The sequence below is a fragment of the Plecotus auritus genome, assembly GCF_963455305.1.
Source record: "Plecotus auritus genome assembly, chromosome: 13".
NCBI lineage: Eukaryota > Metazoa > Chordata > Mammalia > Chiroptera > Vespertilionidae > Plecotus > Plecotus auritus.
The window spans coordinates 27,516,927-27,661,105 of record NC_137779.1 but is presented as its reverse complement, the minus strand read 5'-3'; the positions used below and the strand labels follow the sequence as shown (position 1 = coordinate 27,661,105).

General features: G+C 41.2%; 2 protein-coding genes across 16 annotated transcripts in view; both read right to left on the bottom strand.

Annotated features, from left to right (window-relative positions):
* Window positions 1–36,825, bottom strand: part of HORMAD2 (HORMA domain containing 2) — a 52,611-nt gene extending 15,786 nt beyond the window's left edge. Inside the window, exons 1-11 of one of the 9 annotated variants that reach the window (XM_080649804.1) lie at window positions 36,603–36,825; window positions 36,078–36,264; window positions 32,400–32,484; window positions 30,095–30,233; window positions 26,043–26,106; window positions 24,746–24,782; window positions 22,494–22,514; window positions 21,972–21,998; window positions 16,937–17,004; window positions 11,351–11,502; window positions 10,936–11,189 (exon numbers count right to left, since the gene is read on the bottom strand). In XM_080649804.1, the coding sequence (XP_080505930.1) occupies window positions 10,936–11,189; window positions 11,351–11,502; window positions 16,937–17,004; window positions 21,972–21,998; window positions 22,494–22,514; window positions 24,746–24,782; window positions 26,043–26,106; window positions 30,095–30,233; window positions 32,400–32,450 (813 nt within the window). In that variant the 5' untranslated portion in view covers window positions 32,451–32,484; window positions 36,078–36,264; window positions 36,603–36,825. The remainder of the gene's footprint in view (window positions 1–10,935; window positions 11,190–11,350; window positions 11,503–16,936; window positions 17,005–21,971; window positions 21,999–22,493; window positions 22,515–24,745; window positions 24,783–26,042; window positions 26,107–30,094; window positions 30,234–32,399; window positions 32,485–36,077; window positions 36,265–36,602) is intronic. The other 8 variants (XM_080649805.1, XM_080649807.1, XM_080649806.1 and 5 more) reach the window with 8 other exon arrangements.
* Window positions 36,826–53,885: 17,060 nt separating this feature from the next.
* Window positions 53,886–138,967, bottom strand: MTMR3 (myotubularin related protein 3). 7 transcript variants are annotated; one of them, XM_080649653.1, is made up of 22 exons: window positions 138,728–138,935; window positions 100,735–100,785; window positions 97,767–97,851; window positions 95,322–95,411; window positions 94,804–94,920; window positions 89,572–89,604; window positions 85,034–85,116; window positions 82,917–83,083; window positions 78,974–79,070; window positions 76,185–76,298; window positions 71,872–72,077; window positions 70,982–71,113; window positions 69,906–70,017; window positions 66,016–66,211; window positions 64,802–64,987; window positions 63,693–63,863; window positions 62,381–62,526; window positions 60,317–61,733; window positions 59,119–59,229; window positions 58,563–58,651; window positions 57,762–57,788; window positions 53,886–55,956 (listed from the first exon to the last, which is right to left on the bottom strand). In XM_080649653.1, exons 3-22 carry the CDS (start codon window positions 97,767–97,769, stop codon window positions 55,785–55,787), a joined length of 3,669 nt encoding a protein of 1,222 aa, XP_080505779.1. In that variant the 5' UTR covers window positions 97,770–97,851; window positions 100,735–100,785; window positions 138,728–138,935; the 3' UTR covers window positions 53,886–55,784. The 7 variants fall into 7 exon arrangements, with proteins under 7 accessions (XP_080505779.1, XP_080505782.1, XP_080505780.1 ...); XM_080649656.1 differs by lacking the exon at window positions 59,119–59,229; XM_080649654.1 differs by lacking the exon at window positions 89,572–89,604 and having other exon boundaries at window positions 138,728–138,933.
* Between the last annotated feature and the right edge of the window lie 5,212 nt (window positions 138,968–144,179).

The window sequence follows — 144,179 nt, the reverse complement described above, 5'->3', positions numbered from 1 at the left end:
TCAATCATGAGGAAACAGCAGACAAGCCCAAACTGACCTTCTCCCAAACAACTGGCCCATTCCGTAAATACATGTCAAGGTCATGAAAGTCAGAGAAAGACTGAGGAGCTGTTCCAAACTAGAGGAGGCTAAAGACATGGAACAAGTAAATGCAGCATATGCTCTGACCCGGACCCTTCTGCCGGAATGGCCAGGACTGGGACAACTGGGAGCCTTGGGTGGGATCGGAGGTCAGAGGGCAGCAATGGGTCAGAATGAACTCCCTGGCTCCCAGGGTGCAGTGCGGTTCTGGAGAACGCCCAGGCTTCTGGGCACCTCAGGCTGCGGTGTTCTGGGGTTGGCGAAGCAACTGGTTCAGAAAAGTACATTCCTCGTGCTGTGCTCGCAGCTGTAAGTTAGTGTTTCCAAAGAAAAGTAAGTTCAAACAAAAATATTACTTTTTAAAAGATTGTACAATTTCTTATTTTTCCCTGTTATCATAAAACATGTTCTACAGACAACTATTGTAGAAACTGAAGCCATGGGAAGTCAAGTAGACATGAACAGATTCGTATCTTTAAAAGGTGACTCCGTGCTTTATGTCAAATAAACTGTGCGAGGGCGACATGAAGGAGGAGGCCATGCGGCAGTACCGCTTACCTGGGCTAACGGGGTAGCAGTGCGATAGTAATAAGTGGTCAGATTTGAAATCTACTTTCAAAGGGGAGCTCGCTGGACTCGCTGGTAGACTGGAGGAGGGTGATAAGCAAGAAGAACTGAGAGTGGCTCTGAGGATTTAGTCACAGGAGGTGGGAAAATGATGGCATCATTTACGGAGATTGCAAAGACTGAGGGAGTGACTACTGACAGGAAAGCACTGAGAATCAGGTGTTAAACAGCGGCGTGGTGTGGATGAACACCTGAGTAAAGCAGGTTAAGGAGAACAGACAGCGGGAAAGTGGACACAGCAAGCACAGGCAATTCTCTTGCAAGACAGATGTGATCTGGTGCCAATGAAAGAAGAAAGGCATTCCGGGCGAGAGCAGTATGTTTGTTAAGATACAGGCAGAAATTAACTTGGCTTGTTCTCGTGACAGTAAAAGAACTGACGTAACAAGGAAGGGGAACGCGTTGGGTAATAGTGGGAAATAAGACAGGTAACGTGGAGCCAGATCATGAGCAGCCGGAAAGTCAGTTAGAGGTGTTTAGACTTGATGTAGTAGGAAGTAGGAGTCATGAGATACTTTAATTAGGGAAGTGATATGACGAAAGTTATATTAAAGACGATCAGACTGGCAGTGGTATGCGGGATGGAGCAGGAGGTTGTGGGAGAGCCTGGAGGCTGTGGCAACCATTCAAATGAGAGAGGATGAAGGCCTGGACTCGAGTTTTGGCAGAAAGAACAGACTGGAAAGGGAAGGCTTGGTGGAATTTTGATACCTGACTAAATAAGGAGAGTGATATCAGGATTCTGAACTTAAGACATTGAAAGGCTAAAGGTGATGCTGAGAGGCAGGGAAACTGGGTAGAGAAACTTGCTCTGGGTGTGATAGGTGGAGGGCGATGGTGAATAAAAAGATGAGCATACTAGACTTGACATAGTAGTGAGTCATCAGAGTGGAAATGCCCAACAGAAGGTTAAAGATATAGAAATGGAGCTCTGAGGCACGGTCAGGGCTGAAGATCTGACAACTGGAGGTTAACACCATACGTGTGATGCTTGAAGCCCTGAGAATGGAAAGCTCTTCCAAAGGAAAGACCCTCTCTCCGGAAGTTACCAGAGGATTACATGGAAATGAGAGAGCAAACCAAGAATAGGAAGTGAGAGCTCTACCACAAGGAGAGGCAAAGAATTCCCTGGAAATCGGTGAAGGGAGATTCCAGGACGAGAGGCAGGCACCAGGCAGAGAGAGCAATCACGCAGATTTGGTCAAAAATGAAAAGCTCCAGGACAGATTTCTCAGTGAGGATGAACGTATTGCTTCTGAGTATCTCAGAGAAGACTTAGACCAGCACTGTCCAGTAGAACTTCCTGTGACGATAGACATGTTCTGTATCTGCACTGTCCAACACCGCATGCACTTGTCAGAGCACTTGAAAAGTGGCTGGTGTGACCGAGGAACTAAACTTATAATTCTATCTAATTAAAAATAATTTAAATTTTAACAACCACATGTGGTTAGTGAATACCATTTTGGACAGTTCAAGTCTAGATAATCAGCAGAATATTTGAAGTTGAATTAGGAATAAGTATAGAGAAAACTAAGAAAATGAAAACAATTATTAACCACAGGGAAAACAAAAACTTATGCTAGAAAGGAAAATCAAGGATGGCTTACTACATAACACAGCTCTATACAGAATTAGACAGTTACAAAAATATAAGCACAAGTTATTGACATAACCCAAATTATAAACTGGGAGGCTATTAGGTGGCTTATTTTATTTTATCCTCATCTGCCAAATAAGTACAGATATTTTCTCAATAGCACTAACTTTATTTCTCTAATACATTCTTTTTTACAAAAATATTTTTTATTGATTTGAGAGAGAGTAATGGAGAGAGAGAGAAACATCAATGCGAGAGAAAAACAGTGGTGTCTCCTGCACACACCCCGACCGGAGGTCACACCTACAACCTGGGTATGTGCCCTTTGGTGCACAAGACGACACTCAACTGAGCCACGCCAGCCGGGAATCGCTGATATATTATTCTTAATGGCTCCATAGTGCTTCATGTTATTGGTCTACCAAAATTCACTCAACCAATTCTTCACTGAGTGACATTTAGGTTGTTTCCAATTTGGGACAATTAGACATAGGGCTTTAATAATTAACATTGTGGGTCACTGCTTTTTGAAATGCAACTGTAATGAGGCAAAATTTACATACTATTGCATCTATTTGAAGTGTATATTTCTATAAGCTTTCATAAATATATACAGGGTGCCCTCCAAAATGTATATATATTTTGAATGATTTTAAAGGCAGTGTTTATTAAAATACATTTCATTTTCAAAATGTAAGAGCTATCAGCTATTAACATGTGTATACACATTTTTTGGGACACCCTGTATATACTTGTAATCACCACAATCAAGATAGACAACATTGCACCACCCCAAAGTTTCCTTATGTCTCTTTGCAGTAAATCCCCATCTAATCCCCACCCCATGCAAACACCAATTTGTTTCCTATCATTTTAGATTAGTTTTGCTTCTAGATTTTCATGTAAATGAAATCATACAGATGTGCTCTTGTCTTTTTTTCTGACTTTTAAAGATTCATTCAGTTTTGCATGTATTGGTTGTTCCTTTTTAATGCTAACTAGAGGCCCGATGCACAAAATTCATGCAAGAGTAGGCCATCCTTCCTTCCCCTGGCTGCCGGCACTGGCTTCCCTCTGGCACCTGGGACCCGGGCTTCCCTTGCAGCCCCGGCTTCATCTAGAAGGTCGTCCAGAAGGACGTCCGGTCTAATTAGCATATTATGCTTTTATTATAATAGATAATTATTCATTGCACAAAGATACCACAATTTGCTTGTTTCCAGTTTGGAACTATTATAAATAAAACTGCTGTGAACATCTGTGTATATATCTTTTTTGTGATTACATATTTTCATATCTCTTGGGTAAATAACTTAGAAACTGCTGTACCATATGATGAGTGTATGTTAAACTTGCTAGGAAATTCATAAAATGTTCTCCACAATTGGTTGTACCGTTTTACATACCAACCAGCAATGTTTAAAAATTTCAAAGCTTTACATCCTTGACAACATCCTTGGTATTGTCATATTAATTTTTAGGCATTCTAGTAAATGTGTATCTCACTTTGCCTTTAATTTGCATGTCCCTGATGACTAATGACATTAACCATCTTAAATTTCACTTTCCAATTGTTCATTGGTCATATAGAGATATACAATAGGTTTTTATATATTGATCCTGTATCCCAGAACTTGTTAAGTTTATATATTAACCCTGGTAGCATCTTTCTTAAAGATTCTTAGAATTTTCTTTAACACAATCATTTCAATTCCAAAGAAATTCAGTTTTACGTCTTTCTTTCCAATCTGTATGCCTTATGTTTCTTATTCTTACCTTAATTCACTGACCAGGACCTCTAGAATAATGTTGAATCAGAGTGGTAAGAATTGATATCCTGTTTAGCTATAAGTGTTTAGTCTTTTACGTTAAGTATGATGCTCCCTTCAGGTTCTTTGTAAATGTCTTTTATAGTGTTGAGAAAATTTTCCTTCTATTCCTTGTTTTCTAGAAGTCTCTTTTTTTTAATTACAAGTGGATGTTGAATTTTGTCAAATACTTTTTCTGCATCTTTGGAGGTAATCGTGTGCTTTTCCTCCTTTATTCTGGCAATATGGTGAGTTACATTGATTGATTTTTAAATCTTAAACCAACCTTGTATGCCTGCAATAACCCCCATCTAGTCATGTATTATCCTTTCCATATATTCCTGGATTGATTTGCTAATATTTTATTAAGGACATTTGCATTTACAGTTATCAGGGATATTGGTTGGTCCATAGTTTTCTTTTCTTATAATGTTTTTGTCTGGTTTTAGTATCAGGATAATACTAGCCTCATAAAATGAGCTGTGAAGTCTTCTCTTCTACATTCTTAAAGAGTTTGTTTAATATTAGCCTTACTTCTTCCTTGTTTGATAAATTTCACCAGTGAAACCATCTTTCCTGGAGCTTCCTTTATGTGGAAGATTTGTTATAAATTCAATTCCTTTAACCAATATAGGATTATTAAATTTATTTATTTCTACAAATGTCAGTTTGCTAATTTTTGTCTTTCAAGGAAAGTGTCTATTTCAACTAAGTTGTCAAACTTATCAGAATACAATTTTCACAATAGTCCTTTATTTTGTTCTTAATGTCTGTGGAATTTGTGGCAATATCCTACTTCCCATGCCTGATATTGGCAATTGTGTCTTCTCTCTTAATTTCTCAACCAGTCTAGCTAGAGGTTGACCAATTTTATTGATATTCTTAATATTCTCCTTTTGGTTTCAGATTTACTGAAACTTGTTTTATGACCAGAATATGGTCTAACTTGGTGAGTGTTCTACAAACACTTGAAAAGAATATGTATTCCGTAGTTTTTGGATTGTTTTATTAGGGTAATAATGTCAAAATGATTGATTGTTCAATTTAGATATTTTCTATTGCTCTACAAGCTCAGTGATCTATTTTTTATAGCTTCTAATCTGCTGCTAATCCCATCTAATAATACTTTAAAATTTCAGATATAGTATGTTAAGCTCTATAGTCTATTTGCCTCCACCCCCCCAATTTTTAACACTTTCCATTTATCTCATTATTATATTCATTTGTGTTTTTATTTAAATCCTTGAGCACAGCCTTATCCCATTTGTTTTACTTAAGTATAACTTACACACAGTAAAAAATAATCCTAATTTTTAGTATACAGTTCTGACAAATGTATACACACACATGCATATATGTGTGTGTGTGTGTGTGTGTGTGTGTGTGTGTGTGTGTGTATGTTTCATCAACCCCAAAAATTCCACTGTGCCCCTTTGTAGTCAAACCTCACACTCAGCCCTGAAACCTACTGATCTATTTTCTTTCCCTATAGTTTTGCTTTGCAAGAATGTTGTATAAAAGATAAACTTACAGCACATCAGTCTGAGGAGTTTCATAGACCTGTTTCCCAGAAAAAAAAACTGGTGAAAACTATTTTTAAAAACGTAAAGTCTCTGAAATGGTCCCAAGGAAATACAGCAAATGAGGGAAACTCTATGCAAAAAAAAATAAATAAAATTACAAAAATTTGGCAAGAACAACAAAAATCTGTAGTATTTGAACCAAATCACTCCCTCCATTCTCCTGGCTCTGTGAGATTCCACTCCACTCAACTCCAGACTGGTGTAGCCAAGAACTCCCAGGTCCCTCTCCCCCAACTCACATTAAGAAGGCTGTATTTATGGGAGGGACAGACGTCAGCATTTCTCATCCTGGCCCTAGCTATCTATCGCTGAGGATAAATTCTATGTCAGTATGGCCAGAATTATGGGTTTCCATCTTCCACCCAGCCCCCAAGGTGAGACTAATGCTCTACTTTGGGTGAAGTACTTCTGAGAGTGCGAAGGCACCAATCACTCTTCCCCTGGTTTATAGGACAGTGGTTCCATGCTGGGAGAATCAAGCAGAAAAGACCTGAAGCTAATGTTCCTCTTTAGCTAATACTCAGTTCCTAAATCAGAAATTTAACTCTGAGAGATGCTTGCCATTGTCCCCACCCGCAGCTCTGAGGCTATAGCTTAGAGATTTTACCAGGAGGTAGAAGTGGGACATCAAAGAGATCACTCCTAAACTTTTCCCAAGGAAAGTGACTTATTTGCAACAGAGCATGAAAGAAATTCAAGGCAAAGGGCACTCTCAAATACAATGAAGGTTATATTGAAAAATTTGAGAGGTTATTGGTAGATTCATTGGAGATACGTATAGGCTAAACTATAGCTTGGCTAAGTTTGCAAGAGATAATCAGGACTAGAAGCAGCTGGGAGGAGCCCTCATGAGGACAGAAGAAATCTCAAACACTAACCTAAGGAACCATCCCTTCAAGGAGCACAAATTTGATTGGACTAGTCGCTAGAGAAATTCATGCCTGGAACACTGTTGAAAACAATCACCAGCAATTAGTTTAATTTAACAGCTGGGTGTGGTCATGGAAAGAGACAGTCAAAGAAAGCCCTGATAAAATCATCATCATCCCAAGATGACTGTGGGCATATCCAAGGCTGCACTACCTGTGTAGCAACTTCAGAGGCTTAATACTACAGGGGAAAAGTAGATTTCACTAAAATAACCAGCCATTCACTAAACAAATAAACAAAGAAATATTAACAATAACAAGCCCAAGAGGTGAGAAAAGAACCATAACCATAGTTGCTATAATATATGATCTAAAATGTCAAGTTTCCAACAAAATATTATAAGACATGCAAAGGAATAGGAAGGTATGACCCATACACTATAAAAATAAGCAGATAACATATAATGCCTGTGACAGCAACCAGATATCAAAGTTAACACACAAAGGCTTCAAAGTATACATCATATACATGACCAAAGATTTAAGGAAAATCATCTTTAAAGAAACAAAGGAAAGTATGACAATGTCACACCCAATAGAGAATACCAATAAAGAGATGCAAATTATAAAAAGTACCAAGTGGAAATTCTGGAACTAAAGGTGCAATAACTGAAATGAAAATTTTACTAGAGAGCTTCAGTAGATATGAATTGACAGAAGAAAGATTAGCAAATTTGAAGACAGATTAATAGAGATTATGCAACCCAAAAACCAGAGAGAAAGAGATGAAGAAAAATGACAAGACCCTCAAAGAAATGGGGAACACACCAACACACACATAATGGAAGAACTAGAAGGAGAGAAAGGTGAGAAAGAAATATTTAAATAAACAATGACTAAAACTATCCCAAATTTATTGAAAACATTAACCTTTACAACCAGGAAGCTCAATGAACTACAAGTAAGATAAATACAAAAAGATCCACAAACAGACACACAATAGTAAAAATGCTAAAAGCCAAAGACAAGATGAAAATCTTAAAAGCAACAAGAGAAAACAACTCGTCACTTACAAGGGAACCCTATAAGACTAATAGCTGACTTCTCAGCAGAAACAGTGGAGATGAATTAGGCAGTAGGATAACATATTCAAAGTGTTCAAGGAAAAACTGTCAAATAAGAATCCTGTATCAAGCAAATCTATCTTCAGTTTTTAGTGTTGTTAATCCTCACCCAAGGATTTTTTTTTTTTTTCATTGACTTTTAGAGAGAGTAGAAGGGAAGTGGAGAGACAGAGAGAGAAACAACAATGTGAGAGACATATCAATTGGTTGCCTCCCGAATGCACTCCGACCAGGGATGGAGCCTGCAACCAAGACAGGTGCCCTTGATCAGAATTGAATCCAGGACCCTTCAGTCTGAAGGCTGACACTCTATCCACTGAGCCAAACTGGCCAGGGAGAGCAAAGCTATCTTTAAAAAACAAAGATAAAATAAAAACATTTCCAGATTAACAAAACCTGAAAGAATTTATTAATTGAATGCCTGCCTTATAAGAAATACTAAAGAGGTATTTATAATACATGCATTTGACAAAGGACCTATATGAAGAATATGTATATAGACACACTAGAGACCTGGTGCACAGATTCGTGCACATTGAAAGGAAATTAATTAGAAGAAATATTTTAGAGGCTGGGGAGGGACCACAGGAGGTTGGCTCCAGGGCATGTCTGGCCTATCTCACCCTGTTCCGATCGGCCAGACCCCAGCAGCAAGCTAACCTAATGGTCAGAGCGTCTGCCCCCTGGTGGTTAGTGCGCATCATAGCAACCAGTCGAACAGTCGAACGGTCAGACACTTAGTATGTTAGGCTTTTATATATATAGATATGTATAAGCAGACCTCCTAAAAATCAGTAAGAATGCAAGACAACCCAATAGAACTCAATAGAAAAAATGACAAACCCTGAAAAGACACTTCACCAAAAAAAGATATCCAACATGGCCAATTAACATATGAAAGGGTGCTCAATTCATTAGTCAGCAGGGAAATGCACATTAAAACCACACTGACATACTACTACACACCCACCAGAATGGTTAAAATGAAAAAGATGGAAAATGCCAAGGGTTGGTGAGAATGTAGAGCAACCACAACTCTCATATATTGCTGATGGAAGTGTGAATTGGCACAACCACTTTGGAAATTTTTTGTAGTACCTATTAAAGGCTAAATGTACACATATCCTTTGACCCCATAATTCTACTCCTAGCAATTATATTCCTACCAGAAATGTGTACATACTTCACTAAAAAACATGAGCAGAATGTTCAGAGAGGTACTAATCCTAATTAGAGGTCCAGTGCATGGATTCGTGTACCTCCTCAGCCTGGCCCATGGACAACCTCCAAGGGGTCCCAGATTGTGAGAGGGCGCAGGCCAGGCTGAGGGACCCACTAGTGTACAATCGGGGCTGGGGAGAGACCGTGGGAGGGCTCTGGGGCGTGTCCGGCTAGTGTCACCCATATCGGCTGGACCCCAGCAGCAAGCTAACCTACCAGGCGGAGTGGCTGCACCCTGGTGGTCAGTGTGCGTCATAGCTACCGATCAAACGGTCACTTAGGCTTTTATATAGATAGTAAAAAATGGGAAATTACACAAATGCCCATCAACTAGATGGAAAGTGAGAATGCCCTATAACAATATGCAGAACTGTGGACAAATATCACAACATAATGTTGAGTGGTTTATACTCTATGATTCTACATCTGTAAAATAAAAACAAGAGAAGCTAATCTATGCTAATAGAAGTCAGGATAGCCCTAGCTGGTTTGGTTCAGTGGATAGAGCATTGGCCCATGGACTGAAGGGTCCTGAGTTCAATTCTGGCCAAGAGCACATACCTCAGTTGCAGGTTTGATCCCTGGCCCTGGTTGGGGCATGTTGGGAGGCAACCAATCAATGTGTCTCTCTCACATTGATGTTTCTCTCTCTCTCCCTCTCCCTTTCACTCTCCAAAAATCAATGGAAAAATATCCTTGGGTGAGGATTAACAACAACAACAAAAAAGAAGTCAGGATAGAGATATTTTTGTTGAGTGGAACAGTGACTACAAAATAAGAGTGGGTTTTCTGGGGGACTACTTGTATTTTGTTTCTTAATCTAGGTGCTAATTTAACATGTTTACTCCATAGGGCTGTGGCAAGGGTGAGGCAAACAGGATACCTAGGGAGCAAAATTTAAGGAGACACTCACTCTCACCTTGTTTGCCTCACCTTTACATTAGACCTGATGTTCATTTTGTTAATATTTATTGAGCTATATCATTACGATGTATTTTCTGTATATATATTATACTTGGATTAAAAAATGTTAAGGGCCTGGCTGGTGTGGCTCAGTGGTTGAGCATCGACTCATGAACCAGGAGGTCATGGTTTGATTCCTGGTCAGGGCACATGCCCAGGTTGCGGGCTAGATCCCCAATAGGGGGGCGTGCAGGAGGCAGTGGATCGCTGATTCTCTCTGGAACACTTTTGGGTTTTTGCCTAGCTTTGCTTTCAGTTTGCAAATTCTAAGACCCTTAAATAAAACTCTATCATTTATTTTCTAGCAAAGCCTCTGGACTCTTTTTTAATATGTTTATTACTTATAAATGAAAGATAGAAAATCTAAAATTTTCTAAAAAGAATAAACACTCCTTGCCCTAGCTGGTTTGGCTCAGTGGATAGCGAGTCAGCCTGCGGGCTTGGGCGGGGGGGGGGGGGGGGGGGCGCGGAGGGGCCCAGGTACAATTCCGGCCAAGGGCACATGCCTGGGTTGCGGGCTTGATCTCCGGTAGGGGGTGTGCAGGAGGCAACCAACCAATGATTCTCTCTCATCATTGATGTTTCTTTCTCTGTCTCTCCCCCTTCCTCTTTGAAATCAATAAACATATTTTTTTTTAAAAAAAAGAATAAACATTCCTTAAGGTTAGGGTCTAATGCAGGGGTGGGCAAACTTTTTGACTCGAGGGCCACAATGGGTTCTTAAACTGGACCGGAGGGCCGGAACAAAAGCATGGATGGAGTGTTTGTGTGAACTAATATAAATTCAAAGTAAAGGAGCGGAGGGGAGAGCAAGAGAACCCTCCGCTCTTTCGGCTCCGCGGGCCGGATAGAACAGCCGAACGGGCCGGATCCGGCCTGCGGGCCGTAGTTTGCCCACGGCTGGAATGGAATGTGCCAGGTGTAAAAACTGTAACAAAACTACCCGGCTTTTATACCTGGCACACTGCATGAGACCCTGCTGCTGGGATATGACCTGTACAGTAACTGTGTCAACCGTGTTTAACTGCAGCTTGGAGGCGCCCTAAAGCTTTGCCTTACTTGATTGTTGCATCCCTCTTCTTCCTCATCGCAGTCCAGAGCCGGATGGGCGATCTCGGAAACGCTGTTCTCTTGAAAGAGGTTATCCTCCAAATCAGACACTCTGGTGGCTTCCGTGATGACTTTTAGTTTCATGTTGTGAAAGCCAGTCGAGAGTACTCCCACTTGCAGGTTTACGGGCTCCCCCTCAAACAGCAGGATGTGTGAGTTCACCCCATGTTTAAAACCAGGGGGCTGGTAATAATCTGGGGTCACTGCAAAATAAAGAGGGAAGAAAACTGAGTTTCCACAGAACCAATCAGGTGAATCTTTCATGTGTAGCAACATAGTTTTCTGATGCTTGCAAAATCCTTCTCTTCACATAAAACATTACTTCAGCACTTCAGGAGGAATTTGACTAGAGGTCTCCACCTACCTGCGTTGTAGTAGTGGAGTTTCATAGTAAGTACAATATCATTAGGAAGGGGTCCGAGGTTCTGCATCAGCATATACAATTTACGGAGTAGGAGAATGCTGGCTTTCTTAATATGTCCCCTCTTTGTCCCACTTTCAATGCTCGTATTGCTGCTATAACCATATAAAAAAAGCATACTTTTCAATCATATACAATATCAAAAATACCTTTAAAAAGACCAACACTTTTTACTATAAAATCAAATAAAAATAAATTAAACATCAGGACACTCTTGAGACTTCTTTTAGAATGTAAATTAGAGGAGAGGTTGTATTTTTTACAATGTATATACAAAGGATTTCTTTATAGCAAGTTCCCTTAAAGTATTTTAAATATGACCTGATTTTTTAAAATTTGATTTAAAAATGACTACATGCTATTAGAGTGAGAACAATGGATTTGGAATTAGGAGACTTGACATCTAATATTGGCTCTGCTGCTATTAGCTGAATGACCTCAGTCAAGTCACATGGACACGCAAGGTCAGTTAGCTCATTTATGAGATAAGCTTACACACATTTCTACACCTTTTCTAGTATAAAATCAGTCATCAACTCTGGGCCTTTCTATCATCTGGTTATCTCTCAGAGATATCCCCTCCTCACTCTTACATGGATTAAGATAATGACTATTCTTCCTGCTTTTTTCTTGTTCATACTGAAAAATATTTTCCACACCACCGCTGGAATAATATTGCTAATAGAAAAATCTGCTCGTGTCACTCGCTTGCTTAAAATTCTTCTATTACATCCATCACCTTTCAATCAAATTCGAGAATGGTGTACAATGCCTTTCATGACCAGCCATGCCCTCACCCCCACCTTCATTTGCAATCACTATCGTTACTTTTCATCCACGTGCATTTACACTTTGCTTTCCTGTGCTTTTCTCACTCCTCTTCCTGACTCTCCGAGTTCATTCTTTAATACCTAGCCATGTGTCACCTCGTCAAGGAAGTCTTCCCTGATAATCCCATACCTCACCCTTGTTTATAGCTGTTTGTATGTCCCCTTCTAGACTATGAGTGTCTACACCTTTCCTCTCCACAGTACTAAGTTTGGCGCCCAGCTACAGTAGGTACACAATAAATATTTGTTGAATTAAGGAATGAATGAACAAGTTGGACAAATTACTTTCTAATTCTAACGTTTTCTTTTTCCCAAGAATTTTCATCCCCAATTCGTTTCACATTTGAGTAGTTTCCAGGAAGAAGTATGACTATAATATATTTGCACACTGCCTCTCACATAGTAAACACTCAATACTGAAAAATAATCCTCGGTAATTGAACTATTGGAGGCAGTGTGAATTCCTAAAACAAACATTGTTAAGTAAATACATTTGTTCCTGTTTCAGTTCCGAATAACCTTCAGTTTTGTCTACCAGGATTTAACCAATTTGAAATAGGTAACCAGAGATAGCCATTTAGCTCATGGGATTCTTCAGTATACGTCATATTCATATAAAATCATATTCAAGACTCCCCTGCACTCTTTTAAAAGGGAAATTATCTTTACCATGGAAGAGGTGATAGGTAATTTTATATGGTGATTATTTAAACAAATGTCTACCTTTGGTTTCTAGGAAATCAGTAATATGTATTACCGTCTCTCCTTCTTAGTAGCTAAAAGATTTGGCCATTTGTTTTACCACTCACCTCTTTTTTTTTTTTAATTTAATAAATCTTTATTGTTCAGATTATTAAAATTGTTCCTCTTTTTTTCCCCCATAGCTCCCCTCCACCCGGTTCCCATCCCACCCTCTGCCCTTACCTCCCCACCACTGTTCTCATCCATAGGTGTACGCTTTTTGTCCAGTCTCTTCCCATACCCCCTCCACCCCTTTCCCCCGGAGAATTGTCAGTCCACTCCCTTTCTATGCCCCTGATTCTATTATATTCACCAGTTTATTCTGTTCATCAGATTTTTTATTCACTTGATTTTTAGATTCACTTGTTGATAGACATGTATTTGTTGTTCATAATTTTTATCTTTACCTTTTTCTTCCTCTTCTTAAAGAATACCTTTCAGCATTTCATATAATACTGGTTTGGTGGTGATGAACTCCTTTAGCTTTTTCTTATCTGTGAAGCTCTTTATCTGACCTTCAATTCTGAATGATAGCTTTGCTGGGTAGAGTAATCTTGGTTTTAGGTTCTTGCTATTCATCACTTTGAATATTTCTTGCCACTCCTGTCTGGCCTGCATAGTTTCTGTTGAGAAATCAACTGACAATCGTATGGGTGCTCCCTTGTAGGTAATTAACTGTTTTTCTCTTGCTGCTTTTAATATTCTCTCTCTGTCTTTTGCTCTTGGCATTTTAATTATGATGTGTCTTGGTGTGGTCCTATTTGGATTCCTTTTGTTTGGGGTTCTGTGTGCTTCCTGAAGTTGTAAGTCTATTTCTTTCACCAGGTCAGGGAAGTTTTCAGTCATTATTTCTTCAAATAGGTTTTCAGTATCTTGCTCTCTCTCTTCTTCTGGCACCCCCATAATTCGGATGTTGGTACGCTTGAGGTTGTCCTTACACTATCTTCAAATTTTTGGATTCTTTTTTCTTTTTGCTTTTCCAGCTGAATGTTTTTTGCTTCTTTGTATTTCAAATCTTTGACTTGATTCTTACGGTCCTCTAGTCTGCTGTTAGGTCTCTGTATAATACTTTTTATTTCAATCAGTGTATGTTTAATTTCTAGTTGGTCCTTTTTCATATCCTCGAGGGTCTTGCTAAATTTATCGGCCTTTTCTAGGAAATTCTTGAAAAACCTTATAACCGTGGTTTTGAACTCTATATCCAGTCATTTGCTTTCCTCCATTTCTTTCATTTGTGATCTGTTTCTTTGTCTCCGCATTTTCGCTGCTTCCCTGAGTTGGTAGAGTAGCTTTGTGTGGTAGGTGTCCTATAGGGCACAGTGGCTCAGCCTCCCCAGTTACCTGAGGTGGACACTCTTGGTGCACCCCTTTGTGGATTGTGTGCTCAGCCTTGTTGTAGTTAAGTCTTGATTGTTGTTGGTATCACTGAGAGGAATTGACCTCCAGGCCAATTGGCTGTGAGGATCAGCTGTGTCTATGCTGGGAGAACTTCTGCGCTGGAGACACTCTTATGAGACAAGACTTGCAAAATTGCAAAAGCCTCTGTGCTCAGCTTGGATGGGGCGGAGTTTCAGGGCGGAGCAGACAGCCTTGGTTTCCCGTCAGCCCTGCCCTATGAGGTCCCTGGGACTCAGTGTCCCTCGGTAATCACTGCAAGCACCTCTGAGAGAAAGCCGCCCTTGAGTTTCGCCCACTGCTGGACAGTCCAGTTTCTCCCCGAATGAGTCAGGGTTCCCAGAAACTTGCCCGGAACTGGAGTTCATCACAGTTGGGAGCTTCCATCTCCCTCCCACTTTAGAAAGCCAGCCGCACACTCAGCTGCCTGTGCATTTAGCAGTCAGTCTTCTCTGTGCGCGCACGTACTCACCTCCGGACCTCTGCCTTCCGCAGCTCCCGAGTCTCAGTGTGCTTTCTCTTTTCCTGACAGTCCAGATTCCCCCCGAATGAGTCTGGTTTCCCAGCGTCTCGCCCAGGATTGGAGTTCAGTGCAGTCGGGAGCTTCCATCTCCCTCCCGCTTTAGAAAGCCAGCCGCCCGTCCTCTCCACATGCGAGTCTCCGTACCTCAGCCTTTTGCAGCTCCTCTGAGTCTCAATGTGCTTTCCTCTTTTCTTCTAGTTGTAGAATTTCCACTCAGCCAGCCTTCCTGTGGTTCTGGATGATGTCCGTTTTGTCTTTTAGTTGTAGTTTTGATATTGTTGTGCGAGGCAGCAGTTTAGGTATTTACCTATGCCGCCATCTTGGTTTCTCCTCACCACTCACCTCTTGACATACATGCCTTCATAACAAAAGAAATTTCTCACCCTAGTCAGTTTGGCTCAGTGGATAGAGCGTTGGCCTGCAGACTGAAGGGTTCTGGGTTCAATTTCTGGTCAAGGGCACATACCTCAATTGCAGGCTCCTCCCCAGCCCAGTACCTGGTCCAGAGGCAACTAATCGATACGTTTCTCTCATATTGGTATTTCTCTCTGCCTCTCCCTCTCTCTTCCACTATCTCTAAAAAGCAATGGAAAAATATCCTCAGGTGAGGCTTAAGAGAGAGAGAGAGAGAGAGAGAGAGAGAGAGATTTCTCTGGTTGTCAGTAGTTCTTACATTTGAATTTTAGAGGATAAAGGCAACTGTTTTGTGTAAGAGAATATGTATGAAAAGTGCTGAACAATCTGTAAAGTGCTACACAAATGTTAGCTAATGATGGTTAATATTTTCATTCTCATTCCTAGAACTTACTTCCTCTTCACATCCTAGTGCCATCTGTAAGTCTTACAGATGAGAAAATAATTGAGGAAGTGAATCTTGGAGAGAAATCCTCAAACTTGCAATAAATTATGAAACAGAGCTAATAGTACAGAAATTGAGAATTAGGCCACATTTCTCTTTAGAGTCATTCCGTTCAGGGAAACTCATCCCCTTGGCACGGAGTCCTCTGTCACCCCGTGCTTTTCACCATCTTCCACCCCCTCCATTTCCATTCCATCGCATCAGCAAAATTTGGCTCTTTCTGAACCCAAAAGCTCCTGGTAAGAAAATAAAGAAAATAAATGTGGCTCTTTAATAAAACATCTCCATCTGCACTAAGAACCTTCGGAAGCAAATGTCCTTGTCTCTGCTATTTAACCGATTAGTATATATAACACTTGAAATTTGAGACTTGCTAGGAAAATACGGTGCTTCCCCGTCTTTTCCATGCTAAGACATACATAGAAAATTACTTTTGTATGACATACTGAGGTAAGCAGTGACAATGATTGTGTCTATAAGCAAATCGTTGAGCGGTTTCATCTACCCCAGATTCAGAGGGCAGAGAGGACCAATATCTTGGCATAGCAATGGAGACATTCTGGTTTAGTGGAAAGACAGAGCCTTTGGAGCTCTTCAATCAACACCATGTAGACAGCCTCATTCATGTAAGTTCTACTGCTGTGCTGTCTACCAACCACCATGGCCTTCAGGGACCACTATCGCCACTACCACCACCACCACTAGGTACCATTTACTGAGTGTTTATTATATGCCAGGCCTGGGCACAGCTCGATATATGCATTATAACTAATCATCACAACAACCATATGAAGTAGATACTTAGTATCAATTCCACTATGCATACTACTATTTGGGGAGGCTGAGTAATTTGTCCAAAGTTATATAACCAGTAACAGTCAGAGCTGGGGTTCCAAGCTAGATCCTCTGCCTTAGGAATTGGAACTCTTAACCACTCAGCATAACTGCTTTAGACCCTCCTAGCAACACCTATGAGAAAAAAGAGGAAAGAAGAGAGGAAGCCCCTATTCCCACCGGAAATCTAAACAATTACCCAACCCCTCTTTAGAGCAGTGCTGTGTTCTTTGTAGGGTTATTGGGAGAGTTAGAAAGGAAGAATGAGGCCCATCTGTGGCCTCAAGAGGCTTATGTTCACCCCAATCATATCTATTTCTTGTGTTCATTAGACAATTAGATTCTACCTGTCAAAATCCATAGTGATTCCTTCGTTTGTGTATTTGAATTTGAACTGGTATATCTCAGTCACTTTCTAGAAACAGCAAAGGGAATAGAGAAATAAATTACTTTACAAAAGAAATCCTGTGGTAGTTACAAAATAGTTGAGGGGATGTGAAGTACAATATAGGAAATGTAGTCAGTAATATTGTAATAACTGTGTGCGGTACCAGGTGGGGACTGGAAATATCAGGAGGAACACTTAGTAAAGTATATGATTGTCTAACCACTATGCTATCCACCTCTAACTAATACAAAATAATATCAAATGTAAACTGTAATTGAAAAATAAATTTAAAAACAAATCCAGAATCTTATCTGATAATAGATAAGGAACATTTTCATTTTGTATCTACTATACTTCCTACTTACCTGTTTGTTTCACAGCATTACATTATTCAGGAATAATCTTTGCAGATATAGAGATAAGGATTTTTCTCCTGATTTTTTTTTAGAGAGAGTGGAAGGGAGGGGGAGAAACAGAGAGAGAGGAACATTGATATGAGAGAGACACATCCATTGGTTGCCTCCCACATGTGCCCCGACCAGGGCCAGGGATTGAGCCTGAAACTGAGGTAAGTGGCCATGAATGGAATTAAACCCAGGACCCTTCAGTTCGTGGGCTGACACTCTATCCACTGAGCCAAACCGGCTAGGGCTATGGTTACCATTTTAAAGCTGGAAAAACTAAGGCACAGAGTCAAGTACGTGACCCAGCGTAAGTAAATGACAGTGGAACCGGTTGAGAAACCATTTATTCATGTAACATATTTACTGACCTTCGTGTCAGGCACTGGAGTCACCGAGGTGAACATGACAGAAAAGGTCCCTGTTTGAGCTGAGTCTTGGGTGACAAGAGGGGACCATGAGGTGTCCCAGGCAGAGGGGACAGCAATACAAAGGCTCTGGAGTAAGAAAGAAAGCCTCTTCCAGGATCAGAGAGGAGGCCAAGTGGCTGGCAGTGAGTGAGCAGGGGAGAGTACAGGAGATGAGGTTGCAGAGGAGGTGGGGGGCCTGTCAGTCACCGTAAGGGGTTGAGATTTTATTATAAGAGAACCCAAGTCCAGTGAAGGGTTGTACATATGGGAGTGACGTACATTTTTAACGATCACCTGGCTGTTTTAAGAGTCCAGAAGGAAAGAAGTGGAAACCATGAGAGCAATTAAGAGGCTACTGCAGTAATTCAGAGATTAGAATGGCAACAGGAAAACTGGGAAAATTAGAAAAGGAACTAGGATCTATGATTTTGGGTCTTGTTTTTGTTTATCCTGCACTTAAAACTAGGTACTATTGCTATCTTCTCCCCTCGTTGTTAGAAAAGCTAGAAATAAAGAAGGGCAAATTTCCTCATGAGCGATATACTCCAATTAAAATATAATTTGCCTAGTAGTTGAAGCAAACATTTGGCCCAGATATACTATAGTGTGTCCACAGAGCTGGAGAAGGTATTAAAGACAGGAAAAAGATATGAGTTTAAGTCAGAACATAAGATATACCCTTCATTTATCTATTTGTTCCTTGGCAATGTGGGAATGAGGATGTTAGATTGACCAGAAAAAGTCTCAATGTTCTTGTTACTTTTCTTTAGACTAGTGCCCCGGTGCATGGATTCATGCACATTGGAAGGAAATTAATTAGAAGGTGGCCAGTGAGCAGGACTGGGCAAGACAGGCTGGACACACCCTGGAGCAACCTCCCGTGGTCCCTCCCGACCGGCTGCACCTGGGGTGGCGCTGCAGCTCGAAGGGCGTCTACGGAGTGAGGGGGAGTCTCTCTGGTAGGTGGGGTCCCTCGGCCTGGCCTGTGGGGATCAGGCCAAAACCGGCTCTCTGACATCCCCCGAGGGGTCCTGGATTGTGAGAGGGCAGTTCTCGGTGACGCACCCTGGAATCGGGCTTCCTCCTCTCTGGTTCTGGGGTGCGTCACCCAAGAACCGCCACTGCCAAGTCACCGCAGCTCGGCAGCTCCTGCATTGAGCGTCTGCCCCCTGGTGATCAGTGCACATCATAGCTATCGGCTGGACAGTCGAATGGTCTGACCGTTGCTTAGCCTTTTATATATAGAGATTTGCTATTCCATTAATCACAAGTGATCAGGTCCTAGAAAAACTAGCTCACCTGCTTAAACTCGAAGAACACTGATTTTTTAATGGAGTTAATTTTAAAAGAGAAAAAATATTTTTCTAGCAAGACTTAAAAAATCCAACCAAGTTCAGAAGGCTGCTTCGTGAGTACAGTCAGACCTGTGTATCTACGGGTTTCACATCTGCAGATTCAACAAAGCGAGGATGAAGACTATTTGGGCCCTAGCTAGTGGTTAGAGCATCGGCCCGAGCACTAAAGGGTCATGGGTTTGAGTCCAATCAAGGGAACGTACCTCAGTTGCAGGTTCAATCCCTGGCCTGAAGGCAACCAATCAATGTGTCTCTCTCACATCAATGTTCCTCTCTCTCTCTCTCTTTCTCTCTCTCCTTCTCCTTCTATCCCTCCCTAAATGAAGATTAAAAAAAAAAAGTTAAAAAAACATTTGGAAAAAAATATGCTACGTGGCTGCTGACGTGCACTATGCAGTTAAGCCTATGAGGGGTGCATCTGTACTGAACATGAACAGACTTTTTTCCTTGTCATTATTCCCTAAACAATACAGTATAACAATTATTTACAGAGCACTTCATTGTATTAGGCACTACAAGCAATCTACCGATGACTTAAAGTGTTCAACGCAAATACCACAGCACTTTACATAACAACTGGAGCATCTGCAGGTTTTGGCATCCACAGGGGTCCTGGAACCCGTCGCCCGAGATGACTGAGGGAGCACGGTGCAGTAGGAGAGGTATGTGAAACTGGAGTGCCCACAGCAACGGCTTCACTTCAGACAGGCCAGCTGTCTGGCGGCCTCCCTTCGCTGACGCTGAGTGTAATTGCTGTCACGCAAACTGCCTATTCTTCCTGCCTGCCCATGTTTCTCAGCCAAGTCCAGCTGTGATGCTCTGAGCTATCTTTCATGTTTTAAATTGTACCAAGAATAGGTCCTTTATGACCTTTCTATAAACAGATTGTTTAGCAAAACTGAGAATATACAACTTTTACTCAGTGGTGCTATCTGTTGCCTGAGAACATTTGAGAATGAAACATTTGATATTTGATTTGTACCCTCACAATATTCACGTAGTAATTCTTTAGGGGCCTATCATGCATTGAGTTGTATAAATCTTTCCTTCACATATTTACATTGTGGCTTACACCTCTTAGTAATACCCTGCACACATTTTGTAGTGTGTGTCTGCAGAAAAGCTACACTAGCCATCCCTCTTTACTACTCTACTTTTTTTTCTACTTTGGTTACTTTTGTCAGTTCATCTCAAAACGTCAAGTGCACAAGCACCACAACTTTGGGCATTGCTCAAGCTCTTGTGGCCTCTGGACCAGGCACGCATCCTTTACTTAAGACAGTGGTTCTCCATTATGTCCGTGACAGACTCCTCATGGGTGTGCTGCAAACTTTAATCCATGTGTGAAATGCCTTTTCACTTCAGGTAAATATTAATATTGTTACTGTCTGTGCGGTTTTGCTTAGCGGAGGATACCGTTCTATGGGAATGAGTCCGGAAACACGGCACACTATCAGATAAATGCCAATAATGAAGAGTCTGGAAGCACTCAAAATACTTTTCAGGCTCATAAATGATAGCTCAGAACTTATCATATAATAAGCCTTTGTTTCCTAACTCACTGTTATATTTATTGCATGTAGCAAAGCTCATTTAATAGCTGTCTTTTCACTCTGCAAGATTTTTCTGTAGTTAAGCCCAATTTGCTTAGCATTTCACTACCTCAAAACCACTGATTTCAGAGTTGAAGTTGTGTATGCATAAGAAAACGTGATAATTTACTGCACTAAGGAAGTGACCAATTTATTAACAATTTGTCAGGAGGGTTTAGTTTGGGAAACTTCCCATTAAAGCTAGAGGGGGTGGGTGGAAGCATTCTGAAGTGACACAAGAGACCAAGACCCAGGGTACTTTGGCATTAAAGAACTGTTACCCGCCTGTATGTACCAGTTTTCTTCCACTTGTTCAAACACATATTTATGATCTTGCCAAGATAGGATTTTAAAGACTAAAAATGCTTAATTTAGTCTTGAATGCCACTAATTAGGCTAAACCCATTGGCTTAGAGAAGGAAAATGGAAAGCAAAGAAAAAGGTAAAGGAACCGGAAAGAAAGATAGGAAGAAAGTAAAGAGAGTAAGAAGAATGAAAGGCTTCTCCCTCCGTTTCTATGCCACCGCCACAGTTTCCTCAAAGCAGCACATGTAACTATCACATGCCCAAGAATATAATATTCCCTTTGGGAGACAGAAAACAAGACAAATCTCTTGTTCTCAAGAATTCACAATCTGGTTGGGAAGTAAAGTAATCTACATGAATCAACTGAGAGTGTTAAATTGTGGGTTACTGATGAAAAAGGAATTTAGAGAAGGAAGAAATCAGTGTGATCAGAACAGGTAAAGAGGCTTTCATGAAATATCTGGATGTAAGTTGGCCTTGAGGATGAATAGAACTCAATCAGCAGAGGAAGGAAATTTAGAGAAAGAAAGAGGTAAAGCTCTGAAAATCTAGGAAAAGGTCAAAAAGGGGAGAATTTAGTTGGAAAAAAAGTTTAGAATTATGCCATACCTTCCAAAAGGCCACAAACAGAAAGGACTCAGAATCAGTTAAAATAAGTAATAAAATATGGTGTTTATACAAGCAGAGATTCTTAATGTTAACATGTTAGGAAACAGGCTCAGTTCTGCTCAATGCTTACTTTTCAGTCCCCCTAAGTAGTTTTTAAAATCTCATAATAAAGAATTGGTGAAATTTATAATAAAACACAGGGCTTACTACGAGTTACTCTGCTCATATGGTAGTCCAGTAACATAATCTATGGCCTCAGTGTGGGTAAACATTTTTAAATACAATGTACATAATACTACCCACCTCTATGTGTGTTCTTACCTCAGGTTCCTTGGGATTTGGGTAAAGCTGTTAAAGGAAAAATAAACAGCACTTAATTTCTGAAAGATACTAGATCACTCCTCACAGAATACATGTTCTATATGAAGAGTTCAATTTGTGCTATATTGAATACAGAAACAGATAATCTTAAGATACATAGTTCAAGCTAGAGATAGAATAAGCTTATTTTGTAAACATAGCCTTTAGAATATTCTGTAAACACTGACTATAAGAAAATTGATAACCAGGTATTTATGCTTACTGGTTAGGATTTGTGACTGAGCTACAAATAAATTCTAAATAATTTTTATGGTTTACGATTTTTAAATAAATAATATATCTAAGACTCTCAATGATATCTCCTCATTTTCTTTCTATCTTAATAACATTCACCATGCTATACCCAGAAATAGATAAAACTTCAGAAATTCAAGAAGGCAGAGGAAAGTACTATTTTAATGTTTCACTTGCCAAAAGACAATGAAGTAGAGACAGAGGCTTGGTCTTTAAATGTATACTTACTGTAAGTATTGCCATGTGTAGCTTCAAGAAAAAAAATATTGTTATTATATTTTATATACTTGCACCTATGTTGTTATTATTTTCATTAAAGGCTAATTAAAATATTATTTCAGAGAGGTCCAAAGTTTTGAGTTGAAAAAATATTATTCAGAACAAAAGGGATCCTAATTATTTATTCACTCAGTGAGTGCCTATTACATACCCAGGGTTATGCTGGGAAGAGGAGGGATTTTAAAAAAAAAGGAAAGAAAAAAATTATCCTTATTCTCTGTAAGTTATATTATAGTTTGGGAGGTAAAATATATAAAAATAATTTATTATTACTAAAAATTAAATATGCCACAAGTATTTCAAAAAAATGTGCCTTTTGCCCTAGCCCGTTTTTCTCAGTGGGTAGAGCATCAGCCTCTGGACTGAAGGGTCCCCGGTTCGATTCCAGCCAAGGGCACATGCCCGGGTTTCGGGCTCAATCCCCAGTGTGGGGCATGCAGGAGGCAGCCCATCAATGATTTCTCTCACCATTGATGTTTCTATCTCTCTTTCCCTCTCTCTTCCTCTCTGAAATCAATAAATATATATATATATTTTTTAAAGTGCCTTTTGAAACAAATCAACTAAACTAAAAAGTTTTAAGCCTGACATAAATCTATAAAACCTTTGCTCTCCCTACATTTATACATTACTCAGATTCTCTCTGCTTGAATATATAGATATACAGATAGAGATATAATAAAGCCTATCATAAAAATTTTAAAACTAGAATACAAATGACAAAATTTCAGGACCACAATTTCATAGCAAATTATTCACCTATTTCACCCAAAGGACTAAAACTTTAGTGACACTGTGTGGCTATTTTGGTTACTGCATACAATTGATTTTAAGACTACACAGTGCAACTCTACTGTATATTAATTATTTAATTAAAAGTTTATTCAGTCAAAAATAGACATGGCCCCAGCCCTGGCCAGTGGCTCAGTTGGTTGGAGCATTGTCCCATACACCAAAAGGTTGTGGGTTCAATTCCGGTCAGGGTACATGCCTAGGTTACAGGTTTGATCCCAGGTCCGGGCCCTTATGGGAGGCAACTGATCGATGTTTCTCTTTCACATCAATGTTTCTCTCTCTCGCTTTCCCTTCCCTTCTCTCTCCAAAAATCAATTTAAAAAACACACACCATATCCTCATGAAGATTAAAAATAAAATAAAAAATAGACACGGCCCCGATCATGGAACTTGCAGACCAGCAGGGAAGAAAATATTAAACAAAAAATATCACACAGATAGCTGTCAATTGTATCATTTGCTATGAAGAAACAGCACAAGGTGTTTGAGAACAATGGAGGCTGGGGGAAGAGGAGTGTCAGAAAAGGCCTCCCTGAAGAAGTAAATATTTAGGCTGAGACCTGAAGGACCCTGGAGTAGCCAGGTAAAGGGTGTTGGGTAGGAAAGAGTTTTCCAGGCAAAGGGGAGCAGTATGTAGACCTGGCATATTCTAGATTTGTTATGTGGCTGGGACAGAGTGAGCAATGGTGAGAGGGATGCCTTGGAAAAGCAGGAGATTAGATCACACAGGCCTTGCAGATCACTTCAAGGTTTCTTAAAGAAATAGAAACTGAGAGGGAGTAAAAAGAAGGCACAGATGGAGAGAAGGGGAGGAAGCAGTGATAGAAACTTCATTTTATATATCTTGTCTCTTCAGCTAGGACCAGAGCCTCTAATTATTACACCCTTTGTAGCTGTCTTGGGCAGCAAGAAAGATCTGATGCACTTAAAATTTAAGTTGCATTTCTAAAATATTTGAGCTACAGTACTATTTATTTTGAGGGAACAGATTATATATATACACCAAACATAGTTACCAAAATAACCAACATAGAATAAAAACGAATTATTCAAGTCCATTTTTCCCTTTCATATCTGCAAACTGAATCGCCACTATTTAGAACATGCTCAATGTGCTAAATGCCAGATTCTTGTCTCCCCTCTCCCACATCCTGTGGATCGCTTCCAGTGACTTCAGAGGAAATTCTGTGGTCAAAAGATATGAGTATGTAAAAGAGAAAAATGAGGGTTTCATTTCTAATTGATGTAAAGGAGACATCAATGGGACAACAAAAACTTAAAAAAAAACTGGTTCATGGATACAAATGTAGGCACTGGTACAACATTAAAACACAACAAAATATAGGCTAATCTTTTTTTTAAGGGATAAAAGATGAGTCTTTGAGGAAATGTTAAAACATTCTTACGTATCCCCTTTCCAAAGCGTCAAAACAACCTCGAATCCTGTCAAGAAATAAATGTTTGATGTCAATTTGGACATGCAAAGCCAAAAAAATTCCAAGTACAGAACTAACTGATTTATATTTTTTGCTTTGAAGTACATTAAATTGATAATAATTTATTTACCTTTCCCATTTAATAAATTTTTAAAACTCCCAATACCTTTTAATATGTTAATAGAAGTTTATAAATAATAGGTAAGCAATTTTAGGGTACAGAATTACATCTTATTTTTCATGTTGGTTTCCATACTGTTTAGGACACTGGCATGCCTATCATGAGTAATCAAATATTGATTGATATTTTTCTTTCTTTATACAAGTCTATTTACTTCAAAAATAACACTAAGTCAGTATCTTAAAATTACATTGAATAATTATTACAAATTTGTAGAAAATTATTTTTAAAAGGCAGGAAGAAATTGTTTTAAAGAAATGTTACCACCACCACAACAAAGGGACATTTAGTTTCACTTAATGCAGCACAGACACAGATTGAGACACATTCTATGAAACAGTTACACTCCAGGGCTTCAAGTCAGACTACCCTGAATGTTAACCCCCGGGTCTACCATCTGCTTCCTATGTGATGTTCAGCAATTTAACCTCATGAAGTCTGTTTCCTCACCTGTAATATGGAAATTATAACATATCTCATCAGAGTTAAGATGCACATTCTTTCATATTTTATCATCTCTAATATCAGGATGCATCTTATAACTGGTGGTGTGTCTTGGTTTCATTAGCAACATTTTTTTTTTCTTTCTTACTGGTACATAAATTATGTAATTTATAAACTACAGCATTTGCTATTCAACTAAATAATTAATATGTACTTCCTAAAGTTGTTTTGAGATATAAATAAAATCATGATGTAAAATCTTATGCCCTAGAACTTGGCGCACTGGAGACTCTCAGTAAATAATACCCATGAATGTTGTACAGTATGATTTCTGTAAATGCTGGCATTTTCCTGTCTTTTTAGTCCTAATTTTTGTTTGCCAAAACTAGAAGTTAATTTATTTGCAAAATCATTGTTGTTAGAACCATCTGCCTACCCAATTGTTCATCAAATTTCCTCTAATATCTCTGGCAGCAAGATATTGACCCTAAGGGTTTAAATCTAAAATGTGAAATGTGGGCAAAATAAAGTTTGTGAACGTCTTAAAAAAAGAAAGAAATGATGTTACCAAATAAAGTCTTATGGGTAATTTCAGCCATGATAAAAATAATATTCAACTTTTGCAAAATTTCAATTACTTACCATCTAATAATATGCATTGACCCAGGAGCGCTTTTATCTTCTCGGAGGATTTTTAAATTGAGGTCTACAAAAATAGAAACACAGTCTATTTTCATCTACTAAATGACTGCTGTACTAAAATTGTCCATTCTAAATAAAGGTATTTCCTTTATTTTATTTATAAAACTAAGTTTTATAGCTTATAAAAATATTTGGAATCTCTACTAGTAAATATCTAAAAATAAATCCTATGTTGATAATTAGCTTAGTTCTGATTTTTATTCTAGTTTAGTAGTCTACCCTTACACAATATAGTGAAGGGGAGCCGAATATTACATCCCAAATGTGCCATTTTAGCAAGTAGATTATTTGAAGCTAATGGCAATCAAGACCCAGCTAACTCACCTGGTCGGTGTGGCTCAGTGGTTGAGCATCGACCTATGAACCAGGAGGTCATGGTTCGATTCCTGGTCAGGGCACGTGCCCAGGTTACGGGCTCAGTCCCCAATAGGGGATGTGCAATCGATGATTCTCTCTCATCACTGATGTTTCTATCTTTCCCTCTCCCTTCCTCTCCGAAATCAATTTTAAAAAAGACACAGCAGTATTTGAAAAAATAGAAGATCCAGCTGACTCAAGGTAAACTTTTACCTTTCCATTAACTGATTAAAAGAATTTAGATAGGGGACCTGGCCCAGAAAGAGAGCTATTACCAGAGATAACTTTTTATCTGATAGACTTACTAATCCGCATTACCAGGGATAACATCTGATTACCAAACACCTGCTCCTCTTATCTTCCTGTGAATTGCCCTCCTTCTCTTTGAAACTCCCTGGCCCTTATCCCATTGCTTAGCTCAGAATGGCATATACATCTTAATTGCCTGACTGCCTTTGCTCTCATATCTGTATGGGCTCCTGTATGTACAAAATTAAATTTGTTTTTCTTGTGTTCATCTTATGTCAAATTAATTACTAGACAATTCAAGGAATCTAGGAGAGTAGAAGAAAAAATGTTCATTCCCAACAGTAGCACAAATGAATTGGTTGCAAAACCAATTTGTGTCACTTCTTTGCTTCTGTTGAATTCTAAATAATCATAAGGTAGTATTGAGACCATCACCACTGACCAATTTAAGACATTCATTTCAATCTCCAGTCACTTCTTTTTTCTTTCTCTTTTTCAAAATTTATTTTGTATTTATTTTTTCTCCTTTTTGGGGGTTTGCACTTTCTTATGACAAGGATAGAAAATTGTATTAAAATTTTTTAGTTCAGATCAGTCCAAAATCAATCACTGATTCATGTATGACTTTGAATAAGTCACTTCACCTTTTCATATTGTTTTCTTATTCTAAAAATTATGTCACTGCCAAAACTGGTTTGGCTCAGTGGATAGAGCGTCAGCCTGCGGACTGGGGGGTCCCGGGTTCGATTCCGGTCAAGGGCATGTGACTTGGTTGCAGGCACATCCCCAGTGGGAGGTGTGCAGGAGGCAGCTGGTCGATGTTTCTCTCTCATCGATGTTTCTGACTATCTATCCTTCTTCCTTCCTCTCTGTAAAAGATCAATAAAATATATTTTAAAAAAAAATTAAATTAAAAAATAAAATAAAATAAAAATTATGTCACTTCTATCTCTACTGAGGAATATTAAAATTATTCCATGTTGTTAAAACATTTAAAGATTACAAAGAAAGAGAGTGACATAGGAGTATTGAGCATTTTTATGATATATGCTACTTTAAGTATAAACTTTGAGAGGGAGACATATAACTTCCACAAAAACTGTCACAAAAAATAAAGCTATAGGAATGGTATTACCCACTCCCCAACCCACCCCCATGCATAGGGGCAATAACTAGCACACAAGTGTTTAATTATAGTAAAGAAAAAAAGACAAAAAAAAAAAAGACACAGGCCCAAAATGAAGTTCAATTGTGCTAAATGCCCATGATACCAAACGTAGATTTAATACAAGATCTAACTGCAGTTTCAATCTCTCTTACTCAACCAGTATGGAATTTTCTGGTCAAGCACCAATAAGGTGAATCTGTCCCTATGGGCCTCTCCCTCCTTTACAGAAAGAAGAGCCAATCTGTATGATAAAAACCTTCCTGTTATCTTTCCCAAAGAAGAGTCGTGGCCCACCAAGAATCCACTGTTTTGTTTGTTAATAGCTTCCTTGCGCTACCCTTCCTCCTATTGAAAGCTTTCCTTTCATACAGCCCCTCCGAGTACCCTTCTGGTTGCTGGACGGGATGCTGTACAATTTATAAATTGCTAAATAAAGCCAATTAGATCTTCACATTTACTTGGGTGAATTTTGCTTTTTAAGCATTAACTACCCAAAGCATGTCTTTTTCCAATTCTATGTTCCAAACAAAAGGAGAAACTATAACTGTGCTATGTATAAACATATTCATTACAGATTTATATCCAATAAACCAAAAAAGGACCTAATACACAGGTTATCATAATAATTACAAATATCTTGCTTTTGTGTTTATAGCATACATATTTCACTGATGCTCATGTAGAGAGTCAAATCTATAATAATAAAAGCATAATATGCTAATTAGACCAGACAGTCAAACGACCTTCCAGACGAAGCCGGGGCTGTGAGGGCCAGGCCCCTTGCATGAATTTTGTGCACCGGGCCTCCGGTATTTAAGAAAATTAAATTGAAATGAGGCTAAGGTTATAATTAAGTACAGATATGAGAAATTGAAAGTAAAGTTAGATTTAAATAAATATGTTACAAGGACACTTGTAGCTCTCTATATTTCTTTATTTACTTTTTTATTTTTTATTTTGAGAGTATGTTTATTAAAGCTGGGGACAGTCTGACAAGGAAGGACTTAGACTAGAAGAAGCAACAGGAGAGAGCCTAGGTGGGGCTTTGGCTCTCTAGAAATATTATAGAAATGAGCTGCTGTTAGCTCACTGGAAAGTCAGAGAAAAGGGGCCTTGGAGACAGGTTCAGGGGTAAGCCTGGGATGAGCTGCCACTGCCTGCTGCTTCCTGGTTGCAAGACTCATGGAGACCCTTAGAGTTTAGAAGAGAAAAGTAAGGATGCAGGCCTGAGGGAAGAAAGGTGTGTGGGTGCCTCCAAGAGAGAGACCGCACCAATTTATTTTTCAAAAGTAGTTCCTGCTTTAGTAACAAATCAGCAAGATTTTCTGAATTGTTATCATAATCCAGCTTTTTTTTTTTTAATCCAGCTTTTTAAACAAATAATAAGATTTTGAAAAATTGAGGAGTTCTAGGTACATTTTCTAAAAATTCAACCGAAGAAAAGGAGCCAAAAACAGCTTGTAATATAAGAAAATGAGATCATAAGTTTGAGGACACAAGAAACAAAAAGGCCCTGGCCAGGTAGCTCATTTGGTTAGAGCGTCATCCCAATATGCCAAGGTTGTGGGTTGGATCAGGGCACATACAAGTATCAACGAATGAATGCATAATTAAATGGAACAAATCAGTGTTTCTCTTTCTCTCTCCCTTCCTCTCTCTCAAATCAAATTTTAAAAATACAAATAAAAAAGTAACAACAGGAAGGCAAGTTGAAGGCCTGGCATTGAGAAAGGACCAAAGCTGATTAGAATAATAATTGTTTAAATATACATGCTAATCAACAAATGGGTTTGGCATGAATATGCACTTTTATAGCATATTTACATATATGTTAATAGGAAGAAGAGTTTTCACCTGGCTCTCAATGCCAAAGTATAATTCAAAGAACAAATTTAATTGGATGCAAATCCATAGCATCCCAAATAGATTTTGATTTGGCTGCTGCTTCTATAGGTCTAGCTTAGATTTATTGGGCTTGTCCATATAGATTTCTTTTCTCCTCAGTCTGTCATTTGTTATCTGGCCAGGAACTAATAGTTCCTATAAGTAAAACCACTAAACATAGTCAAATTAAAATGGAAAATTAATTAGCAAATTGTTCTTAAAGAACAGGCCTATGACTTGGACTCAGCATACTCTGTGAGAAATTAAAGGTTTACTCCTGCCAAATGGAGAAAAGGGACATAATAGCCAAAGTAACCATTTAGTTAAACTTTACCTTCCAAATGGCGGTCTCCATAAGAGCTTTCTGGAAACAGGCCCCTTAAATATGTTATACATGAGATACAAGTAGCAAAAAGTTTCTTCACCATTATCAATGACTCTTCCTCATCACTAATTTGGGATAAAATTGGTCCCTGGAAAAACAAACAAACAAAAAAAAACAATGAAAAAGATCAGTATTCACCCTGGCCTGTGTGCTCAGGGGTTAAAGCATCGGCCCGAGGACCCCCACCCCAATCCCACCTGCCCCCTCTAGAGCTGTCTGCCTGCTCTCTATCTATGAGGCTGTCTCTATTCTGCTTGGTAGTTCAGTTCATTAAATTCCACATGAGTACACTCATATGGTATGTGTCTTTCTCCGACTGACTTATTTCACTTACCTATCGTTTTTATAATGCCTAATACATGAAAATACTATAAATACTGTAAAACAACACTGTTATAAATTATTTTAATAAGATAGTGTGCTAATGACATGTGATGTTTTACAGCTTAGCTGTCAAGTTACATGACCTAAGGCAAGTTACTTTATTTCTCTGAGCTTCAGTTTCTTCCTTATTGCAAAGTTTAATTGAAATAATAATATACTAGTAAATCCCTTGGCACAGTGCCTAGCACATGGTAAGTGATGAATAAATGTTAGCTCCTATAGTTATTATTGTTTAAAGTATTAAATAGCAAAATCACTTAAAACTTACTGGGAGAAGTAGCTCATGTAGTCCGAACTACAAAGATCTGTTTATATCAAAAGGTCAATTTGTTAATACTCAGTGAGAAAAATAACTGCCCAGTTGATTGCAATTCATAGATATGGCTCAGCATCTTTGCCCCAGGAAGGAAGCACACTTAGAAAACTAAATGAGATCAGGAGCTTGGTGAGTATATTGAATTCGAGCAAGAAAGATGGCTGCCTTCTCTCTGCCATAATTCTCCTTCAACTTCAATATTTCCTATTTCTGCTACAGCTTAATATTCCTGAAACAATTATTTTACTCACTCTCCTGATCAAACCCACTGACTTTCTATTGATTGCAGAATGAAGTATAAGTTCCTTAGCCTTAAGATCCATGTTATTTCATCCTCAGAGTCCCTATTCAATTTTACTTACTATTTCTGTTCAGCAGGGTGACACTCCAATTCAGTAAGGATGGTTCTTTGTTATTCTCTGAAACATGCCACGCTCATTTTTTTTATTCTGAGGCAAAGCATATGATAGGCTTCCCTCATGGAATTCTCTTCTCTCTCCTCTATTAAAATCATTTTCATCATTCAATATTCACTTTAAGTCTATCTCCTTCGTGAGGAATATACAAACTATTCCAGGCTATATAAAATCTATAAATTCTTATCATTTGTATTGCCTTACTCTCTTTCGCATATATTACTTTGTATATTGACTTAACTCCTGCAAATCTTAATTTAACCAGATTATAAACTTCTAGAAGATGAAGAGTCTTTTTTTTTAATCACACCTGAGGATATGTTTTATTGCTTTTTAAAGAGAAAGAGAGAGAAACATCGATGCGGCCTCCTGTACTGGCCCCAACTGGGGATCAAACCTGCAACCTAGTATATGCCCTGACCGGGAATCGAACCCACAATCTTTTGGTGTACAGGACGATGCTCCAACCAGCTGAGCCACCCAGTCAGGGTGAAGGTTTTTATTTATTTATTCATTCGGAGGATAATATAGTATTACATATAATATATGATATTGGGCTCTCAATGAATACATAAATGGTTCATTAATGAATGTCATGGGACAAGATAACCTTGCCAAGATAAACCAGCAAGTTTGCCTGGTCCTGGCATGCTTCCCCACGTGTCCCAGCAAACAAGTTTTTCTCATTGTTCTCTCCTTCACTTCTTATAACTGCATCATGGTGTGCATCAGAAGTTTCCTAATTGTTTCAGGAAGTGAATGTCTAACAAAGAACCATTCTCTTTAAACATCTTTTTGTTTCTGATTTCTTTTACCCTAGAAAATCTAAATATATAAATATGAAACAACACCGAGTAAGTTATTTTTGTAGGAGTCTATTCTAATTTTCTGAACATCCTCAGTCCATTAGACAGTTAAAATGTAGACATGCTCTGCCAGAAATTTTGTGCCAATTAACTGATAAAACTGCTGTTAAAAAAAAAATGCCCAAAGATTAAAGTCATCATTCTGAACTGACTACATAGTCATCAATTTTCTTTTAATTCAATTTTTAAGTGAAATAGAGTTTATTAGTGAAACAGTAAGATGGAGAATAGGCTACTGCAGAGACAGAGCAGCCATAATTCTTACTAAATACCTTATACGCCTTGTGAATTCTGATGGGGTGAGAGAGCTGAGCAATGGCCATTATAGTAACGTATCAGGATTCTTTTAAGTCTAACCTGCAAAAAAAAAAAAAAGAAAGAAAAAATAAACCAATTAGAGACCTTGCCCAATAAAATCCTTATTGTGAATTTTCCAAAGAAATATTATAAAATTAGCATTTGACTATATTGTTTGGAAAATTAGTTTAATAAACATTTTGATCTCCACAAACAATTTTTAAAAAATTTGGCATAAAGTCTCTGGATCAGTTTTTCCAACCACCCAATGAAAATGTAAGTTGACTTACTTGTTCCCAAATACATTTGAAGGAGAAAAATATTGTAAATCACCTAATGAGTCCTAGCTGGTTTGCCTCATTGGATAGAGCATTGGGCTGCGGACTGAGGGTTCCTGGGATCGGTTCCAGTCAAGGGCACATACTTCAATTGCAGGCTCAATCCCCAGCCCTGGTCGGGGCCCATGTGGGAGGCAACCAATTAATGTGTCTCTCTCATATCGATGTTTCTCTGTCTCTCCTCCTCCCTTCCACTCTCTCTAGAAATCAGTGGAAAATGTCCTCTGGAGAGGATTGACCCCCCCCATCAATAATATATTTTTTTCATCCTGTTAGTCTCTCAAAGTGTAACAGTGCTTTGCATATAGCAGCACCTCAAAATAATTTCTTGAATTATTAAGAGAGGAAGGGAAAGGGATAGAGAGTTAGAAACATCGATGAGAGAGAAACATCGATCAGCTGCCCCCTGCACACCTCCTACTGGGGATGTGCCCGCAACCAAGGTACATGCCCTTGATCGGAATCGAACCTGGGACCCCTCAGTCCGCAGGCCGACGCTCTATCCACTGAGCCAAACCGGTCAGGGCAGGATGTGGAAAAATTAAAACCACTACTGATGGGAATGCAAAATGGTGCAGCTGCTATGGAAACAGTATGGCAGTTCCTCAAAACGTTAAATAATCACCATATTATCCAGCATATCCGCTTCTAAGTATATACCCAAAATAAATGAAAGCAGGGACTCAAACAGATACTTGCACACCAATGTTCATAGCGGTATTATTTACAACAGCCAAAAGATGGGACTATCCATCAGCAGGTGGATTTTTTAAAATGTGGTATATACAATGGAAAACTATTCAGCTTTAAAAAGGAATGAAATTCTGATACATACTGCAACATGGATAATATTATGCTAAGTGAAATAAGCCAGACCCAAAAGGAAAAATATTGCATGATTCCACTTATATGAGGAAGGTAGTCAAATTCATAGACAGGAGCATAGAGGTTACCAGAGGCTGGCGGGTAGAAAGCATGGAAAGTTCAATGGGTACAGAGTTTCTGTTCAGGATGATGAACGTTTTCTAGAAATGGATAATGGTGATGGTTGTCTAACTCTGTGAATGAGCTTGGTGCCACTGAATTGTACACTTGGGAATGGTTGAGGTGGTGAATTTTATGTGCATTTTACCACAATAAGAACCATTGTTTAAAATACATCCAGGCACTCTGCCTCCCCGGAGCACGCCCACACCCATGCATCTCCTAAACTCTAAAGGACCCAGGAGACTTGCAACCAGGGGAGCGATGGGCAGCCAAGGCTCATCCCAGGCTCACCCCTGAACCTGTCTCCAAGGCCCCCCTTTCTGTGACTGCTCAGTGAGGCCAGGCAGCCCCGCCTAGGCGCACTCCTGTTGCTTCTTCCATCTTAAGCTGTTCCTTAGGGAAAAAACTAAACAAAACAGCTTTTCTTTCCATTGCTTCACTACATTATATATTTAAAAAAGGAAGTAAATTTCCCCTTTTCTTTTCAAAGGCTTTAATCTAAACTGTGGCTTCTTTTCAAGGTTTTATCCAGTTCTGACCAAAATATTTGTAAAATAGTCCGTTAAAATAACTTCCATCCTGGGTCACCCTGTGACCTGTTTTTGTGTATAGATTAATGCAAGACTCTGTAAGATTTTGCAAATTAAAGAGAGCAGAATTATTTGAGGCCACAAGGTGGTGACAGAGATAATAAACAGGTAATAATTCCTCTCAAATGACTTCTTCAGAGCAGCACTAGGGGACACTCTTTTACAGTATTTGATATGGGACTGAAAACCACCTAATACTTCTTTGGTCCTGCAAGACTCCAAGGGACCCTTTGTTGACTTCAGAGTGTAACTTTCATTTCTGAGTGTAACCTTCAAATCTGACTCAACATGTCAAGTGTTTCCCTTAATGACTGCAAGAAATAAAATAGGGCCAAGCCAGGTGGCTCAGTTGGTTGGAACGTTGTCCCATACACCAAAAGAGTGTGGGTTTATCCCCAGTCAGGCATGTACCAGAGGCAACTGATTAGTTTCTCCTCTCTCTCTCCCCCTCTCCCTCCCTCCCCTCTTTCCTCTCTCAACATAAATGGGCTCTACAACTGAAGGGACAAGAGACATCCTTTATAACTAATCCAGTCCCTTCCTTTTAAAGAAAAGGGTCAACAATTCAGTGGAGAAAGGGTAGTCTTTATAACCAACTAGAGGCAAAGTGCACAAAATTCATGCACTGGGGGGGGGGGGGGTCCCCTCAGCCCAGCCCTGAGCCCTGTTGTAATCTGGGAGCCCAAGGGGGATGTCCAACTGATGGCAGTTGGACACCCTTAGCACTGCCACAGAGGCAGGAGAGGCTCCCGCCACCACCGCTGTGCTCTCCAGCCGTGAGCCTGGCTTCTGGCTGAGCTGTGCTTCCCGTGGGAGCACACTGACCACCAGGGGGCAGCTCCTGCATTGAGCGTCTGCCCCCTATTGGTCAGTGCACATCATAGCAACCGGTCATTCTGCCATTGGGTCGATTTGCATATTAGCCTTTTTTAAAAATATATACTTTATTGATTTTTTACAGAGAGGAAGGGAGAGGGAGAGTTAGAAACATTGATGAGAGAGAAACATCAATCAGCTGCCTCCTGCACACCCCCGACTGGGGACGTGCCCGCAACCAAGGTACATGCCCTTGACCGGAATCGAACCTGGGACCTTTCAGTCCGCAGGCGGACGCTCTATCCACTGAGCCAAACCGGTTAGGACCCTTTTTTTATATAGGAGGATGGTGCTGGCGCAATAGGAAATCCATAAGGCATGGGGGGGAGGGGGGATTTTAGGTGAGAAACTCAACCTAAATCTCACACCTTATACAAATATTAATTCAAAATGGGTCGTGCATTTAAATTTAAAGTATAAAACTATAAAGAAGAGGAAAGCAAAGTCCAGCAAGAGGACTTGGTTTGCCAAAGGTCACCCAGGGATTCAAAGGTTTCCCCGAGTCTGTTTTCATAAATTATGACTCCCCCACCCCCACCCCCTCCTTTTACACATCCCATTTGGCCCTGATAATTCCCCGGCTCCAGGTTCACTCAGAGGAAATGGTTTCCACTCTATCAGCCTATTAGCTGGGTATCTGCTCACCCTCTATGGTGTGTTTTTTAATATCTTCTTCACGCTACGTTAATTATTCATTCATTCAACATTTTACTGGGCGACTACAATGTGCTAAGCTTCCCCTGAGGATTACAAAAATGTAAAAGACTGTTCACACATCTCCAAAGATTTATGGCTCCTTGGGGGAGAAATGAGATGATCGCCCTAATTAGATTAAGCGCTCTTTTAAGAGCAAGAACCATACTTCTTTTTTTTCTTTTCTTTTCTTTTTTTCCGTTTTCACCAGCCAAGTACACGCTGTACCGCACGCCCCGTCCAGCGCTCGGCAAAACTTGAACACGTTTCGGTGATTGGCTAATCTTGCGTTTCAAGACACTCTCTCCCCTGTACTGTTTGGGGAGCTAAAGTCCACCGAGATGAAACGGCAGATCCTGGGTAAAAGTGAAAGGAGAGTTTAGGTCACTAGCTGGTGGGGACTCATGCCCACCCCTGGGTCTGCGCTAAGCATCGATTCTGGCAGAAAACCTCAATGGCGGCGCGAGAACAACCGGGCCTCGCTCACATCAATCCCGAAGGTTCCACACCCGACTCCCTGCAATACACGGAGTCCTGGTCGCCTTAGCCAACCTCCTCTCCAAGACGGATTCCTTCTCGTCCACCGAAAGCTCAAGGGAAAAGCTACCTAAGATGGTGGGAATGGGGTGTTCCCCCGCCTCCCCTGGGAAACGTGACCGTCGTCATCGCCAACCGCGGAGGGGTCCGCTGTTACCTAGAAGCTTCCCCTCGGCCCCGGAGTTTTTCCTCACAGTATTTGGCTCCCCAGCGATATACTTTCAAATCGAATCGAAACTCTCATGTGAAAAGAAAAGAAAAAGTTCACAGAAGACTAGATGACGAACAATCCTCAAGGGCCCTTCTTCTTCGCGGACCTCGCTCGGCCACCTCTCCCCGCCGAGAGGCCACAACGGCCTTTTCCGGTTCAAACCCGCCTCACGAGCTCATGAATAATCAACCAGGTCTTCTCGGGGCGGGGCGAACCACTTCATGAATAATTCATCACCTCTCAAAGCGTACGCTGGCGTCCATCCTCTCCCTGCTTCATGAATATGCAAATAAGGGGCGAGCGCGTCCAATAGGCCCCTGGCAGGCCCGGCCCCCTCCACGCCCGGCCCCCTTAACACCGGCCCGTGTTCCCGGCCGGACACCTGTTGACAGTTTACTAGCCCTCACGCCGATGGCCTGGCGTTTCTCTTCCGGCGTTTCCAGCCCTTCCGAAGCCTGGCCCGGCGCTCCGGGGCCTGGGTGACCCGCGTCAGGCACGGGGAGCCGCGGGATCCGGGGGTGCGGGGCTCCACAGGACCCAACGGTGCCTTCGACTTGGGTAACCGGTACCTCGAGGACAGCCTGCCGCGGGGCTTCCTGGGGAGACGCCTCCCTCCCCCACCCCTACCCCCCACAGGTGAGGCGGCAGCGGGGAGGCCCTTGCGGGCCCGGGAAGGGTCTGGGGGCCGGGAGGGGTCTGGGGGCCGGGAGGGGTCTGGGTTAGAGGCCGAGGGCTAATGCGAAGCCTTGGCCCCGGGCCCCGGGGTCCCAGAGAGACCTGAGGTCAGCGCCGGGCAGCGTGGGGGAGGGGAAGCTAGAGCCTAGAGGGACCCGGGCCGGCGCGGAAGGGGGATTTAGAAGTCCGGACGGCAGAACTTTCAACCCTCGATGGCTTCTCCACTTCTTTCCTATGCACAGACCCAACATTGCATTGTTTTCAACATTAATTTGTAATTATGCAGATAAAACGTGCACACGTTCTCCCTACCCTGCCCCTAACCCCGGTCCCTTACGCAGGGGTGCCCCCAGGGAGCGGCTCCTCGCTCCAGAGCCTTTCCCCCCGCGTTGAGGTGCACCCTTAGGACCTGCCCTGGGGAGCTTTGCTCAGGTGCGTGCAGTCCCCGGAACCTCTGCCACGGGATCTCCGAAGGGAGTGGATGAAACCGTGGGCCACGTGAAGTTTGTTTTTCACTTTGTTTCTGAAAGTAAAGTGGGGGGGGGGGAGGGGAAGGGCTTCAAGTTGGTAAAAACACGCGTTGATAAAATAATGACTAACATCAAAAGTTGGGATGTAATATTCCTTTAGAGCAGGGTTTCTCAACCTCAGCTGTAAGACACTTCCACCCCCCTTCCCAAGTCGTGGCAACCCAAAATGTCTGCAGACATTGTCAAACGTCCCCGGGGAGGGGACAAACTCGCCCTTCGTTAAGAACTGCTACTATAATCCTGTACTTTCCAGAATTAACCGCTCGTTAAGCTCCAGCCACACAGATGGTCTCTCTCTCTCTCTGCTCCAGCCCTTTCCAACCTCCGCTTTTCCCAGCTCCCTTCTGGCTAAATCGCTGGCCCTCCATGCTGGCTGCTTGCTTCTCATCTGCCTGTAGGTCTCCGCTCAGTCAACTACCACGGTCTCCAAAGAGCCTTCCCCCGCCAGCCTATGCTAAAGGCAGTCCACCCCACACCCACCCCTAAATACAGTCATTCCCTCTCCTTATTATTTTCTTCATAGAACTTACCACAATCTGGGTTTTATTTTTTATTTACTTGTTAGCCTGTGGTGAGTGTGTGTGTGTGTGTGTGTGTGTGTGTGTGTGTTTTCTTTCCTCCTCCACCTCCTAGTATATAAGCAAGCTTTATGTAGAGGCCTGGTCTGTCAGGGTCACCCCGGTTCCGTAGTGCCCAGCCCACTCAGTGAACATTGCTGGACTGAAACAATGAATGGCCTTCTCTCCCTCCTAAGAGCTATGGAGTTTCTCCTCCTCCTCTCTGTCTTCAGTGCCTGCTGGTTTTGGATGAATGAGCACCTGTTGTAGGAGCTGTGGGGAGAGCCTTCACTTTCCCCGCTGATTTAGGAACTCCATGAGGATACTGCCCTTTATGATGTTCATTGAACTCGCCTAACCCATAATTATTAGGCAATTAAAAGTGGACAGTGCTACAGGGGGCTTTAGAAATCGTCCAAGTCTAGTCTCTTACTTTACAGATTAGAGTTTACGTCGTCAAAGTCTAGTCCAGCCGTGGGCAAACTACGGCCCGCGGAGCCGAAAGAGCGGAGGGTTCTCGCTCTCCCCTCCGCTCCTTTACTTTGAATTTATGTTAGTTCACACAAACACTCCATCCATGCTTTTGTTCCGGCCCTCCGGTCCAGTTTAAGAACCCATTGTGGCCCTCGAGTCAAAAAGTTTGCCCACCCCTGGCTCTTACTTTACAGATTAGAGTTTGTCATTTGCTCCAGGTCCCTGAGCTTGTTCAGAGACACCAAGTCACAAGGACAGCCCATGGTCTCACACCTCTCCTTTCAAGTCTCTTATCTCCAGCCAGTAATTTCTGATACTTTTCTGCGAAGCTGATTTATCACTCAAACACAGAAATCCCAAACCAAAGACTTGCTTCCTGTCTCCTAGAAGCGTTTGAGCTCGTATTCTTCCTCTTTTTTTATTTTTTTTTAATCCTGTTCATTGATTTTTAGAGAGAAACATCAATGTGAGACAGAAACATCGATTGGTTGCCTCCCGCACGACCTGGGCCGGGGATCAAACCCCCAACCTCCGTATGTTCCCTCACTGGGAATGGAACTCATGACCTTTCAGGGTGCAGACAACGCTCAACCAACCGAGCCACATCGGCCAGGGCTATACTTTCATCTTTGATTAAATACAGACCTAGGGATAATAGCCTAATGAACTCAAAAGTGCTATCTGATATTCAGACAATTTCCTGGCTTCTTTTGTATCTTTCAGTGATAAGAGATTGGGAATTTTCCCTGTCAAAGTTACTTATTTGTTTTGGAAAGGAAAAAAATGTGCGTTGTGGTAGAAATTGATCATTGTTTAGAAATTTCCAAATAACCAGTTGTTAAAGTTTTGCCAAACCCTGTAAAAGGTGAAACAGGTGAAAACAGGGGGAAGAAACCTTTTGGAGAGGACCTTCATTGCCTAAAGTTAACCTTTCTCTCTAGACATGTTTCATTCTACTCCGTGTCCCTGAAGCAGTTGTCACTCCTCATTAATCAGTCTCTTTGTTTTGAGAACTAAAGACATTTTTCCTTCTCAGTTAAAGAGATTCGGGTTCCTTCTTTCCTCTTCTTGATCAGTTTAAGTTGGTAACATTGTTAGTAGAGTCTGTGGAGTAATGCTGTCCGCTTTCAGGATCTTGGCGTTGCTTCGGGGTATCTGACCGCACACAGTGTTTGTCATGGGAAATAGATACCGTTTGTCTGACTGTTTGAAACTCTCGCTGTCAGGTGCAGTTTCACCTTGGGAATCTTCTCCAAAAGCTGCTTTTCTTGAGGGTTATCAAAATAGACATACGGACTATAACATGTATTCCCAGGAGGACATCTCTAGATGCGCCTCTCTCTTCAATGTATGAAAGGGTACCAAATAGAGAAAAGTGATTAGGTTGGAGAGAGCCGCTAAGTAGAAAGTGTGGTTTCTTTATCCTATTTGCATTCAAATTTTATTAGAACTCTTAAAATCATCCTAACTCCCAATCATCATAAAGCTGACAGCACCATATTTATTCATTCATCAAGCATTTATTCTGCTTGGCACTGTGAGGCCCGGAGAGATAATGATCGGTCCCCGGGCTGTGGAAGTTTACAGTTTAATAAGAGAGGGAAACACTGTAAACACATTACTCACGTAGAAAATAGTCTGCAAATATTAATGCAGATATAAATGATATGATAGAGTGTAGAGAAGGAAGCTGTGCATTCTGATTAGGGAATCAAGACAACTTCACAAAAGAGCTGGCATTTTAGGAGGACAGCGTACGCATATTATTTCCTTTGCTTATTCTTTGGCAATGGTTAGACTACGTGAAGCGAATAACATTTGCCCACCACTTTAAAACTAGGAAAGAAAAAGTATAAGATCCTTTTTACTTCTGGAAGCAACATGCTTCTGAAAGCTAAATGTTGCCTTTGCAATTCCAAGTGCCTCAGTCATGGTTAATAGGAGAGAATTCCCTTTCATCTTTGACTTCTTCCTCACTAAGGTTAAGTCAAATGTGGCTCTCTCATGCCAGCTGTATTATTTCAAACCTTCTCATTTCTGCATTAGGGTATTATTTTATCCTGATCTCCACTGGGGCATGCAGTAGCCAGGTGTTGTTTTTTGTGGGGGTTTTTTGTGGGGCGGGGGAGTGTCAGTAATGTTTATAAATGTGTTTATGAGTGACTCTGGAGTCCTAAAATTTTCAGTATTACTGAGAAGGAAAGAGAGGCGAAATGATTTCGATAACTAAGTTTTAAATCAAGCCTCTATGTGTAAACTGTTATACTGCCTAACTTATTTAGGGTATTTTTTTTTTGTTAAGAGAAAGGAAAAGATAAAGGATTGCCAGCTTGGCTTTAACTTCTGAATTTGATCCATTCTTTGGCAGCAAAGAGAAGCCAATCAATATGATGTAAGCCCTGACTGTAAGGTCTAAATCTGAGCTCCTACTGTTTCTGCCTACTCACTGTCAACCTACAAAATATAACTCCACGTGTAGGTGGCAATTTATTACGGACCTCGTGGCCACTCAAGAGTTGCATATCAATTTCTGCATCCTTCAGATTGATCCTTGCTGACGGGCAGAAGAATCTCCATGTGGGTTGTGTGTTTCTGGGAAAGCCTGGGGTTTAATGAATTGGAACAAGAAATGACAGGGGATGCAAGTGACAGGCCTGCGTGAGTGCCCTGATGAAGAAATGATGTCAAGGACATTATTGAGTTCTCAAGCATCATAGCAATGCTCTATTTGACTACTTGGTTCTATTTTTTGCTGACTAGGAAGTTTTGGTGACATGTAAAATGATGTTCTATCTCTTAATGTTTATCATTTAATGGAAAAGGTTTCGAATGAAATAGATTCTAAACTGACTTTTCATGATTGCTACTTGGTACGTCTGCACAGAAATCTGAGCTGATGTTCAAAAATTACCCCACTACCGACAGCCCATATTTTGAGGCCTTTTACTTTACTAGGATTCACATTTGATGCTTGGAAAATGTCAGTTACCAAAAAATGGTTTAGAACTCCTACTGGACCACAGTGTAGCCATGGTCACAAGAGGGGCCTTGTTTCTTAGTTTATAGTATAAACAGCGGTGGGGAATGTCTGGCCTGTGGGCCATACAAGGCCTGTGTAATCATTTGGTCTGGCCCTGCCAACGCATTACGGGTGAATTAATTAAATGTTTAACCAAATATAGCAGGCTAATTTTTTTTAAATGTATTTTATTGATATTTTACAGAGAGGAAGGGAGAGGGATAGAGAGCTAGAAACATCGATGAGAGAGAAACATCGATCAGCTGCCTCCTGCACACCTCCCACTGGGGATGTGCCCGCAACCAAGGTACGTGCCCTTGACCGGAATCAAACCCGGGACCCTTCAGCCCGCAGGCCGATGCTCTATCCACTGAGCCAAACCGGTTTTGGCAAGCAGGCTAATTTTTAAAAAATATATCTTTATTGATTTCAGGGAGGAAGGGAGAGGGAAAGAGAGAAACATCAATGATGAGAGAGAATCATTGATTGGCTGTCTCCTGCACGTCCCCTAATGGGGATCAAGCCCGCAACCCAGGCATGTGCCCTTGGCCAGAATCGAACCTGGAACCCTTCAGTCCGCAGGCTGATGCTCTATCCACTGAGCCAAACCAGCTAGGGCGAGGCTAATTTTTAAGTTGATAATTTTGTATGGCCCATGAATGACGTTATAAATTTCCAAATGGCCCTTGGCAGAAAAAGGTTCCCCACCCCTGGTTAATATTAACAACAATAAATCACATGTATAAGTACTAATGACCTCTGATGGGAAGATCCCTCATTTAAGATTCAGAGTACTGACGATCTTCACATGATTTGAATTAAATAATACAAAACATCTAAGGCAGACTTTTCTAACATTTCTTCTCATTAACCAAACAAACAAAAACCAATTTCTTCCTAGATAGATAAAGGTTAAACAACTGGAAAGTGAGTAAGAAATCACAGAAAAATTACCTACATAGCTTTAAACATAGAAGGGAGAAAGAATTGCATGAGGTTTACTATAATTTACACCTAAAAGAACTACCCCAGAAAGCCAGATTTCTGTGAAAGCCGTCGTCTCCATGGGCCAGGGGCTCTCTTAACCCGAGTCACAGTGCCCAGAGCAGAAGGCTGTATTACAGTAAGAGGCAATGAGAGAATCCAAAGTACGACCTTATCAATAACCTGTGGACATCCCTCGCCCCTTTATTTGTTGCAAAGTGCCTAGACTTAGGACATGTTTAATCAACACGTTGAGTAAATGCACAAATGTTATTGGAAGAATACAAAATAGTTTCAAAGCGATTAACTGGGATGTATTCACATTATGCATAGTGGATCTGATCTTTGAAAAAATGCATTCCAATTCCCTTTTTCTGTTGATATTATTTTTCCATTTATCATTATTTGAAACCATTATTCTCATATTTTCCTTTCATTCTTTAGTCCTTGGTTTCCTTTACTTATTGGAACATGTTGAGCTTAAAGTTTTTGTCTAGTAATTTCTCTTGACTGTGTGAGTGTGTATGTGTGTGTGATACACTTGTTTCTTTGCATATCTTGTAATTTTTATTGAAAACTTGACATTTAAAATATAGTGTGGCAATTCTGGAAACCAGATCCCCTGCCTTTTCAGAGCTTGTTGTTGCTATTTACTTGTTTAGTGACTTTCCTGAACAAATTTTATAAAATCTGTATTATTTGGCACAGCCGGTTTGGCTCAGTGGTTGAGCATCGATTCCTGGTCAGGGCACATGTCAGGATTGTAGGCTCAATCCCCAGTAGAGGGGCATGCAGGAGGTAGCTGATCGATGTTTCTCTCTCATCATTGATGTTTCTAGCTCTCTCTCCCTCTCCCTTTCTTTCTCTAAAAAATCAATAAAATATTTTTTTAAATCTGTATTGTTTTTTAAATATATTTTTTATTGATTTCAGAGAGGAAGGGAGAGAGAGATAGAAACATCAATGATGAGAATCATTGATCAGCTGCCTCCTGCACGCCCCCTACTGGGGATGGAACCGGAAATTTGGACATGTGTCCTTGACCAGAATTGAACCTGGGACCCTTCAGTCCACAGGCCAATGCTCTGTCCACTAAGCAAAACTGGCTAGGGCCTGTATTATTTGTTATGTGTGGCTATAGAAGTCTCTGCTTGGAAACCATTCTTTTTTAAATTTTTTTTTTGTATTGTTTTTAAACAGAGGAAGGGAGAGGGAGGGAAAAGAGATTTGTTTTTCGCCCATTCCTGTGCCCCACGGGGATTGAACCATAACCTTTGGTGTATTGGGATGTGTTCCAACTAATTGAGCCTCCAGCTAGGGTGAATCCATTCTCTTTTAATCTTCCTTTCCCCTTTGTCCCACATGCAATCATTTGCTGAGATTTAGTAGTTTTACTTACATAACTGTTCTGGCATTATTTCCTCCTTTCATTCTCATGTCACCACTCTATCTCAGGTCCTGGTTACTTCTTCCTTGATTACTATAGAAACCTCCAAACTGAGCAGTCCCCTTTCTGATTTAAACTGTACTGTTTTTTTCTTTCTAAATATGGTTTAATCATTGTCTTCACCCTAACCAGTAATATTCCCCGCCCGCCCTCCCCCCCCAAAAAAAATGCAAGGATGATTACATTAGAGGAGAGACACCCATATTGGTAAATGGAAGAATCTTGTAGCAGATATAGTGTAAGTGACTGATAGCATAAAGTTCTAGAGGAAGAAGGAAAGAATTGGACTAGGGACACCTGCGTTGGAAACAAACCTTATATTCTTACTAAACTTGGTCATCCTTGGAATCATTTACCAGATTTTTAGCTTTCCTTGTTTTTATTTGTCTCAAGGTATTTCTCAATTTCCCTTGAGATTTCTTCTTTGACGCATTGGTTGTTCAAGTGTGTTGTTTAATTTCCACGTATTTGTGAACTTGCCAGTTTTCCTTTTGCTATGGCTTTCTAGTTTTATCCATGTGGTCAGAAAATATACTTGGGCCCTAACCAGTTTGGCTCAGTGCATTGAGCGTCAGCCTGCAGACTGAAGGGTCCCAGGTTCGATTCCGGTCAAGGGCATGTACCTTGGTTGCGGGCACATCCCCAGTGGGAGGTGTGCAGGAGGCATCTGATCTATGTTTCTCTCTCATCAATGTTTCTAACTCTCTCCCCCTCTCCCTTCCTCTCTGTAAAAAAAAATTCAATAAAATATATATTTTAAAAAAAGAAAATATACTTGGTATGATTTCAACTTCTTAAGTTTCTTAAGACTTGTTTTGTAATCTATCCTGGAGAATGTTCCCTATGCTTTTGAGATGGTGTATTCTGCTGCAGTGTGGTGGAGTATTCTCTATGTCTGTTAGGTCCAATTGGTTTATAGTGTTGTTCAAGGTCTGTTTCCTCTTTGATCTATCTGGTCACTCCATCCATTATTGTAAGTTGGAAATTGAAATCTATTATTATTGTGTTACTATCTATTTCTCACAATAATTCTGTCAATGTTTGCTTCATATATTTGGGTACTCTGATGTTATGTGCATGTATATTTGTAATTGTTAAATCTGTTGAATTGCCCTTGTATCATTATACTAGAGGCCCAGTGCACGAAATTCGTGCATGGGGGAGGGGTTGTCCCTCAGCCCAGCCTGCACCCTCTCGAATCTGGAAGCCCTTGAGGGGTGTCCAACTGCCCGTTTAGGCCTGATCCCAGTGAGTTATTTTGTTATATTTAAGCTAACATTTTCACTATAAAGGTTCCCCTGAGGCATTAGTGCAATCCCCATGTCAGTTTCACAGCTTGTAGAGTTGGGATCGATGGGATCGGGCCTAAACGGGATGTCAGACATCCCTCTCACAATCCAGGACTGCTGGCTGGCTCCCAACTGCTCACCTGCCTGCCTTCCTGATTGCCCCTAACTGCTTCTGCCTGCCAGCCTCATCACCCCCTAACCACTCCCCTGCCAGCCTGATTGATGCCTAACTGCTCCCCTCCCAGCCTGTTTGCCCCTAACTGCCCTCCCCTGCAGGCCTGGGTCCCCCCCAACTGCCTTTCCCTGCAGGCCTGGTTGCCCCCAACTTCCCTCCTCTGCCGGCTTAGTCACCCCTAACTGCCCTCCCCTGCTGGCCCAATCGCCCACAACTGCCCTCCCTTGCAGGCCTGGTCCCTCCCAACTGCCCTCCCTTGCTGGCCATCTTGTGGTGGCCATCTTGTGTCCACATGGGGGCAGGATCTTTGACCACATGGGGGCAGCCATCTTGTGTGTTGGAGTGATGGTCAATCTGCATATTACTCTTTTATTAGATAGGATAGAGGCCTGGTGCACGGGTGTGGGACAGCTGGTTTGCCCTGAAGGGTGTCCCGGATCAGGGTGGGGGTTCCCTTGGGGCATGGGGCGGCCTGGGCGAGGGGCCTGTGGTGGTTTGCAGGCCGGCCACGCCCCCTGGCGACCCAAGCAGAGGCCCTGGTATCTGAGGTTTATTTATCTTCTATAATTGAAACTTTGTAGCCTGGAGCAGAGCCAAGCCTTCTGCTTGCTCCGTGGCGGCAGCCATTTTTTTTTTTGATTTATGTATCTTCTATAATTGAAACTTTGTAGCCTTAAGCGGAGGCCTGGGCCGGCCAGGGTGTGCGGAAAGCTTGGCTTCCTCCATCACCGGGGGCAACCCTAGCCTCCTGCTCTTTCCAGCTCCGCGGCTGCCACCATTTCTGTTTGGTTTTATGTATCTTCTATCATTGAAACTGTAGCCTTGAGTGGAGGCCTAGGCCGCAAGGGCAGGCGGAAAGCTTGGCTTCCTCCATCACCAGGGAAACCCATGCCTCCCTCCTGCTCTCTGTGGCCGTAGCCATCTTGGTTGGGTTTATTTGCATATTCGCTCCTGATTGGCTGGTGGGCATGGCTTATGGGCGTGGCTTGTGGGTGTAGCGAAGTGATGGTTAATTTGCCTATTACTCTTTTATTAGGATAATGTTATTCTTTGTCTCTTGTAACAGTTTTTGACTTGTCTATTTTTTCTGATATGACTACCCCTGCTTTCTTTTGGTTACCATTTGCATGAAATACTTTTCCAGCCTTTCACTTTCAGCCTGTATGTGCCCTTATATCTAAAGTGAGTCTCTTGCAGACAGCATATAGTTGGATTTTGTTGCTGTTGTTTTAAATATACTTTTATTGATTTCAGAGAGGGAGGAAGAGAGAGATAGAAACATCAATGATGAGAGAGAATCATCCATCGGTTGCCTCCTGCACATCCCACACTGGGGACTGAGCGCAACCCGGCATGTGCCCTGACCAGGAATCGAACTGTGACCTCCTGGCTCAATCACTGAGCCATGCGGGGCCAGGCTTTGTTGTTGTTCTTTGTTGTTATTTTTATCCATTCAGCCATGTCTTTTCATTGGGGAGTTTGATCCATTTACATTTAAAGTAATTTCTGGTAAAGGACTTACTATTGCTATTTTGCTAATTATTTCAGTTATGTCCTATAATTATTTTGTCCCTCTTTTCATCTCTAGCTGCCTTCCTTCGTGTTTTGTTGATTTTTTGTGGTGCTATGCTTTGATTTCTTTCTCATCTTATTTTGTCTTCTATAGATAAGTTCTTGTGGTTACCTTGGGGATTACATATAACATAGTTATATAACAATCTATTTTAAGCTGGTAACTAAACTACAATTGCATATAAAAACTTTACTCCTTCCCACTTTGTTATTGATGTCATAAATTACATCTTTTTCTACTTTGTATCTATTAACATAGTTCTATAGTTATATTTTATACTTTTACCTTTTAAATTATATACCAAAATTAAACGTGATCCACACACCACCATTACAGGATTCTGTATTTGCCTTGTCTATATATTTATCAGAGAACTTTGTTGTTTTTTAAGGTGATTTCTGCCCAGCTGGCATGGCTTAGTGGTTGAGTGCTGACCTGTGAACCAAGAGGTCATGGTCTGATTCCTGGTCAGGGCACATGCCCGGGTTGTTGGCCCAATCCCCAGTGCAGAAGGCATCCAATTAATGATGCTCTTATTATTGACTAGAGGCCTGATGCACAAAATTCGTGCACTCGGGGGTCCCTCAGCCCGGCCTGCACCCTCTCGCAATCTGGGACCCCTTGGAGGATGTTGGAGAGCCCTTCCTTCTGAGATTTATCAGTCTGATCTATGTTGCCATGCCTGTGGTTTCTGCTGCATTGAGTGTCTGCCCCCTGATGGTCAGTGCACATCATAGCTACCAGTCAGCTGGCCGCTTAGGCTTTTATATATATATAGATGTTTCTCTCTCTCTCTGAAATCAAAATGTTTTTTAAAAGAATAATTAAAAATAAAAAGGCTTTTAGGCCCTGGCTGCGTACAACTGAAGCTTGCCTCTGGTTTCTCGTGGATTTTGTTCTCTATGGCTTTCCTTTGTTGATTCCAATCTGTATCCTTTCATTGTAATAAACCACAACCATGAGTATAACAGTTTTTCCCACATCTTACACGAGTGCTTCTGCTGAATTACTGACACCGAAGGTGGTCTTGGGGATCATTCATGTTGAGCTCGCTAATCTACCGTGCCCACTGTTTTAATTAGGCCACATGTCCCTCAGGACCAAGCTTAAGTTCATTTCCACAGCATATAGTGAATGCCTTTTATTTGCTAAGTCATAGGAAAGCACAAAAACTCAGAAGTCACGCCTTGGGCTACACCTTGGCATAGGTCTCTTCCTCTTCATCCTTCTAAGTCTAAGTGGTAGAAATCATAGATATAGGAGATACTATGTTCATTCTTGTTTCCAATTTACTTCACCCAACACATCATTCTACATCTTATTCTTCTGCATTCTAGATCAGGCCATTCTTAAAGGGAATACTTTGTTTGCAAGGTACTGAATTTTTGTGTTAAATTTTGAAATTTATTTTTAAAAGATTTATTAAAGTATGATTTATATACAGTAAAATTCACTCTTTATAATCACCCTGAAAAGTTTTCTCATGCTTCTTTTTGGTCAAGTCCCCTCTCCATCCCAAGTCACTGGCAACCGCTGATCTTTTTTTCATCCCTGTAATTGTGCCTTTTCCAGGATGTTATATAAGTGGAATCATGTTATGCATTCTTTTGTTCCTGCCCTTTAACCTATCAGAGTGCTTTTGCAATTCATCCATGTCGTTTTATGTAGTTTGTTCCTTTTTATTGCCCAGTAGTATTTCGTTGTATGGATGTACCGTGATTTACCCATTCACCAATCATTGGACGACAGTTGGTTGTTGTTTTTTGTTTTTCATTGGACTTTTTGGTTGTTTCCAGTTTGGGACTGTTATGAATTAAAGTGCTATGAATATTCTCATTGAGGTGTTTGTGTGAACATGTTTTTCTTCTGGGTAAACACGTAAAAGCAGGTCCTGTGTCACATTGGTAAGAATGTTTTTAAGAAATTGCCTAGTTTTTTTTCCAAATGGCTTTGCCATTTTTTATTTGCACCAGCAAGTATGAGATGTCCAGTTGTTACTCATCCTCATCACCACTTAGTACTGCCAATGTGTTTTCTAGTTTTAGTCATTTACAGGGTATCTGTAACTCATTGTAGTTTTTACTTGTATTTTTTAATGATTAACAATGCTGAGCATCTGTTCTTATTATTTGCCATTTTTACATCTTTAGGCAAGTGTATGTTCAATCTTTCATTTTTAAATTGGGCTGTTTACCTTAAGAAATTATAAGAATTGATTATGTATTCTGGATAGAAGTTCTTTGTCCTAAATGTGTTTTGCAGCTTTTGTTTCCGTCTGTGGCTTGTCTTTTCCTGAGGGTGTTTTTAATGATCTCTAATTTTTAGGAAATCCAATTTATCAATGTTTTTAATGGTTAGTGTTTTTTTCTCCTAAGAAGACTATGCATAATGTAGGGCCAAATTTTTTTCCTTGTTGTTGGTTTTTCTCCTAGACATTTAATAGCTTTTTGTTGTTTTTGGTTTGTTGTTAATACTCACCTGAGGATATCTTTCCAGGGATTTTTAGAGAGTGGAGGGAGGGGAGACAGAAACAGGTTCTTTCCACCAAACTAGTGTTTTGGGGGGCAGTGCTTTAGGGGTTCTCTGCAGACATTTGCTTCAAATGTAATTTTAAATATTAAAAATCATCTTGAACGTGTACATGCAGGTGCAGAATGGGCATTCACTAAGGCTGCCTGAGACCTCACAGTAAGGCCTTCACTGCTGTGCTTATGTGGGCTCTCAGGGCTGTTGAGCTAGAGGGCTCTAGTTCAGTGCTGTGATCACCAGCCCCGCTGCAACTCCATGCTAGTGGCTTTCACCATAAAATACTTTCAGTGATTATAACCACTGGATGGTTCTTGACATGTGAAGGATAAGGACTGAAATATTCTATTAACCTGTTTTTATCAAGCATCTACTTCAGTCTTGTCAATAATAACCAGAGATTGCAGGCAAGCTGTGACTATTACCATTTGCATCCGATTTTCTATATAGTCAGGATTTTTTCTCCATGTCATACAAACAAATTCAGAAATAAATTAGATGCTAAGATAGTTCACAACTACCCATTTGCACTCGTCAAAAATGCTCCCCCCGCAACCTCACTGATTTAGGACAGTGTTTTGACTTGAACTTAAAATATATATTACTAGCTTGAATTGTCTAAGTAATTGTCTATGTATCTGAAAGGTTAAAAGGAAAACCAAAAAAACTGGATTACATCAAAACCTTTGATTTTGGTTAGGAGGGAGAAAGAGGGCTTAAGACTTTTGGTAGCAACTAAGCTCTTTTCCAAGATTTCTGGCTTGGCTAACTCCAAGAGGACCAGGTTAAAGTAACTATTTATCTAAGGCTGTCTTCTAGAAGCACAAGATCACTGAGGAGGAGGGGTCAGGAAAGAATTTTTAATTCAAACTTTGCTATTTATTCATTGGGAACCCTGGATGAATCTTTGCTGTGCCCTAAGCCTCAGTTTCAACAAAAACCAGGAGGTTGGACTAAATCAGTGATTCTGAACAAAACCTTTCTTCAAGTCAGATTTCACCTAGAAGCCTAATACTGAATGGGCCTGGGGCTCCCTCCCCATGAAGGCCTGACAGAACTGCACGAAAAACATGACACTAGATAATCTAAGGCCTTTCACCGCTAAGTCAGTACTCCATACCCCCTGCTGCCCCTCCCCACCAGGCCCTCTATCTCCGACCTAGACAGACGAAGGGGCTGAGCTGATTGATCCCTCATACCCCACCCACTGGTCACAGTATTGACTAGAGAACCTGAACCCAGGGGCTACACAACTGTCTGTGGGTGAAAATGACACATTTATTTAGTTTTAAATGGTCACTGAGGCTACAGCAGAATCAATGCTGTTACAGTAGGCAAGCACTTACTGTCAGAAGCAACACAGTGTATTTCTTAAACAGCGCCCAAGCCTCATTGGTTACGTGTTTGTTTTCTTTTAATCTTATAAATCAATTGGGAGGCAGTTAAAGGCCAATTTTAAATGCCAATATAAAACAAGTGTCACTGAAAATACAATTGAAATGCAACTGCTATGAGCACTATAAGTTAACTAAGAACTCGGGTCTGAATCAAAAGACTTAGTGGTAAATAAAATACAAGAGCAGCATTTAAAAACTTGTAATTCCCATTTTAGAGGGTGCCCTTTCCCCTTCCCATCCCCTTCCTGCCTCTGTCCTAGCCTAGAAAGAGCCTGTTTGACGGGATGGCAGCTGGTCTCTGCGTGGAAAACTCCACACACAGGAGTGGAACAGTGTCAGTGCTGGTTATGTGCTCCGGACAGCGGACAGCAGGGCTCATGTTTGAGTCAGAGGCTTAGGAGGGCTGCCCTCCAGAAATCTTGTCAGTAACCTCAGCCTAGAACAGCTGTTCTTAGAAAATAACTAAGCAGCTGCGACTCCAGCTATGTTATGCCAAGTTCAGGTGGAGAGTCAGGGCCCTGCAACCTCTGGTTATTATCGCCCAGGGCCCTTTTTGAACCCTGCTAGTAGCCCTACCTCCGCTGATGCAATCGGCTGGTGCAGCGGGGGACAGGTCACTTAAGCCAGCTAATGAAATCCCGAGAAAGCACCTTTCAGTCAGTGCTCATTCTTAGAGGATCAATAGAGGGCAGGGCTAGAGTTAACTTCAATAGGCACGGGCTCTCCTCTCAGTGTGCAGCAGCCAAGTATATCAAGGACAACTGCCTGTAATCTTAATTCCCACTTGATATTCTTTACTAGCTAGAAATTACTTAACAAATCCTAAATAATTTCCACTTTGTTCCTTCTCCTTTAAATCTGTCACAGTACCTTTTTAATTCTCAGAATATTCTTTGCTAACATAGAAATGAACAGGGAGCACATTAGCAAAATTACTGAAGAAAAAGTTTTCTATACATCCTCACTAGAAAAGGCCAGTGGATTAAGGCAGCCCTATCATTTTTGGGTCTGGGATAAGGAGGCCAAAGTGTAGAAAGAAGGGAAATACTGAATGAGTACCAGGATAGGAAAGCTCAGAGCAGCTCAGTCACTGTTACTACCCCATTCCTTCAGACCAAGCTCCTCCACATGATGGCCTGACAAAAGCTGGCCTTGTCCTTGAACCACATACAGCCATCTTCACAGGGCAAGTCCTTGCCTTCAACTCACGCTGTGCAGGTCTCTGCAGCTCGCCACCTGTGGGCATCAACAGACTTGCTGGGTTCTGTTGGTGTTTGAACTCACTGAGAGTTAACCCATTAGACCGCAGAAACCAGAGGAGCTGTGTGTAGACACACCTTGGCTAGGAGACAGATTTTTTACAAATTAGTCTGGGCACAGACTGGTGGGCTCCCTGCTGGACTGAAGGCAGCTGCGACAGCAGCTTCTCCTCCCAGAAGACAGGCTAATTCTCAAACATGGTGGAAGGCACTTGCAGCTTTCACACTGGCACAGCTGAGCTGTTTCCAGTGCTTGTGTTCTAGGCAGAGAGAACATCCATCCAGAAATTCACCCTGGAAAGCCTGCCTCAGAGTTAAGGCCCTCAGAGGGGCTTTGAGCAGGTCCCTTTTCACCAAAGCCCAACCAGCACAGCATGGAGATACTGGGCTGGGGACCCCAGAGCTGAGCGCCGCTCAACAGCAGCCTCCCCGAGGGAAGACGTGCACAGCGTGCCTCCCGAGGGCTGCCCAACAGTGACGCAGGCGGAAGAAAATCACCTCTGTGCAGAGGAAGAGCTAGCCAAGGCGTGATCAGAAGCTATGGCCTTGCTGGGCTGGTTGCAGACCTAAGGAACAGGCTCCTCCCTGTGGAGGGAGGAAAGAGACCCTAGTTAGGCACATACTCCCATCACATCCTGTTCAGTTTCTGTCTAGTCTCTCATCCAAGAACACACAAAGCACTATCTTTCTTTTGTTTTGTTAGTCCTCACTAGAAGATTTTTTCCCCCACTGATTTTTAGAGAGTGGAAGGGAGAGGGAGAGACAGACACATGGATTGGTTGCTTCCCAACTGGGGCCAGGGATCCAGGCTGCCACCGAGGTACATACCCTTGACTGGAATCGAACCTGTGACCCTTCAGTTCCCGGGCTGATGCTGTAATCACAGAGCAAACCAGCTAGCCACCCGCCCCCAGCATCTTCCACTCCACTGCTGCCGCTGATGTTCCTTGGGGAGGCAGGGTTAAGGAGCCAGAGCATTGGCTGCCCTGAAATCAGAGCAGCAGCAGCAGCAGCCAAAAAAAAAAAAAAAAAAAAAAAAAAAAAGGAGCTTGGAGGCCAGAGGTAGTTTAATTACTGTTGCTGCTCAGTTGTTCAGATAAGGAAGAACCACTTGATTGTTACGGAGCCTGACTGCTTCTTTAGCTTTGGAAATGTTAGGGGCAAAACCACCACGGAAATGTGTTTCAGTGCTTGGGCATCATGGCACAGTTCCTGGCCAAGGTCCAGGTTCCCAGCAGCACTTCAGATTGCTTCTAAGATGGAAAAGGGATAAAGGGGGGATAAATCGGAAGGGAAAAAATCGGAACGTGTTAGCAAATGCTACCATGCGGAACACTAAACTTTATTCACTTTATTTATATATTTAACAGTTCTAAAGTATTTACTTCTTGCTTTGACAAAAAATGAAAAATATAGGAGCACTGTCTGACTCCTCTTTAGGAAAAAGGGTTATATGTACAGCTACGGAGAGTTACGGCTCCTCCTTTACATACAAAGGAAAATATTAAAAAAGTGCTTCATTGATCAAAAAAGGGCTAAGAGCTGCAGGCATTTATTCACACTGTACATCAGACCCAAGAAACCCGTATCATAACCTCTTGGCACCTGTCACTAAGAAATGCACAATCTTCGTTAGACTGACTTCTCCCTTTCTGCGCGGGAAGACCACACAGCGCGGGAGGACTACACCCTGTTTCACGAATTCAGACTCCGCAACCTGCTGCCACTGGGAAGTCGGGCTCGTGCTGCGCTCTTGGCTTTGCCTGGATTGGTTGCTCCAGGGATGGCTTCTGGGCTCCATCTTAAGCCTAGCCAGGCACACACAGGAGACACCTTCCTGGGGCAGAGCTGGTCTTGGAACAGGGAACTGCTTCCAGAAAGTGTCAGAAGCCTTCCCTGCTCTCATCCCCGCCACTCACCACAATCCGCCTTGTGACCACTTAGCAGCTTTAGCAGACCCAAGCATGGCCCTACCCACGAAAGGGAGGGCAGGCACAAAACATGGATGCCAACCAAGATTACAAAGCACAGACCTCAACTCTCCACCCCTTCCCCAAACCCACCTCCACCACAAACATTCTTGATTTAAGGCTCTTTTGGGACCACATCAAAGCTTACTGAGGGAAGATGCCCTGAATTGCTTACGGGCTGTGTCACTTCTGAGGACTGCAGAGTCACCTAGTGGGCCTCACTGCTGGCCAGCAGCACAGGAGCAGGGCAGGAGGAGGAAGGCTGATTGTATGGGACACGCCCCAGTTCCAGAGGCTTGAGCTTTAAAAGGCTGATTCTACCCCTTAAGGGGGAGGTCCATGATTTGTTTGTTTTGGGAGTGGGGAATTTTTGGAACCCTGAGTCTGGATTTCCCTGTGCTAGCCAAGGACAGGAGATTGTTTGGGGGACCAGGTGCCTGGGCTCAGGACAGGCTTTGGCCTTGGCCACAGCAACAGACTTGACCAGTCTGCACTTCTATGCCCGGGAGTGGGAAGCACTACACAGCCTGGCGAAGAGGCAGACCCAAGACAGTGAAGTGAAGGGAACCATAGATCGAGTTACACACAATCCCATGGGGAGAACATGCTGACCACCCAGCCCCTCCCCTCTCACTTGCCTCAGAACAACATACACCTTCCTTCCCCCAAAAGCCAATCTCATCTGTCTGTGAGCTGGGACTGGCCCCTTGTGGGAGGGAGAGGGCACCCAGGTAACGCTCGTAGGGAAGATGCTTCCAGCCTCCTCAGCAGCAAACGTTTTCCAACCAGCTCCGATGTGGCATGAGGAATGGTCACAAATGTTAGCACTGGCTCTTCCCCGTATATTTTCTCAGGCCTCCACTCCTGACTCTGATCAGCCTCCTTCCATCCTGAGAAACCAAGCCAACCCTCAGCATCGCCTAACAACAGGCGGCTTTATAGTTACATGGGGCCTGGCAATCTCTGGTATTCCATTAAAAATGTTTTTCCTTTTTTTTTTCTTCCTCAAGACAACCAGGGGAGCATTTTTCTTTTTGGGAGGCAGAGGGAAGATGGAAAGGGGAGAGGAAAAAAAAACAAAACAGGAAAGAAAAATCAATCTACAATCCAGTGGTACATCCCAAATTTCTGTCACTCTGCACAGGTGGTTCCAAGCCCCCATTCCAAAGTGCACGGGCCTCTCGGTCTGCCAGGCTGCATGGGCCTGCCAGAGAACAGCAGCTTGGCCTCTGCCTGCCCCAGGTCACGTAGCTTCAGTTTGAAGTGGCAGCAATGGGCTTATCCAGTTCAAGGTCAATGCTGGAGCTCGTGGGATGTAGGCTGCTATAGCAAGACTTGCATACTCGACTGGGTTCAAAGAGCTGCTGGCTGGGAACTGGAACCTTCTGATTACAACAACTGGAGCAGAATACATTCCCACAATTCCTTGAGGTGAGAAGAAGAAACAAAACAGTATTAGTTTTGGTAGCAGATATGGGTGGGGAAACCAACTTCAGAAGACAGGACTTAGCTGTGTGCAATTCAAATGTGCTGGAGACTCCTCTAAGAGTGAACTTCCGTTTGTCTAGCCAAGAAAAAGCCAAGCAGAGAGGGGATCCCTACCTGTCAGTCACAGCCTCATCACTATGGCTCAAGGTTACCAGGTCTACAGGAGGATGTTGCTCAAGAGAGAGCCGTGAAAGCAAATGAGCCCGGGGCAGAAGCAGCTGCTAACTCTATGGTAAGTCCTGGCCCGGAAAATCCAGTGGCCACACCCACCTGGGCAACAGCCTCTATGTAGCGGGTGATCACAGAGAGGCAGAGGCCAGTGGAGCTCCCACAAGCCCTGCAGATGAGAGAAAACACCCTGCCCAAAGGACCACGGCCCCAGAGGCTCACAGGCAGCAACGGCAACATGGAGAACAGACTGCTGCCATCTAGGCCTGCTCTGCGTCCAGCATGCAAAGCCAGAGACAAGCAACCAGTGACAGACACATGCTCAGGGTGAAATGACAAGAACACAGATGAACACACATGCACACATCCCCTTATTAGATAGGTATCAGTCAATTATGGCTCACTCCCCTGCCCCCATGCAACTCTAGGGACTATCCGCTCTACCTGAAGGCCTGACTTGTACCCAAGCCTCCCCTCTCCTCCTCCCCTTGAAAGCCTGCCTTTGATGTGTGAGTGCAGCACAGGTCTGCGCACTCAAACAAGACACCTGTTCACAGCTACCAGGAAAGGGAACCGGCAGAGGATGACTTTCCGCCCACCTTACAAACCCACTTTTGATGGGCCTTCCAGGACAAACCAATCCCAGTGCGCCAAGAACAGGAGATTCCGAGGAGCCTAACGCAGCTCGCCAAAGACGGGGAAAGCAGCAAAGGGAAATTCTTCTCAGCCAACATCACTCACTATTTTTTCATTTACGTTCCTCAGAATGCAAACCCAGCACTAGCCTAAGGACCAGCTGGGCACAGAGGGGAGAATACAGAATACCCTTTCAGGACCAAAAGGAAACGCCTCAAAAGGAAAAGTCCAGACACAGGGTAATGAAAGGACAGAAAACTAACACACAACTTTTTCTGGAATGCAGCACTTCACAACTCTGTTCTGAAAAGCTAAGTCAGCAAGAGCCTGTGGTTACACAGAAGAATTACCTAAGTCTGGTTTTGAATATTTACATTTATTTAACACACCTGCTAGAGTTCAGCTCAAAAGCCTGACATGAATTTGATCAGTTAAGCTTTCGATCTGACTTCAGGGGATCCTGACAGACCCTAAGTGGAGTCTTCCATGTTAAAACAGTTCTCTGGAAAGACAACCTCTGTTCATTTCTGGTCTCTTTGAAACAAACAAAAACAAAAAAGAGCAGAGATGCTGTTTGACTTAGAAGTCATTAGCATTATTCTGGCACCTCAGAGAATGACTGCCCCCCCCCCCCCCACAAAAAAAACCCTCTAAAAATCCAACGGGTTATTCCACAAGACCCGCTGAAGCACTGCTGCTTGTCACAAGCAGGATGGCCGAGCTGACCTGTGCAGTCAGGAGGGGAGCCCGGGCCGCAGCCGGACTCGGCCCTAATGGTCTGCTCAGCTGGCTGCTCGGGTTCCCCCGGAAGCCGCCGCCTGCCTGTGTGCCCAGCCCCAGGTTACAGCCCAGTGAGTGCAGAGAGGGGGAAATGGCGCGTTAGTGTGAAGTTATAGTAGATATGCAGACATCACAGACATGTTGTTGCAAATGCTCACCACGTTTGATCAACACGGTCAGTGTCCCTGCAAGGAGGGGAGAAAGAGCTCAGAGGAGAAGGCAACCAAAGACATTTGGGCTTGGGGTGCAGGGTAGGGAGATATATAGTCCTAGAAGTATCATTACTAGACAAAGAGATGGTTCCATTTTTTGTCTGGGATCACTCAGGTGTGTAAGCTATACCACGATTCATATAAACTTCCTATACCAAGAACACTGACCATCCTGTAGTCACCACCCCAGGTGGGGCCAAGCATCAGTAGCAACTCACTACCCCACCAAGAAGGAAGGAAGGAGTCCGGAGCCTAAAGGTTTAAAGACTGTTCTCCACTGTCCAACTACCATCCCCAGCTACTTTTGCTCACCACTAGTAAAAGGAAACCAAGTTTGGGGTCAGGAAACAGGGTAAGAAGTAGGAAAAATGAAGTTCCCTGCCCACAACTGGAAACCTATTTTGCTCAAAGCAGCCATGTTGAATGGGAAGCAGTTTTATTTTAGGAATAAGAAATGGTGATTTGAGTGGTGGCTATTGCTCCACCAATCTGGGAAGCGAAACAAAAAGGGACATAATTTGCACGTTTCAAAATTCAGTCATGATCATTCTGAACTGGAAGAAAGACACCCAATGCAGTTCTGCAAACACCAATTTCAGAGGCACAAAGCGTGAGAAGTCCTATGGACCAGGGGGCCTGTCTTAAGACAGAATACTGCCAGCCAGATGCCTGCATCTCTCCAATCTACAGGCTCCATGGACCAAATCTCAACCCCACACCCTGGCCCACCACATCCCCCAGTGGCACCTGCAGTGGTGTTTCCTGCTGGCGAGCCAGAAGGCGCTGTCACACGCATAGCAGTGGGCAGCCAGGTGGTCAGGGAGCCAACGGGTCATCTGTAAAACAGATGGGGCCAGGTTAGTAACAGGAAATGGGCCATCCAGCTGTTGCCAGCAGAGCTATGCTGGGGGCAGCAAGAGTCACAAAGACCATACTGTCCCTGGGGGCACCAGACTAGCAGGTCTGATGTCAGCAGTACAAGAAAGGCGTCCAAATCATTTTCCTGGAGGGGACTCCAAACTCCCCTGAGATAAAATGGCAGGCAGCAGCAACTTGGGTCACTATGAGAGCTGGCAAAGCTCCAGTTCATAGAGGCAATGAGGAGAGAGGGCCAGCTCGCTGAGTCTCCCTGGCTCAATAATTCTAGGCTCCATGGGGATTCACAGGCGCGGAGATTCACAGAGGCTCAAGGCTAAGTGTGCTATGAGGTGATTCCTTGCCCAAGGGAAGGGGGTAGGGATGGGGATGGACAACTGCAAGACAGCTGCATGGATGGCACTCAGAACAGGGGCTGAGCCTGTACCTCCGTGTCCTGTTTATCCACCTGCTCCCAGCTGGCTTCAGAGAAAATCTCTGTGCTGCAGCGAGACAAAGAGTTCTGATCCAGATTGCTTTCCGAGTCGGGGATTGAAGTCTGTTGGCAAACAAACACAGCTGAAGAGAATGAACCTGGTCTCCTTCCTGAAGAAGAAGAAAGGGCTTGGAAAAGAAGAGGGAGCACTGGGGACTTGGGGTGGCCTTGGTGTTAAGGCTGCCGAATCTGTAGGTACAGTACATCAGCCATCAAGAACTGGGTTGAGCAGGTGCAGAGACAGGGTTGAGCTCAGCTGGAAGAGAGATACACAGGTCTAAGGCTGTGTGCAATGATTCTGGGCCTTGGATTCCAGGAAGTGAGTGGGGCAGAAGGAGTGGGGACTCGGTGTCGGCTGCTCCAGTGGGCCTGTCAATCCAACCCTACCACTTACATCCGTGTGTTGAAATTGAGTGCTTTGGGCCTGTCCTCCTTTCTCTGAAGGACTCTTAGGAAAATGAGAAATCATCATTAGTGTGAAGGAAAAACTGAGAAGTCAGTTGTGATTGAATGTCATTGATGAGCCCGCCTTTAATGTACGCTGACTGCCTCAGAGCCAAGTTCGCACTTGTCCATCAACACCGAATACTTGAACGTTAGCACACCCAGTAAGAGAGAGCCTCCTTGATAATCTCCCCTCAGTACCCCCACTTCATTACCAGGCCCCATCAGTGCTAACATCACAGTGCTAGAAATCAATCACTTCTCCATTTCTGCTGCCATCACCTGCCACAGAGTAGATACGAATATCTGCTCAAAAAGAACTAAACCGGCACCGGTACAGCCCATGTTGGGTGGGCAGGTGGGTGGGTGGTGCTACCAAGGTAGGACAAGCACTACCATTTAATAGGAATATCTGACATTACCCTACAAATGTCATTCTGCCCAGGAGTTTATGCCCTTATGATCCTCTCTCCAGAGTCTTGACTAACCATGTAGTGAGTGCTAGCTCTCTTCCTCATTCTAACTGCCTAAACAGGACACGCGTGGAAAGTAAGCAAGGCAGGGAGGAAAAGGGCAGACTGCCATTCACATGGCTGCCTTTCCAATTCTTTGAGAAACCTGTACAGTCACCATGCACCAGTCACAAAGGTGGCCAGCCTCAGTGTGCCCCGCTTCCTGGGGCGGCGCTGAAGCACAGTATACTCACCACTTCATCCCCAAAGTCCCCATTGAAGCGTAGAGAGCTGGTCAGATACTGGCTCTCCAGGCGACTCCTCAGCTCCTGCACTTGTTTCTTCAAGGTCTCCACTTCCTGTTGGTGGCCTGATTCGATCTGACGCAGGCGCTGTTGGATAGTGTCCGTATACACAGGCATGCCGTCATCGTCCAGGTGGCTGCGAGAAGGCTGGTCAGGGCTGCCAGTTGCAGATGGCCTCCCTGTCTGGCTGTGTAGCCACTTGTGGTGCAAGTTCCTCGAGTGTAAGTGGGCAGAGCTGCAGCTTATAGCAGAGAGCTGGCAGCTCAGTGAGTCCTTGCTCCTACCGGCCTCCCCATTGGCGCAGTGCCCGTTGGGGGTGGGGTACTCCTGGAGGGTGCTAAGCCCTGGGGGCTGCTCGGAGGCCTTGTTTTCAGTCTCTGGGACACCGTTGCACACAAGCCCCTCTTTACATTCAGCTACAGGCAAGGCACAAGGAGAACGTGCTGGGCTGTGGGTGCTGCCAGGGGAAGTCCTGTGCACCACAGATCCCACTAGGGGCCTCTCGGCCAGGCTCTTCTCTGGAGGCCTGGGTTCCATGGCTTGAGGAAGCACGTCCTTGCCACTAAGCCTGTCACTGTTTACCAGGCAAGGTCTATGGTGAGGCCCACTTTCCGACTTCACTTCATCTTCCATTAACGTGTCCAAAGAACTGTCTATGTTTGGTCCTCTGCCCTCAAATGGGACTTGGGAGAGCAGCGGAGAACTTGACTGTGAGGTACCATACCCAATTTTTGCATCAACTGGGATTGTAGTAATTGCTTCCTCCCTATCCTCTGCGATAGCTCCTATTTGAGGCTGTTCCACAGGGACCTCCTGGACCTCCTCTCCCATGGGGGGCTCCTGGAGAGAGCTGGGAAGAACACTGTGCCCGCCATGCTGGTCAGGAACACCCTGTGAGGAGAGAGGAGGGCCAATACCTGGGGGGCTCCTCAGAACAGCAGCATCCAGTGGCGGTGCTTGATGAAGCACAATGGCCGAGTCCTCGGGGGCCATCCCCCTGCTCTCTTTTTGTGGGACCGCCTCCTCTGTGCCCTCCTGCATCAGGATGCTCCCCCTCTGGACAGTCTCCTCTGTCCCACTCTCCTCTTTGGTGGCCTCTTGCAAAATGTTCTCCATCTGCCCCTCAGCCACTCCAGCTGCAACAGATAGCTCTGCGCCACCCAGCACTTTGGTTGGCTTGCCCAGGCTGTCAGGGTCAAGGGGCTCCTCTCCAGGACCAGCCAGGCTGCTTAACTCGAGGGAGCGCCTGTGCTGGTGCTCCTGCCACTTTTCATTCAGGCTTGGGTCGCTGCTGCGCCGGCTGGCTAGGGGCACCGTGTTGTCGCAGGCTGTGGTCAGATTGTCAAATGATCTAGTCTTTGGTAGCCTAAAACGAAGGAATTTAGGGGAAATGAGACTCTGAGGCTGATCAGATGTTAAGTAGGAGACAACAGATTTTAACAGTTGTCATTTTATAATTGGGTCCATTATAACTACTCAAGGAGCTACGGTGTCTCTGAAGTGAGGCTCAGACCGCTAGAAAGGCAAAGCTCCAGGCCCAAGCCTTCTGTAAGTCTGCAGACTTCCTCCTGCACCACCCTCTACCCCGTGCCCAAAATATACAAATAAGCTAGTAGCAAATGCTATTTTAAGAAGTCGTCCTTTATGATACTGTTTCTCAACTCGTGGCAAAGGAAAGTACTGCTAATTTTCTGATATATTATCATTTTAAATTAATTTATTACTTACAGTCTGAATTCAATAAACTTAATTCAGTGGCTGAAACTCAAGCCAGAGGGTCACAAGAAATCCAGAGGATTTACATCACTGAAAACCTGCTCAGTGCCTGCAGCAGAGCGATGTAGTGGCAGGGCCCACTGAGGCCCAGAACCCTTATACCTTTCCTGAGAAAACTTCCGAGATCTAAAAAAACATGTGGAGCCAGCCAACGTCAGGATCTCTGACCAACTCTGGGTATCCTAACAGAGGAATACCACACAAGACTTAAGGCCTTGGCATCAACTTTGGGCTCACCGGCTCAGGAGTGGATCATCAGGGCTGCTGCCAGGGGCTGGGTATGGTGCACAGCTGTCATCCACAGGGGTGGACGGGGATGGGCAGGGCAGGTACACTGCACTCCACAGCATCAGGTTACGCACATGGCACACAGGGTACAGCACCTGAAGAGAGAGTAGAGGACACAGGTTTCAACAAGTCCTTTAGAGATATCTAGAAATAAAGGTCAAGAACAAGCACCATGTTGGAGCAACCAGCAGTTCTTGGCCAATCTCCACAGGAAGTTAGCATCAGTGGATACAAGTCTATTTCCCAAGAGGACCTATATGAGATTAGACTTGTGGCAACATTTTTCACCTGAGAGGCTCTTGTAAGCATGAACACTTAAAGTATTTTTTAAAAAATCCATTTCTCAGGTCACCTTTACTGAAAGCAGCAGCTTAATTTGTTGCTTTTCTACATACGAAAGTGAATCATTTCACTAGATGGTGACTGTTCCCTGGTAAAAAAATTGGCTTCAGAAGACACTGACCTATTTTATAGGATCATTTTAATTAATCATGTGAAAAGGAGGAAAATTTCTTCCTGTATTGTTACTTTCCCAGCAGGCACAGTGAAGGAGAGAAGCAGTTACCTCAAATCCTTCCTCTCTACTTAAATGTAGTGAGAAGCACATTAATAGTCCAGCAAAGCAATAAAACCTCTGATTAGCCTCCTTTCACTTCTTTAGAATTTAAGATGCATTCTGACAAAAGGAACATTACCGTACATCAGCACACAGATGTAAGTGCCTCCCTTTTCTCTGCTTAACAGAAGGTGTTCCTTTGAGGAACGAAGTCTTAGAGGGCCTGCCAGTTCTCCATGTCAGCACAGAAATAGACACACATGCGAATGTCACTGAGTTTTCTGCTCTCGGGAACAGAAGCTGCTGTGGATAGCACCACCGGATGATACTGTATGTGCTGGGGGACTGGTGGCAGCTCTTTCTGAGCTACCAGGGCCAACTCCAGTGCCTCTACCACTCACTGGGCAGAACACGCTAGGAGTAAGTGAGCTCTGGCGGAGGTGCCAGGAAAGATTCGTGTTTCCAGTGGTAGAGTTGTATATGAAATCAGACCACCCTGAGTAAAAGTGGTCAGAAGCAGGTCAGAGCATCACTAGGAAACGGGTCTTTCTCTCAGGACAAAGTGATAGGAAAAAAATGAACCAACCCATCCAGAGATCAGAGATGCCTTTGAGAAAACAGTCACTACTCAAAAAGGCTCTTAAATGTCCCCACCACTAAATTCCTTCTCTGCTGATCAGAGAGGAAAGACTGAAGGATACATACGGCTTCTGACTGAGAGGAATACAGTAGGTTTTTGAAAGCCTTGTTGCCTGCCCGAAGCAGTGACCACACAGAACATGTCCGTTCCTGAGTATGCTTTTCTCCTCTCTCCTTGGCGTTGTTGCACAGGAATGTTCCAAAGAGGCAGGAATAGGTATGTTGCACCAGTTTCACCTGTGGGAATCCAATGAGGCAAAATCAAGCAATAGGGTACATATTCTCTGGGGAAAGTTCTTTCCAGACATCCCTGAGAGCAGTTCCGTTCACACTCGGTAAGGATGGGAGAACCAAGTAAAACCACGCAATAGCCACCTCCTAACAGCGCCCATTTCGGAGTGCCAACCCCAACCACCATGACTCCTAAATCGAAAGAACAAAGATAACTGGCATACCCACTCCTCTTGCCTCCCCGACAAACAGTCTCTGAGGTCCTAAGTTAACAGTCACTCTCAAGAGTGACAGCATATAAACTGCATACAGGAGGACAGTGTGCAACCCAAGTCTGAACTGGGAACACACTTCTAAATGGCCTTCACTCAACAAGTGGTTACTGAGCATCTCACATACTCGAGACGTTTCTATAGGGCTGATACACATCAATAATCAGGTAGCTCTCCTACCCTGATGGAGCTTATTCTAGTTGTGAAAGAGGGATGACCAGTGCTATGGACAACAATAAGGTAGAGTAAGAGGGACAGGGCAGTGTGGGACAGCCTCCCTGGCCCAAGACTTGACGGAATGAAGAGCGGTCATGTGGGTATCTGGAAGGGAAATGCTCAGCAGAGGTGACAGCAAGCACGTCTTAAGGTGAGTGTATGCTTGTGATTTCTGAGGAACAGATGGAGGCCAGTGTGACTAAAGGACATTGCACAAGAATGGCAGGAAATGAAGCCAGACAGATAACCTCTGAGGGAGACCTGCAGGCCTAGATTCAAGGAATAAACACTTGTTTTTTACTGTTGTTTTCTTAATTTTTAAAATGGGAGAATGACCCCTCTTAAATTCTAAAAGGATACACAGATTCAAATGAAAACTGGCCCACTATCATTTGTATTGATGCCCCCACGAATTTAGAGGGTCCCCAAAATGAAGAATCATATGCCCAAACTCACAAGGAATGCTTCATTGAACTCAAAAGAGCAAGGAAATTGCCTCTGAAGCTGATGAACACAGTCAAGCCACTGCAGAAACACTGGGCAACGCTCGTTTAGATCATCTGAGTTCTCCCCATGACCACACCGATCGGCAAACTTGTGACCAAAATCTAGCCACTCCATCTCCACAAGGACCTGGAAACCCTGCAGGGAAGCACATAAGAAAGACCATTTGTGCTTGTCTGTCCAGATTGTGACAGTCCTGAGCCTGGTATCACTAGCAGTGAACCCTTTAACAGCCTCCCACTAAGCCCATGAAAAGAAGCCCTGGATCCAGCCTCGAGGCCAAAGGCTGAATCCCTGATAAGATACGTTTAAGTCAATTTTCCCATTCCCTCAACTTTGTTCCATAATCATCAAAAGGGTACTAAGCCTTTCCTGAGTTAATGTATATTTTTTGCCTTCACTCACTATATAAAAGTCACTACTTTCGCCCTAACTGGTTTGGCTCAGTGGATAGAGCATCAGTCTGCAGACTGAAGGGTCCTGGGTTCGATTCAGGTCAAGGGCACATGCCCAGGTTGAGGAATTGGTCCCCAGTAGGGACGTGCAGGAGGCAGCCGATCAATGATTCTCTCTCATCATTGATGTTTCTATCTCTCTCTCCCTTCCTCCCTGAAATCAATAAAAATATATTTAAAAAACAAAAAGTCACAATTTTCCCCTAAATTTCTTTACTTTTTAGTGTCTTTCATGTTATACCTACACAGAAAGTAATGTTTGTAAAATCTTTCCTAACCTCTGATTTACATATTATGTTAGGGTACATTTATGGTTTTTCTTACATCTTTAACCCAACAGGAGGTTCTTTCAGAGTAGAGCTCTTTCTTCACAGGATACTGTGGTAATACTTATGACCACAATAAGTATACCAAGATTCTTCTAAAGAAGCCCCGTTTTCTTGGGTAGGGAAAACTTTTCCAAGTAGGTAGACTACAAAGGAAAATATGCTATATTCTCAATACTTTATTATCTAAATCTGCGCAATTTAAGAGGCAAGAACTGTGGTAGGCACCACCACAGTTTAGCTCAAGGTAAAGGAGCAATGATTTAAAACAAGAAAATTTCACTTTCATTAGACCTAACCACACAACTGAAACTGACCATTAAACCCTCTAATGTGTCCCCCACTCACCCTGAAGTGCCAAGTCCTACTCCCTGGATGCACCCACCTCTATGGTTCGGTAATAAGGGTCCAGCAAGAGCTTAGCCAATGCCACAATCTGGGGGGTGCGGTCCCAGCCATCTGAGCAGTGTACTAGCACTGGTCGCTGATCACGATCCACAGCATGCACTACCAACAGTGCCGACTTCAAAAGCACAGATAGGTGATGGAGCCATTTTGTGCTTTCAAGAGCTGAGAGCCAACTATAAAAATAAAAAGAGGAGGGGATAAGGGAATTCTGACTCTTCTGATTACTTCACTGAGTCACGCCAAATAACCATCAAATTAAACAGCAGGTCCCAAAGACTTTCCCTTCAAATAAACATTGCCAAAGCAAACAGAAAACCTGTCTCTGTGTCTCCATAAAACATGTACAAAGATGATGCCCAAACCTTCCTGTGCAATAGAGCAGCGGTCGCCAACCTTTTGGACCTCGGGGAGCGCTGGCTGGCGACCGCTGTGATAGAGGAGAGCCTTAGAAATGGGGCAGCCATCAATAGGACCACTTTTTGTTTCAAACATCTTATGGCTAATTTCCCAGGAAATTAATATTTAATATTTTTCAGTCTGTGATAGGTATATACCTAGTTTAAAAAAACATGTAGTTCTAGAATCTTCTCTTGAAGAAAATGCAGCCACTTCTGATATGTAAAACACAAGATATTTATATATTTATATTTATATTTAATGATCAGCAACTTTATCCAACAAATTTTCAAAAAAAAGTACAGAAAATTTGTTTAACAGAGACTGGATTCAGCCAGGATCTAGAAGACCCTTTATTCAAAAGGCCTTTAGGAAGTATCAGATCACAAGAATTGCCCCTTGAGAGTAATCACAAGCTGATCACACTTGTCTTTTAACTGTTGACAATTTGTTTCTTGTCATGAATTCCACTCTCCCCTTCCCCCCCCCCCTCAAAAAAGCTCTCTGATTTCTCCAAAATGCAATCAGATTTGTATTAAGACCACAGTGTAGCCCTTCAAACACTGAGTCAGAGGAAGAAATAAGTACTTCTGCTAGGGGGCTCTGAGAGGGCTGTTGCCAAGACTACTATAAACAACTATTAAACCTCGGGGAATGAGTGTGAATTTTTGGAATAATCAAGGAGGGGAGGTAAACAGACAACAGAATGTAGTGTATAAGCTTTGGTTTCACATGGATTAGCTTGGTCTACCAATCAGACTCTAGATCCTCGGAGAGCGGACACTGTATCTCAGGCATCGCTGAAAATCATGGGTAAATAAATGAACAAAAAAGCAAAACTCAATCTCAAAACCTTCTACCTCCTAATAGGTACCCAGAAACATTTTTTGCTAATGGGTAAATTGTTTATTCTCATTCCTCACACAGTCTTGAAAGAAACGAAAAGATAAGGCACAGGAGAGAAAATACTCAATTTTTTCCTGGCCCCTGGAGAGACAGTGAACGAGAACGAGTGGAAGGTTCTCTTGAACCTGACTAAACCATTCACTCTTAGCAGCTGGTGTTGTCCATGCCCCACAGAGAAGCTGCACTACAACATCCACACTCCCCTGTCCTATTCTAAAACCGGAGTAGGAAGATGCCGGGCCCTAGCCTTCCACAGCCACCAGTGCTGGGGGGCCTGTTTACAGCTGGTCCCATCTCTGCCATAGCTTCCTTTTCCCTCAAGGGAGGCGTCAGCACAGCATTATAACTTGCTGCCAAAGACAAAGCTGGAGGGGGGGTTGAAGGATTGAGTGAAAAAGGTGACGGGATTAAGAAGTACAAATCGGCCCTAGCCGGTTTGGCTCAGCGGATAGAGCGTCGGCCTGTGGACTGAAAGGTTCCAGGTTCGATTCGGTCAAGGACATGTACCTTGGTTGCGGGCACATCCCCAGTAGGGAGTGTGCAGGAGGCAGCTGATCGATGTTTCTCTCTCATCGATGTTTCTAACTCTATCCCTCTCCCTTCCTCTCTGTAAAAAAATCAATAAAATATTTTTAAAAAAAAAGAGGTACGTATCGGCAGTTACAACATAGTCACATGGATGTAAAGTACAGCACAGGGAATATAGTTAATAATATTGTAATAACTATGTATGGTGCCAGGTGGGTACTAGAAAAGTTGGGGGGATCACTTTGTAAAGTATTCTAACCACCATGCTGTACACCTGAAATACATACAAAATAATACTGAATGTAAAAACTATAATTGAAAAATAAAATTAAAAAAGATAAAGCATTACCTTCTGTACTTTATTTTTATTTTTTATATTTTTACTGATTTCAGAAAGGGAGAGGGAGATAGAAATATCAATGATGAGAGAGAATCATTGACTGGCTGCCTCTTGCATGCCTCATACAGTGCATCGAGCCCGCAACACAGGCATGTGCCCTGACTGGGAATCGAACCGTGACCTCCTGGTTCATAGGTCGATGCTCAATCACTGAGCGACACAGGCCAGGCAGCATTACCTTCTTTAAAAACCCCCTTCCTACCCGGACATTCATTTGGACCAACCTAGTGCTAATTACACCCTCTGTTCGGAGTTTAAAAACTGGCTTGCCCTGGCCTGGCAGCTCAGTTAGTTGGCGCACCAATGTACACCACGGGGGTGCATCCCATTCCTAGTCAGGGCACGTATCTAGGGTGCATGTTCCATTCCCAGTAGGGGTGCATATGGGAGGCAACCTATTGATGCTCCTCTCTCATATCCATGTGTGTGTCTCTCCCTCACAACCTAAAAATCAATAAAAACATATCCTCCGGCAAAGACAAAAATAGCTTTATAATTTTAATATATGGAAGATTAGAGTTCAGGTAGTGTTGATTCTATCCCTTTCATTTTAGAGACAGGAAAACGGATGCCCACAGATTTGGCCAAAGTCGTACAGCGGCAGATCTCCCGGGTCCTCCTTTCCACGCCCCACCTTTAAGGAGGAGAGTGCTACTAGCGGGCTCTGTGAACGTGCAGCACATGCAAGCTGCTAACCCCCAGAGCCGAACCTCAAGCTCAGCTCTTCCGTCAGGCTTTTCCCCAAGGACAAGCGCTTCACCCTCTGGGCTGATTGCAGCTGTGATGAATGCAATCATGTGCTACCAGGAGTTAGTACAAGTGCTCCAGGCAGCCATTTGATTTAATAAATCAAGGAAAGAAGGCTGCAAAACTTGATGTGATCCTGAGTCTACTGAATAGAACCCGAAGAAACAGCTATGGGCTCCAGCACAAATACCAGAAAAGAGAAAATTCTCTCTTCTTTGGCACCATTTCTGGCTTCCTGAAATGTAAAGCAGGGGCCTTTAAATATTTACCTGTCCGTATTTGTTTTACAGAGCATCCCTCCTAATTTATCTGGTATTCAAACATTCCCTTGGGAAGAGGGGACGTTATTTCACCTTCCTCACTGCAAATGCCAGCCACTCATTTTTAATAATCAATAAAAATCATGGTAATGCCCTTAGTAAATGAGAGAGGATAGTTTAAAAATCAGAAGCTTATGTAAAAAGAACTGACCTAATAGCAAGTTTTAAAAAGTTTAACCCTATTTAGAACACAATTTGACTCTTCATGGTAAAACATCCCAGTTCATAGCAGATAAGTGTCACTACAGGACGTCAGAAACCAAAAAATTAAATTACTCTGGGCCAAAAGCAAATGTAGAAAAGGAGGAAGAGTTTTCAGAAAGAGACAAGAAAGCAATACTTCCATTCTGAGGGCCTCTGTTTGTTATGTGCTGCACATTTTAAACCTTCCAAAGGCTACATTTTAATCCCAGATCCTCATTTATGCTGCCATGCTCCTCACACTGAAAGAATACGCACAGAGACTGACAGTAAAACTGAAGTTTACACCAAGAAATAGAAGGAAGCTCTGAACTCGTTTGGGGAAAAAATAAAGGCAATGCAAAATTAAAGCCAAGGCCAAGGTCTTACTTTCCCGGATCTGGCATCTGTGTGCACAGCAACCGCAGAGACTGAAAACTCCTCCGAATTGAATGAATATTCGCCATCCCCATAAACACAACTTCACAGTTGGGGTAATACTCTGGAGAGAAGAACAGTAAGTAGAACACAAATACGTTAAATTTAAAGCCCACGTGGCCAAATTTAAAAGAAGCAAAATGGCAATAAATAAACCCAATGCAACTGCAGTGTTTTGAAGCCTAAATTAGCTCAGTCCTTTATTATGAGTGGAAAACAGTGCTTGAAATTTTACCTGTTTTTGCAAAAAGGAAGGTTAGATTTGTGAGGATACTGACATAAAATAGAAGCTGTTACTTAAAAAACATTAATAATGAAACTAAGAAGATCTATATACTCCCATCTCACCCCCAGGTTTACTTCTTGGGCCTCCGCTAACTTGTAGCTCTGGAATCTCTGAATAAAACCTGGCAGAACAATGCATTTCATGCATTCAAATTTCACCTTGGTACCACTGCTTTTAATTTTCAGCTTAGATCCCATCTGAATAAGGAAGTTTGGTGCCTCAACTTGCTACATCGGCACACAACTGGCACCAAAGGGTTCCGTCTTTGGAGAAAACCAGCATTCAAACAGTAGGCATGTCAGAGGTTCGGAGAGAAGCACGTTACTAGAGTTTTGTATTTACTGCTTCGATTCCCACGCCAGGTTTTCTAAGTGGAAGCCACGTGAGGAGTTTCAGTAAGACAAGGGATGAGCACACCCACTTGTCAAAGGCAACACAAAGCTCCTAGAAGGCTGAGAAACTGAGCCACTAGAGAAGCTGCTTCCAAGTAAGAACAGACCTTATCACGGGAAAGGACTGATCTTCCTCATCACCTAAGGCTGGAGGATTATTTGGTCCCACTGCACCCCCTCTTCCACTTCTCCCATGAAAAGAGCACAGTGGTAAGAATCCAAAGAGCCCTGCCTCTCTCACGATAGGCTGGGGAACATGGCTTGCCTTTCGTTTCACAGGAAGTAAGACCCAGCTGGGCACAGGCTGGACTCAGCGGAGAATGCGGGGGACAGAGCACGGTGCATCTCACCTGGGCATTCACAGCCTCCTCCCTTGGCTCTGTTTGCAACTGCTGCAGCATAGGAACGTGCATCCAAGATCAAAAGCTTCTGAGGCTGCGTGGCTAGGCTCTCTGCTCCTGAGGCATGTGACAGAGAAGAATCTAGAACATCAGGAGTGGGGAGGAAAAACTAAATGAACCTGTCCCTTCCAGAATTGTGCCAAGTAAGAACTCCAGACACATATTATAGTACAAAAAAATAAACTAGAATTATGTTCAATCCCCAACCAGAACTCTTGGTACATACACTTCTTTTTTGCTTTCTATTTTGCCTATAATCTCCTATACCCGTGGCCGGCAAACCATGACTTGCGAGCCACATGCGGCTCTTTGGCCCCTTGAGTGTGGCTCTTCCACAAAATACCACGGCCTAGGCGAGTCTATTTTGAAGAAGTGGCGTTAAAAGAAGTTTAAGTTTAAAAAATTTGGCTCAAAAGAAATTTCAATCGTTGTACTGTTGATATTTGGCTCTGGTGACTAATGAGTTTGCTGACCACTGTCCTATACCTTGTTTCTACAAGGGTAGTCCTTTAATGAAGCCTGGTGAAATTTTCCTCCATGGTCTGGAGAAACTGCAGGTCCCCTACCACATATATATTCCATTCTTGTTACTATGACAAGAAAGACCCCCCAAAACAAACAAACAAAACGCCACTTTAGTCCTCTTAAACCAAGTTTGAAATAGGGGGTCTTCTCGATCATTGCCAAGACCCATGAATCCTCTAACAGTCCCATCAATTGAAGCTTTGCTCTCTCTTTTCTATAAAACAAATTCTGTGTTTTATAAGGAAAAGGCCATTTCAAGAAAAGGTTCTCAGATGCTATAAAAATTGCTGCCATGGGTCCAGGAAGCACCTTACCAAACTCCACATCAGAAAGGTCTCCTGCATTGGGAAAGTCTCGAGAACTGTTCCTAGTTGACAGCTTGCTGCCACTCGATCGGGAATTGGAGGCGCAAGCTTTGGCTACTGACTGCACCAGGTGCTCATCATCAGCATTTCGCCAGCCCCACCAGCTGACCTCTGGCTGCCCACAGCGGGCAATGACAGCTCCATTGCTCTGGTGCCTGTGCAGGGAACAAGACAACAACTGTACCATCCAAAGGCCCCATTCCGATGCTCTGTGCTCACACCAAAAGTGAGGGCATGGATTTTAAACGCTGTAATGAACTTCCTAACTACAGGTAAAAGATGCATTAGCTTCAAGTCCTCTCAGGGCAGAAATCTTACATAGCAACAAAAACAACAAAACCTGCCGAAACCGGTTTGGCTCAGTGGATAGAGCGTCGGCCTGCGGACTGAAGGGTCCCGGGTTCGATTCCGGTCAAGGGCATGTACCTTGGTTGCGGGCACATCCCCAGTAGGAGGTGTGCAGGAGGCAGCTGATCGATGTTTCTCTCTCATCGATGTTTCTAGCTCTCTATCCCTCTCCCTTCCTCTCTGTAAAATATCAATAAAATATATTAAAAAACAAAACAAAACAAAAAAAAACCTACCTAGACCTTCCTCAATTATCATACCATTTTAGAGATCTTTGTAGAGTTACCAACAAAATAATAAATATATCTTCTTAGAGAAAACAAATTAATATTCATAAAGCAAATGTCTGTATCTTTAAGTTTACTTTTGGAAGATTGGGTTAAAAATAATCTACAGATACTACACTAATTCTCCTAGTCAATAATGAAGCATTGTTCTCTCCTTCTTATCCGCACCTGAAAAATTGGTTTCCTCACTGATCTCTGAAGGTCCACCGCAGCAACTGGCTGGATTGGGGGTTATTTTCAAAACAAGATCCCACCTTTGGGACTGAAACACTTACCTGGCCCACAGCGAACTGCTTGACAAAATCTCCTGAGGTTTCCTGAGTCACAAACTGCTCTTATTATAGGCAAATGGCTCAATGAGCCAGCTACCCTTCCTTAAGCTCTTAGAAGGAAATGAACAGCATAAACCCCAATAAGCCAAACTCCCATAGATCCTTTTCCAAGAAATAAGATCAGAATACTCGTAGTCTAAGATTCTATTAAAACCCAGTCTTTTTCTAGTTGGGAATTTTAGTTAGGCAATTTTAGTAATTAAAAAGTTATAAAGTAATATTATTTGGCAATGAAGAGAAATGAAGTCCTAACACATGCTACAACACGGATGAGCCTTGAGTATGTTATGCTAACTGAAAGAAATCAGTAACAAAAGGCCACATTCTGTATGTTTCCATCTATATGAAATGTGCAGAATAGGCAAATCTAGAGAGAAAATAGATTACTGGTAACCCAGGACTAAGGGCTTTGGGGAGTGACTACTAATGGGTCAGATTTCTTCTTGGGATGGTGAAATGACTAAAACTACCTATAAGGATGGCTGCACAACTCTGTGAACCTACTACTAAAAAACAAACTAACAAACAAAAACCTCACTAACTACATATTATATTAAAAGGGAAATTGTACAGGACATCTCCATAAAGCCATTTAAAAAAATTATCAAAGAAATCAGTTCACTGTAAACACAAATTAGTAGAATAAAAAGCTAAGTAAGCAAAAAATTTAAGTGTCCCTCAATTCTGTCTTCTAGTGGAAACCATCAATGTCTTACCTCCCATTAAAATTGTTTCTAGCCCTAGCTGGTTTGGCTCAGTGGATAGAGCAACGGCCTGTGGCCTGAAGGGTCCAAGGTTCGATTCTGGTCAAGGGCACTGCCCGGGTTGCAGGTTCAACCCCCAGTGGGGGGGCATGCAGGAGGCAGCCAATCAATGCTTCTCTCTCATCATTGATGTTTCTCTCTCTCTCTCTCCCCCTCTCCTTTCCTCTCCGAAATCAATAAAAAAATGTATTTTAAAAAAAGTGTTTCTAAACACATATATGCATACACACATTACACATATGTAGAGCAAATATGGATTTAAGCAACACATACTTTTGAATCCATTTGTCTTCTTCAAGGAATGGTGTGAGAAAAGATTTTTGTTTTTAATCCTAAAGCTCACAAGCAATACATTAAATTACATAATAATCCAATTTCACTGGAACCACCAGTTTGCTTGTAGTTTTTAAATCCTCCCTTATTGGGAGACAAGTAGTTGCGTATCACCAACACACTCAACTGGCTCACCTAAATGAAGCCAAACTGGAAAAAAACACCACCTCACTGATTCTTAAAATGCCTACCAGCATACGATAATAGGTGCTGGGTAACCAATGAGCTGAGGGATGCCAAACCTCTAGAAAGAGGCTTGACAGGACCTTTCCTGAACACTTTCTCTGCAATGCTTCCCAGAAGTGCCCAGGAGGAACAGCAGATGGCACCCTTCATCCATTAACGGCTATGGCTTTATAGCAGCGAGACTGCAACTTGAGCTACTGCAGTGGGCAGTTTTCTGCAGTCTTCTAAAGCGCTTTAGATGCATGAAAGAGAACTAAAACACTAAAGCTAAAGATCACTAGAGAGCATTTCTATCATTTTCACAAACAGAACCATAAAAAATATAAAAATTAAACAATGAAATGTTTAAACTATCCCTAAACTGGTGTCAGGCAAACTTACAAAATGACTAGAATTTTCTAAATCATTCAATGAACAAAGAGGGGAGCTGTGGATTGCACTACAGAGGGGGTGCCCTTCGCACCATCTTCCTGTGTTAGAGCAATCTCTGTCTCCAGTGATAAATCCAATTAAGCACTCTCTCATCACAGTAGGAGAAAGCACTCATCAGGCACTGGTTCGGTGCTGTCAAGGAACTGCTGCTAGCAACCTCAAGAATCATTACTGCAGTCTATGGACAATTAAATTCAGTAAATGCAGCTGGATTCAGAAGCATCCTGCCACCCAGGCTGACGAAGCAGAGTGCTAGAGCAAGCATGTCAAACTCATTTAAACGAGGCTTACAGCCCACTGGCCGTGAGTTTGACATGCTTGTGCTAGAGTATCCCGAAATATTCAACTACCTCAATCTGACAACCCAGTCTGGAGCTCAGAAATACAAGACGAAGTTCTGAAATAGAGGCCAGTTCCTGGAAGCCTGCTTTTATGTGGACTACACCAAGAACTTTCGTTTGTAATCTTTTGAGAGCAGATATTCTCTGAGAAATTACAAATCTTAAAAAAATTCATTTATACATATTCTATGTCTCCAAAAAGGGTTAGAAGGAAAAAAACCAAACCAACCCATGGTTCATGCTTTCTAGAATAAATTTTAGAAGGGGAATAAAGGCTTTCCACGTTTATCCTAAGAAGAGACCAAAAAGTCTGCAAACTAGGAAAATGAAATGGAGAATGTGAACATTACAAGAAGATGACATCTGAAACAGTTTCCAAATAAGAGGTAATGACTTCTTAAAATTTTAACATGACTCTGTGAGTACTGCGATAGTCACTGAATTATAAAAGCAGCCATCAGGAATACATCCTACTCCAGATACTGCTTAGAGAAGTCCCGTGTTTATAAACTCATTCAGATGCCATAGCATACAGGCAAAGAAAGAACAGCATTCCCATTTACTAATTAAGAACGGCCATAAGTCCGTTAAGGAACTTAAGATGCTATAGCAGGAAGTATCAGAGAAAAGACTTAAACCCCAAACCTGTGCTTGTCACCACGCCACCATCCCCTTCTAGACTTGCCCCTCTGCTAGCAACCTCGGGAATCATCACTGCAATCTACAGACAACTAAGTTCAGTAAATGCAGGTTGGATCCCTGCCTTGGATTTCTAAGATCTTCTATCCAGCCCAGATCTTCTATCTAGCCTTCTTCCCTAAATGCTCCCTCTCCAAGTAGAGCTCTTCGAAGTGTCAAAGTTTTTCAACCACGAAGACAATCACAAGTGACTCAACTACTCCCAATTCTCACGTTCTAGGATTCACCTCTCTCGTTCCAAAGGCCAACATCTGAAGCGAATGCAGCAAGCACATTATCTTCCCATAGAATGTCAAAAGGATCTTAAAATAGCAAGACCAGCCACCTTTCCATTACATTTTTAACAGTGTTAATTTACTGTGATCAGCTGGTGTTCTGGGTGCAGCCATTACCGGTGTGTAACTGAAAGAGCAGCTTTAGCACTAAGGAAGCACAGAACTGCCTGGAGAGTTTCCTGAAGCCTCCTCACCTCCCTTCCCAGGTGAGCAGCCTCAGAGGCAGCAGACCACTTGCAGTGGGCAGTAGGCCAAGCTTACTTACCGATAGATGACGGCAGGGATGCGCTTCCAGGACCTGAAGCCTGCTACACTTTCCAGTTCTTTGTCAGTGATCCAGGCAGGCACTATGAGTTCCTGTGGATAGCTACCACACAGCCTAACAGGAAAGGTGAGCAAAAGGGAGAGACATTAGGTGAATCAGCAGAAGGATGTTGATCAAGCTACCCCAGAGCCAGTTAAAAGGCAGTGAGGAGCATTACTTGAGTCTTGGCCTGCTCAGCAGAATGGGCTGCCTCAAGTGTTTATATATACACACACTATCCTGGATTGTTTCCCTTGATGCTGCCTTTAGGGAATCTGCCAGCCTTAACTATCAATGAAAAAAGGGGAGCCGAGAGGCAGTTACTCCACTGTGACTCCGTTGTAATAGATACACAGGTCACTTCTAACACACAGTGCCCAGTCCAGCTACAGAAGTGCAAGTCTAGCCGAAACCGGTTTGGCTCAGTGGACAGAGCGTCAGCCTGCGGACTGAAGGGTCCCAGGTTCGATTCCGGTCAAGGGCATGTACCTTGGTTGCGGGCACATCTCCAGTGGGAGGTGTGCAGGAGGCAGCTGATCAATGTTTCTCTCTCATCGATGTTTCTGGCTCTCTATCCCTCTCCCTTCCTCTCTGTAAAAAATCAATGAAATATATTTAAAAAAAAAAAAAAAAAAAAAGAAGCGCAAGTCTGGGTTACCTCTACCAGACCCCCTCCGTCTTTCAGGCTTTTGTCAAAGTGAAACATAAAAAATGCCAAGAGCCCACAATTTCAAGTTTCCAGAGACCTCATAGGATGATTGATGTGGTCTTTGATATGAACCAAATGGGATGTCCTAATTAAAGATAACAAATGCAGCGAAGGGTATGTACAAATAGTACCACAGGTTAGTCTATTTGCATATATAATCGCAGTCCCATTTAGCCAAGTCAGTAATGAGAACAAGCTATTAATGATAACTTCTATAAAATACACTTCATAACCAACTACACTCAGGGGGAAAAACAGTGTTTTCATTCATGAAGATGCTAGCAGCTGCATGCTAGGCAAGCTGGTGCCCTAGGAAATAGTATTTCTGAAAGGTTTTTTCCAGGACACTCTGCCGTCTCTCCATGGGTAACCCAATATTCCCTTTTCAACAGTGAATGTAATTAAGACATTTCATCCAAATCCTAATATACACATATTACTACTATTCCTACTACTACACCTACATCTACACCTACACCACCACCACCACCACCACCCTGCCCTAAACTATCCTATGCATTATGGAAAGAGGCAGAAAAACACAAAGTGGCTTAGGAATTGGGGGTTTTAAACATTCTGCACTAAATATCTCTCCCCTATTCTCAGTTTCCACAAGATTACCTATTAAGAATTTAAAAGCCACTGAACCAGGAGAACGTCTATGACCAAGAGTAGCTCTATAAACTTCCTGGCAGCTACCTACAAACGCCTAAAAATAACCTGGTACACACAGTTAATAATTATTATTAATTTTATCTCGTTTAAATTTAAAAGTATATTTTTATAGTAGGAAAACCTTTTTAATTTCCTGAAGACTAGTTTTGAGGTGAAATAGACTCACAGACAAGAAGTAATGATTTTTAAAACCCATATAAAATAGGAATTTTTGAAAACCAATGGCTTTTGAACTCAATTTTCAATAAGCTTTGCTTTTTATTTCACTCTATTTCCTGATCATTATGTCCCTTGACCTATACACACAGCAGAACACACCTAGCAGCCAGCTCTTCAGCAAGTACTAGCTGCTCATTACAGAGAAGCGGTTTCCAGGAGGAAAGGCGAGTCACAGAAGAGAGAAGCCTGTAGCTGCCTCAGGCTCGCTGAAGCCCCCTCTCATCTTCACTTCCATTCTCTACTTTGATTGATCACTGACATGTGATAAGTATGACAGATCTGTAGCTCCCAATTCTTCACAGCACCCCAGGTTCTTAATTTCTTGGCCATGGTCCATGTTAAGAGCTATGTACAGTAATTAGCTGTAGTTTTTCCTATAAAAAATGAAATGCTCTGATGGCTAGCCACAAATATTCCAGGAAAACTGCTATCATAATTTGAGGCAGCTCAAAGGACAGCAGTATAATTAATGCCATTTGCTGTAGGAAAACTTAAAGAGGAGAAGGATATATTAATTTAAATATCCTAGACAATTCTCTTTTGTTTTAAGAAAAATTTGGCTCAAAAATATCATGTAAGTTAACTGACCTCCCCTGCCAAAGTATGTATACCTTTTAAGGAAACAGTTAATGAGAATATTTAATAATAGTCACATTAATATTTAATGGTTAATTGTTATCACAGCTGTGAAGTTAGTTTTAGATCAATACATATATTACATACAGAATACTTATGTCTATTTCATAGAATGTGGAGTAAAATTAGTCATAAAGACTACTCCTAAGTGTTTTATCTCTGCATATGAGATGACTGATCCAATCTCTAATGTGATGTCAAGTGGTGATGAGAACTGCCTGCCTACTCATAAACACTGTTATCTAGATATGCCTGTGCCAAGAAGCACAGAGACCTGGAGAGGGTAGAAAGGAAGGTTCCAGAATCCTATTAAGTAAGGATCACTTTCCACTTCAGTAATAGCAATGGGAACAGAAGACTAAAGAACTCTGAAAATCACGCATTTAGATTTAATAAACAAACGTCATTTGAAAGAAAAAGTCTAAGTTCAAATGTTCTGCCACAGGAGAAATGGGGTTTTTGCAAAGGCAATGGCTGTAAAACACAGTCCACAGGGACCCATACAACTCACTTGTACTTCTCATTGATGTTGGAAATCCTCCAGGCATTGATCATATCAAAACCCATCCGCTCCACTTCATTTTTAAACCTTGATGTTACGTGTTCCCCTAGAAACCAAAGATAGCAGAAAAAAGGAAATGAATACCCCATTTTGCAAAATGAATACCATTTTGCAAAGTGTAGCTACCCTTCTCAGTAGGGGATAGGTATTGTATAAATAAAACGCATATATTTGGTTTTAGTGTTAAAAATCCCTGTCAGGATAAGACTAAATTGAGGAATAAAGACATTAATTTTGATCAAGAAGTCTGTTATCTCATCTAATCACTACTATCAAGTCTGAGGATAGTTCTCATTGAGCTCATTTTACAGAGGACAAAACAGAAACCTGAGAGAGGTTATTATGGCAGGTCCGTCTGGTCCCAAAACCCATATTCTTATCATCATTCTGGCTGCTTACCTACTTCCACACTCAGAGATGGTATACATAAGAAATAATATCAACAGTTCACCAAAAATAGTAACAGAGATCTACGACTCATCAGAAACCCTTTGATTGGACCAGGCCCGGCCAGTGTGGTTCAGGGGTTGAGAGGTCACAGCTCGATTCCTGGTCAGGGCACATGCCCGAGTTGCGGCTCAATCTCCAGTAGGTGGCATGTGGGAGGCAGCTGATCTATGATTATCTCTCATCATTGATGTTTCTCTCTCTCTCTCTCCCTCTCCCTTCCTCTCTCTGAAATCAATAAAAACATTAAAAAAAAAAAAAAAAAGAAAGAAAGAAAGAAACCCTTTGGGCCAGATTTCAGAACTTGAAAATTTTCTGGATTTTAAAATGATACATATTATTATAATATTAAGTTAACACTCTAAACAGGGTCTACTTAATCAAACGTTAGTATTTCTACAATGAAATGCATAGAGCATTCATACTGAGATAAATAAAACAACAAATAGTTTCAGATCAGTTCAAGCCACCAAATAAAATAAGAAAAACCATTCAATTTTCAGAGCCTTATAGATTACAGAAATTACAGATGAAAGAAAACAGAACTGTAACTGCCAGTACCCAGGAATCTCAGGAAACTCCATACTACCAAGTAAAGTGCTAAGCATTTGTAAGAACAGCCACCCAAACATGTGTAACCCGTCTACACATGCCCTACTGAATTTGGCTTTCTCTTCCTTAAGACAGTGAGAAACAAAGGCATTAATGAACCTAATATAAAAGTCATTAAATCTGAAATAACTTTCTTCCTTTAAAACTCAAGAGTCCTAAGGCAGTAATTTTATTAAAAAATCATTAAGCAGGAGAAACTACAATAATAAAAGCACAAAAGAAGCACAGGACTGCTTTGATGATCAAAGTATAAAGCTTTGCTCTCCCTGGGAGAGGAGCTTCAAAATAGGAAACAGCAATTACTGGAATGAAGAACAATTCTATAAAACTACTTCCCATTTAAACTGCTTTTCTTGAGCTTAAACTAAAGTAGATATTATATGTCTCCTGAAGGAAAGCTATAAAAAGACCAGGCTCAGAAATGCAGGAAGAAATAATCAGCTGAATCTATTATTTTGGAAAATGATATAGACTTCCAAATAGGAAAAAAGCTATCTGAATTGGGGTGCCATCTGTCTACAAATTGCATGGAACAGTGACCATCAAGGATACTAAACGGGCCCTAGCCAGTTTAATTCAATGGTTTTAACTTCCATGTGGACATTATATACTGGGAGGAAACAAAATACAACCTTTACTTATAGGGAAGTTCAAACCAATTAGTTACAACAGCACAGCATCACCTTGTATATTCATAATTTCCAAAATGTTTTTACAAGCATAGCACATAGGAGGTACACAAACATTTACTGAACTGAGCTCTAGCATAACCGATCTGATCTTCAGGATGCCCAGAACAGCTTGGGCAGGAAGAAGAAGGTCCCAGTCTGAAGAACAAAGGAAACTAAAGTACAGAGGATAAATGGCTTACCCAGTATTATTTTTTTGAATTAAATAGTAGAGTACAGATTTGATATCAGTTTTTCTAATTCCTAAGTCTCGTACTTTACCCACCAAATGCCTCTATCCATCACAAATCCATGGAAGACAGAGGACACCATGGACATCTGTAAGGCCTGGTGGTCAAAGAACACGAAACAACATCAGAAAGGAAGGACCTGAGGACCGAAGACATCCCAGCTCAGGACAAAGCCATCCATCATTAGAAGACCACAGTGAAGTTCTGACCTGGCACATCTTAGGCATATCCTAAGAGCTGGCTCAAGTCCAAAAGAATAAGATTATCAAGGGAATAAGAAATCATCTAAAAAGATGAGGAAATTTCAGTTTCAGGAAGGAGAAAGCAAGCTTTGTTAACTAAATGCTGCCAATCCAAAACTAGGGGAATGCCTTTGGAGTTAGGAGTCTTAAATCAAATGTACACATAAGATTTGTGCATTTCACTGTGTATAAACTTTAACAAAAACTTGAAAAGAACCAGAAACAAAACAAAAAAATAATACAATGGTATCTCAATAAAGAAGGAAAAAGAAAAAGAGGGATGCAATGGATAAGGGAGTGAAGTGAGACTGTTTAAAAGCACATTCTCATAACCTCCAAGGTTGGTGTGATCTCTTGCTGCTGACTTTGGATGCCACTGGCCTTGACCAGACTTGTGGGAAGCTTAAATTCCTGAGGCTTTCCTTTAGGCTCAACAAGGGCAGGGGTTTGTTTTTCATCTGTATCCACAGCACCCCACATAGTCAGTTCTCAATAGCTGACAATTGGGTTTAAGTTCTAGCGCTGTCAGTACCTACCAGTGGGACTTGGCAACAGGCATTGTCTCCGAGTCTCATCTTTAGCTCCCAAAACAAAAATACCAGCCTATCCTGCCTGTTTGAGCAGATCATAAGGGCCAAACAAAAATACATATCAAAGCGTCTTTAAAAATAAGATGATGCTTATGTTTGTTATTATATTTTATTTAAACAAGACTATAAACCAAAAACTTCAACCAGTGAATGAGCCAAAAACAAAAAAAAAAATGCACATAGCTAGACTAGCCTCAAATGTTTAAAACGAGCCAGGGTAGAATTGTTAAGATTGAAGATTCAGGATTAAAAACTGAGGTTTAAAGAAAAAAAATCCCAAGAGTAAACTTTATTGGAAGAAAACTCACAACTCTTCACTGCTTAGGAATTCAAGACTCTGCTCCCAAACTGGATACACTAAAGACTTCATGTTGGACGAGAAAAGTTATATTTATAGCAACATCAAGTTCACAGACAACTCCATGGAGAAATAACATTAACTCAGTCAAAGCCATTTCTGAGGGAGAAAGATAGTAAATTCGACAAAGATTTAATGAGGAGTTAGGAAGTCTGGGTTTCAGTACAGGCTCAGCTTCTCTGGCCTCTGACCTGTGTTTCATCATCTTGGGGTGAAAGGGGTGACAACAGGTAACCTATGGCTTGAAAATTCGAAGATAGTGAAATACTATCTTTATATTCCCCTATTATATGGCCTAATCTCACACTTCTCTACCTTTGTTCATGCTACTTGCTCTATCATTCTTTCCCCCATTCTCTAATCAATGAACTCTCACCCAACCTTCAAAGCCTACTCAAAAGCCACTACTAACGTGAGGTCTTCCGAGACCTGTATACAATACTCCTGGCTCCTTCCTCCGAGGCTTCCAAACCACCCGTCAAATCTTACTGTACAGTTGGTTTTTAAGCCCAGTAGATTGTGATGCCAAATCTTGTGTTCTTTCCTTCCCCTGAAAGGCAGGAAATGTGTTCTACTCAGCTTGTAAGAACGATGGGCACATGCTAAGTGCTACATAAAATACACATTGAGTGACTATATGACTGCTTAGGAGTCCAGTTTCATGTTAAGGGAACCTCAAGCAGCTGTTCGTAAAGCCGCTATTGGCATATTTTAGCAGGCCTACCTGGTCTGCACAGGTCTCCATGTTGCTCTTTTTCACTGGCATAAACCTCCATGCACCAAGCATGGTATGCAAATGAGAAGAGATCTTCTATTTTAGCAGGTGGTCGGATTGCATTGTTCAGTCTCTTAAGCCACTCTTGACATTGCTCAAAAGTTGAAAACTGACACCTTTGTAAAGTGAAACAAGTGCGGATGTAATCAGAAGACAGATAACAATAAAAACTAAGAAAACCACATTTTAAGAGTGCCTACTCATGATGAGGTGATAACTACAGTCAAAAAAGCATTAGAAGCGGTCATTCACATGTTTATCATTTATAATAAAAACAGGCCAACAAATTTTAGCCAATGGTGTAAAATGTCAAGAAAAAGAAGAAAGCTGGGCATATGGGAAACTTATGTTGTTAGATTGAGTGTCAATTATTAAAGTAAAATGGCAGTCATTCTCTTCCATGAGTGGAATTTCATTCTATTTCTTCTATCAAAGCTTTTTAGTTGTCCCTCCCAAGAAATAGGTTTAGAGGAGTCCTTTTGTTTTGTTATGTTAGGCTGAGCTCAAATCACAGCAATACTTTTTGCCACTTAGAGAATAATTTCAAAATTTGTCTATTTAGCAATTAGAATAAATCAGCAACTTTATATCCAAAATAAGATATATTACATTACAGTATTCAGCTATTACCATGTAGGGAACAAAATTTTATTATCAATTGCAACTTTTAGAATATATAACTAAGAGGTTAAAATAATTAGTGTAAAAATACTTTACCTTTTCAGATGCAGTGTTTAAAATCGAGTAACTAATAAGCAAGCTCTTTAAACTGTGTGAGTTATAGCCAGTATCTATCAAAAGCAAGCCAAATCTCAATGGCGAAAAAGCAACTGTACATATTTACCTTAAAACCAAGAAGGTCAATTAAACCTCTCCCTTGTCCCAATCAATGTGGCTCATCAACATGCCAGCACACAATGTTTACTGGCACTCCAGAACAGGTCAAAGGGTAAAGTAAAAACTTGGGGAATTTAAAACTTGCAGAGCTACTAAATTTAAAAAGGTATTTCAGGCACCATTTTGCAACCGTTATAGTAAAGATTAGATCAGATAAAAACATTAATGGATGCTAAATCTTTGGGGAAATTTGGTGAGAAACAAGAATCTGCATTGTCTTAAAGTGCCTCCCATAGACTATTTATTAGTTGCAAGGGAGAAAGTTTAGAAATTATGGAGACACCTTAATAGAGTGATCAAAATTAACATCACCAATAAGGGACAGATGGATACTGTTTGCCTCCAGACGTAATACAATACCCTGAAAAGGACACAACCTCATGGGTATAGGGTAACAGCTGAGAATGTACAACCTCAATTTAATCATGAGGAAACACTGGACAGACACAAAATAAGAAACAGTCTATTAAAAGACAGTGTTCTTCAAAATGTCATAAAGAAAAAAAATGTCATAAAGACAAAGGTGGTGAAAAACATTCCAGGTTAAAGAAGGCTATAGAATCATGCCAGCTATATGTAGTACCTGACCTTGACTGGATTCTGTTCTGAGCCAGGTGGGGTAGGGGCAATGCTGTAAAGGGCATTATTACTAACAAATTTAGAATATGGATTGTAGATTGGATAAAAGTATCGTAAGTGTAAAATAGTGAAGTTGATAACGATACTGTGATTATGTTAAAAAAAAATCCCTATTCTTAGGAAAGCACACGGAAGTATTTCAAGATGAAGAGCCATGATTATATTAACTTACTTTCAAATTGTTCAGTAAAAGAATCTCTCTCTCTCTCTCTCTCTCTCACACACACACACACACACACACACACACACAGCCCCTGCAAATGATAGAGCAAATGGGGTAAAATGTTAATACAGGTGTTCTTTGTACTATTTTTATTTTTGCATTTTTTGTAAATTTCAAAATATTTCCCAATAAATTTAAAAATACCTTTCAAATAGCAAAGTAACCTAAAATATTTCAGACACTAACTACTCAGAAAAATATTCCCACAAGGCTGATCCGCAAAAGCTCTTTTTCTGTTAACAAACCCTGAATCCATTCTCTAAAAAGTCTTTTCCACACTAAACAGCAGCATAAACACGCCACATACCTGATAACTTTGCAGTCTTTGCAAGTCAAATGAAGCTGAAATATATCTCGGCATTCAACACTTTCTATAAGCTGTAATGGAACCTGCAATTGAAAGAGATAAAGTCCCCTTAGTAAAAGCGGCACTGACCCTGCAGTTCTTCAACGTGTCCAACAAGAGTGATTCGAAAGCTCCACCAGGGAAAGGAGCGAAGAGAACTGCGGACTTATCTGGATCACTGGTACTCCAGTGCTTTACTACTGGGTGAATTAGGGCTTCCCTTTCTCTCTCTCTAAATCAAAACACAAGTCATGAAGAGGAGACACCACCTCTGGAAGAATGGGGAAATATGTCATCTCTCAGGCATCAAACTCACAGGCTCACCACTCAGTACTACTTGAGAAGCTATAGCCAGTTGTGATTTGTAATGACACAGAAGCTGAAGGGAACCAGAAGAGTAATCCTGTCTTGTTTACAGAAAAGAACTGTAGATCAAAGTGCTAGTGGGACTACTTGTCCTTAGCCCCAAATCATAAAGTGAGCTTGTGGCTTTGTGTCAGTCAGCAAAGGAGCATCCTGAAAAAGACAAGTCTAAACTGCCTGCAGGTTGCAAAGAAAAGACGACAGGGCAGTAGATGCTGGCCAGGCTTTCTGCTCAGGAAAACAGACCTACAGCCATCAAGGAGGAAGGAGCAGGCCACACAGTGGGCAAAGGTCCTAAAACTAGCGACGTCTAATTTGTTTTAAAAGACCAGTTGAGGAGCCCTGTTTGCCAAGTGGGACTTGAGATATGAGCAAGCTAGAATGGTTTTCTTCCTGCCAATCAGGTCAGCAGACTCTACTGAATGAACACAGGAGTAACTACAACAGTAAAAAGCAAAAGAAGGGAGACAGGATGGGGAAGCACATGAACAGGGTGATAAATCCTCAAGTTGACAATGAGACTCCTCCCCCTCTCCCTCCACTCATCCTGACTCAACCCCTGGCTTCAAAAAGCAATTTTCGAAGCTTCTAAAGAAAGCCTGATAAAGCCTAGTGGATACTCTTGCTCCTTGGGAAAGGTTAGACCACTGCCTCTTACACGGTATCATGCTAGCCAAAATATGGCTATGGGAGTTGCAAGTAGCATTCAAACAATTCGTGTTTAGCATAGAAGAGGGAGGCAGTCTTCCCCAACACAGACAGAAACAAGGGAACGCTGGCTGCATAAGGTGGCCCTCATGTTCGCTGAGCCTTTTCGGAAACCCTGTCCTACCTTGCAGTTGCCAGTCATCAGAGAACTCTTAGAACAAGGATGTGGGGATCAAAACAGAAAGCCCCATGCTGGACGTCTAGGTCAAAGAAACAGAAACTGGGGCAGGGATTTAAAAAAGAGAAGAAGGCAAAATAGTAATATTCAGATACTGGCTGGGAGTTTCTACTCAAGACCACGGCCTTCCTGCTTAGTTCTAAGTCTATAATCTGCAAATTTTGCTTACACTTGTAATAGGACTGGGAGTAAGAGAAAGACTATGAAATCTTGCCTGTGTTCTGAGAAAAAAAGCAGCACTGGCCCTCGGTTTTTAAGTCCTTAACCCCAAGGTGCTGTGAGAAACTGGAGCTGATACAGCTAAAAATTCTTTCAAGACCTGTACATCTAAGAAGGAAAACAGTAATAACAATGTATTAGTAAGAATAAACTGCGAAGGAGGAATAGGAGATTAAGAAGAGAACGCTGATTCATTCTCAGGACAGTCCTCTGTAACAGACTCTCATATTGTTTTCCTTCCTTTAGGTAACCTCCTCCCTCCTCCCTTTGCAGTGAGAGTGAGCTTTACAAACCCAAGTGGAGAGGCTGCTTTCTCAGCTGTTACCTGCACCCCAGGTCCCCTTCGATTGCTTGAAAACCCCCTTCAGCCCCAAAAGAAAAACAAAAGTGGCTGCAAGACTGACAATTAAGAGGCCTGAGTTATTTCAAGTATTACAGTTGTCCCCTCTTTTCCCCCCACATTAACCCCTCTAGCCCGCTCCCCAGGCCTTCACCACACTATTGTCTGTCCAGGGGTTATGCATATATGCATATAAATTCTTTGGTTAATCTCTTCCCAACCCCCTTTCCCTCTGAAATACGTTAGTCTGTTGCATGCTTCAATGTCTCTGGATCTATTTTGTTCATTAGTTTATTTTGTTCATTAGATTCCACATATAAGTGAGATCATGAAGAGGCCTGAGTTCTAACCTCAATCTTCGAAAATTTTACCAACTAAAATTTTGCCGGCTTCCAGACTTCCTTAGATGAGCTTCCCACCAGTCTCTGCTTTCTGAACCTCAGAGAGTCACAACTTAGCAATTCCCAGGTACAGGGAATGGGAAGGGAATGAGAAGAGCCTGGGGTGCAGGGAGTGAGCTTTACAAATCCCAGTGCAGAGGCTGTGATCTCAGCAGTTACCTGCACCCCAGGTCCCCTTCAACCAAACCAATTAATGCTCTTAGCAGCCGCTGGAGAGCGTGGACACCAGCCTGTGCTACTTAGACACAAAGAACAGGTAAGTTTTGCATCCCTCCTACTGGACCAGAGGCCAAGGGCCTATGCCCAGACTTCCAGAATAAAAATAATGGAACATCTCAGAGCACGTAAAAAATGTGCTCCCTAAAATGCATTTGTTACACAAATGTTCATGTTAACATCACACATTTAAAGAAAAAAATAAAGATGTTGGTTGCTAATATGCAGATACTAGAAACACCAGTGTATATACCACACGTACTCAGTCACAGATCTATAAAACAGCAGATTTTAAGACTCATGCAGATTGTTACATGCAGTGACGTTTAATATGCAGCAGGAACAGGAACATATAGAAGAAAAATACCTGATGTTATATCAAATGAACATCTTCCTTTTTTCTTCTCCTTCCTACCTCATTTTCCCGTCTTCACTGTTCCTTCCAGAGTGCTTCCTCTTCTAAAAAGACAGAACTGGCCTTCGTTTCCTCTTCATTTCTCCAACCAAAACATACTAAGTTCCTCTGCATTTTTTAAGGCCCACGCCATCGCTTTAGGTTTCTCAACTTTCCCCAACTTTCCTCACCATTTCTGTTACCTAAACAAACCCACTATCCAATCTCATAGGCAAACAATTACAGATTCAAGAGCCAGACCATGTTACAGCCCAGGAAGCTTAGCCACTACTCCATAAGCTAGTGACAAACTCAGGGCAGTAATCCGTCAGTCCTCCAGTCCAGGCTCCTTTCATTATGTATACGATGCGCGTTTCTTCCTTTAAGATTGCACTTCCCTTCTGTATGCGCTCTACTTTAGTTTTTCTTTCTGAATTAAGGCCTCTCCCTCAGGGATCTTCAAGAGGAAAACAGAATCTAAACCAAGATTCCTTAGAGGCAATTTTACCCATGGAAGAGTAGTCAGAAATCTAAAGTCACATTCAAATGCTCTCTAGCTCCCTGATTCAAATGTTTAGAGCAATTAACTTTGTTATTTTCCCTCGGTCGTCTAGCTAGGTAATTCTATCTCCCTTTACAGTGCTCTTCCTCTTAAGAATTTCACCAAACTCATGCTCAGAACAATGCATCAAACACACCAAGTGCTGTTAATCGATTTCTCAAAAGGCCAGAAGTTACATCACGAACACCAAAACTCTTAAGAGCGCCAATCCAAAAAAGCAGAAGAGCAGCAATTAAAGACTTAACAGACATGCACAGGTATTAAAGATCCATAGTGCTGTCCCATTCTGGGATGTGGGTGCGCACTCACGTGCACACGTGTACTGTTTCTGAGCACCGGAATTTAAAAGCGGGATAATTCCTACCTTTTAAAAACAAGTGCCCCCTTTATAGCCTGTTTGGGAAGTACTAATCTTGTATGTACATTTGAAGTAAAAATGACAGTAACTAAGTGAAAATAAAGCTATGATTCTAAACCTAAAATCTGTAATAAAGTGTGGAATATCCGGGCACTAAATCTTATGCTTTAAAAACCAGTCCTAAAAAGAAGACTGTCACAGGCTAAAGACACAAACTTTTCATTGCTCTCCTTTGATATTTATAAGCTACTCTTCCAGCACTGGTGCCAGTGCCTCTGCTGACATATGAATGCTAAGGCCAAAGCGTATTAAGTGTTAATAATAACCTCTTCTTGATGTTTGGAGAAGAAAGATTTTTGATGTACTACAGTCTGACAATAAATGTGAAAAAAATGCCAAGAAAGGTGTTTCCAGCTGCTACACTTCCACCTTTTTCCTCAGAAGCATTAGGACATCCTAGAAACAGAAATTTAATGTCCTTTTAAATACTAATGTTGATTTTACAAAAATTTCTAGTTAAAATTCGGTTTTCATTTTTTGAAGGTCACAATTCCATCAGCTTATGTATAAGCTGTGGGGCTTTTCCTCACCCCACAAACTGTTCTCATTATAGGTACACTAGAACATTGTCTAGTAAGAGGGAAGGGACTCATGCAGAATGGACACATTTTGCTGACTTGCAAGGTGAGCATCTGACATTCAAAACCAATTTGTTTCAGGCACATGTGCAAAAATCGCCTAGGTTTCTCATGCTACTTACTGGGACTTCAGAAGCAGTAGATTGAGAGGCAGTCTATTGAATTACACAAAAACTGTTTTAAACTTCCATGAATTCCACTTGAACACTTACTTGTTTATAAATTAGCTGAGCATCAAAGAAATATATTTGTACATATGTAAAAATACAGTTTGGGCAAAGCACAGAATGGAGGCAATTCATACCTTAAACGCTACCAATGAACTCTACAATCTACTACAGAGGTTCTTTACCCTAGAAATTTAAAACTGGATATCCAGTGAATGTGTGTGAATTATAGTACACAATACTTTTGGCATCTAAGTCTACAGACTTTCACTCAATGTGCTGTGAAGTTGAAAGAATGTATGTGATGAATAGTACGTAGATTTACAGTGGTGTGGCATATGCAAATACCAAATTACAATGTTGTACACCTGTAATATATGTAATCTTATATACTAATTTTTACCACAATAAAAAACTTTTTAAGTATAATATCAGGTTGCTATTTAAAACCTGATAGTAAATTATTTTCTAAAGTACTAAATATACTGATTTGAAAACATACGAAATGATGCAAACTGGGGCATGCCACAATATATACTGGCACATTTTGGGCTTTGACAGTTGAAATATGTTGGAATAACCTTCAAAGGGAGTCTCTTGATCTCACATATTTGATTGAAATATTTATCTGCTGAGGGAGAAAGAAAGGGAGGGAGAGGCAACCCCACCAACTCTCTAGTCTCCATCCCGCACCTAGCAGGAGGAGCCACTGTTTCTTGGAGTAACCACAGGTTTTAGGAACCTTAGCCCGAGCTGTGATGCAAGTAATTTATTTGTATGGAAAAGTCATAGTCTCTTTCAATCTGAAGTATTTAAAGTCACTGCAATACCAAAATACTTCTGCACAATCATTTTTCTAGACAGCCATTATATTGGGCTTTTTAAGTCACATGCAGACTCTATGCCTTAGAGCAGTGGTCGGCAAACTGCGGCTCGCGAGCCACATGCGCGGCTCTTTGGCCCCTTGAGTGTGGCTCTTCCACAAAATACCACGGCCTGGGCGAGTCTATTTTGAAGAAGTGGCGTTAGAAGAAGTTTAAGTTTAAAAAATTGGGCTCTCAAAAGAAATTTCAATCGTTGTACTGTTGATACTTTGTTCTGTTGACTAATGAGTTTGCCAACAACTGCCTTAGAGGGTTATAATGCTATCTGAGAAAACACTTTTAGGTGAGAAAATAGGTCAAAAGTATGTACATTGGTAAATTTCTTAAGCCTATCTTTCAGTCACAAAGAGAGACCAACATTTACAATAAACAACCCACTTACACAGCTACCCTTAGAGACACTGACATGGGCCTATCACGCAGATATGTTGTTTTAAAATGAGCTTTAAATCTACAAAGGTTTTTAAATGGTCTAATAGCATTTCAAGCCCATATTAACTTTAATTCACATAATACAGGAGTGGGCAAAGTAGGTTTACAGTTGTCAGTACACAGAACAGTTTATTATTATGTCATTATTTATTTATTACTAGAGGCCCGGTGCATGAAATTCGTGCATGGGGGGGGGGGGTGTCCCTCAGCCAAGCCTGCGCCCACTCCTATCTGGGACCCCTCCAGGGATATCCGACTGCCCGTTTAGGCCTGATCCCCGGTGGGCAGTTGGACATCCATCTCACAATCCAGGACTGCTGGCTGGCTCCCAACTGCTCACCTGCCTGCCTTCCTGATTGCCCCTAACCGCTTCTGCCTGCCAGCCTGATCACCCCCTAACCACTCCCCTGCCAGTCTGATTGATGTCTAACTGCTCCCCTGCCAGCCTGTTTGCCCCTAACTGCCCTCCCCTGCAGGCCTGGTCACCCCTAACTGCCCTCCTCTGCAGGCCTGGTCCGCCCCAACTGCTCTCCCCTGCAGGCCTGGGTCCCCCCCAACTGCCCTTCCCTGCAGGCCCGGTCACCCTCAACTTCCCTCCTCTGCCGGCCTGGTCACCCCTAACTGCCCTCCCCTGCAGGCTTGCTTGCCCCCAACTGCCCTCCCTTGCAGGCCTGGTCCCTCCCAACTGCCCTCCCCTGGGCCATCTTGTAGTAGCCATCTTATGTCCACATGGGGGCAGGATCTTTGACCACATGGAGGCAGCCATGTTGTGTGTTAGAGTGATGGTCAATTTGCATATTACTATTTTATTAAGATAGGATTATATTATTTATTCGTATTATTTGTAAACCTACTTTTGCCCACTACTATATTTACTGAATATCATGGTACCAGGAGATATGCTGGATTCTGAAGACACAAAGATGAATAACCAAAAAACTTCAACATATCTGGTAAATGTTTTAAAGGTGTGGTCAAGCTACAGAAAGGCAGCCAGGAGTGTAATACACTGCCAGGGAGGAGCTGGGACTGAGAAAGACAGCACAGAAGTTAGCACCTGACTTGGGTTTTAAAAGATGAAAAAGAGTTCCCTGGGCAGGAGAGAAGAGAGAGAACTCAGAGTGTGAGATTATGGCTGAATAGTCCAAGGAGGATATACTCGTTTTATTATCACCAAGGGAAGAAGGAATACAGACAAGGGACCAAGTACCAAATACCCTGACATCACACTAAGTAATTCCATCTTAAAAGCAGTAAAGAAATACTGAAAGGCTTTAGGCTGGTGAATGACATGATCAAATCCATGCTCTCTTTCCAACAGACCCTATTCCAGAATAGATCTAAAAATAGTCCCTAAAATACTTGGCTATAAACCAACAACCTGAGAAATAGGGGACTGAATGGAAAAACGCAATGATATGAAACTGTATCATTCCCACATGTAATTTAAGTAGAATTTCATTGATTCCAGCCATTTAACACAAAATTAAATTGAACAATTCTACTTACTACAGTAGTCTCCCCTTATCTGTGGGGGCTATGTTCTAAAACACCCCCCATTGGATACCTGAATCTGTAGATAGAACCAAATCCTATGTATACTATGATTTTTTTCCTATACACACAGTACTTTCTGCCCCTCCTTATTGGCAGTTTTGCTGTGAAATCAGTTACCCACGGGGGTCAACCGTGGTCCAAAAATATGAAATGAAAAATTCCAGAAATAAACAATTCATACGTTTTAAATTGCATGCCATTCTGAGTATTGTCATGAAATCTTGTGCTATCCTGTTCCATCCCACTCAGGACGTGAGTTACCCTTTGTCCAGCTTATCCAGGTTGTGTGGTACCTGCCCATTAGTCACTTAGTAGCTATCTTGGTTATCAATCATTGCAGCATTGCAGTGCTCATATTCAAGTAACCCTTATTTAACTTAATAATGGCCCCAATTTATTACCATATATTGTTATAACTATTCTATTTTATTATTAGTTGTTGTTAATCTCTTACTGTGCCTAATTTATAAACTTTATCAGAAGTATGTATGAATAGGAAAAAACATAGTACATATATACAAGGTTCAGTGCTATTCAAAATTTCAAGCATCCAATGGGGGCCTTGGCATATATTCCCCATAGATAAGGGGGGACTATTGTACACACCTCTTCACTTGAAGGAAGCACTTAATGGCCTCCCTTTGGCATATCCCAATTGCCAGCATAACTACTCCTGCACTCCAGGGCCATCTAGGATGGCATAAGATTTTATCACACTGCTCAGAATGGTGTGAAACTAAAAACTTATGAATTATTGTTTTTAATCCTCACCCGAGGGCATGCTTAAAGAGACGAGGGGGAGGGAGAGGGCAGAGGGGAGGGAGAAGAGAGACAGACAGACAGACAAAGAGATCGGTTGCCTTTTGTACATTCGTACATGCCCTGACCAGGGATGGAACCCAAAACTCAGGTATGTGCCCTGACTGGGAATCGAACCACCAACCTTTTAGTGCACAGGACGAAGCTCAACCAACTGAGCCACTCCAGCCACGCAAAACATATGAATTGCTTATTTCTGGGATTTTCCATTTAGAATTTTCAGACCGCGGTTGACCATGGCTAACGAACTGCAGAAAGCAGAACTGCCAAAGCTGGGGGACTACTGTATGACTCTCACTACTTTCACAGAAGCTGGTGGGGAATTTCTGGTTGCTGGGATTTTAGAAGAGTTTCTATCCTGTCCCCTCCTATGACAACTATGCAATTCCAAATGGACCCTCCTGAACACAGTGCAATAGGGTATGAAAGCACAGCATGCCTCTTTCCTTGATGAATCCAATGTGTATTAATAGCTGACGAGCAGAAATCTTATGTAACAGCTAAGACAGTAGCCCAAATCTAGAAGCCAGAAGGAATTCAGGCCACAATGGCTCCTGGATATAAACGCTTAACTACAAAGAATAATAATAAATGCTACATAAATAATAAATGCCGACTATAAAGAAAATGGCAGCCATTTGAGTCTTTTGACACACACACACAAAAAGAATGTGATGAAGGAATTGGGTAACTTTTGAATCAATGAAAAAAATAAACTTAAGTGACAGAAAGAAAAAAATCCCAAATGAGCCTCAAAACACACGATCTGAATGATGTCATAATACACTTCTCTGTGCTAGAACCAAAGTGCAGAAAGGCACAATGCTGGCAAATGAAGAAAGAAGAAGGCATTCATTTGGTGGGAGTACACAGATTTTTGTGCCTGTGTGGTGAAAGGCACATTAACTGAAAACTATTAATAATGGCAGTGTACTGGAAGAACCAGTCACTCAGAGTACCCTCACAACTAACAAGGGTAAATGCACTCTATGGATTGAGAGCCTTCCTTTTCTTCAGGAATACATAGTCCATTAAACAATTAAACATTGTACTTAACATTTATACTTATACCACTATGGAGCCATTAGACTAACTTCATCCTATGATAGTCTGCACTGAGCTTAAAGTACATCTCATCATTTGACATTAAGATCCAGGAAATTATCTCAACTGAGGCAGTAGGTAACTATTAAAGGTTGAAGAATGAAAGTCTATACAGCCTTTGCACTATTATAAGACTTAATGATACAGAATTACCTAAGGCAAATCAATTCAGTAATACTAAACAATGGACACCTCAGCTGACAACTACGGGTATCCTTTTAAATCAAGCATTACAACTGCTTGCTAACCTAGTGTCACCTGGGTGCTAAACTGAGAGAAAAACAGAGCACAGTGTTTTCACACCCAACCCTGTACAACACTCCTCTCGCTGAGAACATTAACCAGTTTTCTTACTTTCCTTCTCCATCTACTTTAGTTGGTAATCACTTACATTAACAAGAGACTCCTTGAACTTGATATGAAGTCTGTAATTAGAAAGGGCAATGATGGCATCCTCAGCACGGCCCACATACTCTGTGCTTTCTCCATGAAGTTCAAGGAAAGGAACCTTCAAAATGGAAGCAGAAACCCTTCAAAGTTCTGAAGCAGTAAATCAAAGTCTTCAAACACAGGTCAGATAAATGGATGATGAAACATCCTCTGTTACTCAAACTTAGAACACAATACCTAAGTGGGTAAGGGATTGGTTTAAGTCCACATAATTCGAATATACCTAGTTATTCAAATTCTAGACTACTGAAGGAATGACACAGAGATGAACATCTCAAACAGTCGATTCTCAGGAAATAAGTCTTTCTAAAAGGAAAGATGTTTTCCAGCAGTATTTCTACTATGTGCATAGCTTAGGAAAAAAGATATGTATTATATAGTATATTACATCAAACCATTAGCTCACTCCATTATTACTATGATGCTAAATACTTTCAATCAAGAGTGGCCTGTACTTACCTGAAGATTCTCATCCTCCCGGATCAGCTGCTTCCTGGGAAAGATCTGATTGGCCTGGATGCACTCAAGGCTGTGCCGAGTCTCTTCATCCTGAAAAAAACACACACACAACAAACCTTTAAATAATTTCAAAACTCCCAGTCACCCATATTTGGTTTTTCTGCCATGTTTTAATAGTGTAATCACAATGGGAGTCTGGTGACCAAAGTTAAAAGGAAAAAACTCAAGAAAAAAATATTAATCCCCCAAAGTGTTCCATCTGATATATATTAGGCGCCTCTACTTAGAAAACACACTGATGCACACAAAAAAACTTAAAGAGGTTAAGAGCATTTATATTAAGCAGTAATAAGTTGTTAGGACATTACCTGTAAGAGAAACCAAGATATAGTTTTGTTTTTTATTACCTTAAATTCTTATTTTTGAAAGATACATTCTGAAATACTTAGGAATGAAACACTGTGATAACTGGAATTTGTTTCAAAATAATCAGAAGGAGAAAGGTAAGGAGGAAATGAATGGGGCATAAATGAAACAGGACTGTCCATGAGGGATGAGGGATGAAACTGGGTAAGTGGGGGCTCACTATACCACTGTGTCTACTTTGGTTATATGTATAATTTCCGTAATAGAAGTTTTTTAAAAATGCAAAGTGTAAGAACCAAATTTCTCAAACGGAAAGCATGTGTAAAACACTATCCCTAGTTTAGTATGTCTTATATTACAGAATAGATTTATTTCTATTACGGCAATTTCAAAAAACAGCAATAAATTCTAATCTAAATGGCACTTGAACTAATTATAACTTGCATTAAAATATAGTTCTTTACATTATGAATCTTTATGGTATAGGAAGAAAGGAGAGAAAAGCAATATAATGGAAAGTCTGAGTATAAATTATGATGCAATTTATTTACACAAACTTTGTAACATCAAAAGCCATTTCATGCTCAGCTGACAGCACTAAATTATAATCACTAATTAGTGGATGGACATTTCTGCATATGCTACTTATCACAATTCCAACAATTCTTTCTACCTCCTCAAAGAGGGAAACCAAATCCTACCTATAAATAAAACTTAAAAGTTTTACCGAAGAGCACTCCTAATCTCAAAACCATAATACTCTAGTGTGGTTCTCACAGTGAGGTCTATAGATTCTGAGACCCTTTCAAGGGGCTCTAGGAGGTCAAAATCCCCTTCACAATACTAAAACATTACCTGCCTTTTCTCACTGTATGACATTTGTATTACCAGTGCAGAGAGAACTGGTGGGTCAAACTGCTGGCACCTTAGTACCATCAAGGCCGAGTCCCCAGCAGCACCAGGATGAGGGCCACATTGTTGCTAGCTATGAGGAATCCAACGAAGGACAACACCTCAGTACAGAACGGAGCTGCCTTAATAAGCTCCTCTGCTATTCATTGGCACTGGCATACATACCATATAAATATCAGGAAAACACTTTATCAATTCATTAAAACCTATGGGAAACCAATAAAACATGATCTAGAAAAATAACATTAAAAGTTCATCTGTGTTTGGGTCTAAGATACATTGTTATACCCATAAACTAAGAAAAAATTAGCCCAGCTTGAGATGAGAGCAATTATCTCTCCTCCTTTTAATATGAATTTCTGCACAACTAGTTTTTCTGTTTTAGCTTGTTTTTAATTTTGAAACGGATTTTCCATCCATGTCCCTAATGAAGCTTGAAATTAGTATGACCTTTTCAATTCCTTTTTTGTGCACCAGCATGAAACAGTCTGCATTTAGGAAATATCACAAGGTAGAAGCAGGACAATATTACAGAGGGCTGTTCTTTTTTAAGTCTTAAAGCTCTATTTACCTATTCTCAGGGTTGATAGAAATGTGGCTGACTCATTGCTGCATCTTTTCTGCCTAGACTGGCCTGGGTCCTAAATGGCCCACCAGCCACTGAAATGTCCATTAAATATCCATGCTCTTTGCAGTCAAAGGTGTGGGCAGGGTGTGCAGAGCTGCTCCACTTTCTCTGGGATAAAAATACTGCCTTAAATAAAATGGGGAAGGTAGGGAATTGCTTTTATCCAGATAGGTAAATTCATAGAGAATATGTGACCATATCATAATTCTACACACACTCAAACAGTTTTCATACCCTGCTTCCGAGAAAAGGAAGAAGAAACCTAGAATCGAAGAATCATGGCTTTTAGTCTTAACTCCATTGACTACCTGACTGAAGGGAGACAATATCTAATAGAAATGAAACGGCTTTAATACACTAAAATATTCTATAATTATTACTATTAAGTAAACAAAAAAAGAAAGGAGACAAGAGTTCTGGAATAGGAAAAGTGAAATGATTCCTTACAACAAAAATGGGTAACTATGATGTATTAATGTTCGTTTGTCAGGATAGAGTTCAATTCCAATTTTCTTGTTATTTGCTTGTTATTTACTTACCATGACAGGGGGCCCAGATTAGGAGGAGAGATCCCCGTCCCTTCTTCAGTGTATGGCAAAGCTTTTCTTTCCTTTATGCCTGGATCTTTAAAAGGGGGGTGGGGGGAAGGAGAGGGACAAAATTAGCCATTTTCCCCCAGTCGGCCATACTCCAATTAAAGGAATTACATATACACAGACCCAAAGACCTGACCAGAGTCAGCCAAGAAAATGTTGAATATTACCCAGGAAATTCTCACTAGTCAAATGCAAACTCCATATGCCTTTGTGAAAATCCTCCTGAATTTCGGGCAAAAAAATAGCACGAGCTCATATTCCTAATGTTACTAGTAATATGAAAAATGTTATAAGCTTTGGATGAAAATAATAAAGCAATAATAATTAAACCAACATGCAAGTACAAAAACAATACTCTTGTAATATTATAAAATAATTTATCTGTAAGTTCAAAATGGATCCCCCTATCTGTGTGAACCGAACTGGCTTAGTAGGCAAAATTGCCTTATTGCCCCTATATTCTATATTCATCTGAAAATTCACATAAACTGTGCTAATACTTTTACCAGGTTTTTTTGTTGTTAATCCTCACCCGAGGATATTTTTCCCATTGATTTTTGTAGAGAGAGTGGGAGAGAGGGAGGGGAAGGGGGAAAGGGAAAGGAAGAGGAGCGAGGGAGGGAGAGGGAGAGAAACATCGATGGGAGAGAGACACATCGATTAATTGATTGATGGCCTCCCACACACACAGGAGCCGATGATCGAACCTGCAACTCAGGTAAGTACCCCTGACTGAGAATCAAACCCATGACTCTCCAGTGCTTAGGCTGATGCTCTAACCACTGAGTTACATGGGCAAGGCTCTACAGAAGCTTTAACACCTGCAGGCCGATGTTCCCACGTGTGCTAAGCCACACTTCAGGCTTGTACATTTGTTTACTTGCAGTGACTGATGAAGGAAATGTTTTTAAAGCCTACTTGTGAAGAGCCTAAAATGCCATGTTCAAGGTTCTGGAACAAGAAAATGATTTGAATCTAAAAACTTAAAACCAAAGCAACAACTTCTCTTTTTAACAATATTAGATTATAATTTCCTAGATTAAACAGATGGCAGAAACAAGAGGCAGTCGTCAAGAGTTAGGCAGTAAGAGATACACACAGGTCTACGAAAAGGACAGGACTGGAATTAATATCCACACTGAAGACAGAGCTAACAAATTTTTAGAACTTGTTTTCTATTTAAAAATCAAATTAGTGCCACTAAGTCTAGTAACATGGCCTTGGTTCTCATACAGATATATAACAACAATTTAAGAAAATTCAAAATAAGAACCAAGTTCCAATTTAAAAGAACTTCATGTTGTTGTAGAGGACAACCTATTAAAAAAAAAAATTGGGCTACAACTCATTCAATCTCCACTTAAATACAAGTTTCCAGGCACAGTATATTATACTAGAGGCCCAGTGCACGAAATTCGTGTACGGGGGCGGGGGGGGGGGGTGTCCCTCAGTCCAGCCTGCACCCTCTCCAATCTGGGACCCCTCGAGGGATGTCCGACTGCCCGTTTAGGCCCGATAGGATATCCCTCTCACAATCCAGGGCTGCTGGCTGGCTCCCAACAGCTCACCTGCCTGCCTTCCTGATTGCCCCTAACCGCTTCTGCCTGCCAGCCTGATCACCCCCTAACCACTCCCCTGCCAGCCTGAATGATGCCTAACTGCTCCCCTGCTGGCCTGATCGCCCACAACTGCCCTCCCCTGCAGGCCTGGTCACCCCTAACTGCCCTGCCCTGCAGGCCTGGTCACCCCTAACTGCCCTGCCCTGCAGGCCTGGTCCATCCCAACTGCTCTCCCCTGCAGGCCTGGGTCCCTCCCAACTGCCTTTCCCTGCAGGCCTGGTCACCCCCTTACTTCCCTCCTCTGCCGGCTTGGTCACCCCTAACTGCCCTCCCTTGGAGACCTGGTTCCTCCCAACTGCCCTCCCCTGCTGGCCATCTTGTGGTGGCCATCTTGTGTCCACATGGGGGCAGGATCTTTGACCACATGGGGGCAGCCATCTTGTGTGTTGGAGTGATGGTCAATCTGCATATTACTCTTTTATTAAATAGGATAGAGGCCTGGTGCACGGGTGGGAGCCAGATGGTTTGCCCTGAAGGGTGTCCCGGATCAGGGTGGGAGTTCCCTTGGGGCGTGGGGCGGCCTGGGCGAGGGGCCTGTGGTGGTTTGCAGGCTGGCCATGCCCCCTGGCAACCCAAGCGGAGGCCTTGGTATCTGGGGTTTATTTATCTTCTGCAATTGAAACTTTGTAGCCTGGAGCGGAGCCAAGTCTTCTGCTTGCTCGTGGCGGCAGCCATTCTGTTGGGGTTTATGTATCTTCCATAATTGAAACTTTGTAGCTTTAAGTGGAGGCCTGGGCCAGCCAGAGCTGCAGAAGCTTGGCTTCCTCCATCGCCACCGGCAACCCTAGCCTCCTGCTCTTTCCAGCTCCGTGGCTGCCGCAATTTCTGTTTGGGTTTATGTATCTTCTATCATTGAAACTTTGTAGCCTTGAGTGGAGGCCTAGGCCGGCAAGGGCAGGCAGAAAGCTTGGCTTCCTCCATTGCCGGGGAAACCCATGCCTCCCTCCTGCTCTCTGTGGCAGTTGCCATCTTGGTTGGGTTTATTTGCATATTTGCTCCTGATTGGGTGGTGGGCGTGGCTTGTGAGTATAGCAGAGTGATGGTTAATTTGCATATTACTCTTTTATTAGATAGGATTATGGCACAATTACATATGAAAAAAGCAATCTTGCTTTGAGTTCCAGTGAAAAAACATTTCAAGACTTAACATTAAAGTGAAAATATAAGAGCTCATCTCAATAATTGTACAAAGACAAACAGATGCCCCAAATTAATCTGTAAATTCGTTTTACCTGCCTCAGGTTTGATTCCCAGTCAGAGCACATACCTAGTTGGCAGGAGGGGAGACTTACCAAGAACTTCGTCCCAAGAACTTTTTCTACTAGAAGGTTTCACAAGAAAATCTGCAAAAGAAAAACCAGTATTTTTATGAAAAAATATCCTCTCAAGTTAAACCACTTAGATATGCCCACAAGACTTTTCTCTCAAGTTAGAATGCCAGGATAATACATTATCTTTAAAATTGATACAATGTGGACTATTTAGTCAACTGCAGATTTTAGAATGTTTGATTGTCCACAAAATGGACGCAACCAGGCCTCAGCATGCCTTTAGAAACCGCAGAACTATACAGACAAACTTTCTAGGAACCTACAGCTACTCCTATTTAAATGTTTTCCTCAATCAATAAAGCATCATTCTGATAGCTTCTCAGACAAACATTCATAGCAAACTTGAGTACAGAGGCAATATAAAATAATTCAGAGGTTTGAAATTGGTCTTTTATTTTTTAATCCTCACCGAGGATATATTTTTATTGGTTTAAGAGAGAGGGAGAGAGGGAAACATCACTCAGAGAGAGACATCGATTGGTTGCCTCCTGCACACATTCCAACCAGGGATCAAACCCACAACCTAGGTATGTGCTCTGACTGGGAATCAAACCTGTAACCTTTTGGTGTACAGGATGATGCTCCAACCAACTGAGCCATCCTGCCAGGGCCGGAAGTGTTCAATTTTAAGTAGTAGCTTCACAACTGTCACTATTTGGGGCAAGTTTTCAGCTTTGGAGTTTCCTCATTTATGCCTAATAACTTTTCAGATATCTGAGGGATGACATGACCTTCCCAAACTAGGATTCTGTGGTATGTTGGATAGGATTATTCCATGATGGGAAGATTATTTAATCACCAGCAGTAACCAAAACCCAAGCATTTATCAGCTGAATAAAACTACTGTGGCTTAGACTTATTGCCTGAACAGGAGCCCAAACTTCAGCTTTCCTAAAACCTTTGCTGTTGAAGTGAACTATAAATGAAAACAGAAACAAGGAAAGTTCAAAAGTGCAGATGCAATCACCTTGCCTCAATTCACTGTGGTGGAGAGTCACTGTGTGACAAGTATTTTGGGGCGATAGGCACTCTTTAGGCACTGGGGGTGCAGCAGTGGAGCTGCAGTCCTAGTGCCAACTGTAATATTCTCGCGGGGCTGAATGGGCTCCGTGGGACTCCCCCTCTACTTATCAGGATCATGCTTTGAAGATAAAAAAGGAATAGTAAATATGAAATGGAGGCAGTGTCCTGATTCAGTGATATCTCCAAACAAGATGACTTAAAAAAAAAAAAAAAAAATCTATGTCTCTTTTCAACCTCTTTTGGTAGAAAAGTCTGCGAGTTTTCAGGGATCCAAATGCAAAATCATCATCAGTGTACTGCATTCCTTTGCCAGCTGCAGGACAGAGATAAACAGCTGAAATATTATCATTTCCTAAGCAAAAACCACAACCTTCTACTGAGAAACAAAATCCAGTATGTTGTCAGAAACCATTAGCTGAACTCCATGTTATAATCACATTTCTGCATCAAAAAGTCTTTTACTGGTAATAAGTCTCTTGAACCGGCAACACTTATGATAATGTTCACTGTAACAAGTAAAATCTACATTTCAATAGATAATGACCAAAGATCAATCTTGGTAATTCTGTGACCACATGAGTGGTTCATTTATTTTTTTGGGGGGGTAGAGGGAGGGGAGAGATGGGGATGGAGAAACTTTTTTTTTTTAGTGTGAGAGATGTTCTGAATACTTCCCTCCCTCCCTCTAAAATCAATAAATAAAAATTTTTTAAATAAATAAAAGCCAGGCAAGATCATTTTATCTAAGTGCCGGAGGTAGTTTAATATTTATTATTGCTCCAGCATGGGAAAAATGTTTCCTGACTTTTGTTTCTTTGATTGGTTCTGAGGTCTACCTTTAGGAAATTAAGAGAAGGCAAATTCCTGCACACTCATTCATGTCCTACTTGCTCTCCGTTAACCTCTGGTGAAGAGAAAAGACGTAACTTGTTTCCCCCTGCACTCCATAGGTTAAATCGAAGAGAGAGACAGGACAGAGAGAGAGGAGAGAGAACCTTGTAATGGCTTCTGCTCTTCTTAACAGCCTATATAATAAAAGACTAATATGCAAATCAACTGAACGGTGGAACAACCGGTCGCTATGATGTGCACTGGCCACCAAGGGGCAGATGCTCAACACAGGAGCTGCCCCCTGGTGGTCAGTGCGCTCCCACAGAAGCCGGGCTCATGGCAGTCGGACATCCCCTGAGGGCTCCCAGACTGCGAGAGGGTGCAGGCCAATCTTTGGGACCCCCCCGACCCCCAGTGCACAAATTTCATGCACCAGGCCTCTAGTATCATATGATTATCTCTTAACATGAGATTGCAGACTCTGTAACTTGCCTCTTACTGATTAAAGAACAAAATTTTAACTTTTTTCCGAAAGTAAACTACACTCAAAAAATAGCTATTAGTATTATCCCAAACCTAGCTAATCTGCACATTGCTTATTAGTATATTAATATTATATATTAGAAATCTTAAATGTTCCTCTCTCCATCTATAAATACTGTTCAAAGTTCTGGTTCCCTCCACTCTTTTTATTCAGAGTTAACAGGCATCAAAATGGACAAGAAGCAAAAAAAAAAAAAAAAAAGGACAAGGACCAGAAAGCTGAATATAAATGCATATTCATCCTTTAAGCATACAATTTAACAATGAAGAGAAGAAACACATTTGAATTTTAAACTGTTGTCATAATTAAACACTGTCCAATCTAGCTAGCCAATAGGTACATTCAGAGGAAAGAGAAAGAATTCAAATAGCAGAGGCTATATGCAGTGAAGAGCCCACTCTTCTACTGGCCTAGTTAAAATTTATATACTGGCAATTAGATAGGGGGTTACTCATTTTTTAAAACAAGCCAATAAAACCCCAAATAATCTTCAATAACACACTATAATGTGGGCTTTATTTAAAATGGTAAGTTCAAATACCTACTCTTTTAAAGCAGTTCTCCTCAATTATTAAATAGCCAAAAAACAGAAATTGCCTTGACCAGAACACATCTTAAGAATCCCTTTAAAACCATACAATTCAACAGATCCCCAGAAAAACACTGACCCACCCTTTTAAAGTACTAATGTTTATCTCATGTAAACAGAAGGACACATGTGACTGCCCTCCAAATACAGGAAGAAAAGGAACTTGCCAGTGAAAGTCAAAAAGTAGAATTTATCAACATGCTTTACGTAGGAAAAGAGGGACTAAAAAGAAATAATCGCAATTGATTATTTTTCCTATTTTTTTTGTTTTTGTTATTTCATGACTGCACTTAACACTCAAAAAAACTCAGACTAGTCATAGGTTCACACTAAAAACAAAACAAAACCTTAAATTTAAAAAATTCTCAAACTATCATTTTGCTAAATTCATAAATCAGAAGGGGAAAGGGGTTTCCTTTCTTAAAAAAGCACTAACTTCCTTATATTCATACTAAATATATTTAAATATTGGTAAAATATTCTCTAAAACAAGATGAAAAAGTTCTCAAACATACAGCCTAATATAAATCTACATTATGGAGTATATTTTTATATATTAAAAACTTTGGTACTATTCAATTCAGCATGAAAAAAAATCCACATAAACAAGTAATTGGAATGATCAAGTTTACAATAAGCACGTGAACATAACTATAACTATTAATAATATCACACTTCCAAGGTCAATCTGAGCCAGTCATATATTTCTTTGCATTTTCCAAAATGAAAATAGTTTGTCAAAGAAACTAATGTTTGAAAGAAACAGAAGGAATAATGTGTATATTAAAGCTCTCTGGTAAACAAAACGTTGTATAATGTACAAAACAGCAATAAAATGAACGATCAACATAATACATAGGAATGTGCAAAACAGAAAATATATACAGTCTGATTCCATTCAAAAACCGGTAAAACTAAAGTACTGTTTACAAATGCATATATGGGTAACAATACAAATGAAAGCCAAACAGTGATTACCATAAAGGCCAAGACAGTGGTTAGTTAAAGAGGGAGGGAGATACATGTAAAAAGAAACAGGCCTGGCTGGCATGGCTCAGTGGTTGAGTATCTACCTATGAACCAGGAGGTCACCATTCCATTCCCAGTCAGGGCACATGCCTGGGTTGCAGGCTCAATCCCCAGTGTGGGGCATGCAAGGGGCAGCTAATCAATGATTCTCTCTCATCACTGATGTTTCCATCTCCCTCTCCCTCTCCTTTCCTCTCTGAAATCAATAAAATATTATATATATATCTATATATATGATATCTATATATATGTATATATATATGTAAGATACAATAAAATATTATATATATATATATCTATATATATGTGTATATATATATGTAAGATACTTCTCATAAAAATTTACCAAGGCAAATAAATGGCTATTAAATTGAAAATTTGGTATCAATTAAATAAAGTTTTACTACAAATTATTATTATTCAATAGTAACAATACAGCCACTGGCGTTTTCTGCAATATTAACAAAGCTGAACATGTATTAAATATCCTCAAGCTGGGCACTGCTTTCAACCCACTTTCTTAAAACCTCTATTTCAGCACTGAGACAATCTAATCTAATGGAATAAAGTCAGGAAACCAGGTTTTTATTAAACTCCGTGTTCACCATCCTCAGAGCTGGCATCTAGTATAGGAAAAAGCTCCGGGGTAGGAAGGAAGTCTACTTGCCCCGCATTACTGGGCTCTTAAGTTTGTGTTGTTATGGGTACCAGCACAACAGAAAAACTAAGGGCAAGGAATCAAAAAGCTGACCGGATGAGACAATTTGGTCCATGTGATGCGTATATTAATGAGACAGCTACCGAAAAGTTTCCAAGCACACCCAAATAATCTGACTTTCAAGAAAAGAATTATTATATGGGGCTAGGATCATACTGTAACAAAACGGGAGAAGTTAAGGAATCTTCATTTTTTTAAAATCAGATAATCTTGGTCCAAATTACAAGTGTAAACTACAGAATAAAAAGAAATGTAAATCCATCTAAGGGATTTCAGAATAGATAGCTGGTTTTGTCTCCAGCTTCTAAATTTTCCCCCGGAAAAGGATACAGGGACAGAAGGGATTATTTTATCAGACAGTAAATCTAATCAGACAGGTAAATATTATTTTGCAGAAGTCAGAATTTAAGATTAGATCCCCTGTTTTTCTTCCTTTATTTTATGCCCCACAGCTGGTGGCAGAGTGGAAGACTATGATTTCTGCTTTTACTCTGCAGTATCACTTCAGTTTCTGCTGTTTTTAACAAAGCCTTCAAAGAAACATTCATGTCTAAGAATTTAAAATGTACTGTAGCATTTTAAAGAGTGTTAGTTTTTAGGCATTCTGGCAAAGCTTTAGGGTCAGCCTGACCTTGCCTCAAAACCTAATTCAGACATTTATTATTGTGTAATCTTGAGCAGGCATTTGTCATTAACATGCTTCTGATGGCAACAATATCTCATAGTGTTATTGTAAAGATTAAGTGATCTAATACACAGAAGCAACTGGAAGTGTACCAGCACTTAGTAATCACATACATGTTGGCTAATAAATGCCCTGTCATATATCAATAATTAAACCACATACTCTCTAGGTATGTTTCTTGAGCTTTCAAAAGAAATATAATTATCTACCCTGACCAAACAGCCTCACGGGATTATTGGAGAATAAACCAATACAGTTGACCCATGAACAATGCAAGGATTACAGGCTCTGACCCCCACCAGAGTTGAAAATCCACACATAACTTTTGACTCCCCCAAAACTTTACTAATAGCCTGCTGATGACCAGAAGCTTTACTCATAGCATATATAGCCTATTAATACATATTTTGTATTACATATTATATTCTTACAATAAAGTTAGAAAAAAAGGATATATTTTTAAGAAAATCATAAAGTTTATCTGCATTTTCTCAAATTGTTGTAAATCTCCAAAAAAATTCCAATATATGTACTGAAAAAAATTCACGTATAAGTGGACCCATCTGGTTCAAACCCGTGTTGATCAATGATCAACTATATGCATTAAAAAACCCTTAAAAGGTCTTCATTATAGAAGAATTTATTACTTAGTTCACAAGAAAACAACAGTTAAAATACTGCATACAGAACTCTATTTAAATACTATAATAAAACGATATAGGCTTAGTAAAACTAGTCTAAAGGAGTATATAAGTACTTTGTTAAACAAAATCAAACTGAAGAAATACCATTATCTTAATATTTAAAAGCTGGAATTTACTAAATGAAGAGCCAATCACTGAGCTACGTCCTTTTCATACATTACATCATTTAATCTTCATAGGACTGTTGAGGTAGGTACTACTTAGCCTATTTCACAATGATGCCTCCAAGTCTCTCAAGGATTAAGTAAGTTGTCCAAGGTCAAAGAACTAGTACACTTCTATAATCTAAAATACCAGTGTACTTAGTACTGTCTACTCTAATAAATGTTTGCTAAAAATTAAAAATGCCAGGATAGAATGGACACATCACCATGATGTGACATGATGACCTAAATGCAGTTTTCCCCTAAAACAATGATAGGATCTTTTCCACTTCTACAAATATGACGGTGTATAATAAAGTTCTGCAAGTTAGATATTAAGGAAAGAGATATAAATTTTACATTAAAATGCAAATGTAACAAAAGAAAACTCCAGAAGTTACATGTACAAGAAAAAAAAATTGGGCTCCAGAATATCCAAAAGGGCATGTGGAAAACCAACACCTTCTTTGAGTACTCCACTATGGATAGCTGCTCATCGGTTAGATGTGTGCAAAGAATTTTAGTGTCCTGAGTTTAATTTTCACAAAAAATTTACTCACTTCCACAGATATTATACATAATATGTCTTTATGCATAAATTAATTGCCCTAAAAATGTGTACTGTTACAGGGAAAGCAGATAGGAGAATAAATGTGGCTTGGACAAATATAAGTATATCATCTCTGCAGGAGGTGGCGATAAGGGATGACTAAAAATTCTGTTGGGTTTAGAGTATCATCTTGATACTTTACAGTATCCATGTATAAAGGCCATTAACAGACTAAAGTCTGATTAGTACCTCCTTAGTTCAAAAATTATGTGACGATACATGCTGTAATACCTGGTGACAACCACCAAATGAAAAAGCAGGTTGTATCTAGTCCTAGGTAAAGTATATTCTAAGCATGAGGAAGGCTGCATAAAACTACCTTAGAATGTTATTAATAATCGGAATTATATAATTTACTTTGCTCACTTCCATGCCTTCCAAGCAATCCTATTATCTTTAACTAGAGGCCCGGTGCACGGAATTCATGCATTGGGGGGGGGAGAGGGGGTTTCCTTAGCCCGGCCTGCACCCTCTCCAATCTGGGACCCCTCGGGGGATGTCCACAGGGATCGGGCCTAAACCAGCAGACGGACATCTCTCTCACAATCCGGGACCGCTGGCTCATAACCACTCGCCTGCCTGCCTGATTGCCCCTAACTGCCTCTGCTTGCTTGCCTGCCTGATTGCCCCTACCTTACCCCCTGCCAGCCTGATCGCCCCTAAACAGCTCTGCCTCAGCCCCCAGCCTAAGCTACAGTCTGGCCTCCCTCTGCCAGAGGCAACCTGGCCAATCAGGGGAAGGCGCTGCCCACATCACCCTGCTGCTGCTGCCATTGGCAGCCACCATGGCTGCCTGAGCCTCGGGCCTCGCAGCCTCGGGCCTCGCAGCCTCGGGCCTCGCAGCCTCGGGCCTCGCAGCCTCGCAGCCGGGTGTGGCTGCCTGAGCCTCAGGCCAGCCCTCGCAGCAGCAGCAGCAGCAGCAGCAGCAGCAGCAGCAGCTGCTGCCATCCATGGCTTGCCTGAGCCGTGGGCTGGCCCTGGGCAGCAGCAGCCACCATCCGCAGCTTGCCTGAGCCTCAGGCAGCCTCTGTGGCTTTGTCTGGAAGGACGTCCAGATGGTCATCTGGAAGATGTCCGCCCTAATTAGCATATTACCCTTTTATTAGTATATAGATAATAAAAGCTTAATATGCTAAATAGACCTGACGACCTTCCTGACGAAGCTGGGGCTGCGTGGGAAGCCCAGGTTCCAGGTGCCAGAGGGAAGCTGGTGCTGGCAGCTGAGGGAAGGAAGGCCTACTCTTGCACAAATTTCGTGCATCGGGCCTCTAGTAACTTCAGTAATAGGGTAAGTATGCCACTCCAGTGCTCTAGTAAATTTATAAAAAAAACAAAAAAGAAACTTTTTAAAAAGAACTTTTACTATAAAACTAAAAAACAAAGGTACTTACAGTGATAGAAGTCAAAATAGTGATTTCTCTTTACAGTATGTACTGACTAGGAAAGGGTGGAAGTCTTAGTGGAGGAGAGCTATAAATGTCCTATCTCCATCTGGATGTAGTTACATGGGTCTATACATATGTAAAAAGGTATCAAGACTTAATTTAAAGGTTACTACACTATTATATGTATATTATTTCTCAATTTTAAAGAGAAAGAGTTAAAACAAACAGAAAGTACTTTCAGAGAACAGAGAAGTTCTCAATTGAAATCCAAAAACTATAACACGAAAGACTGACAGGGATTATACTGGCACTCAAGATTTATAACCAGCCCCTATAATCTTGATTAACATGAGTATACCACGGAGGTGGGTATTTTTAAAAAGAATAAGCACTGCAGAGCTTTGCGTAGAAGGTGTGCAATGCAATGAGATAAAGGCACATGCAAAGAAAGAAGAGCTGGCTGTCAGGAGTTCCCACCAAATAACACACAATCTTGATGAATCCATAACATTCACTGTTTCTGCAAAAGGGCTAGAAATCAAATTAGATACACTCCCCTCTACTGTCTTAATCTCCTTGAAAATAAAAATAAAAAATATGGAAAGTTTTTTCCCCTTTTAAGGAGACTACAGAAATGGAAAATTATTTTTTAAAAATACAGCTTTGGCAAAAACTAAACACTTATCATATGGGATGTTGTCCTTTATCAAAACAACGACTGTATGTATAAGACAATATAAACCAAAATCAATGTATGTAATGGTAAATACAGCAGCACAATGAAACTAACATTTAAGAGGCAAGTATGGAAATAGATAGGGGTAGATCAACTACTGCTATCTTCATTCCACTAGGCTATCTCCTTTCAGAGATGCAAGTACTGTTAACCTTGTTGTGTCAGTATTTCCACTGCAGAAATTTAAAACAAAATCTTTTTCTAATTAAATAGTGAAGTTGCAGGTCACCATTCAGAAACTACTCTCAACTCTAAATAAATTAAAGATATTTTAGCCAACAACTAGTTCATCCTTTTTAAAGTTCACTTTCTTAATAACAAGCTAAATATAATCATAAACTCAGAAGTCCACATAAAAGGTCTGGGAATGATCATTTTTATAAAGTTATGTAATAGGCAAAACTAATCTATAGTGGACCAGATCAATGGTTTGCTGGGGCAAAGTGGAGAATTGACTGTAAAAGAGCATTAGGAACATTTTTTGGGGCAATGGAAATATTCTATATCTTGAATGAGATAATGGTTTTATAAATGTACACATCTGTCAAATTATACTAGGTTACTTCTGTTATACACAAATATCTTAAAGTTGATTTTAAAAGTATACACACACAATTTAGGCTTTTAGAAATAACTGGAAAATCAAACGCTAAGAAAAAAATTACTAAAATTTATTTAACTGAAAAGAAATGAGAAGGTTATTTGTATAGAAGCCAATCTAGGTGCCTCCCAGAGTGACTTGGTCCTCACCTCCACTACTCTCCACACACTACTCCCACTCCTTACCCAGTGGTTCTCAGCCTTCCTAATGCCGCGACCCACAGGTTGAGAACCGCTAGCAGGGTCGCCTAAGACCATCGGAAAACACAGATATTTACATTACGATTCATTAACAGTAGCAAAATTACAGTTATGAAGTAGCAACGAAAATAATTTTATGGTTGGGGGTCACCACCACATGAGGAACTGTATTAAAGGGTCGCAGCATTAGGAAGGTGGAGAACCACTGCCTTAACCACTTGGTCAATGCTACAAGCTTTTCAGTCAAAATATGAAACTTCCCTTGAAGCATTAGGGATACCTTTAAAAATTACAGGTTTATGACAATAACAAATGCACACTTTCCTAAAGCGACTTTACAATAATCTAATAGGAACTGAGCCCGGCCAGTGTGGCTCAGTGGTTGAGTGCCAACCTATGAACCAGGAGGTCAAGGGTTTGATTCCCAGTCAGGGCACATGCTTGGTTGCTGGTTCAATCCCCAGTGTGGGGCCTGCAGGAGGCAGGCCACCAATGATTCTCTCTCATCACTGGATGTTTCTCTCTCTCTCCCCCTCTCCCTTCCTCTCTCTGAAGTCAATAAAAACGTATTTTAAAAATAAATAAAAATAGCCCTAGCCGGTTTGGCTCAATGGATAGAGCGTCAGCCTGCAGACTGAAGGGTCCCAGGTTTGATTCCAGCCAAGGGCACATGCCTGGGTTGCGGGCTCGATCCCCAGTAAGAGGTGTGCAGGAGGCAGCCAATCAATGATTCTCTCTCATCACTGATGTTTCCTATCTCTCGCTTCCTCTCCCTTCCTCTAAAATCAATAAAAATATATTTAAATAAATAAATAAATAAATAAATATAAAAGGAACAGAGCATATAACCTCCTATAATCCATGAGAAGAAAAAAAAAATCAAAATATTAGACAAATGATATTGGAAAACCACATAAGAATGCAAATGTTCAAGATACATATGAAAATATGCTCAACCTCATAAATAATCAGAAAAATAAAAATTAATAACAATAACTAATCTTCCATCCTTAAAATTGGCAGAGCCCTGGCCGGGTGGCTCAACTGATTGGAGCATTGTCCCATGCACCAGAAAGGTTTCAGGTTCCATCCCTGGTCGGGACTCGTACAGGAGGCAACCAATTGATGTTTCTCTCTTACCTCAATGTTTCTTCCCCCTGCCCCCATCCCTTTCTAAAATCAAGAAACAAAACCTCAGGTGGTGAGGATCAAAAAAAAAAAAAAAAGATTGGCAGAAAACAAGATACTGTTTAATTTCAAATACTGGAATGAGTTTGGAAAATAACTACTTGGCATATACTTTTGGTAGAAATAAAACTGTTAACAGCTACTCTGAAGAACATTGTGACAGTATATTAAAACTATAGCTATGCAAACAATATGACCCAACAATTCTATTTCTCTTGATATGTCAGAGAAGTTATCACACATGTGCACTGAAAGATAAATAAAATCTTTACTTCAACAGGTAGTAAGAACAAAATATTCAACAGACAAGTAGCTAAATAAATAAAAAATTATGTTCATATTATGGAATGTTATATAGTACTTGACATACTTGCTTAAGATATATTGTTGAGGAAATGTAAAATAAATTCGCAGTATAAAGAAAACTAAGAATGAAGGATGGATGGAAATGTGATGGGATTAAGAAGTACCAACTGGCTGTTACAGAAGAGTCTTGGGGATATAAAGTACAGCATAGGGAATGTAGTCAATAGTATTCTAAAAACTATGTATGGTGCAGATGGGTACAAGGTTTATCAGGATCATCACTTAGTAAGCTACATAATGTCTCATCACTGGAGTGTACACCTGAAACTAAGACAATACTGTATGTCAACTGTAATTGAAAAATAAAAAATTATTTCAAAATAAATAAAAAAGATTATACCTAGGAATAAAGTTAACCAAGGAGGTAAAAGACCTGTACTCAAAAAATTATAAGATCCTGAAGAAAGAAATTAAGATACAAATAAGTGAAACCATTCAAAAAGTTTAATTTTCAACCATTTTTGTTACGCAGATGCAAGACAAATATGCAAATGACTGTAACACAACATTCAAATATTCTAAATACAAGTAGGCACCAAAACTGAACACACACAAATTTAGTAAGATACTGTTCAGTAAAGTCCCCTATCTAGACTTCAGTTTAAATACCTTGTTTATTCCTAAAATCTTAATCTTAGGCATAAATTTCCTGATGGGCTTATTTTTACATATTAAAACCCCAACAAAATGTTCTTTTCTCTAGCCTATTACAGATGGTTTAATTAGCAGAAATACTCAGAACTATATGCCATGATTTAATAATTTTTTTCACTAATGAGGAATAACAAATGAGTTCCTGAGTTATCTGATTTAAAATTTTAAAGCAAATCACTTAAACCTCAAGAATAACAAAAGCACAGGTAAAACAAAATGCATTATTATAAGGTCATCAACCAGTATCATAAATAAAGTTAGAATCTGAAACATATTGTAAACATAATTATACTGGGCTGAGTTTAATCTAGAAAAATATTTCCTACCAATTAAAACCAAGGCTAGAAAAATGCCTAAAAATAAATGTAATAGTCCTGAAATAATTATTAAATTTCAAGAGCCAAATGTCTTATTGGGCATATAACACTGCTTTATGACAATTTTTTTAACCCTTGATGACAAAACTTCCCTTCCTCCCTTCATGGCTAGCTTTTGCTTTCAAATTGGACACTTTAAACCACTTCACCAAATGTGTCAGTGGAAATCCAAGGCAAGACAGAATGTCAATTACTTTTAAGTATGTACATTTTGGGCACCGAGTATAAAAATGTGCCCTGCTAAAGAATTAAGAAGAGGGGGGCCGAGAGGAAACTTTTTTTCCTCCAGAAGAAAAGAGAAAGGACAGGAAGCACAAAATGAGGAAACTTAATTAATGACCCAGTGACTACTAGCAAAACTATGTAGTTAGTCATATGATATTTTTTCCCAAAACATTAAGGGTTATAATTGTTGATTTTAGCCTGATACTAAAATGTCTCTTGTGCGGAAGAAAGAAATTAGGCAATTCAACTAACCGTACAAAAAGGCAATAATTTCTTTGTATTCTTAAAGGCAAATAATATTGTGTCCATCTATTTGTTAGATTCCACAACCAATCATTTCCTGTCAGGGCACATGCCCAGGTTGAATCATTGATCAGCTGCCTCCTGCATGCCCCACACTGGGGATTCGAGCCTGCAACCTGGGCATGTGCCCTGACCAGGAATTTAGCATTTTTTTTTGTTAAAATTCCCTTTTCCCTTAATATATGATATATTTTTAAATTAATAGTTGACAGAATTTCCAGACAGATTCTGGTAAAACTGCCTGTGTATCAAAAAAAAAAAAAAAAAAAAAAAAGCATAAGACTATCTTAACCATTCAACATAATTCCAACTCCTATGCCTATTTCTTTTCCTTGACAGGCAATAAACTTATTTTTCCATATAATAAACCATATAATCTTGTTTTTTCCACTCCATCCACAAGGCCTAGGGGCATAACATGCCTAGTAAATAGGCAGCATTTGGTAAATGTTTATTGTGTTAATAAGCCTAAACCAAGTCCCATAAAAGAAACAAGATATAAAATCGGAAAATGTTTCAAGGCCGAGGAAATGCTTCAGAGAGCTCCTACATGCTTAAAATTCAAAATTAATTAGAACACATAGAAGTTGTTTTAAATTATATAATCAATTTAGCCCTAGCCGGTTTTGCTCAGTAGTTACGAGAGTCAGCCCTCGGACTGAAGGGTCTCAGGTTCAATTCCGTCAAGGGCCCATACCTCGGTTGCAGGCTAGATGCCTGGAGGCAAAACTAATCAACCAATCAATGTGTCTCTCTCATCCATGTTTCCGTCTCAACTCCTCCCTTCCACTCTCTCTAAAAAGCAATGGGATAAAAAATATCCTCAGAGATCAACCAAAGGACTGTATGCATGCATATAAGCCCAACCAATGGACACAGACACCAGGGGGGTGAGGGCGTGAGTGGGGGGTGAGGGCATTACACATATGTAATACCTTAATCAATAAAGAAAAAAAAAATAAAGAGATGCAAATGGATTTAAAGCCATTTTTAAGAAATGTCTTCCTTGGTAATATTTCCTAATTAAGATTTTTTTGGGTGTATACTTTCACAGAATGTTACTGTGATCCTTAATGTATTTATTGTTTGTAATAAAAATGCATTTCTAAAATAAAAAAGATGATAAAAATATATCCTCAGGTGAGGATTAATTTAAAAATATATATAACCAATTTAGCGATGCTTGCTTAACATCATGGACTTATTTTTCAGTACATAAAGAAGTAAAACCTTATTCTGGCATCCACTGGGAGATTAGTGTAAGAAAGAAATATATATGTAAAGTTCTAAACAGCACAAGTATACATCATGCTCCTAACACTTTCCTTCCAGGTACATCTCATACCAAATAACACTAGCAATTACTAATCTTTTCTAACTGAAACACAAACTCTGCATTAGCAACATAAGACACTGAATGATTTCAGATGAGAAAAAGTATTTTATAATTTCAAGATAAATAAGCAAATTCCTACTAGTATGTCAAATGATCCCTTGACAGTTATTCAACTCCCATTTAATCTGTTAGCAAATACTGTTTAACTCATAAAAATCTTCAAGCTACACAAAAATCTTATTTATCCATATATATCATAGACACAGTATGTCAATTTACCCATAGAGTGACTTTTTACCAAGACACAAAAGCTATAAAAGGGAAGCAAAAAAAACAGGCATTAAATAAATGCATAATATTTTTATAACCTCCTATCATTTACCTAGTAGTATTCAATAAAATAAGAATTATTTGACGCCTTTTGTCAATATTTAAATACTAGCTCTATTGAATAATGCCAAATTTGACATGAAAACTCGTTCCAGTGAAGTAAAGGTTCTGGTGAACAAAGATATGCAATTCAGTAGGTGAAAATTAGATAAAAATTACATGCTATGATTATAAAGTCTGCTAGGTATGGGCTGCTACTTTTAATGCAAATCCCAGTACAATTTTTAAAATATTACATGAAGGATCTTTTCTTGAGTAACGAGGAGTGGAGAAGAGAATAACATCACTAAGAAAAGAAAACTGAAGTCTGTAATCCTAAACAATGATCCTACTATGAGAGATACCTTTGACCACACAATTTTATTTAAACAATATATATATATATGAAAACTTAATACCTCCTTCTATGTGTTCTTTTTTTTTTAAGTATATTTTTATTGATTTCAGAGAGGACAGGAGAGGGAGAGAGAGAGATAGAAACATCAATGATGAGAGAATCATTGATTGGCTGCCTCTGCACGCCTCACTGGGGATCGAGCCTGCAACCTGGGCATGTGCCCTTGACTGGAATAGAACCTGGGACCTTTCAGTCCGCAGGCCAACACTCTATCCACTGAGCCAATCCAGCTAGGGCGTCCTTCTATGTGTTCTTAATACCGCCTTCATATGAAAAAAATAGTCACTTAGCATCACCTTTCCACTTCTAATGTTAGAACGGATTTTTAAGAGGCTAGTCCTATTGTTGCCATATTTTAATGAATAGCAGCTGGTGGAAGCCAATACAAAATCCTTTACTAAAGGTGTTGGGATATTACAGAACAAGAACAGAATAATCCATAATTAAATAGTGACATCATATCTTAAAGCTCGAAATACTGTGGTTACAGAGGCCAGTGAAACAGTTCCAGCTATCAATTGTAAGCATTAGAGACCAACTGGTAAAGTAGTAGATCCGGGGTATTGTTTACAATCTATAATAATAAAAGCGTAATACGCTAATTAGACCGGACAGCCGAACAACCTTCCGGACAAAGCCAGGGATGCAAGGGCCGAGCCCCTTGCATGAATTTCGTGCATCGGGCCTCTAGTCCTATTATAAAGGCTAAACATTTCTTAATTTACATAAAATCCCTCCATAAATCATTAGAACATGGAAATTGGCTAAGTCAGGACAGCAGCTGCAAAAGGCTGCCTGCAAAATGTAATACATTAATTCATTCAAAACTTTCATCATACAAAATCTTGCATTTCTAAAAGATTCATCTATGAAGGAGTAAATGGGTTTCTAGGGGAATAAGCAGGATAGTTTTTCATAATGTTTTTTAAAATATATTTTTATTGATTTCAGAGAGGAAGGGAGAGGGAGAGAGAATCATTGATCAGCTGCCTCCTGCACGCCCCACACTGGGGATTCGAGCCTGCAACCTGGGCATGTGCCCTGTCCAGGAATTGAACTGTGACCTCCTGGTTCATAGGTCAATGCTCAATCACTGAACCACACCAGCCGGGCTGCAAGTTTTTCATAATGTTTTTTATGCAGATGTGATCTTATCCATATTTTTTCTTCATGGCCGTGAAATTTCCCTGGAGAGGAGATTCATAGCAGCCTCACTCCCCAAAAGTTATCTTTTCAAAAGATAAGGGAAACTCCAAGAAGGCTTCTTTGTGCATCTGTTGACCAGGACCCTGGAAGAGCACACCTGGAGAACTGGTGACTATTCTATTAAGACCCTCCCCTGAGACCTCCCCTAAGATTTCCACTGGCAAGAAAGAGAGAAATCCGCTCAGTGCGCTGCTCTCCTCCAAGGAGCACTCTGGTGCCCTTCCCTTCCCCCACAGGCACATATCCCCAAACCCCTAAGGTATCCCGCCAGGGCAACAATGGGCAGCAGCAGCTTGTCCCCACTAACTCCCTGAACCTGTCTCCAAGTCCCCCTTTGGATATTCCCATCTCCCATCCCCTTTTCCTTAAATAAATTTTTCTTTAATCACCATCTGAGATGGCCATTTAGCCTGCATGCGCACCACCGACTTTAACCTTTCCTATGTGAGGCAAAAGCTAACAGAACTGAATCCACAATTGTAGGGATGTTAGCACTCTTCTTTCAGTAACTGACAAAACAAAAAATAATAGGTAAATACTAGAAGCCCAGTGCACGAAATTCGTGCACAGGAGGGTGTGTCCCTCAGCCCAGCCTGCACCCGCTCCAATCTGGGACCCCTCGATGGATGTCCGACTGACCATTTAGGCCCGATAGGATCGGGCCTAAATGGTCAGTCGGACATCCCTCTCACAATCCAGGACTGCTGTCTCCCAACTGCTCACCTGCCTGCCTTCCTGATTGCCCCTAACCGCTTCTGCCTGCCAGCCTGATCACCCCCTAACCACTTCCCTGCCAGCCTGATTGATGCTTAACTGCTCCCCTGCCAGCCTGTTTGCCCCTAACTGCCCTCCCCTGCAGGCCTGGTCACCCCTAACTGCCCTCCCCTGCAGGCCCGGTCGCCCCCAACTGCCCTCCTCTGCCAGTCTGGTCACCCCTAACTGCCCTCCCCTGAAGGCTTGATCACCCCCAACTGCCCTCCCTTGCAGGCCTGGTCCCTCCCAATCCCCTGCTGGCCTGATTGCCCACAACTGCCCTCCCTTGCAGACCTGGTCCCTCCCAACTGCCCTCCCCTGCTGGCCATCTTGTGTCCACATGGGGGCAGCCATCTTTGACCACATGGGGACAGCCATCTTGTGTGTTGGGGTAATGGTCAATTTGCATGTTACTCTTATTAGATAGAATATAAAATACTCTAATAATTCTTATCAACCAATAACTGATTATCTACCTGCAGGATTCTTTTGAAGGACACATAAAACATTCACCATGATAGGCATCACTGCAAAAGAAATCTCAAAGTAAACAATTTGAAATCCCAGCCATGTGGCTCAGTTGGTTGGAGCACCATCCTATACACCAAAAAGGTGGCGGGTTCGGTTCCCAGTCAGGGCACATACCTAGGTTTTGGGTTCAATCCCTGGTCAGAGCAAGTTTAGGAGGCAACCATCAATGTTTCTCACATCGATGTTTCTCTCTTTCTCCCTCTCTGCCCCTTCTTCTCTCCCCCGTCACCGCTTCCTTTCTCTCTTAAAAAAAAAAAAAAAATCACTAACAATAAGCTATCTAAAACGCCAAATATTTGTTAATCAAACAACATACTTCTAGATAACCCATAGCTAAAATAGACAATGGAAATTAGAAAATATTTTGTACTTATTGGTAGTGCATAATGTGTCAATTTGAGGGATGCAGTTAAAGCAATGCTTATAGAAAAATTTAGATATCTGTATAGAAAAAGATGAACCTAAACCCTTATCTCATTCATTAAACAGACTGTTTCACAGACCTAAGTGTAAAACACAATACTATGAAACTTCCAAAAAAATGTTAAGAAAATATCAGTGAGCTTAGGTTTAGAGAAGATTCTTACATAGGATATAAAGGACATTAACTACCAAATAAAAAACAAATCAGTAACTTGGACTTCATAAAAATTCAGTTTTTCAATCTTTGAAAGATAAATTAAGAAAATGAAAAGACAAATCACAAACTACAAAAACATATTTGTAAAACATGTGACTTACAAAACCTGTGATAAAGAACTCATATCCAGAATATAAAAAGAACTCATGCAACAGTAAACAAAAAAAACAAATTTTTAACAGACAAAAAATGTGAAGACACCTCACCAAAAAAGATAAATGAATCGCAGTAAGCACATCAAAAGATAATCATCGTTAATCACCTGGAAATCACAAAATAAAATCATGCTAGCATAATACTACAGACCCACAAGAATAGCTAAAGTTAACAAAGACTGACGATACCAAGTGTTAACAAGTATGCGGAGCTCCTGGAATTCTCATCCATTGCTAATGGGAATGTAAAATGGTATAGCCACTTTGAAAAACAGTTCGGCAGCTTTTCATAAAGTTGCAAGCATGCATTTACTATCCGACCCTGCAATGTCCACTCCTAAGTATTTAACCGAGAGAAATGAAAACACATGCCCATACAAAGACCTGTATGCATTCACAGGAGCTTTATTCATGACAGCCACTAACTAGCAATTAAACAGAACAATCTACTACTTTTTTAAAAATGTATTTTTATTGATTTTGGAGAGGAAGGGAGAGGGAGAGAGATAGAAACATCAATGATGAGAGAGAATCATTGATCAGCTGCCTCCTGCACGCCCCTATGCATTTGTCCAGAATTGAAACCGGGACCCTTCAGTCCGCAGGCTGACACTCTATCCACTGAGCCAAACTGGCTAGGGCTCTACTACTACTTTTAACAACAGGAATCAATCGCAAAGCATTATACTAATGAGAGAGAGAGGAAACAAAATAGTACATATTGTATGATTCCATTTCTGTAACATTCTGGGGGGAAATGCAAATAATAGTTACAATTATCAGTATCCACCAGAGGCAGGGATGGAGGAAAGAAAGGGATCACAAAGGGACACCAGGGAATTTCTGGGGTGATAAAATGGAGTTGGTTATACGACTTTATACATTTATAAAAACTCAAACTTTATGGTAAAAAAATGGGTGAATTGTGTTTTGTACAAATTATACCTCAATTAAGCTGATATTTTCCCCCATTTGACAGCAAAAAAAGTCAAAGATATATATATATACACACACACATGTGCTCCGGGTAAGGCAAGTTATTTTTCCTAAATCTTATAGATTAGGGAGCTAAGAAGTTAATGACCTGCCCAACATCAAACCATTAGTTTCTGGTGGAACCATGTTTTGGGATACAGACCATTTTACTGTAAATCTAAACTCAGAATGTATGCGTTAGGTTACCATGAGGATCTGTATAATTAAGACTCTTTTTAATGGAGATCCATGAACTGCATTTAACCCATAGGAAAGCCTTAAAGGAAGTTTCTACTTACATAGGGCAAGCCAGCTAAAACAGATTAGGCTAAAAGTTGGATAGTGGCCCTAGCCGGTTTGGCTCGGTGTATAGAGCGTCGGCCTGCGGACTCAAGGGTCCCAGGTTCGATTCTGGTCAAGGGCATGTACCTTGGTTGCGGGCACATTCCCAGTAGGGGGTGTGCAGGAGGCAGCTGATCGATGTTTCTCTCTCATCGATGTTTCTAACTCTCTATCCCTCTCCCTTCCTCTCTGTGAAAAATTAATAAAACATATTTAAAAAAAAAAAAAGTTGGATAGTGTAGCACAGACATCTCAAACTTGGCTTACCACATTTCTGCCAAGGGTCAAGTTTACTTTGGGGCTGGATATATATGGAGAGAGAGATAGAAACATCAATGATAAGAGAGAATCACTGATTGGCTGTCTCTTGCACGCCCCATACTGGGTATTGAGCCTGCAACCCGGGCATGTGCCCTTGACCAGAATCAAACCAGGGACCCTTCAAGTCCGTAGGCTGATGCTAGCCAAACTGGCTAGGGCTGGAACTGGAATATTTTCAAATTCATGTTCACTGCAGTTCCTACACATTAATCCCATTCATGAAAGGCTTCCAAAACAACAATCTTGAAAGTTTGAGTACTCATTTTTTATTCTCACCTAATGTGTTACACTCAAGTAATTAGGGTCAAGTAATAAGAGAGCAGATTTTGCAAGACAACGTAATGCCAACAGCTTAAGCAAGAAAAGAAAGCTGCTCCTTATTCACATCAACCTTAACCTCAACCTAAAGAAAACAAATTAAGATTTTTCTTCATTTCTATCACTGATTTCTCAGGAGCCCATCATTTAATACAGATGTAGGCAATTCATGGAACCTACAACAATTATTAGTGGCTCAATAAAGCTTACTATATATATATATATCTCACCTCTTCACTTCCTCTTCTCTGTTCTACTCTTCACTCAGTTTTCCTCCTCCCTCTTTTTGATCCTTTTATAAGGTTACCACACGTTCACTGTCAGAATATAAAGAGGATATTTATGACTAATTATAAATATCCTCTTTATGACTACAATACGACTTTATTTCTTTGCCCTTCTACTGATTTGTGGTGATCATCTCTCTAAAGGAAACTTCTACACTGTGTATAGGTATAAATGGTTAGAAAAGATTATTGATCCAACCTTTATCCATCATAAACATTTTTCCCTTTAAGCAAAGACCACTGAAAATGGAAGATACTTCATTATTTTCACTCCACTGATTCTGAAGCTTAATTCATATATGAAGCGAGTTCACCTATGTATATTAAATGTTTATCCTGAGATTAAAGCTCAAGCTATCTTTAAATACTTAGAGTCAGTGTAGAAACAGTAATAGGTAATAGCATTAGATATGTCACAATTCTCAATTGTAAGTGAAAGAAACCCAAGCTAACTTAAAATCAGAACTGACTTGCTTACAGAAGGATATTGAGGTGGTACACAGAAACAAAGAATGAACTTCAGGCAGTAGGGCCTCAAAGGCTCAATGCTACCGGATCCATCTCTTTATCTCATGCTTCTCTTTACTCATTGGCCTCATTCTCTCCCACTGTAGACAGACCACCTGACTCCTGCTAGAGGCAGTCCCAGCTTCACAAACCCAGAAGAAAACCGACCGTTTGCTCCTGTCGTCCGTGTACCAATATCAGAGAAGAACACCCACTGTGTCAAATGCCAATTAGCACTATAAGTGGGACAGGTACAAAATTGGCCAGGCCTGGTACACACGTTTAGTAACCCTTAAGTAACCAGAAAATGAGGAATGAGAAACCATGATGAATAAATGAAAATTTACTTGCCACTATCTGTAAGTTAATTTATTTCGATTCCATGAGTTAAATGCCAGGGCCTCAAAAACAAAACCCAGTGAATACTCTATTCCTTTCACTAGAACTATAAATTAAGTGTTGGAGAGTTCCTAATGTTCAAAAAGATATGATTTAAGGATACAATCTAGAAATTAATTGTCCTCCAGATATAATTCAAAATGTAAAAAATAAGAAAAGCTAACCTCTGGCACTGAACCACTGACCTAAAATTGAAGAACTTTTCTAAACTCACAGGGGAAAAGAGGAAAAGGTCAATTTAGTGGGCTTGTATATATGATAGTTTAGCAAGAAACAGAGCAATCTCATTTTGAAAATTCACTCAGCAATGGCACAAATCTGAAACTAAAGAATAAAATGAAACTTGTTGGTGGGTATAAAATCACCACAGCAATGGCTAAGATTCATGCAGCACTCAAGGAGCTAAATATCTCTGGAGAAAAGCTTCCTTCTTTAAAATACTTTTTTTTATTTTTTTTGGAAAAGAATCTGAAATTTCCTACCATATCTAAGTTTTAAATTACTTTGTTTCAGGGCTAATCATTTCAAAACAACTGAGTGTTACAAATCAAACCCAGCAACCCCAAAGTCCCTGCTGGTCCATCACTCAGTTTAACTGATGCAGTTTGCTACCAACTAGTTTTTATCTTTTCAGTACTTCCAGTCCCATGCAAGCTGTTTCTGTTCTACATAACTGCAAGTACACTCAGAATACAATTCAAACAACTGACCTAAATTTAGTACGACCTGGGTACCCTATAAGACATAGAAAAAGGCTCACTTTCTACTAATTTCTTATCTTTCAAGCTTAATCTGAGAGAGAAAAATGACACTATTTCTTAACAAGGAGCAAATGTATAGTTATCCTATATAATAAAAGGCTAATATGCAAATTGACCGAACGACGGAACAACTGGTTGCTATGATGCGCACTGACCACCAGCAGGCAGACACTGAATGCAGGAGCTGCCCCCTGGTGGTCAGTGCACTCCCACAGGGGGAGCGCTGCTCAGCCAGAAGCCAGCCTCATGGCTGGTGAGCGCAGCGGCAGTGGGGGGAACCTCTTCCACCTCTGTGGCAGCGCTAAGAATGCCCAACTGCCGACTTTGGCTCGTTCCGAGAAGTGGGCCTAAGCTGGCAGTTGGACATCCCCTGAGGGCTCCCAGACTTCAAGAGGGCGCAGGCCGGGCTGAAGGAAGCCCCCCCCCCCCGCAAGTGCACAAATTTTGTGCACCGGGCCTCTAGTTTATTATAAAGAATTAAATACAGCCCCGGCTGGCAAGGCTCAGTGGTTGAGTGTTGACCTATGAACCAGAAGGTCATGTTTTGATTCCTGGTCAGGGCACATGCCCAGGTTTGGGGCTCAGTCCCCAGTAGGAGGAAGCCAATCAATAATTCTCTCTCATCATTGATATTTCTGTCTCCCTCTCCCTTCCTCTCTGAAATAAAAAATATTTCTTTTAAAGAAATACACTTTTAACTTTTGAGAGGCACATTCTGGATAAAGCTCTTATTAAATGACAGCACTTTGAAAACTAACTTTTCATTCCTAAATACGCTTGAAAGACTATAGCAAATAGCTAAAAGCAATCTTCCATGATATTCAATAGGAAAGAACTATCATGTTCAACAATTTTTATTGAGAAATAGAAAGTACTACAGTAATAAAAAGTGGGTCAATCCATCCCTGTGGCATATTCACTTATCTATGAAAAAAAATTTTTTGGATTATTCAAGTGTTTTCTTATCTGAGATAACCTTCAACAACATGAAAAGGGCAAACTATTTCTACAGAGTCAACATTAAGTGATCTTTGGTAGTGATTATAAAAGATTAATCTTCCACCCAGAAAAACTTAAGGCTACGAAATGGAATTTAGAAACGGAACAGCAATCACCCTAATCCACAAAAACAGAGTTAATACTACTTATTTCACAGTTCTGAAGCCAAGCCCACCTTTGTATAATTTTTACTTCTAAAATGTGCAATGCGAGTAGGCAAAGGGTCTGTTCTTCAAAACTGAACTGATTCTGGTCTTGCTTTGGTTTTTCTGGTTTGTTCAAGTAGGAAACAGTAGCTACAGTGTCTGACATGAACTTGATACTTGTGCTTACTACTGAGCTAAGTATATTCCCTGAGCTCTAGAAAACTGATACAGCATTGAGCTTCTTGAGTTAACCCTTAGTCACTACAAGACTATTCTCACTCAGGCCCAAGAAGGAAACAGCACTGCAGTCCCACAAAAACAACCACTATTCTAATCCTCACCTTGTTTCCCATCCCCAGGTTTTACAAGAGTGATTACAAAAAAAAACCACCACCACCACCTTAGTTGCATACTACTATGGACGTCTTCCTACCATTATTCCCAGGAGGTACTGCAAGATCTCATCTTGATTTCTTGGCTGCCTTTCACTTGATGTAATCATAGCATGAAGCTTTGAAATAGGACCCTGGGATAGACCATTCCCTTCAAAGCGTCTATCATTACTCCTTGGTGAGTCAGCTTCTGGACTGCTGCCAATGTGCTTTTTGTTGAGTTTATCATGGAACCATATTTTCTGTAGAGTTGAAATGATGGCCAAAACACTGCATTTCAAAAGAGTCCCTCAAAGTGTTTATCAAAGCCACTCACATGCTTTAGGGAAAGAAGGGGTTTTACGTAGTATCATGTTAAAAGATTCTCTTAAGTGCAAGAGTCCAAAAAACGTCCTGTAAAATCTTCTGATAATTTTGCTTAAGTAGAGTTTATGCTAATATGTACATTTAAAAGCTTTTTATTATGCCCTTAAGGAAGGAAAAGTTATTTTCTGTATCAGGTAAATGAATTGAAGAATTTTGAAGTTAACAAAAACATAAGATATCCAAGAATTCTCTGAAGCTACATGGAATATCTCTGAAGTGAAAAATATTTCCTGCTGTACTTTTTAGAGGAGCCCACTAATAAAAATTTTTACAATTCTTAGTTTTGAGAAGGTAAAACACTGATGGGAATGGAGAAGGGGCATGTGTGGTACAATTAAAGTAGTTCCACAGAGCAGGAAGGGGGAAAGCTCCTAATAAAATAAAATAATGGACAGTAATAATGCTCTTAGGGTATACAAAGTAAAAATAAGTATTCATGTGTGGTATTCTTCTCTTTCGAAGACACCAAAGTTGTTCCTATAAACTTTAAGACTGACATGAGAGCAAACGTTCAAGATGAATCTGGACTTTGAGATGCTGAAAACTTGTTTCAGGTTGGAGAGTAGAAGGATATAGAATGACTTTTAAAAAGGTAACATACACATTTACAGGTTGAGAAATCTATCATCATTAAAATATGCTCATGTATGTTCTTAGTGTATAAATTTAAAGCATACACCAAACACCCATAAAAGTTGCTTTAATATCCAAAGAGGAAAAGGTGTAAGTATACAATAACTACAAATTCAAAAACACTGAATATATAAAATATATAATTCTACAGAGCACCTATATTAAAGGGAAGGTATTCCCTAACAAGTAAATTCAAACAAGTTGCATTTAATTTAGAATGCTTAAAAGAACAGTATCTTATGCCAAGAATACCTTATCCACACACAAGATTCAAGCAACAAATGGCATAATCCTCTAATTTATAATTCATAATAATTCAGAATTCCCCAACTTTTAAGAGTTATACACATGGTGAAAGAGCTCAAGAAGTATTCAATAATCTATGAATCTCCGTTACTTACACTAAGATATGCGCTAAGTTTCTCTATTATTCTGTGTAACCACTAAAAATGGAAAATGTATAAGCTTCTTACTGCTTATGTAACAAATAGCTCTAAGAACCATATGTAAGAGAGAGCAACAACTTGGTGTTGTTTAAATCTTGGTACAGAGTAAGTCTCCCATACACCATCTGTGATGGTGATTTAAAAATTTACCTCCAGCACTGATCATCCTTTCTCAGTCTTGCCCTATAAAGCTCCAACTAACATATTTGTACTTTGTTGTCCAATTGCTTACATGTTTAAAAGACAGAAACACACACACACACACAAACACACACACACACACACACAAACACTTGCCATCTTTCTGCCAAAATCCAACTCCCCTTGCATTTACCTTATTTCAACTCTAACACTACCTCTGTGGGAAGAGGCAGGTGTTGCTACTGTGTTGTTATCACTCCAGTAACAGTAGCAATAACTGCAACTAGTATACTAGTACATGGAGTGTTGACTAATGGCTAGCTACTGTAATAAGCACTTGGTGAATCCTCACAAAAGCCCCAAGAGGTACATATTGTTATCCCCATTTTAAAGCTGAGAAAGCTGAGGAACAGAGAAATTCAACAATTTGCCTAAGATCACAGGTAGGTATCATACTAGTGGTGGAGCCACCATAAAAATCCAAGGCTTTTTGTTGTTGTTGTTAATCCTCACCCAAGGACATTTTCCCCCCATTAATTTTTAGAGAGAGTGGAGGGAGGGGGAGAGATAGATGTGAGACACATCAATTGGTTGCCTCCCACACATGCCCCAACCAGGGCTGGTGATCCAACCTGCAACCAAGGTTCGTGCCCTTGACTGGAATCGAATCCGTAATCCTTCAGTCTGAGGGCCAACACACTAACTGCTTAGCCAAACCAGCCAGGGCTTTTTTAAAAAATATATGTTTTTAGCCCTAACCGGTTTAGCTCAATGGCTAGAGCATCGGCCTATGGACTGAAAGGTCCCAGGTTCGATTCCGGTCAAGGGCATGTACCTTGGTTGCAGGCACATCCCCAGTGGGGGGCGGGGGGTGCAGAAGGCAGCTGATTGATGTTTCTCTCCCATCGATGTTTCTAACTCTCTATCCTTCTCCCTTCCTCTCTGTAAAAAATCAATAAAATATATTTTTAAAAAATATATCTATATATATCTATATATGTTTTTAGAGGGGAAGAAAGAGGGAGAGAGAGAAACATCGATCGGCTGCCTCCTGCACACCCCCTACTGGGAATGGAGCCCGCAATCTGGGCATGTGCCCTGACCAGGAATCAAACCATAACCTCCTGGTTTATGGGTCGATGCTCAACCACTGAGTGACACTGGCTGGGCCAACCATGAGCTCTTAATCACCATGTTAAACTGCAATAGAGGAAAGAGCTTCTAAACTTGACGTCAGAAGATCTAGGTTCAAGTTCTAGTACAGCTATTCACAAGCAGTGCAACCTCAGACAAGACTGACAGCTGTGAAACAATTTATTCTCCTGTAAAGTGAGTGATAATATGGCCTGCCCTTACTGCTTCACAAGGTAGCAGTGAAAATAAAGTGTGCAGCCGAAACCGGTTTGGCTCAGTGGATAGAGCGTCAGCCTGTGGACTGAGGGGTCCCGGGTTCGATTCCGGTCAAGGGCATGTACCTTGGTTGCGGGCACATCCCCAGTGGGAGGTGTGCAGGGGGCAGCTGACCAATGTTTCTCTCTCATCCATGTTTCTAGCTCTCTATCCCTCTCCCTTCCTCTCTGTAAAATATCAATAAAATATATTTAAAAAAAAAAAAGAAAAGTGTGCAACTAATAGAGCTAATTAAAAATTTATTTGTAACACAGGTCCCATAGTTGCTACCTCCATATTCCCAGGGTTTATTTTGGTAACTCTATTCTGGAATTCTAGACTTATGTCACTAACATTGTAGTCTCAGGAAAGTAAAGAGCCTAAAGCTTGTCCATTTCAAGTAGCCACATACAGAAGACTGTTAATTTGCAATCCCCATTACTATCAAAATAGGGGATCTTCAGGTCAATATTTCCATGTAAAATAGCTAGCCACATAACAGCCTACAAATTAGATTTCCACTTACCAAATCATCACATTTGAAGTATAATATCTCTTGGTTCTAAGCAATATTCACTTTTCTGAATATTTTAACTCAGAAGAAATGTACATTGCTGAAATAATGTTCTGTACACCAAATATCTAAATCATAAGAGACATTAAAATCTGAAGGGCTTAAACTAAGACTCTATACCATGCCAAAGAAATACAAGCACTCATACTATTCTCGAACATGTCAAACCACCTCTGGAGTTCGCTGCAGGGTCAGAATTGGAACCTCAAAACTGTAACTTGCAAAAACTGCCTGCAATCTCTTTTCCAAAGAAAAGGGTCCCATTTCTTTCTTCTGGCCTTATATTGCTAGAAAAAGAAAGCTCACTGCAGTGGAATAGAGGATAATTTCATTCAAGTAGCTAATAAACCACAAAACATGTCTTATGTCTTGTTCACATGAAACTCTGGCTACCAATGTTAATACTTCCAGGCATCTTGGGGGCGGGGAGGAGAGGAAGAGGAAACTCTGTAGTGCTAATAAACCTGTTTTACTTATAGACTTTTCATAACTAATTACATAACCTAATTCTGCTACTTGGAGGAACAAAAGAAAGTCAAGATTTCACAATTCAAAAGCTACTAAAAACATAGTACAAAATTATGCACTAATGTTTTATAACTAAATTTATCCATTGACTTAAGTATGTGTGTCTAAATTTTAAAAAGTTTAATGATTTAGTGTAAGATTATTTATATAACGAAATATTCCCATTCCAGAGTGGGCTTTTGGGGGGTGAAGTTTACTAAGCAATTTACAATGATCTGTGAAAATTACAAGCTTTTCCAGGTCAAGGCACCCTAATTTTTTAAAACCATTAAAAAAAAAAAAATCCATGGGCCCTGGCCATGGTGGCTCAATGGTCAGAGCGTCAACCAGCACACCTAAGGGTCTGGGGTTCGATTCCCGGTCAAGGGAACATACCTGGATTACAGGTTCAATTCCCCAGCCCCAGTATGGGTGAGTTTGGGAGGCAATCAATCTGTCTCTCTCTCTTTCCCCCCACTCCTACTATATCTTTAAGAAAATCAATGGACTAGGACAGTGGTTGGCAAACTCATTGGTCAACAGAGCCAAATATCAACAGTACAACGATTGAAATTTATTTTGAGAGTCAAATTTTTAAAACTTAAACTTCTTCTAACGCCACTTCTTCAAAACAGACTCGCCCGGGCCATGGTATTTTGTGGAAGAGCCACACTCAAGGGGCCAAAGAGCCGCATGTGGCTCGCGAGCCGTGGTTTGCCGACCACTGGACTAGGAGGTCATGGTTTGATTCTGGGTCAGGTCACATGCCCGAGTTGCCAGCTCAATCCCCAATGGGGAACGTGCAGGAGGCAACTGATTGATAATTCTCTCTCATCATTGATGTTTCTATTTCTCCCTCTCCCGTTCTCCCTCTGAAATCAATAAAAACATATGTATTTTTAAAAATGAAAAAATAATCCTCAGATGAAAATTAACACAAGAAAACACAACAAAAACACACATATGGGCACATACACGCGTGTGTGTGCATGTGTGAATGAATGCTTTTTATAGCACCTTATTTATAGTTATCAAAAACTGGAAAACAATTCAAATGAACTTGAAGAATGAATAAACAAACTGTGGTACATCCTATAGGAATACTACATAACAATAAAAAGTAGTAACTGACACGCAAAATATAGATATCTCAAATTGCATTATGTTAAATAAAAGAAGCCAGAGTCAAAACGCTACATAGTACATGATTCCATTTATATGAAATTCTGGAAAAGACAAAATTATAGTAACAAATCAGTAGTTATCAGACACTGAGGGCAGTAGAAGGGGCTGACTCCAAAGGGTCAGGAAGAAATTTTTTTGAGGTGATGAAACTATTCTCTATCTTGATCGTAGCAGTGTTTCCGCCTTGGCTGGGTAGCTCAGTTAGTTAGAATATCATTCTGATAAGCCAAGGTTGTGAGTTTGATTCCCAGTCAGGGCACATACAAAAATTAACCAAAGAATTTATAAATGAATGGAACAATAAATCAATGTTTCTATTTCTCTCTCCCCCTTTCTCCCTCTCCCTCATTCTTTCCTGCCCTCCCCTTCCTCCCTCTCTCTCTCCTCCTTCACCCCCACTCTGTTTCTCTCTCAAAAAAAAAAAAAAAAATCATGTTTCCAAAACTTTCAGAACTGTACTCAAAGAGTTTTACTGTATATAAATTATACCTTAGTTTAAAAAAATTTTAAACCATAGAATCTTAATTATTGGTCTGAAAACAAGGACCAGATGCTACTTAAGCAACCAAAGCAGAAACATTAACCCTTGTTAGATCTGCTTCCAAGTTTGAAAACTCCCTTCTATTAACATTTTGCCTAGAAATCTAAACAATATCTGTAAAATAGTCTTAAATTCCCTTAGGATTAAAAATATTTTTTAAAAGAAAACTACCTACAGCTTTGTCGAGGGAATAAAACTCAAGACATAAATATTAACATCAATCTTTCCCAAAACCATGATGGTCACAACAAATGAGGTTACTCTCCTAATTTGGCTTCAAAAAGCCAAAATTTTACTTCACAAAACCTTTTTAACATTCGTCTAAAATCTTTAAGTGCTTTTACTTAATTAGGCATTATAGTAAAATCGTTAAAATAAAAATTCAGGTTCAAGCCCTATTCGTTTTGGCTCAGTGGATAGAGCGTCGGCCTGCGGACTGAAAGGTCCGAGGTTCGATTCCAGTCAAGGGCACATGCCCGGATTGCGGGCTTGATCCCCAATAAGGGGCATTCAGGAGGCAGCCAATCAATGATTCTCTCTCATCATTGATGTTTCAATCTCTCTCTCCCTCTCCTTCTCCCTTCCTCTTTCTGAAATCAATAAAAATATATTTTTTTAAAAGTTCAGATTCAAGCCCTAACCGGTTTGGCTCAGTGGATAGAGCGTCGGGCCTGCGGACTGAAGGGTCCCAGGTTCGATTCCGGTCGGGGGCATATACCTTGGTTGCCGGCACATCCCCAGTTGGGGGTGTGCAGGAGGCAGCTGATCGATGTTTCTCTCTCATCGATGTTTCTAACTCTCTATCCCTCTCCCTTCCTCTCTGTAAAAAATCAATAAAATATATATAAAAAGAAAAAAAAAGTTCAGATTCAAGAACTCAAATACCTAGGCAAGTTATTTAACCTCATTTTGCCACACTTTCCACATCAGTAACACTGGAATAATTCTAGCTACCTCTGAGAATAATCCCAGACAATTAAATGAGTTAATACATGTAAATCATTTAGAATAGTGCCTGGCATATTTATGTAAGCCTCAGGAAGTTTTAAGCTAATACAAATGAATGATGTTAATAATCAATCATCCACTGTGTGTCTTTGGACAAATCATTTTACCTTTGTATATCATAATTCTGCTCTATAAGGTAAAAGACCTAAATTCAATGGCCTAAAGGCCCAACTGGTAGTAATACTATTGTATGTTCCTATAATTTTTACCTGAATTGCACCTAATCGCCCTGCAAAGATCAGGTATGATCCTTTTGTATAGAAAAATCTGACACCGAAATAAATTAAACAACTTGCCCAAAGATATAGTAAGGTGAAGGCATAGCCAAGATGGAGGTATGGTATTCTGAGATTCCTCAAAACTGTTCTCTCCAAAAATTTTAGTCCTCCATCAACTCCTTCCCTTCTGAGCATTAATTCCTTTTAATCTAAGATTCATCTTGGAAAGTTTGGCCTGCGAAACCATTTTTTAAAAGTTAAAGGCTCAGGCTCTTCCAAATGGAATTAGAGTGACAGGTTAATTGTGGCACTTTGCAAGCAAAGGAAAGCAAGTAGCAATTATTCATCCCTCTACTCAGTCTCTAACACTTAAGCTCTTAGAAAATAAGGATATGTTATAACTGAACTGCTTTCCATAAAACATAGGCATTTTAAAATATACTCTAGGCCTGACTGAATAGCTCAGTTGGTTAGAATCATCCCAATATGCCAAGGTTACGGGTTCCATCCCCGGTAAAGGCACATATAAGAAGCAACCAATGAATGCATAAATAAGGGGAACAACACATCGATGTTTCTCTCCACTCTCTCTAAAAAAATAAAACATACTCTATGCGATATCAGCTCTTCACATTTAAGAGAAATACACTTACTTAGAATGTTTCCTACCCTATTATTTGCCCTTTTCTAAATTCAGTCACCTCAACAATGACAAAAGGTATCAAACTGATGCTTTATGAATAAGGTTTATATGTTGGCCTTTATTGTAGCCATGACTCTCAACAGCATGGGACACTTTAAAGACAGACTATCAGAATCCAACTAGGCTGGACCATCTGCAGAGCTAGTGGAAATGCCCCCCAAAAAATCATCCATGAAAGCCCAACAATAAATCGTAAGAGTCTAAAGCCGTGATATCCACAGCAGAGTATAATATACATCAAGGAGTACCCAAGAAGCTCCACTGGAGTAAAGGAGAAAAAGAATTTTTTAGCTTTATTTTTAATTCTCACCCTTGTTAATTTTTTTGGCGGGAGGGGTATATTTTATAAGGTACACAATAACCAGTTACTATACATATTGTTGGTCAATTAAATAAGTACTTAAAGATTGAGGATTAATGCTCAAAACTTTTTTTTTTTACTGTTGGGATGAACCATCAAAAAGTTTAGAGACCACTAAAGTACTCCTTGTCACCGCACTTTCATTTTTACCTGCCCCGTCCACAGAGTTAAGCTGTAAAGGCTAAAACCTAATGTCAAACAAAAGAACAAACTATTTTAAGCTCCCACCACCAAGCTAAAAGATGATAAATCACTATCAAGAACATGTGGAGTTGGACACTAGTATACTGTTGCTGGATCTTTAAAATAAACATCTATCAATACAGTACCATGAGTATATTCAAATTTAAAATACACACCCTTTGACCAGATAAGCCCACTTTAAATATTTAGCCTAAGGAAATAGCATAGTTGTATAAAAAAAGTCCAAACCAATTCATCACAGCCCTGTTTGAAGAAAACAAAATTGAAAACGTCCATTAACAGGGAACTGCTATAAACTATGATGCATCCATATCACAGAACACTAAATACCCATTATGGGAACATCTATTGGACATGGAAAGTTGTTGTGTAAATATTTCAGTAGATAATGTGTAAGAAAAAAAAAAAAAGAATTACCAAATTATTACATCTAAGTGTGATTATGGATTACCTCTACTTTTTTAATTCCCCTGGGTTATCTCAATTCTTGTTTTTTTGTAGTTTTTAATTTCCATACTGAATGTGTACTGTAGCCTTTATAAAATAACACTTCCTAAAATTTGAAATTTAAATGGGATTAAGTTAAAATTCCTTACTGTTGCCCTAGGGCCGTGGTCGGCAAACTGCGGCTCGCGAGCCACATTCGGCTCTTTGGCCCCTTGAGTGTGGCTCTTCCACAAAATACCACGGCCTGGGCGAGTCTATTTTGAAGAAGTGGCATTAGAAGAAGTTTAAGTTTAAAAAATTGGGCTCTCCAAAGAAATTTCAATCGTTGTACTGTTGATATTTGGCTCTGTTGACTAATGAGTTTGCCAACCACTGCCCTAGGGCACTTCCAAAAACTTTTTCCTTATCTTTATACCTATTCTCTCCAAATGTAAAATTAATCAATATACTTATAACTCCTTACATTTTGTCAGATTATCAATCGATGGATAATTCAGAGGACTAAATGAATTTATATTTCTCTTCTGCAACTAAACTATCAGAGCATTTGCTACAAAATAAATTAAATTTAGAACCCAGAGAAATGAAATCAGGAAAGTGTGCTACATGCTACTATCTCTCATAATGAAATCAGTCTAAACATCATGTAAAGACACAAACAGGCACATGAGAGACCCACGCCTGGACATATCCAAGATGATCTGTAGTGGTCAGCAACAAGACAATACCTAAAGGAAACAGTGAGTAAGAACATTAGCGTAAGTTTATGTCTTACCTTTGTTCATTAGATCAACAATTTATAACAGAGTTATGAGATATTTCACCTTTAAAAGAATACTGTAGCTTTAATTTAACCCAACTTCACAATTTCCTTATAGTTTTTCATTTGTCTTGTGCCTTATAGACAGTCATCGTAACTATAAAGTCTAGGTACCTTGCCCTTAAGCAACTGCTTCAAAGTTTTACCACAACGCAAGAAAAATATACTTTACCTTGCAACACAGTAAATATATAATCATATATTTAAAAAATAAACAAGTTTCCCAAATCAACACATACTTTCACCACTTGCGATGTGCTGATATTTCTATTTCTTTTTTTAATGCTTTATTTATTTATTTATTTATTTATTTATTTATTAATCTGTGCGAGAGGAAAAATAACATCTATCGGTTGCTCCTGAATGGGCCTCCGACTACGGATGAATCCAAAACCTGAGTATGTGCCCTGACCAGGATCTAAATCCACCACCTCTTGGTGTACAAGACAACACTCCAACCAACTGAGCCACACCGGCCAGGGCTTAATGCTTTTTTAAATCACCATATTTATTTCATTACCCTGTGGCGTTGCCACCTGCCATTTAGAAAAGATAGCACTACAACTTTACACAGAATGTACTAAACTCCTTGACTACCACCTTCCACCACAGTGCCATTATAACAAAATGGGTGAAATCCAGCAAGTCTATTCCAAATGCAAAACCTGGCACAAATGTGAGACATCCCAGATCTTTCTGAAGTTCCCGCAACACTGTGACTATTCCTATTGGCAGATGGGATACAAGTGCTGAAAGGTTTCTCCAGGCAAAGTACAGAAACAGAAATCTTTTGTTGTCGTATCAGTTACATTAGTAAAATCTGCACTTGAGAATGCCTAGCAAGTTTACCATTGCTCCACAAACCAACTCTTCCAAGAAAATAAAAGAGGATCCTACCACAGTAAGATGCTAATATCATCCCCTTACATTTTTAGATTGCTTTCCATCATTTCATTCGATCCTCCCCGACACCCACCGAGATAGAGAAGTTGGTGTTCTTCCATTACTAATCAGGGAAGTGAAGCTCAAAGGCCTTACCTGGGCTTGCCAGCAACAGCACAGCTAATGCGGAGCACAAACTACACTCGAACCCAGGACTTACTGATTTATCCACGCTCATGCTACAACTGTTTTCATTTTAAACATCGGATACAAATGTGAACTTAAAAGGTATGTTAAATTTCTAGATACAAAAGTAAAGATGAAAGCATGATACCAATACTGATATCATAAAATTAAGATTAAAAAATAGTAATGAATGTTAACAATTTCAGTAGCCTCTTGATTTACTGGGAATCCTAGTTCAAGTCAATACAGATTTGGTTTCATACTTTGTCTTTGGTCAACGTTTCACTGATTATAAAATTACATATAAACTCACCATAGAAAATTACAGAATTGGGTGGTCTGTAAGAAACTGGCCACATAACTTGCACAAACTTCCCCCAAACCATTCTTAAGCTTGTGTCTTCACACTAAATTATGAAGTTCCCTATGTGAAATCCGTTTTGATTTCATCACTAAGTGAATTACAACAGCATAAGCATGTTGTTTCTGCATTAATACTTGCAACATGCACTCAATTTCCCGAGCACTTTTGAACAACATCTAAAATTCATAAGCTTAAAGGCAGAATCCAAGGCAGAATGTTCCTTTTTTAGTTAAAAAGGCTCATGTACCTTTCAGATGAATACCAACTTAATTACAAATTATTAAAGATTTGGAGAATCAAGCTGAAGGAACTACTTGAGATCAAGGAATAGAACCCTTTAATTGTATAGATGAAAAAACTGAGGCCCAGATGTGACATTTCCAACAGTAATCACGTAGTCAATTAATAATGGCTCAGCCCCGCCAGTGTGCTGTGTTGAGCATGGACCTATGAACCAGGTCAATTCCTGGTCAGGGCACATGTCTGGGTTGCAGGCTACATCCTCAGTAGGGGATGTGCAGGAGGAGATCAATCAATGATTCTCTCTCATCACTGATGTTTCTACCTCTCTCTCCCTCTCCCTTCCTCGCTGAAATCAATAAAAATATATTTTTAAAACATCCTTAAAAAAATGACACAAACTCTCCGCCAAATCTACCGTTTCCAATTATTCTAAATGTCTCTGCATCTAATAAAATGTGATCCTTAAAAAAGTCACTAACACCTAAAAAATTTAAGACACATTTTTTTAAAGACACATTTAAGATCCAAAAACTAGGGGACAGGATAGTGTCCAATGACAGTCTTTAGAAAAACAATCTCTTGAAGAACTCAAAGTTACAAACTACCTGAGCTAAAAACTGGCTCTTCACTCCAGTGCAAGAAAGATACCAGGTAGCTTTTAATAACTAACGTTATCAACCACCTTAACAGCTCTTTTTCCCATCTCAATACTACTCATCTACTCCACAAACACCTGAGGGCGGATTATGCGGGAGCTCCGGCTAAGCACTGGAGAAACCCAGGGGCTGAGCAGACACGGTCCTTGTAAAGCACAACTGCGTGCACTCGCCCTCCCCCTCTGCAGTATGAATACCTCCTTCACAGCTCAGCATGCCACTTGACCACAGGAGGTGTTAGCCGGAACTCCAAGAGATCGAAAAACTGCCTTTACCACTCCTCATGGCCTGGGCACACTTCAAGGACTTTACACAATAAGCCTTCCTGGTTCACAACCCTAGTCTCAAAAAACTGCTAACTCACCCACTTCCCCTCACTTCACTAGAAACTTGAGCCAGATGGTCTAGGAGCGACCAGGATTTGGGATGATGGGAAGCACCTTACTGCCTCTCCCTCTCTGCTTCTTTCCATGACTAGATCCTTCCATGTTCCTCTGAATGCACCCCCAGTGGAGCAGTACCTAACTTACCAAGTGTGTTCCTAATCACCTGCGCAAGTAACTTTAGGAGATGGTCAATTCTGTTTTAAGTTTCTCCGGCTTCCCCTTCTTCCCTGCCTCTCAAATTCTTAAAGATCTATAAACCAAAAAAGCAGTCTCACCAAAACTGGAATTAATGAGAATCACCTGGAATACTACAGGGGGACCTAAAGCAGAACTTCACACACCTGGCTGCCCAGAATCCTTCGGGGAGCTCTGCAAGGACCGAGTCCCAGGCCCCTCCTTCAGAGGCTGTCATTCACGTGGTCAGCCGGGGGCCCGGGAATCCGCATTTCAGGCCGTTTATCCTATTTCTGATGACCGAGGTGTTTAACTAGGTAAGTCCTGAGCTAGAGAACCTGGCCTACAAGCTGAGAAACTTGGGTCCTCCGGTGGCTTGCCATTCACGACAAGCGGGCTGCACCTCGGTGCTGATCCCATGAAGGGCTCCGGGTCATCTGACAACGAGGGAGGTGATTAGAGCTGAAAGAGGCCTTCTTAGGCGGCCAATCTAAAATTCTAGAACCCTCCAATTTTGGTTTAATATCACATACTGGGCTGGGCTGACTCAAAACAGTGTCATTCTGTGAGCTCTTCTACCCAGCCAAGTCACAGGCCTCCTCCTGCATCCCACCAACATGCCTGACTTCACAGCCAGGGCCTTGAATCTGAAAAGGAGAGGTCCCCATCACCTCTCGATGTACAAATCACAAGCATTTTACATTAAAAAAAAAAAAAAGCCATCTCGTGTAATACAACCCAGGCCTCCATGGAATTACCATCCACATAATGAGAAACTACGCTGAACCTCAACTAGAAGATTATGCGCACTTTTCATTCTTTGTTAAAAAAAAAAAAAAAAAGATACGATCGGATAACAAAGTGAATTATCAAGACGCTAAAAAAAAAAAAAAAAGTCAAGAATTCAGGTCTCACTCTGGAAAAGCCACCTCAACATCAATCCCTAACTTGTGGCTCATGTGGGAAACTCACAGGTGAGGTCAGCAGACCCCAGAGGAGTTTATTAAAGTGGAAGTGACCCCATTATTTACCCCATCACTTGGAGGTAAAGTTTTCCAGCCCGGAGCACAAGCAACAATATGCTCGCAGGGGGCCTCTGCCCCGCGGTGCAATCCCGAGCAGGCAGCACGGTTTCCACCTCAGCGAGAACACTGTCATCTTGGGCAGAGCTGCTTGACCCGTGTTCCCCGGGCTTTCCGCGGCCGCCTCCGAACCATCCCTCCCACCCAAGTACTCCCAGGTCCGGAGGATGCCCTGCCACACAGTCCGGCGGCCACTCCTCCTTCCCACAAGTCCCAGGCCCGCGCCGCTCGCCACGGGGGCTCCCCTGGCTTCTGGCCACAGTGGGCGCCCCAAAACCCGATCCGGGCGAGCGGTGCACACTCACCTCCCGGGGGTCCGCGGGCATTTATCCGGACGCTCCGGGGGTAGCGCTTCACACCCCTAAGCCCAAGGGCCCGTCCCGCCAAGTCCGGTAAGGCCGCCCCGGCCCCGGGAGCCCGCCTCCCTGGCGCCGAGGGTCCGGGCCGAGCCGGGCCACTGGGCTCCACTCCCCGCGCCTCCCCCTGGCGGCCGCCGCCGCCGCCGCCCAGAACACCCCTCTCTTAGGCCACGCACGCCGTCCACCGCCCCCCGCGGGCCACCACCTCCTCCAGAGGGTGACAGCCGCCGCTCCCCGGCCGAGGCCGGCCCCTCCTCCAGCTCCTCCTCACCCCCGGAGGAGACGGAAGGGGGGGCGGTGGTGGGCTCCTTACCGGGCGGCAGGACATGGTGAGGCCCGCCACGGCTCGGCCTCCTCCGCCACCCCACGAGGCTCCCAGCCAGGGCCGGCGGGGGGCAGCGCCTGGGCCGCTGGAGCGTCTCGTCGGGGTGCTCCTCCGCCGTCGCCGCCTCCTCCTCACAACCACAACAACATGGCGGCAGCGGCCACACAGAGCGCGCTCCCGACGCCGGGCCGGGCGCGGGGGCGCGCGCGCACGCTCGGGCCTTCAGCTGGCGGTCGGGAAAAGAAGGCGGGCCGACGCGGGTTGGGAGGGGGCGGGGCCCTGGTCGTTGGTCACGCCCCCTGGAGGTGGGCGGGGCTTCGGAGCGTAGGAATGCCCGCGGCGCTGGAAAGGCTGGCGGAGAAGCCCAGCTGGAGAGGGACGGACAAACAGGTGGTCCTACCGATTTGGGGGGAGGCGGATTTCCCTACCTCTGCAGCTCTCTAGACAAGACAACGCCTCACTCTACTTAACCAGGGAACTAGAACAACAGTACACAGTATTAAAGCTAATTTAATAAAAGCATGTAAGTTTAGTGAACTCAAGGTTCCGCTTATATACCATTTCAAACTGCTTCCACTAAAGCTCAGCTGGATGAAGTGAGCGCAAACAAAAAAAAAATATATTGTAACCCATCCAAAACAGCCTGCAGAATTTTACATACCGGGACTGAATGACCTCAGGCCCTAACAGGTTCACCTCCACAGAGTTGCATTTTAACATTACACCCTTGACTTGATGGAAAATGTCTGAGAGAACCAGTCAAATGAGATCTATCCTTGCATTTGGTGTATTGTTGTTGTTTTTGTTTCCCACAGTACTCTCTGCAATGATTTAACCATTTTATCATGTTTATCCATTACAATGTAAAAGCTGCTTGAAGATAAGGATCTTGTTTGTTTTGTTATCCCCAGCATCTAGAACTTCGCATGACAAGTAATGGGCAGCCAAATTTCTTGGTTAACTACTTGCTAATATTTATTTATACAGCTCACCTAATTGAATCTTCACAGCTTGAATATGTAGATACTCTCATATCTTATCTCCATTTTACGGATTAACAAACTGCAGCCCAGAATAGCTGCAACTAAAACAAAATTCAAATCCAAACCCAACTGACAACAGAAATTATGCCTCACTGTCCACTTTGTGGCATCGTCACCTGAAATAAAATCCCAAGTAAGAAATTACATTCATTCGAGTTCAAAGTTAGGAAAGGATTTGCTTTACTCTCACAGAAACAGATGTTCTTCCTTTCTGTTATGCAGGCTGATTGTGTATCATCTCATCTTGGCTTCCAGAAAGCCCTCGGCTATATTTGAAGCTCAGTGGTGGCCTACTGCTGGCCTTTGGGGTGGGGGGGGGGAGAGGTACACATATTAACGGTGGTTTTTCCCATCTCAACTTTGCACTTCTATTTATTATTTTCACTTGTCCTCATTTCCCCTTTCTGTTCTATGATTATAGCCTTCATGGAACAAGAGAGGAAGTATTAAGTGCCCAGGATAGATGAATGTCAAATAAAATACACGGTTTCCCACCTGTTCCTCCAGGTTCCCATCAGTTTCCATCTCCTCTGGGTACAAGTTCTGCTACCCACACCTCCGCTCAGGCAAGGCTGGAGGATGGGTTTCTATAGTGCGGTGGCCTCTGCTTGGATCAAAGCCAGCACCTGACTCCAGAGCAGCTCCCCCAATGAGGAGGCTCAGGACAAAGATTCAGCCAATAGGCTGTCGGATTCCACTCAGCCAATCCCACAGTTCCCCAGGGGAACCCACAAGGAGAGGGCGGATTGTTGGCCTATCACTTTAACCTGTCTTTAGGCAGACTATCGCGTTTGTTTCTAATCTGGACTAAGGAATTTTAAAATGAATCTTCAACTAAGATAGAGGACGCAAGAGGTATTTCTCTGTTATTTATGCCTCCTCGGTCTCATAATCACTAACATGGATTGAACCTTAAGATGTGCTGACGCGATATGAGTGCTTTACATGTACCGCTAATGTCACTTTAACAACCCAATTAGCAGGTATTGTTACTCTCCCTCATTTTACCTAGGAGGATCAGGGTTCGAATTCAGATGATTTGATTCCCAGAGCATGCTTTCAAACTTCATACCGACCCTCATTCCCACTGCTGCCCACCTGCTTGCTGTTAAGGCAGATCTTTGTAGATTGTCTCTGAGTAAGAAACTGTTGCCTGGCCTTGAAAACTCACTTCGAGGAAAGGAAGATGCTCTGCCTCTAAAGACAAATTTGAATCTCAGTGCCTCCACCTGTTCTTTATTTCCCTCTCCTGTGCCTCCGTTTCCCCATTGGCCCTGTGGGGTGCTAATCACTACATTCCTCACCTCACCTGAGTTTGAGAACTTTTTGTACCCTACAAAAAAGTCAGACCAGTGGATGGCATCTGAGGGGACTTTGGCTGAAAACAAAACCCTAAACTTTGTGTGATGCGTCAAGAAAAAAAAAAGATAGAAAACTAATCCAGGCTCAAAGGACTTCTTTTTTTTTTTTTTTTTAATATATTTTATTGATATTTTACAGAGAGGAAAGGAGAGGGATAGAGAGCTAGAAACATCGATGAGAGAGAAACACCGACCAGCTGCCTCCTGCACACCCCCTACTGGGGATGTGCCCGCAACCAGGGTACATGCCCTTGACCGGAATCGAACCCGGGACCCTTCAGTCCGCAGGCTGACGCTCTATCCACTGAGCCAAACCGGTTTCGGCACAAAGGACTTCTTGCTGCCCTAGTTCTCACGTGAGGGGCCCCCTCGACCCCACTGACCTCCCTCCCCTCCTCCTGCTACCCTTTCGGCCTCCTTCCGCCTGCTATCTTCAAAGCTGAAACTGTTCTTCCAGCTGCTCAGGGACTCTTTGAAGTAGCCTAGGACAGATGGAAGGTTGAGTGATGGAGGTTTCCCAAGGTCAAGCAGGGCCCCTGGAAGGCGGAGTCCCTCAAGCCTCCAAAATGCAACCTTCTCAAAACTTGGTCCTGCTGCTTAATGACCGAAGTCATTTCCCCTTCAGTGGGTGCTTTGTGTGGATTATCCCGGCCTCTCATAACCCCTCATCATCTCCTTGACCTCCCAGCCCAGCAGACAGGGTAACTGGGACTCTCAGCTTTCGAGAAACCATTTGCCCTCGGGTCAGATGGAAACTAGAATTGGACCCACATTGATGTGATTCAAATCTCCAGAGGTTTTTTTTTTTAAGGATCCACACTGCAGCCCTACTGCTGGGGTGGATCAGCTGACCTCAAGTTCAGCATACAGCAAGGGGCTTCAAAGTGGGGTCCCCGGGTCCCTAGGGAGCCCTGAGACTCTTTCAGAGACCCAGGTGGATCCAAACTATTTTAATGATAATACTAAGAAATTATTTACCTTTTCTTTTCTTTTTTTAACCATGTTGACATTTGCACTGGCGGTGCAAAGGCAGTGGTGGTAAAATCGGTGGCACAAATCCAGGCAGTGGTACCCATCGGTACTAGCAGCCATTATCTTCTTCACTAGCATGCACTGGTAGTCAACAAAATGCTGGTTTCACTTAAGAATGTCCTCGACAAAGCAGTAAAAAAAAAATTAATTTTATTAACTCTAGGCCTCTGAATACAAGTCTGTAATAGTCTCTATGATTAAATGGAAATTACGCATAAAGCACTTTGTTTCAGTGTTTTATTGAGGTGAAATTCAACGAGCATAAAATGAACCATTTTAAAGTGAGCCATTCAGTGACATTTAGAACATTCACCATATTGTGCAACCACCACCTCTACCCAGTTCCAAAACCCTTTCATCACTCTAAAATAAAACCCTGTGCCATTCATCAGTTACTCCCCACACAGAAAGCATTTTTGCTACGTGCAGTACAGTGGTTGTCTCAGGGAAAGCATGTGTGCGAGTGTTTGAGTTGCAAGCTGAACTAGCCTCTTTTATTAGGGGGAGAAACGGAGCCAAAAAAAAAAAAAACAACAACAACCCTATTTTTACTTTGTTTGAAAGAATGGTCAACATGCAGACTACAGTTATTCAGACTTGGATATTTGGCAGGCAGTTTCTTTAAAATGTACGAAATGAACTTGTCACATGAAGTAAAACAGCTGATAGTATTTGTTGCCAATGGTACAATTCTAGCTTAATTAAAATTTTGGAAAACTTGAATGTTCCACCATGAACTTGACAGTTTTCTAATCCCTGATATTTTTACTGCTTAGATTGCGGTGATATTAGCAAAAGTCCATTTTTGATATTGTATCTGAAATGTGCCAATGTTTGAAAAAGCTGCATAACCCAGTGAACCAATATTTTCCAAATGACCAGTGCGTGAAGTTACCAAATCATGCCTGAATAAAAGATCCATTCAAAGTGCAAGATAAATCAGTGGTTTCAGAGTACAAAAACAAAATCATTCCTACCAATCTGTGCAACTAAACTTTAAGAAACTACTACTTATCAAGTTTTAGTGTGATACCAAATAAGAATAACCACAATTATCTTAATTGTATGAGGCTGGATTATCTTCATTTATTTAAACTAAAACATGTTGCCACAGATAATGCAGAAGCAAAGATGAGAATGCAAAATTCTCCTATTAAGTCAAACTCTAATGAGACCTGCAAATACATAAAACAATGCCATTCTCACTAAATTTTTGTGTTGCGAAGTAGTTATTTTTCATAAAGGCATGGTTTTATGCTAATGCAGTGGTCGGCAAACTCATTAGTCAACAGAGCCAAATAGCAACAGGATAATGATTGAAATTTCTTTTGAGAGCCAAATTTTTTAAACTTAAACTTCTTCTAACGCCACTTCTTCAAAATAGACTCGCCCAGGCCGTGGTATTTTGTGGAAGAGCCACACTCAAGGGACCAAAGAGCCGCATGTGGCTCGCGAGCCACGGTTTGCCGACCACTGTGCTAATGTCATAGGTTTACAATATGTTCTCAATCATGTTATTTTGATATGTGAATAAATCATTTACTATATTGTCAGTGTTAATTCCTAGCAAGGTAAATATCAACTGACATCACTTACATAAACAAGAGCTCTGTAGGGACCTCAGTAATTTTAAAGAAACCAATAAGTTTGAGAACCAATTAAAGTATTCATTGGAATGTCTCAACCCCAAAGGCTTTTTTAGTCGGTACATGGATTTTTTTAATTTAAATAGTTATGTTTAATATATATATTTGGAAAAGTATAACAGATCAAGCTTAGTATCACAGATCTCTTTGCTTAGGATGAAGCTAAATTTACTTAAAATTACGAATTGGTTTAAAGAAAAACATGAAGTAAATATTAGTACAAAGCTAATTATACTTAATGGCTCAGTGCATAGCGAGTCAGCCTGTGGACTGAAGGGTCCCCGGTTCAATTCCAGTCAAGGGCACATGCCTGGGTTGCCAGCTTGATCCCCAGTAGGGGGCCTGCAGGAGGCAGCCG

Excerpts from the sequence above, each read along its gene's own strand:
- MTMR3 (XM_080649653.1), bottom strand. Across the intron at positions 83,084-85,033 it reads AAAGACTGCAAAGTTATCAG|GTGTCAGTTTTCAACTTTTG; the intron begins GTATGTGGCGTG and ends CACTTTACAAAG. Across the intron at positions 59,230-60,316 it reads GGGACTTTGGGGATGAAGTG|ACTTCAATCCCCGACTCGGA; the intron begins GTGAGTATACTG and ends GTTTGCCAACAG.